This window comes from Lampetra fluviatilis, chromosome 33, assembly GCF_964198595.1.
Source record: "Lampetra fluviatilis chromosome 33, kcLamFluv1.1, whole genome shotgun sequence".
NCBI lineage: Eukaryota > Metazoa > Chordata > Hyperoartia > Petromyzontiformes > Petromyzontidae > Lampetra > Lampetra fluviatilis.
In genome coordinates, this window is record NC_136307.1 from 12409631 (window position 1) to 12545213 (window position 135583).

The 135583-nt window shown below is 50.9% G+C and overlaps 1 protein-coding gene across 1 annotated transcript; it reads left to right on the plus strand.

Annotated features, from left to right (window-relative positions):
- Window positions 1-802: 802 nt before the first annotated feature.
- On the plus strand, window positions 803-86687 carry LOC144944093 (MAM domain-containing glycosylphosphatidylinositol anchor protein 2-like). Its single transcript, XM_078872163.1, has 17 exons — window positions 803-878; window positions 1828-1967; window positions 5438-5612; window positions 15693-15889; window positions 16685-16817; window positions 26755-27024; window positions 28701-29033; window positions 31205-31498; window positions 32610-32740; window positions 48105-48246; window positions 49277-49425; window positions 68859-69039; window positions 69131-69397; window positions 69979-70128; window positions 71270-71391; window positions 71944-72055; window positions 86443-86687. Exons 1-17 carry the CDS (start codon window positions 803-805, stop codon window positions 86526-86528), a joined length of 2958 nt encoding a protein of 985 aa, XP_078728289.1. The 3' UTR covers window positions 86529-86687.
- The last annotated feature ends 48896 nt before the right edge of the window (window positions 86688-135583 follow it).

The window sequence follows — 135583 nt, forward strand, 5'->3', positions numbered from 1 at the left end:
GCAGAAATCCATCACTTACTTATATGCGCATGTAACAGTTAAGTGTATAGCCGAAACTAGACCAAGCGTAAGAGACGGACACTACAAACAAGGCAGTACCAACGAGCCAAACATTTGTTTTTATTATTCAAAGTATTTGGGGGAGCTAGTTGACATATCCCTAACGAAGGCTACATGTAGTTGCTGATAGACCCCACTGGGTCTGGCTTGCTCCACTCGGGGCTCAATCAAAGCAAATCCCGGCAAGCCGCAAAACGCAGCCGAGATGAACACGCGGAGATCAACGCCGCAGTAGCAGTGCCGGCGGTGGCAGCGTTACACGCCGAGACGAAAGGGACAGGCGGAGAAACGGTGGAGATGCGGAGAGAGTGAACGGGGAGGGAGATAGGGAAGGGGGGGAGAGAACGGGCGAGAGGAGAGGGATAAGGGGTGAGAGGCGTGGTTTTGGGGAGCGGTGTGGAGACGGAGCGGCGAGCGGCGCACATCGAAGCGCGCGCCACTGTGGACTCGGTGTGCGGAGTGCGCAGGTCCCGGGCCAGAGAGTGGGGCCACAGGACACGAGAGGTGTGGAGGGAGGGGTGCTGCACTGAGGAACGGGGCAAGGAGGGAGAACGAGGAAGGGGTACGAGGTGGGGGCACGACGGTGGCGGCCCGAGGAAGCTGTAAGTGAGGGGGGGGGTTCCTCTGCACCCCCCCCCCCCGCTATTCAGTCTTCTCGCAGCTGTTTCACGTAGCCGGCCTCTTCGCTCCTCGAGCCGCCCCCGCGCGCGTTGAGCCGCGCGGCATCGCGAGCCGCGCTTTGATGGCGCCACTCGCACTGCTGCCGCTGCTGCTCGGACTGACGGGAAGCAAACCCGGCTCGTCCCAAGGCGTGTACGGTGAGTGGACTCTGTACAGTGTCTGGTGAGTGGGTTCTGAACAATGTCTGGTGAATGGTGAGTTGATTCTGAACAATGTCTGGTAAGTGGTACGTGGATTCTAGCCAATGTCTGGTGAGTGGACAATGGACAATGTCTGGTGAGTGGTGAGTGGATTCTGGACAATGTCTGGTGAGTGGTGAGGGGATTCTGAACAATGTCTGGTGAGTGGTGAGTGGATTCTGGACAATGTCTGGTGAGTGGTGAGTGGGTTCTGAACAATGTCTGGTGAGTGGTGAGGGGATTCTGGACAATGTCTGGTGAGTGGTGAGTGGACAATGGACAATGTCTGGTGAGTAGTGAGTGGATTCTGGACAATGTCTGTTGAGTGGATTCAAGCCAATTGCTGGTGAGTGGTGCGTGGATTATGACCAGTGTCTGATGAGTCGATTTTGGTCAATTTATGGTGAGTGGATTCTGACTAATATCTGCTGAGTGACTGCAATACAATGTCTGATGAGTAGATTCTGGCAAATGTCTGGTGAGTGGTGATGTTCACGTGAATGTCTTAAGAGTCGTGTATGTTGGCAGGTAAGTACTTGGTGTCTAGTGAGTTGTGTCTGGTGAGTGGTATTTGGTGTTCGGTGAGTGTCGTCCCCAGTTTATTGAAAGGTATTCAATCAAAAGTCTCCTGCGACCGAGAAATGCGCATAAGGCGGTTGTCATTCTGGTGGATGGGGAGTAGGAAGTGATGTAATAATATTTGCACATGTGAAGAGTTAAAGTAGCCCAGAGATTTTGCTCCGCTCTCACCAAGATGCCCCTTGGCGAACTCTGCCGCCGTGTGTGTGTTAAGATTAATTGGGACTGGATTTGCTTAGACGATCGTTTTATCAAGAGAGCTGACTTGGGGGAGGGGGGAGGGGAACGGAGGATGAGCAGGTCTCGACGTCGGTGCGCGCGCGTGCAGCTCCCCCCAGCGCGCGGATCCTCGCGGGGGGTCACGCTTGCCTCCTCCGTGACGACGGCTTCAGCGAGTACGCCTACGTCATCAGAGAGGGGCACTCCCTGCAGCTCACCTGCGTCGTCTCGGGGCACCCACGGCCACAGGTACTCGCGCCAGACAACGGGTGGGGGGGACTCGCTCCTGGCACGGGCACTGACCGCCGCACGCGAAATTCACTAAAGCGCGGGTACTCGCATGTGGTACAAAATGAACTCCTTTCGCACCACCGTATGTAGCCAACCGTGGATAATCTGAGGTGCGGGGAAGGGGCGGACAACAAACTAAACACAAATAAGTAATATTTGAAAAATACTTTTTTTAAAACATGCTTTAATGAAATGTACCGTACTCGTAATGGCAAAACTCCACGACTCCAGGAAGTGGCCCCGAAGCTGGCCATAACGTAGGGGCCGTGGTGATTTACAGTCAACGTCAATTGAGCGTGGACAATTAGACCCAAGCCGAAACATAACATATAAAAAAGATGGTTTAAAAAAATATACAAACTAAGATAGAATATAGTATTGTCATCCGTTAGACATAAGTATACCAAGTTTGCAGTCGATACCATATTGGGAAGTGGGTTAAAATTGAGTTACAAGATTAGAGGATACGACAACAACAACAGAGTGAGTTAAATAAAAGCGTGTAATAATAAAAAGCAGAGATTGATGGGTAAAACCTCTGACCTGGCTTTTGAGATCTAGAGGTAAAACCTCTGACCTGCCATTGGAGATCAAGATGTTAAACTTCTGACCTGACATTACAGATTTAGAGGCTAAACCTCTGACCTGACTCTAGAGGTAAACCCTCTGGTAAATTTAGAGGTAAAATCTTTGACCACACAAAATATCTAGAGGTAAAACCTCTGACGTGACATTAGAGATCTAGAGGTTAAACCTCATACCTGACATATTCCTCGGTTCATTTGGTAAAATCACGTAGATAGAAAAATAAGAAAAAATAAGGGGAATAAAAAAAAAGAAAACATTTTTGGTTACCCCTGCTATGTATGGCAAGGCGATGGTTTTGATAGCAGGGGTAGCCAAAAAGATTTCCAAAATCATGAACAAACACAAGATCCAGGTCCGATTTAACACAGTACATAAAATTCGTGATCTGATCCCATCTGTGAAGGACAAGATTCCTGACATGCAATATCCCGGCGTCTACAAACAAAGCTGTATCTGCGGCAGCAGTTACATTGGGGAAACTAAGCGACATGTCTCGGACCGTGTTCATGAGCATAAGGCTGATTTTGAAACACGGTAGGACCAATACTTCTAACATGGCTGATCATTCTTTTAATGCGGCTGGCTCACACCAAGTTGATTTCTCTAAGATGATGGTACTTTGCAAGCCTACTGGCTATCAACAAATATTCGTTCATGAAGCCATCCATATATACAGACACAGACACAATTTAAACCGAGGGAATGATTATAAGCTCAGCAATCATTGGAAAGATGTCATCAACCACTTTGGGGCATGACTTGATTTGTGTTTTCTTGTCAACCTCCACCGTCAGTAGTGTGGGTGTGTGGAGCGAGGTGCAATAATTGCCTGGCGGCCCTTTGATTGTTGTAGACCTACTGCTGGTGTCGTTGTTTTCTCCTACATTAACATTAGCTGCCCCGCCCATGCTGCTGACACACTTGGGCTATGCCCATCTCTAAACCTTTATAAACAGTTTGGCTTTAGAGGCTAACCCCCCTTTTCCTGATGACGACCGCTTGTGTTGTGATTGAAACGTCGTGGTTTTTGTTTTTATTTTATTTGTATTACTGAAAGAACCAAAAATAAGTCTACATTATAGATGTTGAGGCTGCTGCCCCCCGATTCCTCTCCCCCTTCCTCCTCTTCTTCACTCCCCCCTGCTGCCACTTCCCCTCTGTGAAACATAACTCTTGGCTGGCCCTTGGCCACCTCGGGTCACTCACACCCACTCTCCCCGTGCATTCCCTCAAACATTAGTAGGAGACTCCCTGCACACCACTGCCCACACTCGGATACGCACAGCCACTCAAATGTGACGTCTCCGCTCTCATAACCCCGCGCACCAATCACACGCGCGATGGGGGGTCAGGGGTCAAAGGGCAATGTCACTCGTACCGGCGTAGCCGGTTGGGGGGTTGTATTGGAGATGATTTACAGGGCTGTGGGGCGGGTATTCGGGAATGATTTTAGAACAAGTGTTGCTGTGTATTGGGGAATTAAAGAAAAGGCTTTAATCGTTCTCCAGCCCCTCTGCGCAGTGATGAGCAACTGGTGACAGGATTCACGCACTATGCTCGTGCACAATCTAAACAATAGCCGTATGAATAATCCCACGTATACCCGTGCGAGTCTACCATTGCTCCCCATGGGCACCCGCTAAACAAAAGCCGTATGAAAACAAAAGCCGTATGAATGTACCCTTGCGAGTCTACCGTTGCTCATCATGGGCACACGCTAAACAGTTAGCGCAGCGCAAGCGTAACGATAACCGAATAGAGGGTAAGATCCGCGCATTAACCCGTCGTTCACACCCATGCCCACACACGCAGCGCGGGAGTCAGGGGCCACAGGACGAAACGCGCACTCGCGGAGTCCTGTGGGTGCAGCGTTTCTTCCACCGGGACGCTGCGCACCCAGCCACACACGTTACGGCGAGCACACACACACACCACCATGCACTTTATTCACACTCGTAGAAACCACACGAGGCTGTTATCGATTACTAACGATTTATTCCCAGCGTGTCTGCGAGTCACTATTTCCCGAATCAGTCGGAATCAGCAGGGCAAGGCTCTAGCCACGCCCCCTCATGGAACCTTCCCGATGGTTCCCGCACGTTCCCCTTTGACTCCGCCCATTACCTTTGGCCCAGATATATCCTTGCTTGGGATTGGATACCCGCTAACCGGTGGTGGCCATGCGGTTACCCCTTTCCGCCCATTAAATGGCACTCTCTCATTACATTTGTAAGGAGAGGAGACTGTATTCATAGTCACCGTTATATTAGAAATTTATATTTATAGTTTTTTCTTCTTCTCTCAACCTTATAACAGTAGGTTAAGTCAGGTGAGAACTCACAAGACCAGAGGAGATAGTCTCAGGCTCCACCTAAAAGAAACTTCACCACAGACATTGTGACTGAGCGCATCACTAAGTACCATCCTGGGAGCACAGCAGCTCCCAGCTCTGCCTTGTAGGAGTACAGTAGAATGCGCTCGTGAGTACATACATAATACTTACTAATATTAGTAGATATATTGCTCATAAAAAATGATGGTGTCGGGAACGCATTCCCACATACACAGCGGTGTAATGATCCTCGTTTAGCGCTGATTCCATTAGCGCTCACTTTTCTAGGATCGCATCTTGAGCACCAAGCGAGCTTTTTACCGCATTCGTAAACGGTACTCACGCGCACAGGGAAATACAGTATCTATGCCCTCTGTGTGTTGGCACGTACTCAACGGCGCGTGCTGGCTGCCGTCACTGCCACAAGCGCGCGATCCCAACGATTGGCGTGCACGGCGAGAGAGCGTCTCCAACCAGCCATCTTTCTCTCCTTCTTCGCTCCATATAGGTGAGGTGGACCAAGACGGCGGGCACCTTTTTGGAGAGGTCCCAGGAGATGACGGTCTACAACGAGACGATGCGGATCAACGACATCGGGCGCATGCAGGGAGGCCGCTACTACTGCAAGGCGGATAATGGGGTGGGCGTGCCGGCGCTGCGCTCCGTCCGTGTCGAGGTCTACTGTGAGTGCCCAGAGTGGAGACGCCTCCACCCACGGGGCTCGTCACCACCGTCAGCATTCATTCACTCGCGCGCTGGGTTTTTACACAAGCTGGGCTTGCGCAGCTCTTTTCGATTTCATTTGTAACCCGGTTATTTTTGCTCTGATCTCGAATTCGTTATTTTTCTCTGATCTCGATTTGGTTATTTTTCTCTGATCTCTATTTGATAATTTTTCCTATAATCTCTATCTGGTTATTTTGCTGATTTCTATTTGGTTATTTTGCTGTGATTTCTATTTGGTTATTTTTACTTTGATATCTATTTGGTTATTTTTGCTCTGATTTCAATTTGGTTATTTTTGCTCTGATTTCTCTTTGGTTTTTGCTTCATTGCTGCACTTGTTTTTAGTGTATGGCTTTCATCATATTTGTGACCCAGGTCACTCTTTCAAATGAAACTCTCATCCTGGTTTCTTGAGCTCTTACCTGGTTGAACAAACATGAAATCCGATAATATATGTCCTGATTCAGACAAATTTGAGTGCTAATTATTTAAACAAAAGTGCAACAGTATGGCCTCTCTCCTACGTCTCCGGGGTATATCCTTCTCTTCAACATATGACCTTTGACCAAACCATGTTTCTAAATCTAATTTTTCTTTGCACCTCTGATTAGCACGGTTGGCTACTTATGGTGCGAAAATTCAACTTACATGTGTAGTGGGTTCACTTGAGAGACACACTAATTCAGGAGGCAACACGTTTATTCTACAACCACAACGGGGTAATTATATAAACAGTAACCACAACGGGATAACTACATAACCGGTAACCACCACGGGGTAACTATATAAACGGATCAGGTACGTCGGCACACTGCCTGACCCAAGATGCCGAGCACGAAGACCAGAGACCCAGGAGAAGACGTAGCACGGCGGGTTCTATTCTAGCAGACAGCCCCAATGTGGCCCCGGGACCTCCCTTTTATGCCCCTCAGCGTGGCCTGGCTCCACCCTCGGCCACGCCCTCTTCTGAAACTCACCAGAAGGTTCTAGGCCCTACACCACATGTACCTTCTGTCACCTTTGGCCCACATCCTTACCCTGTCCTGCTATGTGCCCTTGCCAGCCAACCAGGCTGCTACGTCCTCAAATGCCCCCTCTTTGCTAGCCACCAGAACCATGCTCCCCTAGGGACCCTTTCCATGACATAGCATACCCTGCTGGCAGAGAGGGCCACTACACGCCCAGTTCCTCTCTTTATCAGGAACTGGCGCTAGGTGCCGTAGTGACACATTATATGTCACTGCACATGTAAAAAATACAAATTGGATATGTATAGCGGCATCTAAATGGAACCACTTTTCCCGACACTGCACAGAACAGCTGAGCATTTATATCAAGGAAAGAAAGAGGCAGACGTAAGCAGAGTAAAAATGAATGTCTGGAGACTGGACTTAGAAAGGGAGTTGAAAGTACAGGTTACTGGGGGAGGAAGGGTGCCTGTAGGTTTTAGCAGCAAGCATGGAGTGAAGAAGTCTGAGTCAGATGACAGGATAGAGGTGGCCAGGGGAGAATCCAAGACGGATCTTGAAGACTAGCACTGCCCACGCATTTGCGCAGGATGTGACTTAACTGAGTTGCAAAGGAACGTGGATTTATTGCTCTTCATTTCCCAAATGATACGCGCTGGCCTACTTTCTATCAACTGTAACGTGATATATCAACACCAATAACGATTTGGCATAACAATAACAACACCAACACGAATGACACATCAACATGAAAAACAATACAATTATTGTTCATAGCAACACAAATACTATGCATAGCCTGGTTGATTATGTTCTTCCAAAGATTGCTCAATGAGAAGTTAAGTGTGACATTTGAGAGAGAGACAAGACACAGACACGGAGACACAAAGACAAACACAAGCAGAGAGAGACAACGCAGAGACATGGAGAGAGAGAAAACTAACTTAAATCCTCCCCGTAGAGGTGGTTTAAACTTGATTTGGAGCTTTCGTGACTGCAGGAATTACTTTTTGGTTCTTTTGGTAAAGTCACGTAGAAAGAAAATTAATTAAATCAAATGTCACACTTACATTTTTTTTAAAGCCAGGGTGGGGGGGGGCTGTTAAGAAAGTTGCACAGTTGAGAAAGTTAAGAAAGTTGCACCGTTGTTTCAACTTCCGTGTTGGGAGATTGAACCGGCAACCTCCACATTGCAAATCGCTCCGACGTGGAACAAAATCAGTTGCGTGCAATTAAGTTACGCAATTGTCGAGGACGATGTGCTCGCGTAACCGATTGCTCAACTGTGGACGCGGCTGCGCCGCCGTCTGCTGGAATGAGTTCTGTTCAACGAGCACCTATTAAGGCTGCCGTGCCAATCTAAGGGGGGATTTGGCCAGAAGTTTGCAACGGCCGCGTTCTTCTCTCGAGTGCCGATGCTCCACACTGCACTCGGTGCTCAACAACTGACGGGGTTGGTCTAACTGAAGCCCAGAGTCAGGCATCGACTTTCAACGCAAGTTGTGCATGGCAATAATCGAACCCAGGTTTCTAGGGGTCATCGCGTTGTGAGCTAACCACTCCGCCATCACTCTGCCATCACTCTTTACGAAAAAAGACAAAAAATCCCCTGTATGACCGAAACAGACGTTTGGAGCAATTGCTGTGTGCGAGCACCTATGAAGCAGGTTGGCTACGTACGGAGCAAAAGAGGTTCAACATACACGCAAAGCCAGCACAGTATACGAGGGGGTGGGTGGTCAGCACTACGCCCGACCTATTATATACACACACACATACTCAATAGATATAGATAATGGCTGCTTGAATTAAAATAGTCGATATATAATATGCAATGCGCAGCGATGAACTTCCGACATTAGTGCACAGTGTGACACATTCTTTGACAAGAAATTTACTGAAATAAAATCAAGGCAGCTGCGCACGTCGGTTTGGGACGTTTCTCTCGCTACTGTTCGGATATTCAACGAGTTACTGTGGCTTGGCTCTCCAACACACCGGTGTGCTGTACTAGTGTAGGGGTGTTACGGAGGGGCTGTATACATAGGATCACACGGGAAACAAACACAGTGGGTGGGGCTTCGTGAGTGCAGGGGGAGGTGCTCTCAACGACGTCCGCACCGGGCAGCCTGGGGGGCTGGCCCGGAGTTGTGATCCCCCGGGGGCCCCACCCCTCAGCGGGGGGTTTTGGTATAAAAGGGGATGAGCCGGAGAGCTCGGGTTACAATGTTAAAGCTAAACCAGTGAAGACCGAAGATCGTCTAGCTAGAGCCCTGGACTCCCCTGGGTCGCCGCCCTTGTCAGGGCCGCGCAGGACCGAGCCAGCGGCGTGGTCCCGAGAACCAGAGCTAGTGCTCTGGGACTCCGGGTACCGTAGCCCGACTTACCAGTGTCGGGCCAGACAGCCTCCCCTAGCCCGTTAGTGGAGGACTAGGAGGTAGGTAAGAGATAGCTAGCAGTGTATTCCCAGCTAGCCGGGTGAGGGGGCCGATACCCCCTCCAGTGTTGTATGTCCGCGGTTGTGACAACTGTTGCGGAATAAATACGTGTGCCTCAACCCCGGCGTCCAAGAGTCCTCAACGATATTACATCTGGTGACAGAAGTGAACGACCACGAACATGGACACGCGCCGGACAGCTCGAGCCGGGGTACCGGAGGCGGAGGACACCGCTGAAATTGTGGAGCCCGAGACGGCTGAAGAAGGCATCGAGCAGCCGGGGTCGGACGCACCCTTACCGCAGCATCGGGATGAAGGGGAGCCGTCAACAGAAGGACTGAGGCTGGCTCACGCGAGACTGGCGGAGCTGCTGTACGCTGCTGCCGCCACGCTCGAACACATCACACGGCTGGGGGCTGGTGGACCACCACGGGGCGAGGACAGCCGACGACCGGTGTGCCTTCCCGCCATTTCAACGGAGTCCAACTTTGAATCTCCCGCCATCGCCGCAGCAGCTGCTGAGGGCGTGGCCGGCCTGAACCTCGGGTCCGACATCGGCCTCACAGGGGCTGCCGCGTCATCACCAGCGGACAGAGCGTCACCACTGGTGCGACCGGCGATGCCATCCGTCGTTCGCGCCGAAGCCCAGCCGAGTAACGGGGACAGCGGAGTGCGAGCTTCCACGGCGGCCGCTGCGCTGCACCAACGGCTACCTCCACTCAAAGAGTTTGTGGGCGAGGAGGGTGACTGGGGCGGCTTCCAGTGGCGCTTCCTCGGATGCCGAGGCTCTCTGCGCGCTGCCGGCGCTCCTCAACAGCGACGCCCTCGCCGCTCTTACATCGGCGCCGAAGGACAAACGCTCCACGCTACAGATGGCGCTGCAGTTGCTGGCTGCGGTCTACGGACCATCGTCGGAATGCAGGCAGCTCTTTTATGATCGCCAGCGGGGTGCAAAGGAGTCGCCCCTGGCGTACCGTACGAGTCTCCTGGCGCTGGCGAAGACGGCCTTCCCACGAATGGACGACGAAGGCGTGGACGCGATGGTAACGGAAAAGATCCTCCTGCTGGCGGACGACCTGGACATCGCCGTCGTTGCACAGGAGGACACAGAAGTGGGTTCCCTCCAGGCTGCGCGGCTCCTCCACGCCAACCTGCTGTCGCAGCGACGGAAGGCCAGCAGGGCAGCGGCCGGGCGTACGGTGGCTGCAGCCACCCTCCTGGCGGAGGAAGTTTGCGCCATCGACCATCGACTGCAGCAGAGGGTGGGAGTTCGGGCGGCCCGGGATGGATCGAGCCGCTCCGACCATCCGTCATCGCCGCCTGCGCTCCCGCGCTGTTACAACTGCGGCATCCGGGGCCATGTCGCCTCGGGGTGCCGCTCTCCTCGGCAGCGCGGGACGACGCCTCGACAGGACGTCGGCCCTCCTCCCAAGCTCCATCAACATAACCCGGCGAGTCGCGGCACCCCTCATGTTTGGCCCACGCACACACCCGTCACACACTCGCACACCGCAACGAACGGGGGGCCGACATTGCGCACCGTCGCGCCAACACGCACCATTATGGGGACTCAGATCGAACCCAGGCAGTGGTCCGTGTTGGCCCATCGCGTTGTGGCTGCATCGTCGGGGTCGTCAGCCGTGGTGGGGCACATTGACGGGGTTGAGGTGCGCATCCTGGTCGATACAGGAGCATCAGCGACCATCATTTCGGAACTAATTTACAATATTCTCCCTGTCCAGAGCCGTCCTTTACTGCCGGTTAACGTCCCATTCTATGCTGCTAACGGGGGCTCACTTGGCATCATTGGACAGATTCGAGCACAAATTTGTATCGGTGATATCAAATTGTCCGGCCCGATTTTTGTTTCCTCCTCGCTGGCGGTTCCGTGCCTGCTGGGGACGGACTTCTTGGGCAAAATGCCGATTCGTATTTTAATAGACCAGGGCTGCATTGAGCTCTCGTCGGGATGACGCATGGCGTTTCTGCCATCCCCTACTGCGGCTCGGACGGCGTTCGCGACGGTACCGGCGTTCCTCGTTAAAACGGTTCGCGTACCGCCGGGGGCACAAATGTTGGTGCCTCTCAAACTTCGTCGGCCCTTTGCTAAAGGCATTGGGGACCAGGGAATTCTGCTGGGGCCATCTAGGGCCGGGGTTAGCGGACCTCATTTAATTCCGGCCCAGACCATCGTAAAAGGGGACGGGGACCCTTTCATCGCGGTCCTCAATGTGGGGTCGCAGACAGTGGTGGTTCCTCAAGGGACCGTGCTTGCTCACGCAACGCCGGTGCCCTGTGAGGAACCTGTCGCGAATCACGTAGGCACTGTCCCTCTGCCGCATCCACATTCGGACACCGATGAAGGGTGGCTCGAGGCGCTTTGTGCGGGATCGACGGACCTGTCGGATTTAGAGCGTCAAATGCTTAGGACACTGCTGCGTGAATTTTCCGACGTTTTCAGTCAGAACAAATTCGATTTCGGCTGTACCCATCTGCTGCGTCACCATATTGATACAGGTGACAGCGCGCCAATACGCCAAAATCCTTTTCGGTTAAGTCCCGCCGAAAAGGACCATGTCAAATCGGCTATTGATGACATGTTAGCCACCGACATCATTTCTCCCTCTACCAGCCCGTGGGGAGCGCCGATCGTCCTGGTTAAGAAACAGGATGGCTCGCTGCGGTTTTGCGTCGATTTTCGCCGCCTCAACAAAATTTCTGTTGCCGACGCATACCCGCTCCCACGGATTGACGAATCGCTGGACGCCTTGGCGGGAGCGCGATTCTTCTCCACATTGGATTTGCTTTCGGGATTCTGGCAGCTTCCTCTGGATGATGATTCTAAGCCTAAAACTGCATTCCGTACACCACACGGTCTCTTCCAATTCAACCGGTTGCCGATGGGACTCCACTCGGCGCCGGCGACTTTCCAGCAATTGATGGAATTGGTTTTGGCTGGATTGCAATGGGACTCGTGCTTAATTTATTTGGATGACGTTATCGTCTTTAGCAGAACATTTGACGAGCATCTCCAGAGGTTGCGGGCGGTTTTCCTCAAAATGCGGGCTGCTAATTTGAAATTTAAACCCCAAAAATGTCATCTGTTACGCGAATCTGTGCGTTATTTGGGACACATCGTTGGACGCTCAGGTATTGCTACCGATCCCGCCAAAACGCAGTGCGTCAGCTCCTGGCCGACTCCCACCTCTGTGGGAGAGGTCAGGAGTTTCATTGGATTCGCGTCGTATTACCGACGCTTTGTCGCGGATTTTGCGACAATTGCAAAGCCCCTACACGCTTTGACGTCAAAGGGGTTCCGCTTTCATTGGGGACAGGAGGAGGAGGCTGCTTTCCGCTCCCTTCGGGACGCTCTGGTTAAAGCTCCTCCCTTGGTTTACCCCGATTTTTCTAAACCCTTTGTGCTCGACACCGATGCGAGCAACACAGGTATTGGGGGCGTGCTTTCCCAGGTGGTTGACGGCGTGGAACGGGTAGTCACGTACGGTAGTCGGGTGTTGTCTCCAGCGGAGAAAAGATATTGTGTCACCCGTCGGGAACTGTTGGCAATTGTCTATTTCATCCAACAGTACCGCCCATATCTGTACGGTCAGCGTTTCACCGTCCGTACAGATCATGCGGCACTACAGTACGCCCTGCGAGTTCAACAACCATCGGGACAATTGTCTCGATGGTTGGAGGTTCTCCAGGACTTTGATTTTGAAACCACGTACCGTAAGGGGGTTCGCCACACCAATGCGGACGCTCTGTCGCGCATGCCAACCACCCCCGAATGCGCATGCCTCCTGGGGTCGGGTCGTTGCAGGCATCCGGGTGAAATATCTGTTCCGGTCTTGGCGGCCGCAGACGACGCAGCGTCAATGACGAATTCGATCGCACAACAGGGATCAGATTCCCTGTTGGGGTTGCCTGTCACTGAATGGGGGCGCCTACAGATGGAGGATACCTCCCTCCTCGCGTTGCGTCGTCGCGTCGGGGATGCTGGGCGGGGGAGGGGTGATGCCGACGCATGGGAAATGGTCACGGGTCTGCTGATGCATTGGGACGGGAAATCCCATCGACACCGGCTGGTGGTCCCTTCTGGGTTACGGGGTAAGGTGGTGTGGGCCGCTCATGAGCGCCTCCTCCACCTGGGGACCCAAAAGACCCTCGCCTTGCTCCAGCTTGATTTTTTTTGGCCGGGCATGACAAGGGATGTTGCAGATCTGTTGGGGTCATGCCCTCGGTGTGCGCAACGGAAACCACCAGCACGGGAGTCTAACCCGCCTTTGCAGTCTATCATAGTCTCCAGAGTCAACGAACTTGTCGCGCTGGATATTCTGGGCCCATTCCCCGCCACCCCCAGGGGCAATAGATATTTGTTGACCGGGGTGGAGTACTTTACGCGCTGGCCTATGGCCTGGCCCCTGGCCAACCAGTCGGCAGCAGCCATCGTGGAGGCCTTTGTCCAGGGATACGTCCTGGACAAAGGTGCTCCGGAGCGGCTGCTGACCGACCAGGGCAAAAATTTTTCCGGCAAACTGCTCCAACAAGTCTGTGAGCTCCTGGGCACGAAAAAAATTCGTACCTCTCCCTATCACCCGCAAACTGACGGGATGGTCGAGCGTCTGCACCGAACCATCACGTCCATGTTGTCACAGCAGGTTTCAGACTCACAGACCGATTGGGACCTGCAAATTCAAGGGGTCCTGGCAGCATACAGATTGGCCCCCCATGCGGCAACGGGATTTTCCCCCTTCTTCCTCATGTATGGCCGCGAACCTGACCCACCTGTTCGGGCCCAGCTGCAGATCCCCGCGCCGCAGGGTAAAACTAAATTGGCCGACCATGTTAAATTTAACCTTGCGAAATTAACGGAGGCACGGGATGCTGCCATGCTAAATTCCGACCTACGTCAGAAAGCTAATGAGCGGCTCAGACTGGGTCGCGCGCACGTGCTACAGTGGAAGCCGGGGGACAAGGCATGGCTGCACTGTCTCCAGGTACCACTCGCGACCTCCTCAAAACTGGTGCGGCCGTGGCGGGGCCCTGTCGAGGTGGTTGAGGTTTTGCGGCCTCAGTGCGTACGCATCAAATGGGGGAAGCGCCGGTGGTTTGTGCACCCCTCCAGATTGAAACCCTTCGTTGCGGTGCGAAGTCCCACTCCACACACGCGTGGCCAAACATGTGGGGGGTCGACCGACTCAAAGGGTCCGTCTCCGCTGCTCTCGCCTGACGTGTTGCCGGCTGTCCCGCCCCCAGGTGCACCAGGAATGACGGGCTCACGCCCGACAACCCCTACGGGGGATGCCGAGGGTCTCGCGACATCGAGAGGAGACTCACTCGGAAATGGACAGTTGCCACCCGACGGCCCGCCATCCGGGGTTGCCCCGTGTGACGGGCCTGCTGCAAGGACGCGCGCAAGAATGCGCAGACTCTTGTGATGCACAAAAAGAAGAAAAACTAATTTATTTTTCACATGTTATGTTCACTGTGTGCTGCGTCGGTGGTGTGTTCCTGGCACGTTGGATTGTACGTATGTTGTGTTCACTGTGTGTTGTGTGTGTGCTGGGGTTCCCTGCAAATTGTATATAGGTTGGTTTTACGGAATTCGTATATATTCGGGGGTGGGGTGCGTCGGGTTATTTTCCCTTCTTGCTTTTCTGGTTCTTGTTGTTGTTCTCGTTCGCGTTATGGTTGAAAAAAATTGTGAGGCACACGCGGGGTCGAGGGGTAAATACATTTTTATTGTCGTTTGTTGCAGCCGGGACGGCTGCGAGCTGTACAGGGGGGGGGTGATGTAGGGGTGTTACGGAGGGGCTGTATACATAGGATCACACGGGAAACAAACACAGTGGGCAGGGCTTTGTGAGTGCACGGGGAGGTGCTCTCAACGACGTCCGCACCGGGCAGCCTGGGGGGCTGGCCCGGAGTTGTGATCCCCCGGGGGCCCCACCCCTCAGCGGGGGGTTTTGGTATAAAAGGGGATGAGCCGGAGAGCTCGGGGTACAATGTTAAAGCTAAACCAGTGAAGACCGAAGATCGTCTAGCTAGAGCCCTGGACTCCCCTGGGTCGCCGCCCTTGTCAGGGCCGCGCAGGACCGAGCCAGCGGCGTGGTCCCGAGAACCAGAGCTAGTGCTCTGGGACTCCGGGTACCGTAGCCCGACTTACCAGTGTCGGGCCAGACAGCCTCCCCTAGCCCGTTAGTGGAGGACTAGGAGGTAGGTCAGAGATAGCTAGCAGTGTATTCCCAGCTAGCCGGGTGAGGGGGCCGATACCCCCTCCAGTGTTGTATGTCCGCGGTTGTGACAACTGTTGCGGAATAAATACGTGTGCCTCAACCCCGGCGTCCAAGAGTCCTCAACGATATTACACTAGTGACGAATTGGCATGTTCTGTTTATGTGAGAACCCTTACTAGTTGGATGTGTCAGATGATGGCGGGTTTTAACGACATATTTATATATTTACGCGATCTAACCCAAAAACCTCTATTATACATGACCCCCGACATAGGAATGTATATTTTCCACCACTCGCTCTGCAAGCACTGTAAACGGGAGACGAGCATTTGAGCAGCAAATCCCCCCTTCTGACTTCTCGACCTCCGCTCCCCCGCGTTTTTTCCCCACAGACTTGGAGGAGCCCCGGCTCACGGTGCACCAGTACGCGGCCGCCACGCGCCAGTACTTCTATGCGGAACGCACCGTGTTCCTGCGCTGCGAGGCGCGCTCCAGCCCGGCGGCGCGGCACACCTGGTATCGCGGGGCGCAGCCTCTGCAGCAGGGCGCCGACAGCGGTGTGGACATCTACGAGCCGCTGTTCACGCACGTAGGGACCACCACACACTCGCAGATGCGCGCATGCGTCATTCGCCACCGCCGCTTGCTGCCACCGTGGTAGTGTAAAAAATATATGTTAAACACAGTTGCTGGGCAAAGGCCGGACATGTCAAGCGGACAACAACACACCAAGCACTGTCAGAACTTGCAGAAGATTCAAGTTAACACGCTTCTCAAATTGGGCGAGATCATAAAAGCTTGGAAAGAGACGATCGGATGGAATTCCAGAGTGAAGCAATGTGAGGAAATACGCAGAAAGACAAGTGAGGTGGCCTGCAGTGCGGTGTGTGAGTGGGTAGGTGAGTGATTGGGTGGGGATATTGTTGTGACCTCCAGGGTGGTAAGTGAGTGGCTAGGTAAATGATTGAGTGATTGGGTGTGTTGTTGTGACCTGCAGTGTGGTGAGTGAGTGGGTAAGTGAGTGGGTGGGTGTGTTGTCGCGATCTGCCTTGTGGTGAGTGGGTAGGTGAGTGATTGGGTGAGTGGGTGTGTTGTTGTGGCCTGTATGGTGGTGAGTGGGTAGGTGAGTGATTGAGTGAGTGAGTAGGTATGTTGTCGTGACCTGCAGGGTGGTGAGTGAGTGGGTAGGTGAGTTATTGGGTGAGTGGGTGGGTGTGTTATTGTGACCTGCAGGGTAGTGGTTGAACATAATGTGGATGAGACGAAAAATAGTCAGTCTGGCATTAAGAGTCTTCTGCAGGGGTGGGGGAGAAATCCAATGGGTGAAGTTCACGGGAACGGTAACGCAAGGTTAGTAGTGACCAGAACGGCGTCTCCCCAACAGGCAGACACGAACATCCTCAAGCTGAAGAATCTGCGTGCACAGGACTACGCCAACTACACGTGTGTCGTGTCTGTGGGCAGCGTGTGCAACATTCCGGCTCGTGCAGCTTTTTTCCCGCTCACGCGCACTACCGGTGAGCAGTTGGCGAGGTTCAATGGGGATGTCCCATCGCCATTCTCGTTTGAAGATGTTGCTTTGAGAGTAAATGTTAAAATGTGCGTGGGGGGAGTCTATCGAGAGGAGCAGAGATAGGGCTGTGCTCACACATCTAATAACACAATAATGGGTCATTGGAAAGCTACCAGTTCCCACTGATCTATATTAAATGCATTATTATTTTATACAGCAGAACAATATGCCAATCTGACGATGTCATGACCGTGAGTGGTTCTACTTTGATGTCAATGCCAGTCTGGGGTGATCACATAAACACAGCCGTAGCACGTTCGCCACTTGTTTTGTCGAGGTTTTAGGTTTGAATCTGGCAGGTCACCCGAAGTAATACCGGAGGTGTGTTAACCATAAAATCTGCGTCACAGTGCAACGTGACAGATCCTGTGATGTCATTCTGTGATGTAATTCGAAGAAGAGTCGGCCATTGTGTGCCAGCATCACGGTCCAAATTTTCCAAAAATTATTCCTCCTGTGAAAACTTAGCAAATAAAGTACCTTGAGATACTCTAGAATTCAGATGTTGCAGGGTACCATGTTGTACAAAATTATGTAAAACCATGCCATCTTCAATCAGTGCTGAGGCTCAAAGCTGCTCGGACACTGTCAAGAATAGCAGCTGGTACTTCGAGGTCTGAACAGGAGTTTTTATTCTGTGCAACATTCTACCATTGCAGAGACGGCCCACAGACACAGGCGTTTGATGATCTCAGGCTCACACAAAATGATTACATCTGCGGCTATTTTTATAACATGCCCAAATTATTTTGTTCATAATCTGTATGACTACTGGCCAAGTAGCTCCATGGTAGAGCGAGTGACTCGCAATTGGAAGGTTGCGAGTTCAACTTCTGGTTGGGGGTTGACTCAAACGATCATCCTTCCGGAGTTAGTAACAAGTAAACCCGTAAAAACAAAGTTTTTCACTCTAAATCCTTTATATGCGTGGCGGCTAGAGTCCTCTCGTCCTCTGGCTTGAGATGGCTGCAATCTATGGGTCAGATGATTGTCTGCCAGTATTAAGCAATTGGTAATTAAATATTTAATTAGTTTTCCCTAAACAGTGTAAAATTTTGGAAAAAATTTCACGAAAATTTATTGTCACACACAACGAGTCTGTGTGGAAAATGTCAGCTCGATTGGATCACGGGAAGTGGGTTAAAAAACGAGCGAAAGATTTGCACGGTCCTAAGCAAGCAAGCGAACTTAATATAAAGGATTTAAAAATATATTCGCCTGTCGAGGACGCGGGGATCGATCCCGCGACCTTTGGCATAGGAAGTGAGGGCGCTACCAACTGCGCTACTCCGCCACGGCCTGTGGAGGGGTTACGTTCTGGGCTCTTACACTGTGACGTTCAGCGAAAGCCACGAATGAGTTCTATTTGAATATATGTAAAATACAATTTTTTTGCCAAAAAGTGTAACATTTTGGGAATTTTTTTCACGAACATTAATTGTCACGCACAACGAGTCTGTGTGGAAAATGTCAACTCGATTGGATCACGGGAAGTGGGTTAAAAAACGACCAAAAGATTTACACGGTCGTAAGCAAGCAAGTGTAGGGGTGTTAGAGAGAGAGCCGTTATGCATGGCAGCTTATGGGAAACAAACACAGTGGGCGGGGCTACGTGAGTGCACAGGGGGGTGCTCTCAACGACGTCCGCACCAGGCAGCCCGGGGCCCCACCCCTCAGCGGGGGTGGAGTATAAAGGGGGATGTGTCAGAGGGCTCGGGGCAGAATGTTAAAGCTAAACCAGTGAAGACCGAAGATCGTCTAGCTAGAGCCCTGGACTCCCCTGGGACGCCGCCCTTGTCAGGGCCGCGCAGGACCATAGCCCGACTTACCAGTGTCGGGCCAGACAGCCTCCCCTAGCCCGTTAGTGGAGGACTAGGAGGTAGGTCAGAGATAGCTAGCAGTGTATTCCCAGCTAGCCGGGTGAGGGGGCCGATACCCCCTCTAGTATTGTATGTCCACAGTTGTGACTACTTGTACGGAATAAATACGTGTGCCTCACCAACGGTGTCCAAGAGTCATCAACGGTACTTCATCTGGTGTCAGAACAACTACGAACATGGACACGCGCCGGACAGCTCGAGCCGGAGTACCACAGGTGGAGGACACCGCTGAAATTGTCGAGCCCGAGACGGCTCAACAAGACATCGTGCAGCCAGGGCCGGACACATTCTTACCGGGGCATCAGGATGAAGAGGAGCCGCCATCAGAAGGGCTGAGGCTGGCTCACGCGAGGCTGGCGGAGCTGCTTTACGCCGCTGCCGCCACACTCGAACACATCACGCGGCTGGGGGCTGGTGGACCACCACGGGGCGAGGAGAACCGACGTCCGATGCGCCTTCCCGCCATCTCAACGGATTCAAACTTTGAATCTCCCGCCATCGCCGCAGCAGCTGCTGAGGGCGTGGCCGGCCTGAACCTCGGGTCCAACATCGCTCTCGCTGGGGCTGCCGCGTCACCGCCAGCGGAGGGAGCGTCATCACGGCTGCGACAGGCGATACCATCTGCCGTTCGCGCCGAAGCGCAGCCGAGTTACAGGGACAGCAGCCTGCGAGCTTCCATGGCGACCGCTGCGCTGCACCAACGGCTGCCTCCGCTCAAAGAGTTTGTTGGCGCGGAGGGCGACTGGGGCGGCTTCCAGCGACGCTTCCTCGCCCACCAAGAAATGGCACGGTAGTCGGATGCTGAGGCTCTCTGCGCGCTGCCGGCGCTCCTCGACAGCGACGCACTCGCCGCCCTTACATCGGCGCCGAGGGAGAAGCGCTCCACGCTACAGATGGCGCTGCAGTTGCTGGCCGGGGTCTACGGACCTTCAGCGGAATGCAGGCAGCAGTTTTACGATCGCCAGCGGGGTGCAAAGGAGTTGCCCCTGGCGTACAGGACGAGTCTCCTGGCACTGGCGAAGACGGCCTTCCCTCGAATGGACGACGACGGCGTGGACGCCATGGTCACAGAAAAAATCCTCCTGCTGGCAGACGACCTGGACATCGCCGTCGTTGCACAGGAGGACACGGAGATGAGTTCCCTCCAGGCTGCGCGGCTCCTCCACGCCAACCTGCTGTCACAGCGTCGGAAAGCCAGCAGGGCAGCGGCCGGGCGTGCGGTGGCTGCAGCCACCCTCCCGGCGGAGGAGGTTTACGCCGTCGACCGTCGACGGCAGCAGGGGACGGGAGCACGGTCGGGCCGGGATGGGTCGAGCTGCTTCGACCGTCCGTCATCGCCGCCGGCGCTCCCGCGTTGCTTCAACTGCGGCGTCCGGGGCCATGTCGCCTCGGGGTGCCGCTCTCCTCGGCAGCGCGGGACGACGCCTCGACAGGACGCCGGCCCTCCTCCTCCCAAGCTCCATCAACATAATCCGGCGAGTCGCGGCACCCCTCATGTTTGGCCCAAGCACACACTCGTCACACACTCGCACACCGCAACGAACGGGGGGCCGACATTGCGCTGCGACGGGCCAACACGCACCACTATGGGGACTCAAATCGAACCCAGGCAGTGGTCCATGTTGGCCCATCACGTTGTGGCCGCGTCGTCGGGGTCGTCGGCCGTGGTGGGACACATTGACGGGGTGGAGGTACGCATCCTGGTCTATACGGGGGCATCGGCGACCATCATTTCCGAACTCATTTACAATATTCTACCTGTCCAGAGCCATCCTTTACTGCTGGTTAACGTCCCATTCTATGCTGCTAACGGGGGCTCTCTTGGCATCATTGGACAGATTCGAGCGCAAATTTGTATCGGGGATATCAAATTGTCGGGCCCGATTTTTGTTTCCTCCTCGCTGGCGGTTCCGTGCCTGCTGGGGACGGACTTCTTGGGCAAAATGCCGATTTCTTATTTTAATAGACCAGGGATGCATTGAGCTCCCGTCGGGACGACGCATGGCGTTCCTGCCTTCCCCTACTGCGGCTCGGACGGCGTTCGTAACAGTACCAGCGTTCGTCGTTAAAACAGTTCGTGTGCCGCCGGGAGCTCAAATGTTGGTGCCTCTAAAACTTCGTCGGCCCTTCGCTGAGGGCATTGGGGACCAGGGAATTCTGCTGGGACCATCTAGGGCCGGGGTTAGTGGACCTCATTTGATTCCGGCCCAGACCGTCGTAAGAGGGGACGGGGACCCTTTCATCGCGGTCCTCAATGTGGGGTCGCAGACAGTGGTAGTTCCTCAAGGGACGGTGCTTGCTCACGCGACGCCGGTGCCCTGCGAGGAACCTGTTGCGAATCACGTCGGCACTGCTCCCCGGCCGCACTCACATTCGGACAGCGATGGAGGGTGGCTCGATGCGCTTTGTGCGGGATCGACGGACCTGTCAAATTCAGAGCGCCAACAGCTTAGAACGCTACTGCGGGAATTTTCCGACGTTTTCAGTCGGGACAAATACGATTTGGGTTGCACTCATCTGCTGCGTCACCATATTGACACGGGTGACAGCGCGCCAATACGCCAGAATCCGTTTCGGTTAAGTCCCGCCGAAAAGGACCATGTCAAATCGGCTATTGATGACATGTTAGCCGCCGACATCATTTCTCCTTCCACCAGCCCTTGGGGAGCGCCGATCGTCCTGGTTAAAAAGCAGGACGGCTCGTTGTGGTTTTGCGTTGATTTTCGTCGCCTTAACAAAATTTCGGTTGCCGACGCATACCCGCTCCCACAGATGGATGAATCGCTGGACGCCTTGGCGGGAGCGCGATTCTTCTCCACACTGGATTTACTTTCGGGATTCTGGCAGCTTCCTCTGGACGATGATTCAAAGCCTAAAACTGCTTTCCGTACACCGCACGGCCTGTTCCAATTCAACCGGTTGCCGATGGGCTTACACTCAGCGCCGGCAACTTTCCAGCGTTTGATGGAATTGGTTTTGGCTGGATTGCAATGGGAGTCATGCCTGATTTATTTGGATGACGTTATCGTCTTTAGTAAAACTTTTGACGAACATCTCCAGAGGTTGCGGGTGGTTTTCCTAAAGATGCGGGCTGCTAATTTGAAATTCAAACCCCAAAAATGTCATTTGTTACGCGATTCGGTGCGTTATTTGGGGCACATCGTGGGGCGCTCAGGTATTGCTACCGATCCCGCCAAAACGCAGTGTGTCAGCTCCTGGCCGACTCCCACCTCGGTGGGAGAGGTCAGGAGTTTCATTGGCTTCGCGTCGTATTACCGACGGTTCGTCGCTGATTTTGCGACGATTGCCAAACACCTACACGCTTTAACATCAAAAGGGGTTCGGTTCCACTGGGGTCAGGAGGAGGAGGCTGCTTTCTGCTCCCTTCGGGACGCCCTGGTAAAAGCTCCTCCCTTGATTTACCCCGATTTTTCGGAACCATTTTTGCTCGACACCGATGCGAGCAACACGGGTATTGGGGGCGTGCTTTCCCAGGTGGTTGACGGCGTGGAACGGGTGGTTGCGTACGGCAGTCGGGTGTTGTCTCCAGCGGAGCAAAGATATTGTGTCACCCGTAGGGAACTGTTGGCAATTGTCTATTTCATCCAACAGTATCGCCCATATCTGTACGGTCGGCATTTCACCGTCCGCACAGATCATGCGGCACTGCAGTACGCCCTGCGAGTTCAACAGCCATCGGGACAATTGTCCCGATGGTTGGAGATCCTCCAGGATTTTGATTTCGAAACCACCTACCGTAAGGGCGTTCGCCACACCAACGCGGACGCTCTGTCGCGCATGCCAACCACCTCCGAATGTGCATGCCTCCTGGGGTCGGGACGTTGCAAGCCAGCAGGGGACATGCCGGTTCCGGTCCTGGCGGCCGCCGCCGACGACAAAACATTGCTTCCAAATTCTATCGCACAACAGGGAAAAGATTCCCTGCTGGGTTTGCCTGTTAATGAATGGGGGTGCCTCCAGATGGAGGATACCTCCCTCCTCGCGTCGCGTCGTCGCGCCGGGGAGGCGGGGCGGGGGACGGGTGATGCCGACGCATGGGAAATGCACGCGGGGTTGCTGATGCATTGGGACGGGAAATCCCATCGACACCGGCTGGTGGTCCCTTCTGGGTTACGGGGTAGGGTGGTGTGGGCTGCTCATGAGCGCCTCCTCCACCTGGGTACCCAAAAGACCCTCGCCTTGCTCCAGCTTGATTTTTTTTGGCCAGGCATGACGAGGGATGTCGCAGATCTGTTGGCATCATGCCCTCGGTGTGCGCAGCAAAAACCACCAGCACGGGAGTCAAACCCGCCTTTGCAGTCTATCAGAGTCTCCAGAGTGAACGAACTTGTCGCGCTGGATATTCTGGGGCCATTTCCCGCCACCCCTAGGGGCAATAGATATTTGTTGACCGGGGTGGAATACTTTACGCGCTGGCCTATGGCCTGGCCCCTGGCCAACCAGTCGGCAGCAGCCATCGTGGAGGCCTTTGTCCAAGGTTACGTCATGGACAAAGGTGCTCCGGAGCGGCTGCTGACCGACCAGGGAAAACATTTTTCCGGCAAACTCCTCCAACAGGTCTGTGAGCTCCTGGGAACGAAAAAAATTCGTACCTCTCCCTATCACCCGCAAACTGACGGGATGGTCGAGCGTCTGCATCGAACCATCACGTCTATGTTGTCGCAGCAGGTTTCGGACTCACAGACCGATTGGGACTTGCAAATTCAAGGGGTCCTGGCAGCATACAGATTGGCCCCCCATGCTGCGACGGGATTTTCACCCTTCTTCCTCATGTATGGCCGCGAACCTGACCCACCTGTTCGGGCACAGCTGCAGATCCCCGCGCCGCTGGGAAAAACTAAATTGGCCGACCATGTTAAATTTAACCTTGCGAAATTGACTGAGGCACGGGATGCTGCCATGCTAAATTCCGACAGGCGTCAGAAAGCGAATGAGCGCCGCAGACTGGGTCGCGCGCACGTGCTACAGTGGAAGCCGGGGGACAGGGCATGGCTGCACTGTCCCCAGGTACCACTCTTGACCTCCTCAAAACTGGTGCGGCCATGGCGGGGCCCCGTCGAGGTGGTCGAGGTTTTGCGGCCTCAGTGCGTTCGCATCAAATGGGGGAAGCGCCGGTGGTTTGTGCACCCCTCTAGGCTGAAACCCTTCGTTGCGGTGCGAGGCCCCACTCCACACACGCGTGGCCAAACATGTGGGGGGTCGGCCGACTCAAAGGGTCCGTCTCTGCTGCTCTCGCCTGACGTGTTGCCGGCTGTCCCGCCCCCAGGTGCACCAGGAATGACGGGCTCCCGCCCAACAACCCCTACGGGGGATGCCGAGGGTCTCGCGACATCAAGCGCAGACTCACTTCGAAATGGACAGCTGCCACCGGATGGTCCGCCATCCGGGGTTGCCCCGTGTGACGGGCCTGCGGCAAGGACGCGCGCAAGAATGCGCAGACTCTTGTGATGCACAAAAAGAAGAATTTTTTTTTATTTTTTATTTTCACGTGTATGGTTACTGTGCGCTGCGTCGGTTGTGTGCTCCTGGCACATTGTGTTGTGTTGTGTGTGTGTTGGGGGTTCCTTGCGATTTGTATACACGTTGCTTTTACGGAATTCGTATTTATTCGGGGGGGGTGCATCGGGTTGTTTTCCCTTCGGGGTTTTCTGGTTCTTGTTGTTGTTCTCTTCGCGTTATGTTGAAAAATAGTGAGGCACACGCGCGGTCAGGGGGTAAATGCGCTTTTATTGTCGTTTTTTTTGTATGTTGGCAGCCGGGACGGCTGCAAGCTATGCGGGGGGGGGGGGGGGGGGGTGATGTAGGGGTGTTAGAGAGAGAGCCGTTATGCATGGCAGCTTATGGGAAACAAACACAGTGGGCGGAGCTACATGAGTGCACGGGGGGGGTGCTCTCAACGACGTCCGCACCAGGCAGCCCGGGGCCCCACCCCTCAGCGGGGGTGGAGTATAAAGGGGGATGTGTCAGAGGGCTCGGGGCAGAATGTTAAAGCTAAACCAGTGAAGACCGAAGATCGTCTAGCTAGAGCCCTGGACTCCCCTGGGACGCCGCCCTTGTCAGGGCCGCGCAGGACCGAGCCAGCGGCGTGGTCCCGAGAACCAGAGCTAGTGCTCTGGGACTCCGGGTACCGTAGCCCGACTTACCAGTGTCGGGCCAGACAGCCTCCCCTAGCCCGTTAGTGGAGGACTAGGAGGTAGGTCAGAGATAGCTAGCAGTGTATTCCCAGCTAGCCGGGTGAGGGGGCCGATACCCCCTCTAGTATTGTATGTCCACAGTTGTGACTACTTGTACGGAATAAATACGTGTGCCTCACCAACGGTGTCCAAGAGTCATCAACGGTACTTCACAAGCAAGCACGCAAGCACGCAAGCAAGCAAGTAAGCGAACTTAATATAAAGGATTTAAAAAGAGATATACTTCGCCTCTGTCATAGCAATGTGGAATTTCTACCACAGGCTCAGGGCTGTAAACTGCAGTGCTCATTGGAGAAGGTAATCACTGTGACTTTGCCTACCGTATGAGCGACATTGTGAGACGCACATACGACAATGGTCAATGGCTGCACCAATAGTTGACGTCACACTCATCAGCATGGGATCATGCGGCAGTGATGGGGGACTGCGAGCACGGTCACACGGTGGAGACTGCTTGGCGCGACGGCCGTCACACACACGCCCCAAAGGGCGTGCAACAAATGCTACACTCATGAGTGACAACGAGCAGCCACATGCATGCCGGCGAATTGGGTCTGTGATTAACCTCCACGGTGACTCCGGTCACTTAAAATCATTATTGAGGATGATTGGAGAGCAAAACTACACACAGACGAGGGAAGAAATTTTGGCCATGCGATTGTCAAAGTTTTCTTTGTGTCTTCTGTGACGTCATGAGTTGTCAGAGTCACACACTTGCCAGGGTTATATTGCATAAATATGAATGTGTCGTTAAACCCGCCACCACCCGACACAACCAATTATTAAGGTTTGTCACGTAAACAAAGCATGCCAATTCGTTACGAGTTCAGTACACCAGTCTTTTGGAGAGTAAACCCACAACATCTACAATTCGAGTACTATTTTTAACCGGTGATTACAACCAGCATAAATCAGGCGATAACCAGAATTGTGTCAATAACCAGCAATTACTGGCAAAACGTTGTACTCGAATGATCGATTTTTCGATTTAGAGCTTTCGTGACTGCAGGGATTCATCTTCTTGGTTCTTTCGGTAAAGTCACGTAGAAGGGAAGTAATAAAATAATAAAAATAAAACATAATAAAATAATTCTCACGACGTTTCGGGCTAAAACGCAAGCAGCCGGCTTCAGGTGAAGAATGAGACACTGCCAAGCTTGGAGCTTATATATAAGCTGGGTTGGAGGTGGAAGAAGAGCGCCTTGACAAAAGAATTTGCATATCAAGAGGAATTTAGCATATTCATGGGAAATGCGTAGGAGGTGGGCGGGGGGGGGGGGCAAATAATGCATTCACAGGGAATGCATTATTTGCTCCGCTGCGGGTCTCCTGCCACCGCTCTCCCATTGACATGTTTCATTGCTTCTACATACTATTAACATTCCCTCCCTTTGTTAATGTTACCCCCTACCCCCTCCCTTTGATGCTGCTAATCCTGCATAATGCATGGGCATAATATGACTTTGAATATTAATATTAACAACAAACAATAATATAATTACGTCCTAGACCAGCTGAAGCATAATCGGCGATGATGTCACGCCAGCCATGTTGCTTGGAGAACGTCATGGAGGCCATGCTGTATGGGATTGTCTTCCTCGCAGATGATTGGCCTGTGCAGTGGGAGTGATGACGCAATCCCTGCCATGCCCACAGCATTGTGATCTCACGAGGACTCCGTATTGCCTTTTAAATTTGCATACGCTTCACTGACATTTCTCTTGACTCAACCTTTTATCACTGCCAATCCTCCCCGACACCCCCCCCCCTGTCCACCCGACCATAGCTCCTCCCGTCCTGGAGCACCCCACATCGGAGCAGCTCGTGGTGGAGCCAGGGGAACGCGTGCGTCTACGGTGCGCCGTCATAAAGGGCGACCCCATCCCCTCAGTCACGTGGTCAAGAAGCCCAGGGGGTCTCCCTCCCACGTGCCTCATTGGCAAAGACAACTTGACCATCCAGTCAGTCCGCGAGAGCGACTCGGGCACCTACACTTGCCTCGTTAGTAACGGTGTCGGGGGAGCCGTGCGCAGAGCCATCAACGTCACAGTGAGATGTATGCTGCACCATCTTAACACGCGCACACCTTACCCTACATACATACACACCTTACATTACACACATCTTACCCTTCACGCGCACACACCTTACCCTACACACGCACACACCTTACCCTACACACGCACACACAACCCCATAGGATACGTGCAGCCCTGCCTACATACGCACACATACACCAGATACATGCAGCACCACCCAAAGACAAAAATCCCCCGTATACCCTTAATAGACTGTTGGGGCAAATGCTGTTTGTGAGCACCTATGAAGGTCGGCACAGTACATGAGGGGGTGGGTGGCCAACAACACGCCTGACCGCCTTTGTCTCCCCATTGACGATGTTTGCACACTGCACCAGGTACTCATTTGAGGCTGAGTCGACCTAGGGCAGGCCCAGGACCGTTTCAAATAATCGCCACTAGTGTTGGCCGTGACCAGGATTCGAACTTATGGGGCCGGGTTCATAGCACAGTTCATAGCACAGTGCGCTAACCACTGCGCGACCGTTCTCCCCCAGCACCACCTACAAAAGACAAAGATCCCCCGTATAGCCTTAACAGACTGTAGGGGCAAGTGCTGTTAGCGAGCACCATGCCCGACCGCCTTTGCCTCCCCAATGGCAATGTTTACACATTGCACGAGGTACTCATTTGAAGCTGATTCGACCTTGGGGAGGCCCAGAACCGGTTCAGATAATCGTCACTGGTGTTGGCCGTGAGCGGGAATCGAACCCGGGTTGCCGGGTTCATAGCGCAGCGCGCTAACCGCTACACTATCGCTCCCACCACCTACACACGCAGACACACACACTCACATCTGGGTCACCTACATGCCCCACTATCAATACACGCACAAACACCAGTTATGAATTGCATCAACGACATAGGTGGGTGACCCAGGTCACATGCAAATGAGACTTTATCCTTGTCTACTGAGTTCTCACCTGGGTAAACAAACTTGAACACGCAGTATTGAGGGTATTTATTTGCCAATTGCCCTTGACAACATGCCACAATCCCTTCATGCCGTATATGAGAATTGTACGGTTCTTAAAAGTAATTGTCCAATACAATTTTCGTTACAGGAAATGTATTTAACTTAATGTTTAAATGTCCTTTCTAATGTCGTTATTTTTCCCATGATTTCTCGATGTGGTTGCTTTTTATCTGAGATTTATTTTTGCTCTTATTTCTAATTGGTTGTCTCTCCTCTGATTCCTAAGTTGGTTGTCTATACTATGATATATGTACGTGTATATCTTATATTTTTGTACTTGTTTTTATGTTATTGCTTTTTAAAACGTAGGCCTTTGCGACTAATATTATCCATAATACACGTTTTTTTTGTTAGATTGCGTAAATATGAATGTGCTTAAAACCACAGCCATTTAGTAAGGGTTGTCACATGAACAAAACGTGCCAATTAGTTACGAGTTCAGCACACCGGTGTGTTGAAGAGTAAACCCACAGCATTTACAATCGAGTACCGTGACGTTTCGCCACTAATTACAACCAGAGTCAATGGTTATTGCTTTTGTCATTTTGGTGAGCCGGGACACTCTCGCACAAACCACACCGCGCTGGCCTCTTGAGCTCTCGCCTGGCTAACACAAAACAAATTTGTTCCCTCAAATTCGATCTCACGTCAAACTGTTTTTTTGCGTTTTTCCCTCAGCGCTCCGTCGGGGTCGCTTCTGGATCACACCTGACCCATACCATGAGGACGACAACATCCAGATTGGACGAGAGGTGAAGATCTCGTGCCAGGTGGAGGCCGTCCCTATCGAGGAGCTCTCCTTCGCGTGGTACCGCAACGGGCGCATGCTGCGGTCCTCCGACCGCCTCCTGATCTCCAAAAGTGACTCGGACTTCGCGCCGGGCACCTCGAGCCTCGACATCATCGACCTCAGGTTCACGGACTTCGGGACGTACACGTGTACAGCGCGGCTGTCGCGCGCGCGCACCCTAAGCGACATTAGCATGGACGTCAACATTTCCAGCAGCACGGGTGAGAATGTGAAGGAAGCCGGCCTGGTGCTGGCAAACATAAACGCTTCCAAGGTCACGGCTGTAGATTCCGATCAGGAAGCCACTGCAGCTATGCACTTTTAAATCTAGATTGGAAACTAATTTCTTTGAAACTGTTCCTTGTGTTTAGTTTGTCCTTCCCCCGCACATCCGATTAGCGCGATTGGCTACGTACGCTTCGAAAGAAGTTCAACATACATACACACATACAAGGTCTGTTACATTAAGATTTCAGTAAAATGTAGTTAACCACTGTGCAAGGCATATTGACGGGTTGTGCTTGCCTGCTGTTTGTAAGAGCACACCTTTGTGTGTCATTAATTATAATTGCTTTGAACTTGTCCACATTTTCATGTGATTAGTCGATGATGTCTTGCTTCAATGAGCGCTGAGGCTGGGCTCATCTCTGTTCACAGCCCTGAGCCCATCGTGGAAATTCCAAATTGCTATGGCAGAGGCAAGTGTCTCCATAGGTCAACCAGTGTTGCCTTCCCAACACAATACAACTCTTTTTACTGTCCCCAGAGGAATAATGGGTGGAGTTAACCACTAAACAGGATTTGACTCTCAACCTTCGAATTTTGATGTGAAGTTTTCGTGACTGCAAGAATCCATACTCTTTGGTTCTCAAACGTATATATAACCTCTTGTTGCAACATCCCTTTCTTGTTCAGCAGTTCTACTGCTGTATCTTTCTACCTGATGACGATTGCTTGTGTTGCGATCGAAATGTCGTGATTTATTATTGTTCTACCTACGTGACTTTGCTGAAAGAACCAAAGAGTATAGCCTTCCAATAGCGAGCAACGTGCCATCATGTCTGGTTAATTCACCACAGCTTGCCCATATATCGCTGAATAAATACTTGCCTATGATTTGTAGCTTATACTTGTGTTGAGGCGTAAAGGACAACGCGGAGGCAGTCTTCAGGTAAGGGCTTGCGCCGAAGGTTTATTAGGGTTTATTAAGGGTGTAGACACTTCCCGAGGGGTAGGGGTACTGTACTGGGTCCTTCCACATGACCCTACACTCTGTATGTTCCCAATCCGGGTAGCTCCAGGGCTCTGTCCACCGAGTCGGACCGGGGGATCAGCCAACACTAACCGATCGGGGAGAGCAGCCACTCTATCGTTACCGCCGGCTTCTCTCCAGACTCTCTCTCTCTCAACTCTACCTCTGGTTCCTTCTTCAACCGTTTACCATCCCGTGCTACCACAGTGACCCCGCCTTCGTTTACGGGGTCCCCGTTAAGTACCTAGAGGAGATATGACGTCATCGCCCACGCCCAGCGTGCATGACGTCACTTCCCACGACATCATCGCACCGGAAAACGCATGACGTCAAGTCCAGTGATGTCATCGCACCGGAAGGGCGCGCATGACGCAACGTCCCCATACTATTCAGTGGAACCTCGGTATACGACCGCTTTGGAATAAGTCGAATTTGGTATACGTCATGTTTTTTCGAGAAAAAAATGTCTTGGGATACGACGTCTTGCTTGGGATACGACGCACTTGCTAGAACTTGTATGGGTCAGGATGAGTCACCGCGTACAGTACCTGCGTATGCCCCGTTCACGACTGAGACAAAGCGAGAGTGGTGGGGTGGCGTGGGGGAGAGGGGCAGGGGACGTGGGGGAGAGGGGCGGGGGGCGTGGGGGAGAGGGGCGGGGGACGTGGGGGAGAGGGGCGGGGGGCGCGGCGGGCTGCCCCCATGGAGGGTGGAGCCCCGGGTCGAGGCGCGCGCGACGTGCGGATTGAGGCACGCCATGTGACCAGCGCAGCTGGCAGCAGCGCGGTCACACGGCTTCTGTATGCATGTTAGTAATTAGAGTCTAAATTATTTTTTACAACCCTATTAATGTATAATATGCCATCTAAAATATCATTTCTTTTCCTCTGGAACGGATTATTTCCTTTTCCTTTATTTCTTATGGGAAAAATTCGTTTGGTATACGTCATTTTCGGTATAAGTCCTACCTTCTGGAACGAATTAACGACGTATACCGAGGTACCACTGTACACTTGTGAGACCTTTGTTTAACCAGCTTTGTGAGCCGAGTAAACCGGTTGTGTGGGTCTGTGTGGGTGTCTGCAGTGCAGTGTGAGCTGAGTAACCCAGTGGCGTGGCTCTGCGTGAGTGTCCCTGCAGTGCCACCCACGATCAGTGTTCCACGTGGCCGCTCCCCTGTGGTGGTGCGGGAGGGTTCTACGGCTGATCTGCAATGCATCGTCTCCGGGAAGCCCAAGCCCGTGGTGCTCTGGTCGCGTGTGGATCGAGACGCCCTCATGCCAGACGGGGCCCCATACACGGAGAGCAATGACGGATGTCTATACCTCGCCAACGTGACGCGAGACATGGCAGGCTCCTATCGCTGCCAAACGGGCAGATTCAACGGCTTCAACGTGAGCCCCCGGGAAGCTACCGTCCAGCTCATCGTGCAGTGTGAGCGTTGTTCAATGTACTGCACTCAGCGCTCACGCCAACGAGCGAGGAGGAGGCGGTGATGGGACGGTGGTGTGGCCGGCGTGGCAGCACATTTTGCCGTTCAAGGTTTTACGTGTTAGAACTATCGCGGTGTGCATCAACCATAAAATGTGAGACGCAACCGTCCACTTCGTGTGCGATGCATGTTGAAGATCCGTCATTGACATCACTCGAAGGGGGAGCCGGCCATCTTGTGCCGGCGTTAATGGTGAAATTTTCCAGATTTTAAAAATGGCACCCTGCCAATGTCTTCGTTGAGAAACATATCGCAATCGTCACCTGTTCAGTCAAGTGGCTGCTGGTACTTTGAATACAAATTTTTCAAAGATTGTAAAGAGATCCTAAGTTAATATCAGGATAATTAATATATTTTTCGCAATCAAAGTACATTTCAGGCAGTGCACACCTGTAATCTAGGCTTTGGTAGATCACAGATTTTTGAAACTCCCAAACCCACTGGACTGGGAGGTGGCCAGTTTGTTCGCCTGTAACGCGTGTTTTCATAACGCTAATTGGATATAACGCGATTAAGTGAATGGAACTACGTCGCGCGAGTAGGAATAAGCAATTGTACGGCTGCCTCAGCATAGCATCACACAAGGCGGGATGCTGCTGGATGCTTCTAGATGTTACCCACGTCCCTCAGTCTTTGTTCAGTCAGCGTACGCATCTCACGTGTTATTGCGGACTGTGCTTCATATTTTTTTGATATATTGTTTACTATAACGCGATGTTTCTCTCACGCAGTGTTCTTTAAGAATGCAACTACCACCTTATAGGAGAAAAGACTGTACAGCAAGTGGGTTTGTGTACCCACCTGTGCAGACCTTTGAGTCCTATTCTCTAATTTGCACATGTCTTCTGCGGATACTCTTCAGTTTCCTGCATCAAGCAAAATACACATTACAAAAGAATTGGCACAACATCCCATTGCAGGATCCTCCTGAGAAAGCCTTGAGAGTCAGCGAGGCTTCTGCTGGGTAAGCAAGCACAGTAGTAATCACAACAACGACAACAAAGATAACAGACGTGCGGTGCTAAGCGGGGCGACGCGCCTGTGTGCACACAGACCCCCCCGTGGTGGAGCCGCCCACCGCCCTGCTGCGCCAGGGCTTGGGCCAGAGCGTGAGCATGGAGTGCCGCGTGCTGCGCGCGAACCCGGCTCGCATCATCGCCTACGAGTGGCGCTTCAAGGGCAAGGTGGGTCGGGGCAGCCTCGAGCGTGTCGCCAATACCTACACCAACAGCTGCCATTCGCCGCTAAGTGATGGTGACATCACCACGGCGCCTGCGCCAGGCCGGGTCCGCTTTGAGGTCACGTGAAGTGTCGAAGGCTCGCTGCTGGCAGGAGGTCACGGGACAGACCCAGGTGTCATGGGTTGACCAACTTGAGATGACAGGCATGTTCACCACCAGCTGTGCAGCCTCGCACACGCACTTCGTGCCACACAGAGGAGGACCACGTGCCCCTTCCCTTTCAATGACGTTTTCAAATCGACCATTCAGTCGACTGCTCCTTAATTATAGCGATAAAGCCATGTTCATATAGTATATTGTCAGCTTATTTTATTTTGAAACTTATCTTCCACAATGACGCTCCTGACTATTCAGTGTTATTCAAGCTTTCCGTTGAACAAGCACTCATATCTAACAGACAGAGGGGAGTCCTTGTCTGTGGCAATCTGGCAGTTCACCACCGTTGTTTCAAGCAAGTTTGACTCGACTGATGAGATACTAGATGATGGCAAAACCGGTACACAGTTTGGTTGTGTGGAACAAATACTGCTGAAAAAATCACTCCCAGAAGGCCGTGCAGCTGATGGGATGTGTAAATACATTTATTTTTTTAATGGTGGGAAAGATTGGGGAACGGTGCAAGTTGTCTGTGTATGTATTTCCCTTCCTTCTAGGTTGGTTGCGTAATCCACTCATTAGATATTAATTATGTAAGTTTGCATAGTGCGTGTGCATTACACAGACTAGCAACTCGATTCCCAGAAATAGAAGGTTAGGGGTCACGACCCTTACAAGATCCCATCGTCCACACCGTCTGACCCTCGGCATTTACAAGGATAATAGCCACCATTTACCACCAAGTGACGGTGATATCATTCCAGTGCTTGTGCGAGGCTAGGTGCACTTTGAGCCTATCACGTGCAATGTGGAAAGCTGGTTGACATGAGGCTATGGGACAGACCCAGATGCTCTGGGTTAACTAACTTAGTTCACTGGTAAATGGTACCATCTGTGCTCCCTGCTATGCCACGTTGGTGTATTTCATCCACCTGGTGCTCTACCTATTGTGATCTATGCAGTCTTATTCATAGCCATTACCACACAACAAGCACGTACCTATTCCATTCGAAGAGACTAACAAGGGCACTTTAACGATCACTCTGGTTCCATGGCCAATACTTCAGGCAGCGCTGCTGCTTGGTGTCCAGAGGCCGGTGCAATTGCGGCCAGATTGTAGAGCTACCGCAGGTGGCTCAGTGTTACCACAGGCGGTGACAGGCACTCTGCCATGCCACGTGCGTCTGGGCTCTGCCAGCACGGGGCTTGACCTCGGATAGCCTCTGCCGCTTTAGTGAATCGATGTAATTTCCAGCAAACATTTTTTTTACTGCACAGACGCCAAGCAAAGGCTCCAAAACGTGAAGTTTTTTGGGCCTTTGCAAGGTTATCATAGAATAGAGCTTAGAAAAAAAGACGATGGGAAGGAATTGCAAAGTCGGGCAGCACCAGGAAAAAAGCAGATAGAGATTAGTGGGGCACACGATGCCTAGTCAGCAGTGAACATCAGGAGGTACTCCACCCCTGAGCACACAGATACACTTTGTATATATCAAAGAAACCTGAGGCAATGCACAGGCGGTGGTATACAAGACAGCATAAACCCACTTTAGTTCCACAAAAAGTGATTTCCTGCTCAAATTTGCGTTGAGGTGGTGCTTTTCTCCCATGGTGTAAATTACACATTCCTATGGCAGGGGTGCGTCTACCCATAGACCAACAACCACTGTTGACTTCCCATAGATTTTACCTATCCCAGAAGGATGACATGATGAGTCAACCCTCCCCACTCTTGGTGGATAACATACCTAAAAATGAGCAGGTTGTTTCCATAAATGTTTTCAAGACTGGATATCGCCCCTTAAACTGCAGAAACTTAAAAGTAAAAAAAGTGTGCAGCACAGTACCCACTGCCGATGCATAGGCTTCAGGCAATACAGCCCTATGGTCTTGCAATGCAACAGTAGGATGCGAGGAGACTGCGCGGAAGGGTCTGCAGTCGGTGTCGTCTCAGCGTGTGTGCAATGTGTACAAGACCTCAGAATCAGAATATTTATTTGTCTACCGGAGGGATCCGATGAGCTATAAAGCTATTTTTCACAGATGTCCAGTAGGGGCGGGTAACAACGTTACAACAACAAAAAACATCTACTGTTCTACACGAGCCCCCAGAGGTGATTGTCTCTCTCCGTGCCTCTATGTGCCTCTCTCCATGTCTCTGTGCCTCTCTCTATTTCTCTCCAGGTCTCTCGCTATCTCTCTACAAGTCTCTCTGCTTTGCTGTGTCTTTTCTGTTTGTTGCCTCAGGTCCCTTTGACCCCCAATTGCACAGGACCACACTAAAAAACTGAGGTGACTGCCTACATTGGTCCCCCAATGGCTTTCACTGCCCTGAGGCTGCATCTGTCCCCAATAAAACCATTGTATTCTATCTTCGGTTTATGTTCACTGTCATACGCACTACCTTCAAAATTAAAACTATACAGTATAATGGATAATTGTTTTGGTAAATGGCCCAATTGTCAGAGTATGTTTATATATGTTGTATATATGTGTAATGACATAGTGACATATACTGGTTGGAAAAGGGAAGCACGGGTACAGGCACCACTATAAACATCATCCAATCCCAAAGGGAGAGGTATCAGGGCCAAAGCTAAAGGGCGGGGCTGGCCGAGATGCTCCGGGAACCGGATAGAAGGTTCCACGAGAGGGCGTGGTCGGAGGTGGAGCCTAGCCGCGCCTACGGCAATATATGCGGAGGTGGAGGAGGACTCGTAGTCGGTGTGGGGAGCCTTGGGTCCGGACTGCGACGCTGCTCGCCGTCATCTTTCTCCGTCGTTCGGCCACGTGGCAGATCTCCTGCGAAGTACCACCACCCTCGCCGGCACGCCGTCAACCAGGAGTGGGTGGATGGAACCACGCTGTGGGATCGACCACGTGTAGCCTGTAGGGATGCTAATATATATGTGTGTATTCGGAAAAAGAAAGAGGATAAGGTTGGCCTGTGGTGTGTCCGAATGTGAATAAAAAAGAGATTACCCTCTCCATGACGTGTCACGGAAATCGCCCATTACATATGTATGTATAGAGACGTAAATAGTGTCTCTACGGCACATATGCCGACTACAGCTACAATTGGTAAAATAGAGTGCACATACCTCTCGAGGGAGCTGATGGAGACATGGTGGAGAAGCAGGCCCTACAGCGCAGGGTCCCGTCGCAGAGAGAGACAGAAAGGGGACGTGCCAACTCAGGGGAGTGAAGGGGTCCCGGAAACAGGGGCCCGGAGGACATGTGACGCTGGCTCCGGTTCTGTCTTGAGAGACCGAGGAAGGGGCGTGGCCAGAGGCAGAGCAAGGCCACGCTCGGGAGGATAAGAGGGACAGGAGCGGAGCGATCGGGGTTGTCTGGCGGAAGGAGCAAACCGTGCGGCGTTGCTTCGGGGGTCTTGGAGCGTCGGTCCTCGGGGACTCAGTTTATATAGAGCCCCCTTTGGGGGTCTAGAGTAACCCCGAGTATTGTTCACCCATAGCCCTGTTCGGTTGTGAATAAATCGTGGTGCTTCCAGAATTCTGTGTGTTCCTTGTGAGATACACACTACATCTGGTGCCAGAAGTGAAAATACTTTATAGCTAGGTGATAGCGTAGGCTTAAAATGTACACGAGAACAAGACAACCTTCCAGGGCTTCTTCGGAGGAGGAAGATGAAGAGGGGGTGATTCCCTAGACAGCCCCGGGAGAGGCGGCCCCGGAGATGGACCGCGAGGGGTTTGGGCCTGCGGAGCAGCGCCAGGAATGCGACCTCGCCATGCCGCCAGCAGCGGGGAGAGACAGGCGGGTGCGTGGCCAGCGCTTGGGCGATCTACTGTCCGCTGCGGCAGTACTTGTCGTGGAGATGGAATCGGCACGAGCCGATTGAACGAGTCAGAGGACCGGAGTCGTGGGGCAAAGACTCCACCGCTGCTATGTCCCGCGTGCGGGAAACGCGGGAAGTGCAGGAAACGCAGCCCGTGCAAGCAGCCGCCATTTTGAGAGGTGCGCGGGACGGGGTTCCCGCCATTGCGAGCGTCCCGCCAAAAATGCAAGGGGAGGGGCCTGCTCTGAAGAAGCGCCTTTTCTTTGTGAAGGAATTTGTCGCTGCAGGGGGGTCTGGGTGGACGTCAGCCGCCGCTTCACTGCTACATGCGACCTGGTGGGATGGACGGAGGGGGAAGCGCTAAGAGCTCTACCGACTGTCTTGGATGACGCCGCCTTGGTAGTGTTCTATTCCATTCCAGCTGAAGATCGGGTGACGTTGGCACAAGCTCTCACACAGATGGCAGGGATTTTCGACCTGCCATCTAACATGCGCCATAGGTTTGCTGCGCAGAGACGAGAGGAGGCCGATACTCCTCTTGTTTTCCGTAGCGCGCTCATCTCGCTGGCCCAGGCTGCATACCCAAAGATGGATAAAGACGGCCTAGATGCTCTGGTCCTGGATCGCCTGCTCGGCCTGGCCCGGGACCTCGACATTGTGCTCCAGGCCCACCTCAACATCAAGCGTCGCTCAACGGTGGCGGCGTGCACAGGTGCTGCCGAGGAGGGAGCAGCACCCGATGAGGTCGAGTCGTTCCAGGCCTTCGCATTTATCGATGCCAGCAGGTGGAGGAGGGCCGAGAGGGGACAGAGCGATGACCGGGATCGACGGACGGGGGCCTCCTCCGGACCCGGATCTTCCCCCGTCGTTTGCTTTAAGTGCGGCCTTCCGGGCCACATCTCAAAAGGGTGACAGACCGAGCGTGAGAGACCATTCAGGACGTTGTCTTCCTTCAGACGACCATCGTCCGCTCCACAAGGCCCTCAGGCGAGTCTGGCTACACCACACACCTGGCCCTCGCACTCACCTCAACTCATCCGGTTCGTGCGTCGGTCTTGGTTTGCGTGTGGGGCTGTCCGCTCGGGGCGCAGGGCGGGTAGCTCAGAAATTGGTGGCTGACGGATGGCCACGGCGACCTGGTCAGTGATCGGCGTTGGGCCAACGCATTGTGGCCACAGCCGCGGCATCATCGGCCATTATTGGCACCGTGCAAGGTGTGGAGGTGCGGATGCTAATTGACACAGGGGAATCCGCCACCATCATATCTGAAATGATTTTTGACTTGATTTAAAGCTTTCGTGACTGCAGCAATTACTCTTTGGTTCTTTCAGTAAAGTCACGTAGAAAGAAAATAAGTGAAATTATAGAATACGACGTTTCGATTTCAACATAAGCAATCGTTATCAGGTAGAAAACTAACCTAGTAAACTTAGAAATACAATGCAATATAACACAGAGTCGGCTAACACAACAGTCAACAACCTACCTGGTTGATTACGTTTTTCCAAAGATTGCTAAATTTTAGAGAGAGACAAAACACAGACACGGAGACAACACAGAGACACACAGAGTGAGACACACACATAGACACACAGAGACACAATGCCTCTCTGTCGAGGCCGTAAATAGAGAGAGAGGGGGGGACAGAGATAGAGGTGGGGGTGCTGGAGCAGAGAAATTAGCATGTCATTGAGAGAGCTGTGTGGAAATCCACCCTGCGGCGACCGAGGGAGAGAAAGACCCATACAAGCCTGGTAAATTTTAGAGAGAGTTGTGTGGAAATCCACCCCGCAGTGGTCGGGGGGGGGGGGGGAGAAAGTGCAAATGGACCTATGGAAGCATGGTAAACTTTTTGACTGTTACCTGTTAAATTGGCGATCCTCCGTCTGGTCAATGTCTCATGTTTTGCAGCCAACGGCGGCTCGTGTGGCATTATGGGGCAAATGTCGGCGACCGTGGCCATTTGCAATATTCAAATAACTGGCCCGGTATTAGTTTCCAAATCGTTAGCCGTGCCCTGCCTGTTAGGAACGAATTTTCTGGGGAAAATGGCCATTAAAATCCTAGTTGACCAGGGGTGCCTGGAGTTGCTGTCGGGCCGTAGAATTGCGTTTTTGCCCTCCCCGACTCTGCTGTGTAAAGCGAACGCTGTGATCCAGGCTTTCGCATGGGAAACCGTTAAAATTCCCACTGGAGCGCAAATGCTGGTTCCTTTGCGCCTCAGGAAGCAGCTCGATCGGGATGTCACTGAAGGAGGTGTTCTTCTAACACCATCCAACAAAGTAAGCCATAGCCTTATGTTGGTAGGGGCCCAAACTATTATCCGGAATGATGAGCAGCCTTTTATTCAAATTGTAAACGCTGATCTTGGGCCCACGTTCATACAGGCAGCCGCGGTCCTAGCTCATGACTCGCTAGCAGATGGCGATGTGGTAGGGACGGACCCCGTCAATATGGTCGCGGCTGCAGACCGAGGGGAGAGTTGCGATGACGCATGGTTGGATGCGCTCTGCACCGAGAGCCCTGGCTTGTCCGAGGTGCAGAGGTCCGCATTGCGTGCACTTATTCAGGAATTTTCGGACGTTTTCAGCAAATCCCAATACGACATTGGCCACACCTCATTGGTACACGATCATATCGACACGGGTGATGCGGCCCCCATTCAGCAGAACCCGTACAGGCTGAGCCCGACTGAGAAGGAGCATGTCCGCCATGCAGTCGGGGAGATGCTAGCTGCGAATATTATCGCCCCTTCCACCAGCCCGTGGGGGGCTCAAATTGTCCTTGTTAAAAAGCAGGATGGCTCCTTGCGGTTTTGTGTGGATTTCCGGAAGTTAAACAAAGTATCTGTTGCTGACGCATACCCACTGCCGCGGATGGATAATTCCCTGTCAGGGGAGCGGTCCTTTTCAACCCTTGACTTGCTTCCCGGCTTTTGGCAGTTGCTCTTAGACAATAGCTCTAAGCCCAAAACGGCATTTTGTACTCCCCAGGGCTTATACTCTTTGGTTTTTTCAGTAAAGTCACGTAGATAAAAAAGTCTAAATAAATTAAGAATGAAAACAAATAAATTACGATGTTTTGGGTGCAACACAAGCGTCCTTCTTCAGGTGGGGACAATGTAGCGAAAGCACAAACGCTTAAGTGTGTCTCAGAGATGGCTGTGACGAGGGATTATATAGTCGCAGGGCATGGAGGGAGGTGGGGCCCATGGTGAGTGTGGGGGCGGGGTGTGGGCTAGGAGGCAAAGTTGTGAACATTGGCGGTGCGCTGAGAGGCAAACGATTGGAGCTGAAACTGAGGCTTTGTGATGTAGATGGCGGAAGTAGTTAAGCAAGCTAGGATTAAGCCGCCTTTTGTTATGCTGCCGGGTGGGTAAATTCCAAACGCAGGCTAACAGCGTGTGGAGTTCAAACTGAGATGTTAAAAGCTAAAAACGTGTGGTAATCGTGATGGTAGTGTGTGGAGCTGGGGGTAACAGACTGGGAATATGGATATGTTTAAGAAAATAAATCTAAACTGGCTGTCTAGCAGTAAACTGCACGGTAGCTAAAGTTTAACTTGGTTAATTACATCTTTCCAATTGTAATATGAGGATATATCTGGCTCACTGACGTATCACAACTCGTCATGGTGATTGGCTCTGCCAGTCCTGGTTTACAGCCAATAGGGGGAAGCCTGGGGGCATGGCCCTGACGTGATGGAAATGTGACAGCTATAAGGATTGGTTTTGCTGGCTTTGGCCACAGCCAATGGGGAGATGAGTCAGGGGCATGGTCCCGGGAGCTGACGAGGGAGCCTGGAAGATTCCATGCAGGCTAATGAGGATTGGCGGAAACGTACCACGGGACCCGGGTATTAAATAGGGGTGGAGACGAACGACAGGTGGTCAGAACGGGAACGAACAGAGGAAGGGGGCCACGCGGGAGCGGGGCTCCGAGTTGCCACGTGGCAGTGCGTCTCTCTCTCTATCTGTCCCTCTCACGCTGCCTATCAGCAGCGTGAAGTAACTGTAACATAAGTTGAATAAAATACGGATTCCAGAAGTCGACTCAACGAGCTTTATTACACAATGATTGCTCAATTTAAAACCATCCTCTCGGTTGAAGTTGTGTCTATGTTTGTATATCTGGATGGCTTCATGGACAAATCTTTGGTAGTATCCGGGAGGTTTGCAGAGTACTTTGGTATCGGAGAAAACAATATCATGAGAACCCGCTGTGTTGAAACAATGATCAGCTCGCAAATTCGGTCAGAAATATGTCGTTCCATCTCCCCAATATAGCAATCACCACACGTGCAACTCAGTTTGTAAACACCGGGGTATTGTAAGTCAGGAATGACATCCTTTACGGATGGGATCAGATCACGGATTTTGTGTACTGTATTGAATCGGACCTGGATCTTGTGTTTGTTTAGAATTTAGGAAATATTTTTGGTAACGCCTGCTATGTATGGCAACGTGATGATTTTGATCGGGGTTTCAGGGGGTTATTTCTGCATGGTGGGAGAAACAGCTTGGCAAATAGTATGGTCAGAGTATCCGTTCATCTTGAGGGCCAGATGTACATGTTTTAATTCACTGGCCAGGTGGTGTTGGTCAGGGATGCAGTGGGCCCTATGGTATAGTGTTTTGATGAGGGAATTCCTTTGAGCCTGGTGGTGGTGGGAATCAAGCTTCAAGTAGGAATCTGTGTGGGTGGCCTTCCTGTAAACAGAATGTCCCAAAGAGCCATTGGGCCTCCTCTCAAACAGAACATCCAAAAATGGTAGCTTGCCATCTTTCTCCACTTCCATGGTAAATTTGATGGATAGGTGTCTGGAATTGATGTGGTCTAGGAATTGGTTCAATGCTGGGAGGCCATGTGGCCAAATGACGAAAGTGTCATGCACATCACCACCACCCGATTGTGCTTTTGCTACGTTGTCTCCACCTGAAGAAGGACGCTTTTGTTGCGCCCGAAACGTTGTGATTTAATTTATTTGTTTCCATTTTTTATTTATTTATATTTTTTACCTACGTGACTTTACGAAAAAATCCAAAGAGTATGGATCCTTGCAGTCACAAAAACTTCAAATCGGCTTCCCATGGGACTCCATTCCAGCACAGCCACATTCCAATGGCTCATGGAATTGGTTTTAGCAGGGATCCAGTGGGACTCGTGCCTCATCTATCTCGATGACGTCATTGTCTTTGCACGTACATTAGAGGAACACCTACAACAGTTGCAAGCCGTCTTTCTCAAAATGCGGGCAGCAAATAAAAAATTCAAGCCGCAAAAATGCCATTTTCTGCAGAGGTCGGTCTGATATCTCAGCCACATTGTGAGTGAATCCGGAATAGCGACAGACCCCGACAAAATGGCGTGTATGCATATATGGCTGACCCCCAAGACGGTGGGTGAAGTGCAATGTTTCGTCGAGTTTGCCTCCTATTACCCTCGATTTGTACCCAGCTTTGCGACTTTCACAAAACCCCTGCATGTCCTTATTGCCAAGGGCCATAAATTTTGTTGGGGGATGGAAGAGGAGGCGGCTTTTGTCGCGCTGCGGGAGGGTTTGGTCAAGGCACCTCCTCTCTGCTATCCTGACTTCTCCCGACCCTTTCTCCTTGACACGGATGCCAGCGACACTGGAATAAGCGCCGTACTGTCTTAGGTGGTGGACAGGGTTGAAAGGGTCGTGGCGTATGGGAGTCGGGTGTTGTCCCCTGCGGAACAGCGGTACTGTGTGACACCACGAGAAATGTTGGCCATCGTCTATTTCATCCAATTGTATCATCCGTACCTCTGTGGGAGGGCGTTTGAGGTGTGGTCAGATCACGTGGCCCTTCAGTACGTGCTGCGTGTGGAACAACCATCCAGGCAGCTCTTGCGATGGCTCGAGGTCCTTCAGGACTATACCTTTAAAGTCTCATACAGGGAGGACGTTCACCATAGTAACGCAGATGCGCTCTCGAGATTGCCACCTCGAGACGCTGCAAACCCCATGCTGGGAAGTTGCCTCAGGCTATGGCGGCATCCGCGGATGCTCTGCCTCCGGACACAGGCCACATGTGTGATAGAACGCTCGGCCTCATGCATGATGAATGGAGGCGACACTAGATGGAGATCGCCTCCCTGCTCAAGCTGCAGCATCGTATTTGTAAGGCAGGGGGTTAGGGTAACAGACGAGGAGTTGCATCGGTCATCCTAGATGGTGGCTTGCTGATCAAATGGGACGAGAAATCCCATCGATACGCCATGGTGGTGCCATCTGTTCTGCGGGGGAAGGTTATACAGGCGGAGCACGAGCAGCTAATGCACCTTGGTGTCCAAACACCTTTGGCTACTCTAAAAGTTAAAATTTTCTGGCTGGGCATGGCCGACGACGTTTATAATGTGCTGCACGGAATGCGCTCGCCACAAACCTCTACCAAGAGCAGATCGCCAACCGGTAAAATCCATCTGCGTTTCTCGGGTGAACGAACTTGTCACGCTCAATGTTCTCGGTCTGTTCCCCACCATTCCGTGGGGAAATAAATACTTATTGGTGGGGGTGGAGTATTTGTCGCGTTGGCCAATGGCCTGGCCGTTCCTAAACCAGTCAGCTGAGACCATCACAGACGCGTTCCTTCATGGCTACGTATTAGATAAAGGTGCCCCTGAACGTCTCTTGACAGACCAAGGCAAAACATTTTCGTCCAAGCTGTTGAAGGAGGTTTGCGAGCAATTGGGTACCAAAAAGGTGCGCACGTCGCCTTATCACCCCCAGATGGACGGCATCATGGAGAGGTTACACATAACCCTGACTTGTTGTGCCAACGTGTCAATGAAGCACAGTTTGACTGGGACTTACATATTCCAGGCGTGCTCGCAGCATATAGTTCCGCCCCGCACGCTTCTACCGGGTTTTCCCCATTATTTTTAATGCATGGAAGGGAGCGTGACCCACCAATTGATATGCAGATCAATCCACTGGAGAATTGTACTTGGATATCGAACCCCATGCGGCTTACCCTACAGCGATTGGCAGAAGCAATGAACGGCTCATCAAGCCTCGCCAATCCACTACCATATGGATGCCAGGGGACAAGGCATGGCTCCACTGCCCCCATGTCCTGATGGGTACCTCCCCGAAATTACATAAACCATGGCAGGGACCGGTCGAAGTGGTGGAGGTGAGGAGTCCACAGTGCGTGTGGATTCAATATGGTTGCCGCCGCTGGTTTATGTACCCGTCGCGGCTAAAAAAAAATTCCACCTGCCATTAGTCTTTTCTTCTCCACTTCCCGAGGGCCGGGTGTCTGGTCAGCCCGATGAGCTGGGGCACGCGTCGGCTGATGTCCTTCCTCAGGACAGTTCTATCATTCTGCCCGCAAGGTCCAAGCGCCTAACGGGACCAACGTCACCGGTCCTACTGGCCCGGGGGGAACGGGAGAGTCGGGAGCTGCCATCACTGTGCTCGTCGAGCCATCTTCCGGCTGCCCCCGAAGCCTCTAGGGGACCTGCACCCTCTTCGCTTGACGGCCCGGCATCAAGGACATGGGCAAAGACCGCTTGATTTAAATGTCCATCCTCCAGGATAAAAGTACACCTACACTCATGATCCACGGCCGCCACTCGAGCCAGATGGGTCAATGGCTGACCCGGGCTCATCTTGTGCTCAAGTGCGGTGTTGCATGTGCAAGGTGTAGTTGTGGCCTGTCCGGGGGGTGGCTCGTCCATTGTAAATAGTTGCAACTAAGTTTTTTTTTTCTCTCTTCTTCCCACTCTTCTTCTCTCCCTGGTCCTCTATATAGTGTATATATCGGTTCTTCCTCGTTCAGGATTATTTATTGTTGTTCTTGTTGTTCTCTTGTTGCATTATAAATTGGAGGCCCACACGTTGCGTTGGTTATATGTCAGTCAGCCGATATGGCCGAATTTCATAAAGGGGAGAGGGGGGTGATGTAAAGACGTAAATAGCGTCTCTACGGCGTATATGCCGACTACAATTACAATTGGTAAAGGAGGGTGCACGTAGACGTGGCAGAGAAGCAGGCCCTACAGTGCAGGGTCTCGTCGCAGAGAGAGAGGGGACGTGCCAACTCAGGGGAGTGAAGGGGGCCCAGAAACGGGGACCTGGAGGACATGTGACGTTGGCTCCAGTTTCGTCTCGAGAGACCGAGGAAGGGGCGTGGCCGGAGGCGGAGTGAGGCCACGCTCGGGAAGATAAGAGGGACGGGGGCGGAGCGATCGCGGTTTTCTGGCGGAAGGAGCTAACCGCTCGGCGTTGCTTCGGGGGTCTTGGAGCGTCGGTCGTTGGGGACTCAGTTTACATAGAGTCCCCTTTGGGGGTCTAGAGTAACCCCGAGTATTGTTAACCCGTAGCCCTGTTTGGTTGTGAATAAATCGTGGTGCCTCCAGAATTCTGTGTATGCCTCGTGAGATACACACTACATATGCACTAGACCAGGGGTCGGCAACCTGCGGCTCCGGAGCCGCATGCGGCTCTTTTGAACCTTGACCGCGGCTCCGGGGCGGATGCTAGCGAGGGGAGGAGGCGCACTGTGACACCTGCTCTGGCGTTGCCGCTGCTGACAGGTCGCCGCTCCGCTCCACACTGCCCGCCCGGTGACAGGCAATAACGTTGCGGTTGCTTTGTCACATGTTTGGAAGAAGTAAAAACCTTCCTGGGCAGCAAAGAGCTCACCTTTGCTGAGCTGGAACAGCCAGAGTGGCTGGAAAAATTACATTTTATGGTAGACATGACAGCACATCTAAACACGCTAAATACAACCCTTCAGGGGAAAGGAGGCACAGCCCTGCACATGCTGGAGGAGGTTTTGGCATTCGAGCGCAAGTTGACAGTGTTTGTCAAAGATTTACAGAGAGGTACACTGTCTCACTTTCCCTCTTTGAGAGAGTTCAAACAAAGTCATGATACGATAAATTTGGAATATTTCAAGTCTGCAATCACCACAATGCAAAGTTCGTTTGGGAAACGATTCTGAGTTCAGAGAGGAAAAAACGACATTATCCTTCCCTGTCACTCCCCTAGCGATCGATCCATCCCTATTGAATATGACTGCATTTGCAGGTGTAAGTCAACCTGATCTTGAGATGGAACTGGCCGATATAGCCGACAAAGATATATGGGTGTCCAAGTTCAAATGCTTGACCGCTACTCTTGAGGATGTTGCCCGTCAGAAGGCCATTCTGGCTCAGAATCATAAATGGAGTGATATTGAAAACCTTCCCAAACAGGACAAACTTGTATTCGAAACATGGAATGCCATCCCCAACACTTATATAAACATGAAAAAGTATGCATTTGGAGTCCTGTCGATCTTCAGCTCCACATATGTATGTGAGCAGGTCTTCTCCAACATGAACTATATTAAAAACAAACATCGATCACGCCTCACAGATGACAGCTTGCAAGCCTGTGTGAAAATGAAGGTGACGTCTTACAGCCCTGATGTGCAGACACTGTGCACTGAGGTTCAGGAGCAAAAATCCCATTAACCAGGTAATTTAGCTATTAATTTGCAAAAATATATTTTACATTGTTAAGTGAAAAAGTCCTTTTTTTATTCAGATTGACAGCTGACTGCACGATCCTGTATATAGCAATAAGGTAAGAAACAATATATGCAGTGTTATATTTGTTTTAATAGTTGCAATGGTTTTGCGGCTCCCAGTTTATTTTTTCCTTCGGAAACGGGTCCAAGTGGCTCTTTATGTCTTAAAGGTTGCAGACCCCTGCACTAGACTGTCAATTATAATCCGTGCTAATTATGGGGAGGACGGCCGCAGATAATTCAAAATCACGGATAATTATAATCCAAAAATATCCATTCTCCGCGGATCTCTATGCCAAAAACAACTCATATATCAACCGATTGATGCCCGTGCTCAGTGATAATACTCTCGCTTCTATGCAAAAGACTCGGCCCACAAAGTCGATGGCAGAGCCACGCCAATCAAAATCAATCAAACTCTGCCCACTGTTGTAAAGATATGCAACTACTGCACTGTGGAGGCGATCACATGGATTTCGGATTATATATTTTTCTTCGGTTTAAGCACGTTACTTGTCATGCACATTTCCAAGAATAACAATGTAAAGCTGTTTTTAGATTATTATGAAATTGGACTTCAGGGAAAATTAATGAGTTATTAATTGATCTCAAAATCTCAGATGCGCGGTTAATCCGCAAATTGGATAACCACACGCGGATAATTTATATATAGTCAAACCTCTTCATTGGCAGATTTTTCTTTAGTGAGATTAGATTATTTTCTATATTATATTTGTATACCAGTTCAGCTTATGCAGCTTTTTCCTTCAACTATTTGCGATTTAGCAACATCGCATCATGGGGAGGAGTACCTGCACAGTACCGGAGCACTGTTTTACTTTGATCATGGGGTCGAAGCGTCGAGTGATTGGAGGAAGTGAGAACGAGCGTAAAGAACAGAAAAAGTGATGAGTTTAGCTAAAAAAGTAGAGTTGTGGGGTAGACTTGGTCACGGTGGCGCTGTCTCTGCTGATCATCATCATCGCACCCCCACCATCATCCAAGGGAAATACAACTTCAAAATTTACAGTATAATTAGTTTTATTTAATTTTCTCTATTTTATGTTTCCGTATTTTTTGTTCCATGAGCTATTGTATTATTATAAATTTTAAATAAGTATATGAATGTTGAGAATAGGTTTTCCCCTTTTTTCTGGCAACAAACAGGGGTTAAGATGTTAAAACACCTAACTAAAACATTTTACAAGGAATCATGCCTACATTAACCACAATACTTGTGGTCAGAATGCAAACAAAAAACATACTCTGATAATATATGCATTGTCTTTGAAACTGATTGCTCCACACCAGAGACAGCTTTCTTTTGAGCCTAGTCTCAAAACGGTGGCGTCCTCTGGTCTAACACCGTTTTGAGAGAAAAAAACGTGCAAAGAAACGTGGAATTACATGTAGAGACAGAAAGAGGAGCACACCGGATAGTTTGCAGGCTTGATCAAGACTCACTATTAGAAGAGACGATGGTCAGGAATAGCAACGGCGTAGCAGCTAAGGAATGGAACGAATCGGAAGAGGATGCCCACCTAGGAGATGGAGCGATGAAATCAGTAAACTAAATATTTATTTACACTGGAGGAATCTGATGAACTTTTAAAAGCAATTTTTCCCACAGATGTCCCGAAGATGGATTGTGCAGGTGCTGGATGGATTGTTGCTTGGCAGGATCGTGAAAGGTGGCGTCGTCTTGAGAGAAGCCTTCATCCAGTAGTTGATTAATCATGGCTGAATATGACAATATATGCTGATACGGTACTATAATCGATCATTACATTTTAGGTTGTTTGTTGTCGTCTCTGCTGAAATGTCACGCGAGTTTCAATGTTCGCAACGTCGGGGTGTGTGTGGAGTAGGTGCTGGCGACGAGCCGCCTTGACTCCGGTGGGTTTCTCTCGAGTCACAGGATCTCAAGCCTCTCGAACGACGACTATGGGAGCTACTCGTGCATCCTGGCCAATGAGGCCGGCTCCACCAGCTGCGTGTTTACCCTGACAGGTTAGCCCACGAGCCGAAAACACTCAATTACCAGCTTGCTAATTCACACTTTACTTGTACAGAGTTGTTTGGTGAATCAACAGAATGGATGGTAACCTAACATACGGTAACTATGAATGTTTTTATTAATATAATTTGTCAAAGCCAATTTTTCATATTGGATATTTCTACTGTAACTCAGTTGTTGAAGCTCTGATTCGTATTTGGTTGTCTCTGCTCTGATCTTTATTTAGTTATTTTTGCTCTGATTTGTACTTGTTTTTTTTTATTTTGGTTTCTATTTAGTTGTCTTAGCTCTGATTATATATACACACGCTTCATTTTTGTATATCTTTTTATATTATTGCTGTTGCCATCTTGGTCACTCAAGTTATTCTTGCAAATGAGACTCATCTTGGTCTCTTGGGTTTTCACTGCCAGGTTAAACAAAATAAACTCGAAACTATACTTTTAAATGTCCTGCCAAAGAGCTTATTCTGCTCATGAACAGGCAAAAACATATGCAAGTGCTTTATATTTTTTTAATAGATGTTTTTGAATGCAGTTAATACATGTTTACTCCGAATAAGCTACAGGTGATGGATTTTATCCAAATACACATCTGTAATCAGGATGCAACTTAGCAGCACCAGTGACAGCCATTAAATAGAAACATTTTCCTTGTTGTGTAATGGTAAGTTATTCCTACGACTAATTCAAACTCAGCCAAAGCTCAGTGGTGGAGCAGGTGGCTCACAATCGGTCGTTGGGGGAGTTTAATTTATGATTCGAGGGTACGACTCAGCTGATCATCCCACTGGGGTTGATAAAATGTGTCCCACTTTGTGTCAACAGTGGTTATCTTACGGATAGGCTTGCCCCCGACATGGGAACATGTAATTTCCACAACAGGAGATGAGCACCACCTACTTTCTCATTTGAGCGGGGCGTCACTTTGACTCTTGTTATGGAGAGCTGCGTGAACAAGGCCCATTGTGGCAGACAAACAGGGGTGACTCAGAGTGTGCGCTGGTGCTTGTGTGTGGGGAAGGAAGGGCACGTGCCCCAGAATTTTACTACGACAATCCGTCGCCAGTCCACCTGCAGCATCTCTGGGTCTACTCATACCTGGTGCAGTGGACTCAAGCTGAACCCACAGCTGTGGACCCAGTCACTGAGTACCGCCTGGAGGTGCGACAGGTGAGTTACTATATTGCAATTCACACCAGTCACTCACCGTCAAGCTGTCACCCCATCATCACTCTTCTTTTCGCTACTGAAATCGTAGCTGTTCCCATGAAATCCACTCATTAATTCCTCCACCCATGTTGAGGACACGGTCTACTACACTGACTGTTTATGTCTCACCCATGCTGTTTTGAACTAACACACTCACCCACTCACACACTCGTCTGTGCACTACTGCAGGTTCAATCACTTTTCTTCCCTCACACTGCTCGACTCCCTCCCATCGTCTCTTTTCCAAATTTCAGTTAAACTTTTGGACTTAAAGAAACCCATTAACTTTTATCTATTACTAACGGGAAGTACCCGGCATTGCCCGGGCAAAAAGACACACACATCGACTTACACACACACATCGACTCACACACACGCATACAAGAACAACCGCCATTCGCCACTAAGTGGTGGTGACGTTACCACAACGCTTGTGCCAGGCTATGTGCACCTTGAGGCCACGTGAAGTGTCGAATGCCCGCTGGCAGGAGGTCACGGGGCAGACCCAGATGCCACAGGTCGACTGACTGAGACGACTGGCTGATGCACCACCTGTGCCCCCTACTGTGCCAACTTGCTGTGCTTTAGCCACACGGCGTTCCGCTCGTTGTTGTGAGCGTCGCTCCTCCGCCCTCTGTTGTTGTTGGAGGGCGACTGCCTCCAACTTCCCAGTAGTGTCCTTCACGAGCCTCCTCCACAGAGGCCGATCTTGACACCGCTGGTACCAGTCATCGGCAAGTCCACTCGGCTCCACGTCCTCCTGTACCACATCACTCCATCTCTTCTCTAGCCCGTGCCATGCCCGTTTAGCCCCCTCGATCCAGCCGAACAAAATCTGTTTAGGCATGCGATGGCTGGGCATGCGGGCTACATGACCCAGCCAACACAGCCTTGCCTGCTGGAAGAGCTCACCGATGGGACTTTACCCAGATCTTTCAAGGATTTGTGAGCTCCTCACACAATCCAGCCTGGTTAAACCCAGGATGGATCGTAGGCAGGCCAGCCTAAATGTTTATAACCGGCGAAGATGCTCCATTAGGGGAGTCCACGTTTCGCAAGCGTAGAGAAGGGAGGGAATGACTGTGGCCGAGAAGACCTGAAGCTTCGTGTGGAGCGACAGACCAGGTAGCTTCCACACAGCGTTACGCAACCGATGAAAATATATTGCCGCTCGACTGATTCGGAGTGAGACCTTTGCTGTTAAACTGGAGCCGGTCATGAGCACACTGCCCAGGTATGGGAAACTCTCCACTCTCTCCACAACTGCCCCATCACCGATTGGGAGTTGTGTGGGTGGAGTGTCCGATAGTACAAAATACCCAGGCAGGTGCTTAGTTTTGGTGGGGCTGATGGTAAGGCCCCACATCTTAGTGGCACGCTCCAGTCTCAGCAGCAGCGTCTCCCAACTCCTCCTCTGAATGAGCAGCTATTACCAAATCATCGGCATACATAACGTGGTTGACCAATAGGGAGCCATCCCTTGATCGCACCCGAGCATCGATCAGCCTCCCATTATATCTGTACCAAATGGAAATTCCCTCGGTGCAGCTATTGAAGCCTTCACGAAATACGTGGTCAAAATAGATGTTAAATCATGTGGGAGCCAGAGGACATCCCTGTCGCACCCCAAGGTGTATAGGGAATGGCTCTGACTCCCGGCCACGTAGTTTTACCTGGGCCCGCTCACCATAATGAAGGTCCTTAATGATCGTGAGCAGAGGGTCAGGGACTCCGAAAGCACGAAGAACAACCCAGAGCCCAGGCCTACTGATGGCATCATAGGCCTTGACCAGGTCAATAAAGCAGAGATGTAGGTCTTGTTGGAATTCCCTACACCTCTGCTGTAGCAGACGGATAGAAAATATGGCATTTGTGCAGGACCGCCCTTTCCTATAACTGCATTGGGGCTCCGCAAGCCTCTCCTCAGCGTGCCTAGCAAGGCGATGTTGAATAATCCTTGCCAGGACCTTTCCCGGCACACTGAGGAGTGAGATACCCCTGTAGTTGTTACAGTCTGTGCGGTCCCCCTTGTTAAAGAGAGGGACCACCAGGGCATCATTCCAATCCTGCGTGGTCCAGACTGTTGTTCTGATGTCATATAGGGCAGTTTGTGCACAAACACCACCCTCCTTCAGCATTTCGCTTGGGAGATCATCTCTGCCCGGTGCCTTTCCTGGTCTCAGACTCCGGATCGCCTTCAGTACTTCCTCAACAGATGGCACCTCAGCCAGCCACTCACAGGGGTGACTTCTTCCAATATTTGAGGCACCACAGCCTCAGCAGGGTCATCTCTACTTGGTGCCATGATGTTTTCCTGGCTGAGGGATTTCCCCTCCCCCAGTACCTCACAGAAATGCTCAGAAAATCTGCAAACCTGTTCCTGCGGGTCAGAGATTGGATCACCGTTTTTTCCCCTAATGATGGTAATCAGTGTGGCGCTGCAGGTTACTTTTTTGATGGAGTTAAATAGTGATTTGTGATCGTGGGCCACTGAGGCAGACTCCATTTCCTCAGCAACCCGCAACCACCACTTACACACACACATCGACTCACACACACACATATCGACTCACACACACACACACATGGACTTACACACACATCGACTCACACACACATCGACTCACACACACAGACACATTGACTTACACACACACATCGATGCACACACTCACATCGACTCACACGCACACATGGACTTAGGCACACACATTATTATTTTAATATTTCCTCACTTAATTTTGAAATATTACTTTTGAAATAAAGGACTCTGCAGGCGATGTAAGTCTCCGTTCGTCCTTTATATTGGGTTCTTCTCCTCCGCACCCCGCTGGCCTCCTCCTCGGACCAGCGTCGTCTCTCACGCGCCCCGCGCACTCTCTTCCTCCTCAGCTCCTCCACTTGTCCTTCCACCCCGCTGGTCCTGACAAGGGACCAGCGTCTCCTCTCCTGTGCCACGCACGCTCCTCTCGCGTGCCCCGCACGCTCCGCTAGCCACCCCGCTAGTTCCGTGTGCCCCGCACACTCTGCTGGCCACCCCGCTAGCCCCGTGTGCCCCGCACACTCTTCTCTCGCTCCTCACACCCTGGCCGACGGTGTGCCAAGCCCCCATCAGCCACGTGGCTGATGGCGCGGCGGCCACCCAACGTGGTCCCGCCTCTTCACTCCATCGACTGGCCCTAATCTCTTCCGGGCTCCCGTCTATAACCTCTCTCCCACGTGACCCTGACTCCTCCCTTCCAGATCGTCACATCCGGCCTTCCCATTTACGCTCGCATTACATGACTCCCCCCCCCTGATGAAATATCCAGCCGTCCCGGCTGCAATAGGATAAAATAATGCGAGCGAAGGCATCCCAATCAGGAGTCACCCAAGACACAACGGAGAGTATAACAACAAACACAATTAACGAAAGGGAAGGGATCTGGATCCGGTACGGAACACTGTCTTCCGCGCAACAAGCAAGAAAGAATTAAGCAATGGAAAGCAATACGCAACAACGGTAACCGACATGCGAGAAAGGCCGACGCGCATAAACCAGGAATGCGGTGTCTTAGAGCGTGTCCGTGTTTCTGGTCCATCTGCCTGGCTCAAGTCCAACTTCAGAAGCAACTGGTAGAGCAGGAGTGACGAACAGACGCTTCACTCCCCCTTCAAGTCCACATCCGGTTAGCACAACCGGTAACACCCAGTGTGGCAGGCGCCGAAGATCTGTGACGAGAAGGAGAAGCCAACCCCCTGAGGCACAACACAACAAAATGCACATCTCACGTACACAGCATCTACCCACTGTCACTCTCAACAAAGCCCCCAGCCGCACACCCTCGCGTGGAGAGAGCCACGCTCCCCAGCGGTAACATTTAACTTGCCCTCACCCTCACCGTGGTCGTCCAACCACAGCAACGTCCACTGGCCATACACTCGGCCAGTGCAATTTCGGGGACGAGACAATGGCACATCGCAACAACTCAGCCACGCTCCATCCCGTACTATCCCCTCACCAATGGACACACCCTAGCATCTTATAGTCTGACGCTTAACAGACAAGGGAAGGTTCATCCCTTGGCAAGGCCAAACCCCATCGACCCCGCCCCCCCCACGGAGCAATGTTCCCTCATACATTAAATAACGTCTTAACCCAGAGCGGAATAAGTCCGCGGCCCTTCCCGCTGGAGGACCCGCAAGGGGAATCCCCGCCCCATGGTAGCCAGGTCTCCCCGTTCGCTGCCACGTAACGGAACCTCTACTCCTGAATCCCGTGAAACCCGGCACACCAGGTTCAGTCTGCCACCGCACGATAGAACCCTGACTCCCCGAGCCATATGAGCACACGGCCCATTAGTTTGAGACAAACCACGGAGTGTCTCGCCTCTGGGCTGTCAGGTCAGCCATCGGCCATAGGCCGGTGTGACCACAACTCGAGCATCACCCACCCAACAATGTTCAGGCATATACTGATTAATTATTTGCCCCAGAATAGAACCCAGCCAGCATCTCTGTCCCAAAATGCTGGTGCAATGACACGCCCCTCTTTAGTCAGCCATGTGCCACTACACACCTGTTACCCTGATGGGCGCCAACACGCCAGCATTGCGCACAACACGCAATGCATGCACACAAGTTAGAGCGCAACACGAGAGTCAAGGGATGATATCCATAACCACATCCCCGCGGCTCGACGTGTATACTCAAAATGGTGGCGGCCCGTGCGAAGCGCCCCACCAAGGTTTTTCTTGCACGCTCAAAATGGCGGCCCCCTGCGCCAAGCGCATCCCCGTGATTTCCCGCGCGCACACAAAATGGCGGCCCCCTTGCGCCGAGCGCATCCTCGCGATTTCCCGCGCGCGCTCAAAATGGCGGCCCCATGCGCCGAGCGCATCCCCGCAATTTCCCGCGCGCGCTGAAAATGGCGGCCCAACGTGCGACCACGTCGCCAGTTTTCCCCGTGCGTGCACCCCAGCTGCCATTTGCTGGGGGTCACAATACACATCCCCCGTCACGTTTTAACAACCCCCAACGATAGGATGCACAGCCGCAGCTCGCTGCGCACAGCAGTCGTATCGGGGGAATTTTTACCCATAGTTGAACAAGACACGTTGCTCACACACACCAACTCACAATGCAACCCCTGGCCGCATGCAATCAACAGAAAGAGCGACGCCACTTGGTGGCAATTTACGGCCCCATCTCTCAACACTCGCAATTTGCTTTGAACACACACGCAATCTCGTGTGCATGAACACCCATACAACCAAAATTTTTGGGTCCCCCCGGAATTTACCAATTTCCGAACAGGTTCGCACAACTAATAACAATCCCGAACCCAATGGTCAAAACAATGCACCGCACTCCGTATTCGTACAGAAACAGTCTATACAGTACATGCAGTCAGCATATCGCGATTACAAGCGTACATTATGCACAATCGCAAGCAGAGCTGCAGGCAGACACACCATTAACTCTGTCGTACCTTGCAGCAACAACAAAAAAAGATTATCTAAATAAACACGTCGCACACAGCAACCCACGGGATGTTAACAGCGCAGGATACACTACGCAACCGAGTTAATAATTAACTTCGCCATCAAGATAATATCTCCATGCCGCAACGCACACACACTATTTGACACCGAGCAAACAAGCAGATAGCGCGTCCATCCTCAACACACACACACACAGCCCGAACTGCGCTCCGCATGCTCAAGACATGACAACAATCGCCCCCCGGCACACGATAGATGGGTGAGGTGTGTGTTAGGGCCGGGTGCATATCGTCACGACTCGCCCGGGGCTGCACCGAGCAGAGGACGGCAGGGTGGTGACTTGAGACGCCTCGCAGAACTCAGACGGTGAGCGCGGCGTCCTCCCTTGACTGCTCCGGTGTCTCGCACACGAGCCAGGACGGGAGTGCTCCCGCCCCGGCAGCAGCAGCGTCGGCGTCCTCTCCTTGCGGCTCCTTCCCGCAAAACAGCAGCTCAGCAGCAGGATCCACACCACGCGGCGCCTCTGAGATGGCAGCGAACGGCCGCCTCTCCGCCGCGATGTTCAAGATGGCGGCGGCTTCCCGCCGCGGCGACGACAAGATGGCGGCTTCCCGCCGTTCGCTCCTCACACCCTGGCCGACGGTGTGCCAAGCCCCCATCAGCCACGTGGCTGATGGCGCGGCGGCCACCCAACGTGGTCCCGCCTCTTCACTCCATCGACTGGCCCTGATCTCTTCCGGGTTCTTCTCTATAACCTCTCTCCCACGTGACCCTGACTCCTCCCTTCCGGATCGTCACATTCGGCCTTCCCATTTACGCTCGCATTACACTTTTCTATCTAAGTGAGTTTGAGTTTAGCGAAAGAAGCAATAAAAGAGTACTGACTTAACAGTGCCAGGGTGAAACCTAGTCCTGTGCAAAGGACTAGGCCTCGCCTAGATTGCCCAGCCGGCTGAGGTGGCACCTTAGCATGCTGGGGCTAGACAGCTATACCCCCCCCCCCCACTTCCCGCTCTACAGTAGCAGTACATACAAACTGTACAGTAGGACCTACCCACTCTACAGTAGTATCTACCCACTCTATAGTCGTATTTATATTATTATATAATACTATATATCGACTCTACAATAGTACTCACTTCACAGAGTGTAGTCGTGAGGCCTAGTCCCGTGCAGAGCCCCCGGCCTCGCCTAGATTGCCCAGCCGGCCGAGGTGGCACCTTGGCAGGCTGGGGCTGAGCCGCTACCCCTCCCACCATCCCCCCGCCCGCTCTACAGTAATAAAACACAAGCTCTATAATATTAGTATCTACCGACCCTATAATAGTAATTGCACACATTGGGGTGGTGGGGGAGGAAATCACACTTTGAAGAATGTACCTCAGCCTTGTGTGTTTTTTTGTTGCATTTTTTACGCGAATGAGAATCCCCCCCCACCGAACGCGTGCACGTCGCTAGGAGACACGCATGCCAGATGCGTGCTTTGGCGCGTGCTAAGCCTGATGACGATTGCTTGCGTTGCGATCAAAACGTCGTGATATTTTTATTTTTATCTAAGTGATTTAACCGAAAGACCCAAAGAATACGGCGTAAGGAAATAAACAAATAATAATAAATAGTACTAAATTGGTAATTAAAGTACTTTAAAGTTGACGGATGTGAAATCGGAATAGGGCTAGCTCACCACGGGGCTTATCGCGTGGTACCTGGAAACTTTTTTAAAACGTCAACCCCACGGTTTGCGAGCCAAATCCTTTGGAAAATAATGCCTTTTATAGGTTAGATAGCCCGTAAGAGCACTGTTTGCTGCTGGCCACTTGTGGTTTTTAGTCTGTGAGTCTGTACTTAGCAACTGTGAGAATATATTATTATATAACACACACCAGACACAATTGAGTCCACACAGTGTGCTTAGTGCTGGAGAGACGATGTGTTTAGTATGGCAGTGTGTGCCCTCCCAGTGTCTGCAACTGCACAATTACATTCGCAACTCAAGTGGTGTAGGTAAATTGAAGGAAGTTAAACTGTTCAATAATTAAGTAGCATTCACAGACCACCCGTTAAATTCTGCTTGCAAAAATAGTTAAAGCCTTCTAAAATAAGGTTACTTGAAAAAGAGAAAAAACATAACATGAAATTAGATACTTAATATTTAATACACTGTATGTCTAGGCTTCCAAAGCCATTGTGAAGTGCAGTGGGTAAAGGTGTAAGTATGGATGGCAGAGTGGGTGTACATTTGTATGTGGACTCTATGTGCGTGTGTTGAACATATGTACATCCGTAGTGGTGCGGTGGTTGTGTCTACCCATTTGTGTACTTACCTATGTGCCGCTGGACGTAGCCAACCATGCTAATCGGAGGTGTGTAACTGTACGTGGGCATGCATCAGCTTAAGATTAAACTAAATGCTCTTTAATTTGTTGAGCTGGGCACTTCCATAATGTATGGAGTGTGTTCCTACAAGTAGTCAAAATGGGCTTGCTCACTTTACAACATGCGAGTGCCTGCATTACACTGTTCATAAAGTACCAACAATGGAGAAAATTCAATTTTAATTTTGTAATTAAATTAGCAGCCTTGAAAACCTCTAGATGCAAACTTAATCACAAACAATTCTAAATTTTCATTCGAATGTTTTGGGGCCCAAATGAAAAACATTGGATTTACAATTTCTAAATCTGTTGTCATACTCTTTGGTTCTTTCGGTAAAGTCACGTAGGTAGAAAAATAAAATAAATCACGACGTTTTGATCGCAACACAACCGGTCGTCCTCAGGCGGAAAAAATAGAATCCAGCAGTGGAACTGCTGAAACCAGGAAGAAAACAGTGAGAGAGCTGTTACAACAAGAGGTTATATATGTGGTGAAGGGCAAGCAGGCGGGGTCTGAGCTGGAAAGGAATTCCATCCCCGCACGCAAGCACGTCAGTTGTATTAATGGGGAAGATTATGGAGAGAGAGCTTAGGGAGAGAGATTAGCATGAAATGAGTTTCCGTCACCGTATAAGAGTATCGTCTCCGCATATGCACACAACAGCAGTGTTAATGGGAGATTAGCACTATGTTGATGGAAGAGATTAGGCAGAGAGATTAGGGGGATTAGCAAGTTAATGTCTGTCTGTAAAACAAGCTGTGGCGCTGCCAACTGCGCTGTGAGAGGCAAGCACGTCCACGCAAGAGAACTACCGTAATGGTGGTCGCGCCAGTGAGACACACAGCCCATCACACAGCCAGAACCATCGATACATTGAGGCTAAGGGTGCAGATGTGGCCATGTTAGTGAGACCCCAGCCCGTTAATGCAGAGGCACCTAATAGGGCAATGCAACTCAGAGAGTTGGAGATAATAGCCAAGCGGCAGGGAAAAATGGAAGCACCACAGCAAGTTACGACTTTGCTTGGTCAATAACGTCCTTCCAATGATTTCTCAACTTATACCCATCTTCTCGGTTTAAATTGTCTCCATGTTTATATATCTGAATGGCTTCATGGACAAATCTTTGATGGCAGCCCGAAGGTTGGAGAGTACCTTGGTCTCGAAAAAAACAATATTGTGCGAGCCCACTGCGTTATAACAATGATCAGCCACGGCAGAGGTATTGGTTCTGCCACGTTTCAAATCTGCCTTGTGTTCGCGAATACCATCCGAGACATGTCGTTTCGTTTCCCCAATGTAACTGCTACCGCAGACACAACTTAATTTGTAGACACCAGGGTATTGTATGTCAGGAATGACATCCTTCACAGATGGGATCAAATCAAGGATTTTGTGTACTGTATTGAATCGGACCTGGATCTTGTGTTTGTTTAAGATTTTGGAAATATTTTTGGTAACACCTGCTATGTATGGCAATGTGATAGTTTTGATTGGGTCCTCAGATGGTTGTCTCCCCATGGTTGGGGATACAGCTTTGCGGATTGTGCAGTCTGAATATCCATTCATCTTGAGGGCTTGGTGTACGTGCTCCAGTTCACTGGCTAGGTGGCGCTGGTCGGAGATGTAGCGGTGTAGTGTTTTGATGAGGGAGTTCTTCTGGGCCAGATGGTGGTGAGTCAGGCTTTAGATAGGAATCCGTGTGGGTGGCTTTCCTGTAGACGGAATGTCCCAACGAGCCATCAGGTCTCTTCTTGATCAAAACATCCAGGAATGGTAGATTGCCATCATTTTCCACTTCCATGGTGAATTTGATGGAAGGGTGTATGGAATTGATGTGGTTGAAAAATTGGTTCAGTGCTGGCTGGCCATGTGGCCAGATGACGAAAGTGTCATCTACGTATCTCTTCCACAGGCAAGGACGTAGGGTGGATGTCAGTATGGCATCTGTTTCAAATTTCTCCATGAAAACATTCGCTACCACTGGTGATAAGGGAGAACCCATAGGGGTACCTCAATTTTGGTTGATGTATCGATGGTTCTGGCTGTGTGATGGGCTGTGTGTCTCACTGGCGCGACTACCGTTGCGCTAGTTCTCTTGCGTGGACGTTCTTGCCTCTCACAGCGCAGTTGGCAGCGCCGCAGCTTGTGTTACACATAGACATGACATTAACTTGCTAATCTCCATAATTTCTCTGCCTCATCTCTCCCATCAACATAGTGCTAATCTCCCATTAACACTGCTGTTGTGTGCATATGCGGGGACGATACTCTTATGCGGCAATGGAAGCTCATTTCATGATAATCTCCCTCCCTAATCTCCCCCATTAACACAACTGACGTGCTTGCGTGCGGGGATGAAATTCCTTTCCAGCTCAGACCCCGCCTGCTTGCCCTTCACCACATATATAACCTCTTGTTGTAACAGCTCTTTCGCTGTGTTCGTCCTGGTTTCAGCAGTTCCACTGCTGGATAATTTTTTTCCGCCTGAGGACGACCACTTGTGTTGCGATTGAAACGTCGTGATTTATTTTATTTTATTTTTCTACCTACGTGACTTTACCGAAAGAGCCAAAGAGTATGGATTCCTGCAGTCATGAAAGCGTCAAATCTGTTTTCATATTTGAAAAAAAGCAGCACCATTTAATGTCCGTATACAAACTATATATCATTGTCCAGGGTTTTAAAATATTAAAGTCAAATACATTTATTTTCCAAATTCTTGGGGGCTCAAGCAGTTTTTAGAGGCCACAGGAACCAAAAATATGAATCTAGTTGTAAACTCAACTATACATTTCAGGCAATGAAAACGCTAATGTAACTATGCATTATTTAAATGTGAGTAAAAGCCAATTTAATAATTTTAAATAAGAAATGCTATGAATTAAAATAAGAAGTTCGCAACCTTTTTGGACCCACGGACCACAAAATTAATACTGGTCGAATATCACTCTATGGTATTCATTCAAAAAATATTAAAATCTGCAGATCACTTCCCATAGCCTTGCAGACCACAGATTGTGAACCACTGTAATAATAAATCATAATAATTAATAAGTAATTTCATAATTTTGGTATTTGTCACACTCTTACAGTGCAGGGCTGTCACAAATGCGCTGTTTCACACATGGCGTGTCATCCCAATTGAGTTCCAATCCGGAAACCACCCCTCCCTCCTCCTCCTCGCTTGCTTTATCAAACTTTAGTTATTATTTATGAATTTACACATATACATTTAAACACTCTGCTCAGTTGTGTTGATCACCTCTTAAATGGACCGTGGAGTCAAATGGACAACTCAAGCCGTCGAGTGTTCATTGCTGAACAGCGGTTCCTCGTGGGTGGGACCAAAGTCAGCGTGGCTCATCCTTGAACTCGTCTGGGTTCCTTTGTGGGCTGCGTCACCCCTGCGAAGTGCGTAGACAATTCACGGGGTAAAAGGGGTTTACTCCTCCGCTCTCAAGAACATATACTGTACATATTTATTTGCATATTTATAATATTTCTTTAAATACGGGCCTACTGCTGGATGAAGGCGTCACCTAGCCTTCTCTCCCCTCTAATTCACCATGAGCATCAGCCAGGGTCTGTCCACTGCTGGATGAATGCCTCGCTCCCCTAACATTCTCCCCACTAGAATTCACCATGAGCATCATCGGCCGCGATCTGTCCACTGCTGGATGAAGGTCTCCCCAAGCCTTCACTAATACATCAGCAGCAGCCATGATCCATCCACTATTGGCTGATTGGCCATGCTTCACCACGCTGGTCAATGCATCACTCTCGACGTGGCCACCACTCACAGACACCGCTAACCGCAGTGGTGGTTTTAATAAAGCACGCGCGGCTGCTGCCCTTCATCCCGAGATCGGCAAGTTCACAGAACCACGCGGAACTGGCAACTAGGAGCTGGCACCGCAGCTATGTGGAGTGGCGAGGGCGGGCAGTGCCACTACGCGCATGTGAGCTGTGGGTTCCCCCCTCAGTGCCCCGAATTACCCTCGCCATTCAGCATCATGGACTCCCCCGTGGACACAAAGGCCTGCACGCGGTACCGGAGGTGGGCGGTGGGGAGCCGCACGCGTATCCGGGCGCTGCCCCTCGGCACCACAGGCACCACGCCCATGGCGTGGGGCTCATCAGACGAAGAGCGGCGCTCATCAGACATGGAGAACAAACACCCTGTGAAGCACACGCAGTGAAGTGCTGCGCATGCCACTTCCACGACCACCTCAAGGTGTGCCGACAGCCCCAGCTGCTCCGTTGCCTCAGCCACTAATCTGGGAGTTCGCTTTGTGAAGATCTGGTGCTGTGGCCATGGCCTTCAAGATGTGCTCCTGCTCGAAAAAGGTCCTCCCCTGGCTGGTGTGTGTGTAGTGCCATAAGAGGGGAGGGGCTGCTGGGGGCTTTGGGACCCTAGACAGATAAGCCTCGGCGCCAGGCGCTAGGATCCCAGGCAACCCAGACGCTTAAGCCCCTTGGCGCCACCAACGGGGGGGGGGGGGCTGTGTGTACTCTGTGGGATACCTGGGGGCGCACACAACCCCACCCCTCGTTGGGGACGAGGCATTAAAGGGCAGCTCCCTGGCCGATCGAAGCCAGTTGTAGCTCAAGACCCAAGACCAGCCACAGTAGGACCCTGGACCCCCTCGTCTCGCTTGTTCTTGTAAGGGCTGGGACGCTGTGTGGGCCAGTGGTGGGACTCTGGGACTCCCGGCTCTACGTCCTTGTAAGGGCGAGCTCCGAGGAAGCCAGAGTCCAGACCCGCACCTTGGCTGGGTCGGGTCAGATTAGCCTTTCCTAGAGTAATTGTAGCCGGAGGACCCCAGAGCGTAGCCAGAGTAGTGTATCTAGGCTGTGTACCTAGGCTGTGTACCTAGGCTGTAACAGAGTATCAGGACTGTTGGAGTGTTGTATTGTAATAAAGAAGTTACCTCTACAAGTGTCTCCGGAACCCATTACATGTGTGTGTGCTGCTACTGAGTCGTCTGGAACCGGTAGGGCAGACTGCTGCTGGTCTCTCATCCAGTAATTCTAGTCTGTGTTTGAACCCCATTGTCACTCAAACCATCAAACTCACTGTTACCTCATCCATCACACACAACACACCCCTATACTTTCTTAATCAATGGCACTTCCCATATTCTATTAATTATTTTCCTCCAGTCTACAATACTCTACAATTTCATGATATTGTCCGTTTCATAAGGTCACCCATAGCTTAAAGATGACTCGTCGACATGCATTGCTACATGTCATATTATAAAATACATTATGAAGCTATTAATATTTATAGATAATTTCGGGCCATGTAGGGCCCTTGTTGAGGCTGTTGGCCCCCGGGTCCTCCCCCGGTGGGGGGTTGACCTCGGGGGGGCTGCTGCCTCCGGACTCCTCACTCGTGTGAGAGCTGCTGCTACTCCACTCCTCGCTCGCGGGTGGAGGGTTGCCGCTCTCCGCTTCTTCTCTTCACGCCGCGGCCCCTCGGGTCCGAGAGTCCTGTTTGTGGGGCATAGCTCTGGGCTGGCACATGCCTGCCTGGAATCAACCCGTCGCTACCTCAGCTACTCAAACGCGACGTCTCCGCTCACACAACCCCGCGCACCAATCACACGCACGGAACGGGGGGTCAGGGGTCAGAGGGCAATGACGTCCCTCACACACGCGTTGCTGCCGAGGGTTGGCAATGGAGATTGTTTAAAGGGCTGTGGAGCGGGTATTCGGAGTTGGTTTTAGAGCGACACACCAATCGCACGCGCGGAACGGGGGGTCAGGGTTCAGAGGGCAGGGATGTCACTCATACACGCGTAGACGATTGGGGGGTTGTATTGGAGATTATTTAAAGGGCTGTGGGGCGGATATTCGGGATTGGCATTAGAACAAGTGTTGCTGAGTACTCGGGAATTGAAGAAATGCTTTAATCGTCCTCCAGAGTAACTGGCGACAGGATTCATGCACCACGCTTGGGCACAATCTAAACAATAGCCGTATGAATAATCCCACGTATACTCGCGCGATTCTACCGTCGCTCACCGCGGCCACACCACTCCCAGCACTCCTCAATACCACAGAGACCACACAGCATCGGTATCCTATGCTTTAGGGTTTATTTCCGGCGCGTCTGCGAGTCACTATTACTTGAATCAGAGTCGGAATCAGCAGGGTAAGGCTAACCTATCTCCCGACGGTCTAAACCTGACCTACCTCGTCTATTTGGAATTAACCTCCCTAGGCTTTTACGCTAAATAACAACTCTCTCATACTCACGGTTCTGTTCGGATGTGCGGGAAGTCGAGGAAAGACGAGGCTGCACGAAGCTCTCGCTGGGAGCGGGGCCTGGCTGCGCTGATACTCGTCACACGGACGATCCAGTGGCCGGCAAGCTGACTGCTCCAATCGCTGACTTGAGGAGAACACGTACTGATAATCGTGCCCTCTCTCTCCCTTTTATCAAAGAATCCCTTGGCTAACCCACGATCCTTCACGGCCATTGGTGTGCCCGCATCGGTGCTTTCAGCGACGTCCGCACCTGGGCTTCCACATTAAAGGGACTGCCGCTAAGCACCCGACCAATCAGGGTGCCTGCCCTGTTTTCCCGCCGTTCGTGGCTCCGCCCCCTACCGGCCTGCTGACCCGTGTGTGTTGTATGTGTCTTAACCGCGGGGCTGAGTAGCCTCATCGTGACCGTGTAATTCCACGTTAATTCACGGCGCCGCAGTACAATTTAGCCTGGGGGAAGCCTCAGTCAATTCCCTGGCCTCCAGGAAAACCGTGGAGAATGTCCCCCCATGAGGAGGGCTCCTGGGTGAAAACCTGTGGGCCAGGCGACTTCCCCGCGAGGCTTTATGTGGGGGTGTATGCGTGTGTTCATGTGGGGGGCGGTGAGGGAAGAGCAATGTCGGCCAGGCTGCTTGGTGGTGGTGGGATCGTAGGTGGGGCGTCAGCAGAGCGGCTTCGCTGCTGTGGCATCATACCCTCATTTCCTACGTCGTGCGGAGGGCTTGGGGGCCTTCGGGCTTCAATTCGAACCTACAAAGGATAACATAAGGTTCGGCTTGATAGGTTAGTAAATTCTAAACTACTCTGAGTCAGAAATGAGTAGACAACAACATTAAAGAATACTGTGAGACCTCCTTTACCAGTGGCAAAATATAGTAATAGGTTTTTACCCTTTCAACTGGTACAAAAACTGACACCTTTATACAAGGCATCATGTTTGCAATAACCATAACACAAGCAGTCAAAAAGAAACAACTCCGTTCTCGGAAGTGTTAACATTTTTTTGAAGCATCCTGTATAGACATCGTAAATGTATTGCAAATCTGACTGTCGAAAACCAGATGTAATATTTCCCAAACTTTAAATCAACATTTTACTGACATTTTAAAATGCGTAAAATGAATACTTAATTGAACAGTCACAAACGTTATGCGCTCAAAAAAATGGGCTTCAAGAAACAAAATCTGGACAGAGTAACAAACTCACTTTCACTATAGTATGATATTGTTGATTAGGTTGTGTGTTGAAAACAATCCTGGCCCCATTACTGCCACATCTTCTCCATCACTCACCTTTAACTCAGATTAAAATAAAACAGGGTCTTGGCATTGTCTATGCCAATATTAGAGGCCTCGTAGCTAAATTTCAACAATTACATTTTTTATTCAGTAATCTTTGCCCAGACCTATTTTGTCTGTCTGAAACGTGGCTTACCTCGCATATAAAAGCTAGCCTAAAATAAACTGAAGGATATAATTATATTCTGATTAGACAATCAAGAGATGAAGGTATGGCAGTATATGTGAAAAATAACCGACTGGCTATCAACAGAGATTCGTTCATGAAGCCATCCATATATACAGACATACATAATTTCAACTGAGAGGGTGTTTATAAACTCAACAATCATTGAAAAGATGTCATAAACCACTTTGAGTCATGACTTAATTTGTGAAGTCAAGCTCCACCGTCAGCAGTGTGGGTACGTGGAGCGAGGTGCAAATGATTGCCTGGCGGCCCTTTGATTAGTGTAGATCCACTGCGTTGGCGTTGCTTTCTCCTACATTAACATTAGCTGCCCCGCCCATGCTGCTGACACACTCGGGCTACGCCCATCTTGTCAACCTTTATAAACAGTTTGCCTTTAGAGGCTAACCCCCCGTTTCCTGATGACGATCGTTTGTGTTGCGATCGAAACATCGTGGTTTTAGTTTTTTATTTATGTATGTTTATATATTTTTTATATTTAAATTACTGAAAGAACCAAGAAACAGGACCCTGCGGGGTGGGCTGGTAGGAATAATACTAATACCGGTACAGGGATATCGACCGCACACACACGCGCACACACGCACACACACACGCACATACGCGCACACACGCGCACACACGCACATATACGTACACACGCACACACACACACACGCACACACACCGCACGCACACACACACACGTACACACACATGCACACACGCACACACACACGTAATGAAGTTGTGTTGCTACGCTTCCAGTTCGCCGTGAATAACGATCCGAAGCCCAATAGCGCCCATTCATCACGCCGCTCGAGTGGGCCGGACACGCACACGCACACACAGACACGCGCATACGCACGCACGCAAACACACACGCACGCGCACACGCGCACGCACGCACACACACGCACGCACACACACACCTCTCACCTGCAAGGCAGCGGTCGCCGCTTCTCCTCCCACATCTCTCGTCGCGGCAGCTGTAGCAATGGTGCAAGTTTGTTTTTATCATCAATTCCTCCTCCACCCTTCCCCGCCACTGTTCACCCACCAGAATAAATGAGTTCGCCCATAGTCAGTCGATCAATAATAGGTGGATTATTACATCGCAGCAGGATAAGGGCGTGGGGGGGGGCGACGGCTTGGGGTTGGCGTTCATCCAGCAGTGGATTTATCACGGCTGCGACCCCGCGTCACCGCGATCCTCGTGTCCTCCCCTAGGTCAACTCAGCCTAAAATGGCACACCGGGATTGGTGGCACAGACGTCTTGGCACACTCACGAAGCCTTCTGCACTAGGCCTCGCGAAGCCTTCTCTGCAGTAGGCCTCGCGAAGCCTTCTCTGCAGTAGGCCTCGTGATGCCTTCTCTGCAGTAGGCCTCGCGAAGCCTGCCGCACTAGGCCTCGCAAAGCCTGCCGCACTAGGCCTCGCGAAGCCTGCCGCACTAGGCCTCGCGCCGTGCTTTTCGTGCACAAATAAGGCGATTAAATGTATCTCGTCTCTGTGTTAATAAATGTATCTTGTCTCTGTGTTAAAAAAAACGTGCTGCGTTTCAGTAAAGTAAATTTGAAGCGAAGTTTAAAGTTTTGCCGTGAGGCGCCGGAAGCGACGGCCATCTTGTTTAATTCACAGATCGCAGGGGGAGCGGGCGGCCATCTTGTCGGACAGGGTCATGCCAAGTGTTTGCAGTAGGGGGCGATGTTGATACACGGACGGACGGACACATTAATCTATTGGTGGTCTGGTCCACTTCGTTCCTACCAGTATAAGTCTACATTATAGACTGCCAGTACGTTCACTCAGTTTAATAACCATTGCTACAGTCTACATCATACTGTCAATATGCTCACCAGCTTAAAATCAGGCTACAGTCTACATTATAGACTGCCAGTCCACTCACCAAACGTAATAACCAGGCTACAGTCTACATTATAGACTGCCATTACACTCACTCCGATTAAGAACCAGGCTACAGTCTACATTATTGTTTTTTTGTTGTTTATTATTTAAATTGTATTTTTTTAAATTATATTTTTGATCATTATTTTGCTATTTATGTGACTTTACCGAAGTTCCAAAGAATAGAACCTACCTTGCATTCAACTTACTACTCTAACTAATCCGTGCTCTTTTGAATGCATCACACTCAGAATTATTCTCCAGGTAATACAAAAAATAGTCTGATGTTTTTCTGTAGACCACGAAACCAAATGGCAAAATATGAAATTAATTTCTGGATAAAATTACATCACCCATTCCAAAAGGTGAACTATTGATCATTTGGGACCTAAATTGAAATTGGCTAAAACAGCACATGGACGTGTAGTGAGTCCAACTGAGTCGCAAACGTTATGGTTGGAGCAACACTATTTATTACACATTAACACACAACACAACACGATCTACACTCGGGTCTCGAATGCCCATCTAACCACGCTACAGCAGAACTAGACACGGTTTGCTATCCCGGTCCGGACCACAAACGGGGTCCCGGACCGCGTGGCTAGAGGCTTCTCTCCGACGTGGATTTTCGTAATACCAGCACACGAAGAACCTCGAGCTCCTCACGGGGCCCTCGTTATATGCCCCTGGGCCGGGGCTGGCTCCGCCCTACGCCCCGCCCACCTTCCAGGTCTCTCGAGTTCCTTCTCGAAGGTTCCCGAGAGCTCTTTTGGACCACGTGACCGCCCCACGGCCCCTGTCCACCGGTGGCCCCCCTCCAATATCATCCGGTCACGTGACAGCAGGTCAACCAGCGTATCATGCCCCAAGGTAACCCTGGCTGGCTGACGCTCCCTCTCGCTCCCTCACCGGGAGCCCGCACCACACACTGCTCGTGGTGCCTCAGCGCTAACCAGTGCTCACCCAAACCCCACTAGGGCTGGTACTACATCCCATAACCTGGGCTGCCCATAATCACAACACATTACCGGCCGTGGCTTTGCAAGCCCCAGCACCATACACTATACTTAGCTAATTCATTAATCCCAATGTCAAACACAAGAAACCTAAGACGTCCATATAATTGCCTTTTAACTATGCCTTATTTTCTCCAGTAACATCGTAAATCTTCCTTCAAAAAATAACCTGAAGCAGAAGATTAGTGCTGGATACGACATTTGTCATTGTGATTTGTAACTTTGATCCTTACCCACGTATTGATAGTTCAATTTTAACGTGCAATTTTATTGAGGTACTGTGTGTTGTTGTCTTGGTACAGTCTGGATCTGTTGTTGTTGTGTTACCTTGTCCAAGCTTGATATTAGTGTTGAAAAATTAGCAAGAATTGATGTACTTGTGCAATTTGTATTTATAGACTTAAGTTATTGTTATTTATTTTAGTGACTTGCTCACGTTTCCTATACCATTGTTTTTTGTATTGTGTTTGTTGTAACTTTCTGACCGGCCCCTACTGGACATCTGTGAAAAATACCTCTATAGCTCATTGGATTCCTCCTCCAGTCTAAATAAAATATTCCTATTCTGAGTAATATGTGGGTAATTTTTCAAACTTGAACCATGACGCTGGCATACATTAGGCCTAATTGTTTCGTATGATGTCAAGGGATTTTTAAAGTACCCTTGTGAAGCAAACGGCGAGTGTTCCTGTGGTTACAACATCCACAGGTAATAATCATGGTGGCCTGACACATTCGAACCACAGTGACATGGCTGTCACTGGCTGGGGCCATGTCACCGTAGTTCGAATGCTGGGGCTGGGGCCATGTCACCAGCCCGAACCACAAGCAAAGCTTGAGCAGGGCTCAATGTTTGTGTGCAGGGTGGGCAAGGCTCATGGCAGAGTGTGCAGGTGGCCATAGCCGACCCTGTGCAGAGAGGAGACCTGCTGAGCCACAACCTTGTGGAGCTCGCTCTGCCGCACGCGCACCAGCTACGCCTCACTCCCTTCACCTGCTTTGGGCCCGGGGACTCGGCCATGCGCTGGATCCACTACTCTGATGGTAGGGCACCGCTCCGACACACGCTGCCAGCCGGCCACACCATGGTACCCCAGCGTGCTCCTCATGAAACATGGGTGCGTGTGTTTTTCAGGTGAGGCTTTCTGTGGGTTTGAAGAGCTGCTGCTGTGTGGCTTCATGCAGGACACGCATGATGACTTTGACTGGAAGCAGCGCCGTGGGGCGGGAGAGTGGCCGAGACCTACTCCTCCCCCCAGGACCCACAGCTCACCCGGGGTCCCTGGCATCCCCGCATCACCTCATTTTTCTGCTACAACTCGTCCGTTTGGTCTATCGGCATCCCCAGCCTCTGCCACTTTCACTGATCAACGCTTCCAGTCGAGGCTGACTAAATTGCGAGGTGACCGCTACAGATCATTGTCAACATCAGAAATATAGGTACAGATACAAGCCTAGACTTGTCAAAGACGCGGCCCCGCAAGCACTTGCTCACGCCACTGAAGATGGGCTCCACTACAGTGAACTCGGGTGTATTTGGTCTACTCTCCACAATGACCAGACTTTTTGGAAGAGGTGGACCACATACCCACATTTTACCTGCCGATTGACTAAATGGTGTAATATGTGTACTGATCAGTGGAGAGAGGCGGCAGAGTGATTTGAGAAAATTGCCCCACTATTTAAACTGCCGCATCGTGAAATGGAGTAGCTCTTAAACATTGACATTTTAAAAAATAATTAAATGTATTATTACCAAATATCGTATTTTAAGATTATTTACAAGAATGAAAAGTAAATTATTTTAAGCGATCTTAATTTTGGCTTGTCGACTACAACTATATGCAACGATGTATACTAACTTCAAAATCTATTCCTGAGGCCAACTTGAACCGGGTGACGAGCGGGTGAGTATATATCACGGACGCTTGTCCGACGTATTGAATGTCACACCGTTCCTCGCCCAAATTGTGCTGCATTCAGGTAACCTGATGTACGCGGAGGCCTTGCAGCAGGGCCAGGCCGGCCAGCGAGCTCGTCTCATCAGCCCCATTTATAACATCAGTGGCAGCGGCACGAGTCTCAAATCTGCCTGCCTGGAGTTCCATTTCCACAGCCGTGGGAACAGCTCGGGTCAGCATTTGTATCGGCTCGACTTCTATCAGTTTTGCAAGTAGGGTCACCACCTTTCCCACAGACCAAATCCGGACGTATTTCTCAGTCAGTCTAGGTCTATCAAAACCGTGCAGTTTTACTGTGATAAAAGTTCGACGCGATGCATCCAGATCTCGGTACAAGTTAATTCCTGTCAATTCCTGCCCCCCCCTAAACAGAGACCAATTCCTGGACTGTCAAAATAAAACAAGAACAGGTGGCATCCCTAGCTGCAAGTGACTCACGTGTTTGAGATTCACATTACTGTCGCTGTGCTTTGTTTACCCCGTACCCTGGGGTCTTGTCCATGTCTCACTGCTGTTCTTGTCCCTCTTTTGTGATCTTAAAATGTGGTTCACAATATTCAGCGTTTGCGTGAATGACTCGATGTAAAATAGGATATGTATTTATTATTTTATAAATAATACTAATTTTCTTTGTTTACACTCATATTAACGTGTAATTAGATGAGATATCTGTATGATAAATGCCATTTTCTCCACTTAAAATGACGAATTTCTGTATTTCACAAAGTAAACCTCATAACTGTGTATTGATAGCTACTATATAGATAATGTTAATAATATACTTTGGGTCTTTTGGTAAAGTCACGTAGATAGGTTCAAAGAAAATAACAAAGAACTACGACGTTTCGATCGCAACACTATTTGAACCTATCTACGTGACTTTAGCGAAAGACCCAAAGAATATAAATTCCTGCAGTCACGAAGGCTTTAAGTCAAGATGTAATGTTAATAATGGTGATGCTTAAAGTATTTTTAAAATGTGCTCTATCTCCATTGATGGCTGTCACATTTAATCTGAGTTTATGGTTAATATTGTGAGAGCATTTACCTCCAGCCTACAAAAAAATTTAACACACGAGTGTGATGTATCACCACATCGTGTAGCAGACGAAGACTGTTTAAATTGAATTACGGAAACACGTTGCAAAAGGGACAAACCTGTGGCTTTTTAGGCCCTTGTGACTGGTTATAATATAGCTCACCATATAACCACACCGCGTGAGTTCTTACATATGCTGTAGATGTCAGCTGTCTCACTGTGATACGTTGTCGTGATGTCTCGTGAGATGTCCGCGTGGTGTCCTCTGCTGCAGGAATGTTGAATGTGCTTGTTCGAGTTGGGCCCAATCAGGACAGGCATGTTTGGGTGTCCAAGGGCCGGCCCATGGAGGAATGCCTGGTGCAGCTCCCTGTCAACCCTGCTGGGCCCTTTCAAGTAAGCCCTCAATCTCCCAGTAAGTTAACCGCAAAGCTAGGGGCCATGCGATTGCTTGGTCACGCCACTGCTGGCGGAAGGGCCCTCCACTAGACACGAGAACCAACTATAGAAGCACTTGGTCTACTCTTCCACATTGACCAGACGTTTTAGAAGCGGTGGGCATACCCACGCTTTACCCCACCACACGCGACCTGATGATCGATTGACTGGAGTGAACCAACTTATCAAAGGGATGCGATATCAACCACAGCAGTTTCAGGTCTCTTTGACCTGAGGTTAGAAATGATTTGGGGATTGCTTGAGGATACAAATACCAGTACTTGACAGAGGTAAACACTTTTGAGAATGTCGGTCTGTATCCCACTGGAAATAACACACATTCACCACATTCATCTATCCATGCTCACGGTAATACGTGCAAGTATTGTTTGTTGGAGCTTTCTGACCCACCCCTACTTTATATCTGTGAAAAAGCATCTTCATAACTCATTGGATCTCTCCAGGATAAATAAACATTCTGATTCCGAGTCCCACGGTGCGCTCTGCTAGGTTGTATTTGAAGCAGTGAGAGGGCCTGGCGGACAAGGCAGCTTTGGGATTGATGATGTGAGCATCTCGGAAGGGGCATGCCCACAGGAGAAACAGGAGGCAACTCTTAACTGTAAGCACCAGCAAGCACATCACCCCTGATATACGGAGTGCCTTGTATTCGCAGTGTACACCATGGGATATCCATGGCAGTTCAATATCACTCAACGTGGTTGTTGTTGTTAACAGATAAGCAGACACTCTGTCTCCTTCATACATTAGTCTCTCCACATAGAAACAAAAAATGTATTTTACACATCTTATCAGCAGGGGCACAGCTATTGGTGGCAGCATTATGCGACACATAGGGGCCCAGTCGGCTACAAATGGGGCCCGAATCAACCAGACAAACAAGTTAAAACATCAATAATATCGGTTGTTTTTGGGTTAGATCGCGTAAATATGTGTGGCTGTCACCAGATGAAGCTAGTTGTAATTACTGGCGAAACGTCGTACTGAGATTGTATATGTTGTGGATTTGCTCTCCCAACATACCGGTGTACTGTACTAGTAACGAATTGTTATTTTATGTTTACGTGACAAACCTTACTAATTGGTTGTGTCGGGTGGTGGCGGGTTTAACGACACATTCATATTTACGCGACACATTCATATTTACGCGATCCAAAAAACTTATATTATGGATGATATTGATCACGAAAGCCTACGTGTTAGACCCAGTTAAAAAATGTTAAGAAAACATTTCAAACAGAAATATTCAATTAACCGTAATAAAAACATTGCAACAAATGAAAAAGATTTTTGAAAAATACACATCGTAAAATATAGGAGTGCTACTCGTGTTTGTTACTGAACACCAGGCTGTTTGATAACTGACATGTGCATGAAAGAAAGATGCACGATAACTTAATGTGAGTATTGTACGTTTACATTTTTGTATAAAAACTGTCACTGTGAGACTGTCTTCCTCTAAACCCAATATACAGTGCAACGAACATAATATATATTTATAGTCGACATTATTGTGTACGAGTTTAAAATATCCGTAGCTATTTCAGTAAAAAGCAATCGGGAGAAAAGAGGGGGGCCCACAGTCGTATCTTGCATAGCCCCCGTTGAGATAGGAAGTTGTGACCCTGATCCCATCTACCCAACATCCTCATGGGAGTGCCATAATTTTAGTAGTGTTGATTCAGTACAAAAATTATCTGTACCGGTTTTCATATGCAGTGTCTCATCATCAGTCAGGCTTGCCTGAATCAATGCTCGTGATTTTACAGAGGTTCCAGGCAAAGACCCTCTCTTTAAGATATAGAATTGTTCATGATACGATAGCAAATCACAATATATAAATGATTGATAATTTTCCCATAACTTTGTAATTGTATTTTTACGTTGTATTATGTTTGTGCTTGGCTGTACTTCCAGTACAGTACGTTTAAATAGTACTGTACTTAATGATATATTCAACTGCAATTTACTCAACATAAACATGCCATAGCCCTCTCATATTTACAACTTTACAACCTGTAGTGCTTATACACAGTCAGTTACACAATAATCAATTAAATCATCTAACGGATTTGACAATTATGCCAGACTAGCTTTACTACCCGGCTTCGCCCAGGACTTGGATGTTCACACACCACACCAATTACTTGTTTGAGGCTGAGTCGACCTAGGGGAGGCCCAGGACCGGTTTAAATAATCGTCACCGGTGGTGGCCGTGAGCAGGAATCGAACTCGGGTTGCTGGGTTCATAGCGCAGCGCGCTAACCACTACACTAACGCCCCCCCTCACACACGCGCGCGCGTCCATAGGTACACATACACGCGCTTGCTGCAGACACACACAACTTTCAGGGTGTGTAAGGTAGTAAACGACTCAAATAATAAACCAATACTGCGCGAAGAACGCCTTTGACCTGCAACACATTTGTATGGCACTTTACTCGCGGAGAGTTGGGGCTGGATGCGTGACATCAGCAGGCACACTGAGTAACGCTTCCGCATGCAGGTGACATCAAAGATGTGACGTCACAGCTCACTTGTCGTGCAAAATATCCATTATTGCGCCCCCCCCCCCCCAAAAAAATACAAACGTATATTTTTATACTTGTTGCATGGTGTACAGTCTGGAAACTACCCATACGCCATATTTCAAGTTTGTTGCATGTCGGGAAGTATGCTAAACATTTCAAACAGACACACATATTCACAAATTTCCCCTTATACAGTTAGGGAAAAAAGTATTTGATCCCCTGCTGATTTTGTACGTTTGCCCACTGACAAAGAAATGATCAGTCTATAATTTTAATGGTAGGTTTATTTGAACAGTGAGAGACAGAATAACAACAAAAATCCAGAAAAACGCATGTCAAAGATGTTATAAATTGATTTGCATTTTAATGAGGGAAATAAGTATTTGACCCCTCTGCAAAACATGACTTAGTACTTGGTAGCAAAACCCTTGTTGCCAATCACAGAGGTCAGACGTTTCTTGTAGTTGGCCACCAGGTTGGCACACATCTCAGGAGGGATTTTGTCCCACTCCTCTTTGCAGATCTTCTCCAAGTCATTAAGGTTTCGAGGCTGACGTTTGGCAACTCGAACCTTCAGCTCCCTCCACAGATTTTCTATGGGATTAAGGTCTGGAGACTGGCTAGGCCACTCCAGGACCTTAATGTGCTTCTTCTTCAGCCACTCCTTTGTTGCCTTGGCCGTGTGTTTTGGGTCATTGTCATGCTGGAATACCCATCCACGACCCATTTTCAATGCCCTGGCTGAGGGAAGGAGGTTCTCACCCAAGATTTGACGGTACATGGCCCCGTCCATTGTCCCTTTGATAGCGGTGAAGTTATCCTGTCCCCTTAGCAGAAAAACATCCCCAAAGCATAATGTTTCCACCTCCATGTTTGACGGTGGGGTGTTCTTGGGGTCATAGGCAGCATTCCTCCTCCTCCAAACACGGCGAGTTGAGTGGATTCATATTCTTAGGTTTTTCGGTTTTAACAATGATCGGCAACGCTGTGGGCTCTCATAAAATTGTCTTTTCCGAGACTAAGGTGCTCTGCAAGCCTCCTGGCTACCATCAAAGGTTTGTACACGAGGCCATCCAAATATACAAACACAGACATAATTTCAACCGTGATGATGGGTACAAACTTAGTAATCATTGGAAAGATGTTATTAACCATGCAAAAAAGATTTAACTACACATTTGGAGCATTCCTGGCAGCGATTTCAGCCGCACCACCCCTACATAATAATAGGCTCAGTCAACCATTCTACACAACAAAGACTCGTTTCCTGGCAGCGATTTAAGCCGCACCACCTCTATATAATAATAGGCTCAGTCAACCATTCTACACAACACAGACTCATTTCCTGACAGCGATTTAAGCCGCACCACCTCTACATAATAATAAGCTCAGTCAACCATTCTACACAACAAAGACTAATTTCCTGGCAGCGATTTCAGCCGCATCATCTCTACATAACAAAAAGGCTCAGTCCCTTTTACACACACCTTTACATCATCCGCACCTAGTTTACACAACAAAGGCTCATTCCTAACAGCGTGCTTCAGCTGCACCGAACCTCACAAAAATAATATTCAGGGCCTACCTTGGCTTCTCCCACCCTCAACCAGTATATTTACAAATACTGTGTTCTTGGAATTTCTCTCACATGATACAGCTATCGTGCTGTGACGGTTCCACCTGAAGACAGACGCTTGTGTTGCCTCCGAAACGTTGTGATTTTTATTTTATTTTTATTTAACTTTTATTAATTTTATTTTTTTACCTACGTGACTTTACCGAAAAAACCTAAGAATATGAATCCTTGCAGTCACGAAAGCTTCACATCTAGAGTTGAGTGGATGCCAAAGAGCTCCATTTTGGTCTCATCTGACCACAACACTTTCACCCAGTTGTCCTCTGAATCATTCAGATGTTCATTGGCAAACTTCAGACGGGCATGTATATGTGCTTTCTTGAGCAGGGGGGCCTTGCGGGCGCTGCAGGATTTCAGTCCTTCACGGCGTAGTGTGTTACCAACTGTTTTCTTGGTGACTATGGTCCCAGCTGCTTTGAGATGATTGACAAGATCCTCCCGTGTAGTTCTGGGCTGATTCCTCACCGTTCTCATGATCATTGCAACTCCACGAGGTGAGATCTTGCATGGAGCCCCAGGCCGAGGGAGATTGACAGTTGTTTTGTTTTTCTTCCATTTGCGAATAATCACACCAACTGTTGTCACCTTCTCACCAAGCTGCTTGGCGATGGTTTTGTAGCCCATTTCAGCCTTGTGTAGTTCTACAATCTTGTCTCTGACATCCTTGGAGAGCTCTTTGGTCTTGGCCATGGTGGAGAGTTTGGAATCTGATTGATTGATTGCTTCTGTGAACAGGTGTCTTTTATACAGGTAATAAGCTGAGATTAGGAGCACTCCCTTTAAGAGTGTGCTCCTAATATCAGCTCGTTACCTGTATAAAGGACACTTGGGAGCCAGAAATCTTTCTGATTGAGAGGGAGTCAAATTCCTATTTCCCTCATTAAAATTCAAATCAATTTATAACATTTTTGACATGCGTTTTTCTGGATTTTGTTGTTGTTATTCTGTCTCTCACTGTTCAAATGAACCTACCATTAAAATTATAGACTGATCATTTCTTTGTCAGTGGGCAAACGTACAAAATCAGCAGGGAATACTTTTTCCCTCACTGTATATATAGATAACCATGCTGTCAACTACTCCACAATGTGTTTAAAAGCGCTGAGTGAATGATTTTTTGCGATAAAATCACATCCACACCGTTCTTAAATTCACCTTTAGGGTCCTCCACTTTTAGACTCCACCTGTTTGCAAGATGTGCTCATTGTCTCCGAGTGTCTGCTGGCTGTGAACTCCAGTAGGCACTCTCCCCTCTCATTGCTCTTTCCTTTGCCAATTTACCAACCACCCTCTCGTCCGTGTGTCTCTTGCCGAGTGTGACACATTAGGAATGGACCACTCTTTAATAGTTTCCTCATGCAGCAAGGGAGAAAATTGTGGTTTTGTGAAAGTCCTTATGTGCTGTGCAGTACAGCAATGCACGTGTACACACCAGCATGCGATACATGAGTTGGGCCGATAGGTGGCTGACAGGGTAATTGATTTACCGCACTTGTACACAAGTCACATTGTTAATGGCGACTCGGTTGAAGATTGCTGTGTGTGACACACGTGCTGTTGTATTTTACAGATTTACCACAATAAATGTCGATTTCAAGCTTACGTGACTGCAGGGATTCATCTTCTTGGTTCTTTCGGGAAAGTCACGTAGAAGAGAAGTAATAAAATAATAAAAATAAAACATAATAAAAATAATTCTCATGAGGTTTCGGCCACAACGCAAGCAGCCGTCTTCAGGTGGAGAACAGGTCTGTCAAGTAGACAGTCTGAATGGCACGCTCCAGGCTTGGAGCGACTATTTATGCTGGGATGGAGGGGCGAAGAGCGTCTTGACAAAATAATTTGCATATCAAGAGGAATTTAGCATATTTATGGGAAATGCAGATATGCCACCAGTACTACTTGTGAAATGCATAGGAGGTTTGGTGAGAGGTTTAAAGTCATTATGCCCATGCATTATGCAGGATTAGCAGTATCAAAGGGAGGGAGTAAGGTTAGAATTAATAAAGGGAAGGAATGTTAATAATATGGCGCCGCAGCAGTTTTGATGTGGTTTCCTTATTCACCAAAGTTCCTGTACCTGACACCATCACAATCATTGAAGACTTGGTTCATCAAGGACTGAACGCTGGGGTACCCCCCCTGGTGAGACACTGCTTAACCAATACATACTTCACCTGGAATGGACTTTCTACAAGCAAACTGAGGGCACCCCAATGCCCCCCCCCCCTATCTCCGGTTGTAGCCAATGTGTTCATGGAGAAATTTGAGACTGACGCCATCCAGACTGCCACTCTACGCCCGACCTTATGGAAGAGGTACGTAGATGACACTTTTGTCATCTGGCAACATGGCCGGCCTGCTCTAGACCAATTTCTCGACCACATCAATTCCATACACCCAGCCATCAGATTCACCATGGAAGTCGAAAAAGATGGCAAGCTACCCTTTTAGGATGTCCTAATTAAAAGGAGACCTGATGGTTCAATGAGCCACTCTGTCTACAGGAAAGCCACCCATATGGATGCTTACCTAAAACCGGATTCCCACCACCATCCATCCCAGAAGAATTCCCTCATCAAGACTCTATGCCATAGAGCCCAATGCATTTCCGACCAGGAACACATTGCCAGTGAACTCAAACACGTACGCCAAGCTCTTAAGGCTAATGGTTACTCCGACTACACAATCCGCAAATCCATCACTCCAACCATCAAGAAGGATCCTGTTGAGGAGCCTCAAGACCATCACCTTACCCTACATTGCTGGGGTCACAAAAAAGATCTCCAAAATCCTGATTAAACACAAGATCCAGGTCCGAGTCAACACAGTACATAAAATCCGTGATCTGGTCCCGTCTGTAAAAGATGTGGTTCCAGACATACAGTACCCTGGCGTCTACAAACTAAGTTGCCTCTGTGGTAGCAGTTACATTGGAGAAACCAAACGACATGTCTCGGACCGCATCCGTGAACATAAAGCAGACTTGAAACACGGTAGGACAAACACCTCAGCCATGGCAGATCACTGTTACAATTCAGTGGGTTCAGATGATATTGACTTCTCCAAGACAGAGGTTCTCTGCAAGCCATCTGGCTACCATGAGAGATTCGTTCATGAGGCGATCCACATATACAAACACAGAAAATTTCAACCGAGAAGATGGATTCTGGCTTAGCAATCATTGGAAGGACGTAATAAACCATTTCGGATCTTAACTGATTGTGTCCACGTTTACGTTGACTTTCAGACCGCGTTCCACTCACTGACATTGACTATATATCCTGTATTCTCCGCAGGGAATGGATTCTTTGCTCCGCTGCAAGCTTCCTACCACCACTCTCCCACTGACATATTTCGTTTCTTCCTCTTAGTACCTTTCACGCGACGGTTTATGGTATAGTGTATAGCATGTTATATAATAATAAATAGTATTAAAGTGTAATGTTTAATACAATGTATAAGGTAATATATAGTATCGTAATTTTATAGTGAATATATAGCAGTGTGCTATACAGTTGAGTGGGTAGAATAAAACAGTGTAATATGACAAGGTATAGTCAATAAGCATATTAGTTGCTGCGGCGCCATATTATTAACATTCCTTCCCTTTATTCATTCTAACCTTACTCCCTCCCTTTGATACTGCTGATCCTGCGTAATGCATGGGCATAATGACTTTAAACCCCTCGCCAATCCTCCTACGCATTTCACAAGTAGTACTGGTCGCATATCTGCATTTCCCATAAATATGCTAAATTCCTCTTGATATGCACTCCGCAGGGAATGGATTCTTTGCTCCGCTGCAAGCTTCCTACCACCACTCTCCCACTGACATATTTCGTTTCTTCCTCTTAGTACCTTTCACGCGACGGTTTATGGTATAGTGTATAGCATGTTATATAATAATAAATAGTATTAAAGTGTAATGTTTAATACAATGTATAAGGTAATATATAGTATCGTAATTTTATAGTGAATATATAGCAGTGTGCTATACAGTTGAGTGGGTAGAATAAAACAGTGTAATATGACAAGGTATAGTCAATAAGCATATTAGTTGCTGCGGCGCCATATTATTAACATTCCTTCCCTTTATTCATTCTAACCTTACTCCCTCCCTTTGATACTGCTGATCCTGCGTAATGCATGGGCATAATGACTTTAAACCCCTCGCCAATCCTCCTACGCATTTCACAAGTAGTACTGGTCGCATATCTGCATTTCCCATAAATATGCTAAATTCCTCTTGATATGCACTCCGCAGGGAATGGATTCTTTGCTCCGCTGCAAGCTTCCTACCACCATTCTCCCATTGACATAGTTCGTTGCTTCCTCTTAGTACCTTTCACGCGACGGTTTATGGTATAGTGTATAGCATATTATATAATAATAAATAGTATTAAAGTGTAATGTTTAATACAATGTATAAGGTAATATATAGTATCGTAATTTTATAGTGAATATATAGCAGTGTGCTATACAGTTGAGTGGGTAGAATAAAACAGTGTAATATGACAAGGTATAGTCAATAAGCATATTAGTTGCTGCGGCGCCATATTATTAACATTCCTTCCCTTTATTAATTCTAACCTTACTCCCTCCCTTTGATACTGCTAATCCTGCATAATGCATGGGCATAATGACTTTAAACCCCTCGCCAAACCTCCTACGCATGTCACAAGTAGTACTGGTCGCATATCTGCATTTCCCATAAATATGCTAAATTCCTCTTGATATGCAAATTATGTTGTCAAGATGCTCTTCGCTCTCCATCCCAGCATAAATAGTCGCTCCAAGCCTGGAGCGTGCCATTCAGACTCTGTCTACTTGACAGACCTGTTCTCCACCTGAAGACGGCTGCTTGCGTTGTGGCCGAAACGTCGTGAGAATTATTTTATGTTTTATTTTTATTATTTTATTACTTCCTTTCTACGTGACTTTACCGAAAGAACCAAGAACACAATACATGTGTTTGCCCTCGATTCGGAGCACCTGCCCCCGTCCTTCATTTCGAGTGTGCAACATTTTGGCGAGCCTGCTGGTTCCCCCTCCAGCAACCCTCGCCAGTTTCCCTGCTCCTGTGTCTTTGGCTGTCTCCTCTCTCTTTGAGGGTGGAGTCTCCTGTTGTGATGACTACTCTCATCCTCTTCATCACTCTGTTCCAACTGCTCTCCATTATTTATAGCCAAATCGGTCTCACTGTATTCTGATCCCTTCCACAAGATCTGTCCCTCAGTTCCTTCAGTTAACTGATATTCACTCTCTGAATCTGTCTCCCTGCTCTCTGTACCAATTGGTGATACATGTGCCTCGGCTGTTGCCGATAACTGTTGTTCACCTTCTATCTTGTGTGGGTGGAATTCTTCAGCTTCTGGGTTCAACGGTGATTCCGTGTATTGTATTACTGTAGCTTGCTGAACAGTTTTTGGCCAATTGAAGTAACCTCTATCAAATCCTTCCTCAGTTTACAACTCACTGTCTGTTGGTTCCTGCGTGTCTTTCCATGGGCCTCTTGTCCTTGTTTGGTGAGTTTTCTTTGTTGCTTTGTTACTCCGTTGCTGCTCAATTGAGAGGAAGTCACAAGGTTGCAGCAAATTCCGATAAATCACCTTGGTTCTCCCTTCACCGCTCTCAGGTTTCACCTCATAAATTGGGCTGTCATTACTTTTTCTGCCAATGACAACATATACCTTGGCCTCCAAGTAGGAGCGAATTATACCTAGTCCCCCTTTCTCACTCATTTCTCACCAGGACACGATTGCCTTGCTGTAACTCTGCCCCATGAATTTTCTTGTCATACTGGCCCTTCTTTTTAGTGGCTTCTTTTGTTGCACAGTCGGATGCTATTCTGTAGGCTTCCACCATTCGCTGTCTCCACATATTGGTTATAGGAGCCTTCCTCTCCCTGGTGTTCAAAACCAAAAATAAGATCTACTGGTAGTTTTGGAGACCTCCCAAAAAGAAGATAAAAAGGTGAGAATCCTGTGGCTTCACTACGAGTACAGTTATAGGCATGCACTACCTTGGCCAGGGAGCTCTTCCAATCTGTATTCTGCTCAGAGTCCTTAAGATTAACAGCAGGGTCCTGTTGAATTTTTCTTTCATTGGGCCATCAGCTGATTCTCAAATTATATTCCCTGATCATGGTGTATTTTTGTGGGGAAACCAAATTTAAGAGCGTAGTCATTGAATGGCTTGTCAGCCACCTTTTTTGCTGTTTTATTTGTTCTAACATAAGCTTGAGCAAATCGTGTAAAATGATCCATTACCACCAGGATATATTCATATCCCTGCTTACATATTTCTAGGTTTATAAATCAATGGAAACCATCTCAAAAGGGTATGTGGTTTTGATGTTAGACAAAGGTGCCCGTGTTGGTGTGTTTGGCTTTCTTTTCTTTAGGCAGTCACATACCTTTGTGACAAAATTCTCGATGTCGTTCTGTATCCTGGGCCAATAAAATCGATCTCTGATCAAGTCCAATGTCCTTTCTACGCCAAGATGGCCCATTTCCTGATGCATTTATTTATAGACCAATGGGTGATACATTTTAGGCAATACCAGATAGGACCTGGTATTGGTTTTCCGGTACAGAATTCCCTCCTTACTGATGTGAAGCTTTGCCCATTCTCTTAATAATGCCCTCACGTCCCAGTTTTCTATCTGGCTTGCTTTTACTGTGGGCCTTTGATTTTGCCTTTGTACTCCAATAATTTGCCAATTACTGCGTCTCTTTGCTGTGATTGTCTGAGTTCACCCATTGGGATCGGTTGCACCGAGCAAGCTAGTGAGTGACAATCCTCCTGTATTTCAATGGCATAGAGTGTTATCAATCTGGAACAGGCTGTTGATTCCTCATATTAAATGGTGACTCCCTGCATTGTTGCACTAATAACCTCTGGGCTGACTTTTTCAGTGCACTGAGCTATGAATCCATCAATGTCCAGTGGCATCCTTGACAGTCCATCAGCATCTGCATTGGTTCTACCCGGGTGGTACTTGATTGTGAAATCAAAGTCGGCCAAATCGGCAACCCATCTTTGTCCAGTTGCATTGCGTTTGGCAGTGGTGAGGACATAGGTGAGGGGATTATTGTCTGTATACCACAAACGAAGGGGCATGATACAGATAATCCCAGAAACGTTCACAAACTGCTTATTTCAGTGCCAGAAATTTCAGCCTCAGTGAAGGTGGTAATTTTTCTCTAGTGAGAGTTCTGGACCCATATGCTATGACTATAATTATTCCATCTTACCTCTGGTAAAGGATAGCTCCCAGACCTTCTTGTGAGGCATCACAATGTAAGATGAATGGTTGATTAAAGTTTGGGTATGCCAATATCGGTGGACTGGTGATCAACCAACTGTATCAGAACCCTTTGGTGGGAATCTGTCCATGTTATTGGTGTTTTGCTAAGCAGTTGGCCTGATTTTGTTCCCTGTACTGTTTTTTTTTGTTTTTAAATTACTTGAAAAGTTCTGTATATACGACCTGTAGTAAGAGATGAATCCCAACATCTTTCTGAGCTCTCACACTGTTGCAGGCTTCCTTGCTTTAAGTGCTTGAGCTGGGGCAATCTCTGCTGGGTACATAGTATAGCCATCTTTCGATACAATTTTGCATAAGTATCGCACCTTGCTCTGGAACAACTCACATTTCTTGGCTGTCAGTTTGACACCATGCTGTTGATACCGACGCAAGACCGTATGTACATGCCGCACATGATCTTCAAAGGACTTTCTGTAAACAAGGTTGTCATCCAGATAATGCTGACATATTTCATCCCGAAGGCCAGACAGGCAGTCCTCCATGCTCCTCTGGAATTCTGCTGGTGCTGAACTCAAACCAAAGGGAATACGCACCCACTCATATAATCCCCATGGTGTGATAAAAGCTGTGAGGGGGCGACTTTCTTAATCGAGGAAGCCTTGATGGTAGGCTTTCCCTTGGTCTAAAACCGAAAACCAAGAACTCCCACTCAAACTGTCAAGCATGTCTTGGATCCTTGGAATGGTATGCCTGTCAGGGACAGACTTCCAGTTCAGCTCTCGGTAATCACAAAATAGTCTCAGGTTTCCGTCTTTCTTCCTTACGCAGACAATGGGTGAAGAATATGATGATCTTGATTTTGTCACCCAGCCTCGATTGATCAAGTCTTGCAGATACTGCTTAACTTCATTATGCAATGGTTTTGGGACTGCAACGTACATCTTTTGCACTGGAGCCTATCCTTGAGGGTGATATGCATTTTAAATAAAGGTATGCTCCCAACATCATTGCCATCCCTAGAAAAAGAATGGCATTCCTGTCTGAGCATCATCTTGGCGGCAATTTGCTGTTCCTTTGTTAGGTGGTCCAGTTTTACCAGTGGGTTCCATTTTTCACCTTGCTGTTTAACTTTTGGCCTCAGCTGCAGCCCCTTAGCTTTTGCTCCACCAGTTGTGTGGTCACCCTGTGTTTCTTGGCATGTCCTGAATATGGGTGCCTTGGTGATATGCCACAGGTCTTACTGCTGCTGGATACACAGATTTCACCGGCTGTAAGTGTCCTAGGGTGACCCGCTGATCAAATATGATGCTGTTTGGTTGTGTTGATCACTGAGATTGGTATGCTGGGTGAGTTGCCTCTACTCAGTGTCACCAGGACCTCATTGATGTGTAAACCCTCTGGCCATTAGGGCTTCTCTTCAGGGACAAACAGCATCACTTCATCTTCCTCCAACTATCCCAAATGAGCACGACTTCGAACCATTGTGGCTTGAGCTGGTGGTAGCACCACTCTTTGTTTGCCTGTCTTGACTGCCCCACCATCACTGTCCCGGTTTCCAGAAGACAATAGGTGGATGAGGACGTTTGTGTCTCCCGGAGTGATGGAGAAAGCCTCACCCACAACCCCCACAATTGGCTCTCCTCCTTCTACTCATTCTACCAGCCCATTGATGACCTCATCGATGACATTACAACCAATAATGGGATCTTCTGCAACCCTGGGGTCACTGGATACCAGCATTGGAATGAGAAATCACTGACTGGTCCCCATATTACTGTTCAATCTAAATGCCACCTCTACCCAGCCTGTGAATGGTATTTCTGTTTGGTTAACTGCCATTCCAGTAATTGTACCAGTTCCCAAGAATTCTTCAACTGGTCTCACTATTGACTTCGCTAGATGCTTATTTCGCCATACTTCATTTATAACAGTGGCCTGAGCTCCTGTGTCCCAAAGGGCAGAGGTTGATACGTGGTCCAGTAAACACTTCACCATGCATTCTTTCCCAATTAACTGTAACAGTCTGTTGTTGCATTTAGGCCTGAGAAAGCTAACTTTGCCAATATTTGGGTTCCTCCACTCTGGTGTCTTTTGTCATTCTGTTTCTTTCTATAATGTGTTGATTGCTCTGCAGAGCACCTTGTGCTCTTGCCAGTGTTGTTTTTGGCAGGTATTCGAGCAGTACTGTGCTGCGTGACAACCCTGGCACTTCTGCAGTCTTACAACATCATTCTCTTCACATAAACAGTACTGACACCCGTGTAGGTTACTGCTGGTTCCCCCTGCAGCAACCCTCGCCAGTTTCCCTGTTCCTGCCAGGCTCGCCAAAATATGTTGCACACTCGAAATGAAGGACGTGGGCAAGTGCTCCAAATCGAGGGCAAACACATTTATTTTGGTAAATCTGTAAAATGCAACAGCACGTGTGTCACACACAGCAATCTTCAACCGAGTCGCCATTAACCATGTGACTTGTGTACAAGTGCAGTTAATCAATAACCCTGCCAGCCACCTACCGACCCAACTGAGGTATCGCATGCTGGTGTACACAAGTTCATTGCTGGACTGCACAGCACATAGGACTTTCACAAAACCACACTTTACTCCCTTGCTGCACGAGCAAATGATTAAAGAGTCGTCCATTCCTAATGTGCAACACGACCTTTGAAGTCTTCAGTGACCATGGTGCAGTGTTGTTTTTCTGGCAATTAAGAGTTTATTAATCTTTTCATGCATTTGGTATATATTTGTGTTATCATTCCGTTATAGTGATTTGAGAATTTTCATTGTAAGTAAATAGGGAAGCAAGGCATTTGAAATATGATCATTCACAACACAAATCCAGTCTAATATGTGTCAATGTCTTCAAAGCTGCTGTTAGATGGAGCTTGTGTTGATGCGTGTAGATTTTTAAAATTTTTATTTCTAGCAGTCTGGCACCTTGCATTGCTCTCAGCAAGCCTGACTGTTGATGATACACTGAAAGTCAAAGATGGTCCTCAGTTTGCTTGTGTTAAACCAATACCGCTGAATGAAATTGCTCCCAGAAGGCCATGTTGATGTTTAAATAAAATCGTTAATTTTTTTATGTGGAGAGACTGAGGGGGGAAGGAGAATTGTCTGCTTATTGATTTTGTTCGCTTAACTTCTCCACAATGTATATTGAACTTTTTTCGATTTAAAGCTTTCGTGACTGCAGGGATTCATATTCTTGGTTCTTTCGATAAAGTCACGTAGAAGGGAAATAATAATAACATTCTCACGACGGTTCGATTGCAACACAAGCAATCATCATCAGGTGATTGCTTGTGTTGCAATCGAAACGTCGTGAGAATGTTATTGTTTAATTTTTATTATTTAATTATTTCCCTTCTACGTGACTTTACCGAAAGAACCAAGAATATGTTGAACTTCTTTAGTACCACACATAGCCAACCGTGCTACTCAGAGGCGCAATGACGCGAATGACTGTTTTGGTTTTAAGCAGACAGGGTTGAGGGACCTCGCATGTCACACTGCATTGTTAATCGTGAGTGCTTGTGCTTCAGGTGCAAGGGGAGTGCCGGCAGTGGCCCTCTCTGCCTCGTGTCTGCCTCTGCTCAGTATCGCCACCGCCTGGCTGACGCTTCGGTGATGGGAGGACCAACACCAACGGTTTCCTTATCGGACGAGTTGGTGATTTACAATGTCCAGAATCCGCATGAATACCTCTGGCCACCTGGTGGAACTCTATATGAGCAGCAATGTATTATAATGGAATGAAAAAATAAATGTACAGCATCAATACCTCTCACGTCACGAATTAAGCATAATTCCGAGAGCATGTGTGGGTTTTCAAGAAGAAAAAACTGGAAATCTGAGCAAAGGAACATCAAGAATTTAGTGCAAGCAGGGCATTTTATGGCCCTTGTTTAATGCACCGTAGATACCTCTATTTCCGTCTGGTTTTTGCAAATGTTTTATAAGACTGATAGACACAAGATTACAAGAACGAGTGATATCAAAGCACTTTTATGCAACGCTCCATCATTCCGGTTGGTTTAGTTTTCCTAATTATTGTTGTATGCAAAGTGAAGCACAGCATTTTTACCGTCATCACATCAAATTTTAAAATATATATTTGATATTACCATCTGCACGATACACATTTTGTATTGTGTTCCTTTTTGTATCCAGCATTATAGAGTAGTGAACCCAAGTTTAAATTTGCAAGAGACTTACCGTGTCCATAGGCTCTCGTCTGTTAAGGGTTGCCGAGTGTGCAGGACGGGCTTTGACCACTCTGTATGCACATCACGTGTCCAAGACTGCCAGTGTACACCTGAAATTCTGCACTTGAGAGACAAACTGGGCAGAATTGTAACACTCTCAAACCCACTGACTCTAAGGTGGCCAGGAGATAGCAAATACATTTCTTTGGTTTTTGCATATATTGAGTGTTATCCCCTCTTATGCTTGGGTTTTCTCTGGATCCCGGCCAAATATATTTCAATGTTTCCTTCCTGAAAAATAAGCCGTTTCCAAATCAAACGATCGCATTATTACTACTACATCAGAAGAGGCTTGAGAAGTAGTGTGTGGTGGTAGTTTATTCTGACAAGACTCACGACTAGCTTGGCATGAAGCTTACACATGTTCTAGTATCATTTTACCTGCAGCGAGGGCTTCAGACAAGGCAAGGCAGTGAAATTAACTGAAAATTGAGCCGTATGTATTTATCGCCATCTACGTCCACTTTAAATGTATGTACGTACATTTTTGAAGCAAGATTATGGCTTACACCTGCAACGTGATTCGTATAATGCCCATACAGAATGCATGTCACACAATTCGTAAATATACACTCTTACGGTCATATTTATACTGTATACCACAGTACCACTTTATATCAATCATGCACTGACAAACACAATCCTCGACAGTTCTTCATGGTTATGTCTCCAGGAGTGTTGCTCCTCCTGGGCATTGCAGTGGCAGATCTGCACACCTTTCCACGCTCCACGCATGTCCACGTGAAGAAAAGCGATCCTGTTGGCAGATAACAACTCCTGTGTGGCAGTTAGTATTCAGCGCAGCTCAGGCTGGGCCAATGCGTGCATTTTCTGTGACCATTTTAAATATTGCTGTTTGTGAAATGGTTGAAAATTTATTCTGTAAAATGCATTTTTTTTACTTCACTACCACATATGCTAAGCTGATTACATTAGTGGCACGCAGTTACAGAAATTATTTCATATATATATGTTAAGTGGGCTCAAACGAGCAACGGAAATGTGGGTATATTATATATAATAGTCTTCGATTCTCATAGAATAAAGTGCATGTGTCTAGGCAGCGTCTAAGCCTGGAAAATGTCTTCAGAAAGTGTCACGAGTCATTGAATAATCAATTTAAGTACGCTCAAAAAATGTATAAGCTCGCATAGATTTTCCTAGTTGTAAAGCACACATCACTGCAAATTACCGAGGTCAGACATTTTCTGCAGTACACATAGAATTCTGGAACGAATTCCAAAGTGCCTAAACTCACCAAACCAGAAAGCGACTTCCTCGCTCCAGGGGGTGACCCAATGACGCACTCACTTGCTACACTTCGTAAAGAAATGCGAACACACTCGGTGCCATCGTTACACATCGATGCACACATACACAGAGGCAAGTGTGACAATGTATATAGTGCTGATAAACCTGAACAACACCAAATCACGCTGTAATATTCATAAAATGTGCACAATTTAGTTCGTACGTTTCAAAATGAAATATACTAAATTCCACGCGTACAGTGAGGAAAAAAGTATTTGATCTCCTGCTGATTTTGTACGTTTGCCCACTGACAAAGAAATGATCAGTCTATAATTTTAATGGTAGGTTTATTTGAACAGTGAGAGAGAATAACAACAAAATCCAAAAAAACGCATGTCAAAAATGTTATAAATTGATTTGCATTTTAATGAGGGAAATAAGTATTTGACCCCTCTGCAAAATATGACTTAGTACTTGGTGGCAAAACCCTTGTTGGCAATCACAGAGGTCAGACGTTTCTTGTAGTTGGCCACCAGGTTTGCACACATCTCAGGAGGGATTTTGTCCCACTCCTCTTTGCAGATCTTCTCCAAGTCATTAAGGTTTCGAGGCTGACGTTTGGCAACTTGAACCTTCAGCTCCCTCCACAGATTTTCTATGGGATTAAGGTCTGGAGACTGGCTAGGCCACTCCAGGACCTTAATGTGCTTCTTCTCGAGCCACTCCTTTGTTGCCTTGGCCGTGTGTTTTGGGTCATTGTCATGCTGGAATACCCATCCACTACCCATTTTCAATGCCCTGGCTGAGGGAAGGAGGTTCTCACCCAAGATTTGACGGTACATGGCCCCGTCCATCGTCCCTTTGATGCGGTGAAGTTGTCCTATCCCCTTAGCAGAAAAACACCCCCAAAGCATAATGTTTCCACCTCCATGTTTGACGGTGGGGATGGTGTTCTTGGGGTCATAGGCAGCATTCCTCCTCCAAACACGGCGAGTTGAGTTGATGCCAAAGAGCTCCATTTTGGTCTCATCTGACCACAACACTTTCACCCAGTTGTCCTCTGAATCATTCAGATGTTCATTGGAAAACTTCATAGGGCATGTATATGTGCTTTCTTGAGCAAGGGGACCTTGCGGGCGCTGCAGGATATCAGTCCTTCACGGCGTAGTGTGTTACCAACTGTTTTCTTGGTGACTATGGTCCCAGCTGCCTTGAGATCATTGACAAGATCCTCCCGTGTAGTTCTGGGCTGATTCCTCGCCGTTCTCATGATCATTGCAACTCCACAAGGTGAGATCTTGCATGGAGCCCCAGGCCGAGGGAGTTTGACAGTTGTTTTGTGTTTCTTCCATTTGCGAATAATCACACCAACTGTTGTCACCTTCTCACCAAGCTGCTTGGCGATGGTCTTGTAGCCCATTCCAGCCTTGTGTAGGTCTACAATCTTGTCCCTGACATCCTTGGAGAGCTCTTTGGTCTTGGCCATGGTGGAGAGTTTGGAATCTAATTGATTGATTGCTTCTGTGAACAGGTGTCTTTTATATAGGTAACAAGCTGAGATTAGGAGCACTCCCTTTAAGAGTGTGCTCCTAATCTCAGCTCGTTACCTATATAAAAGACACCTGGGAGCCAGAAATCTTTCTGATTGAGAGGGGGTCAAATACGTATTTCCCTCATTAAAATGAAAATCAATTTATAACATTTTTGACATGCGTTTTTCTGGATATTTTTGTTGGTATTCTGTATATCACTGTTCAAATAAACCTACCATTAAAATTATAGACTGATCATTTCTTTGTCAGTGGGCAAACGTACAAAATCAGCAGGGGATCAAATACTTTTTTTCTTCACTGTACATATACAGCTCACAAACTCATGACATTTTCACGCACTTGTGAAAATGTTACCCAAACAGCATTTTATATAATGTATGGTGCAATACAAACAAAACTTATTTTACCAGGTGAAGCCCACTGAGCTACAATGCTCTTTTTGAGAAACGACCTGGCCACAAATGATAGCTCTACAAAGTGTCTTAAGTGGAAATGTATAGAAGCCCGAGAAAAATCTACGCGACCACGGGGAGAACATGCAAACTCCAAATATACAGGCATCAGGGTCGGGATCGGGATCGAACCTACGACCTCCTGTATACCATATTCTTGGTTCTTTCGGTCAAGTCACGTAAATAGAAAAAAAAATCAGGTGAGGTAGTTGACATCTCACCACCGTGGCGCCCAGATACACATATTCTCTACAAGATATGTATAAGACATGTTATAAAGTATTGATATTGTTTATTTAACCACTGAGATATGTTTTCAAATGGAGTGGGAAAACAACTTTATGGTGCAGTTAATATATATTAAATGTAGTTTCAGGTGAGCTCATATTCGGAATTTCAGCTAGGACAGTCAAGCAGTCATTTAGAAAATGACATAATCAACCATGATCAATCCACTGCTGGATGAAGGGCTTCCGAAGTCGTCGCCATCTCGTGGTGCTGCAATGTTAGAATCCACGAGTGGTGCCCTGCGGTGGACATAGTTGCAGACACGTCCCCTCCCTTGTTTGCTCCTCTCATTCTCTCATTCTCCTCTCATTCTCCACCATCGGCCAGCATCCCTTCCTGTCACATATCCTACCCAAGTCCACTTTTCTTAACGGCCAATATAATGCATTCAATCTGCGTTTGTCTCTTTTTATGTCTCAACGGATTTCCAAGTGTGCATCTCTACATGCTTCTTTGTACCATTTTCAGCTCCTGTTTGCCTATGTTTCTAACCCATGTCATTGCAGGTGTAGTACCGTTGAGGACGCGTGCACACCGGAGTAGAGGCACACGTATTTATTTCACAACAGTCACTGGGGACATACAGTACTGGAGGGGGTATCGGCCCCCTCACCCGGATAGCTGGGAACACACGGCTAGCTACCCCTAGCCTGCCTCCTAATCCTCCAATTACTGGGCTAGGGGAGGCTGTCTGGCCCGACACTGGTCAGTCGGGCTACGGTACCCGGAGTCCCAGAGTCCTGGCTCTGGTTCACGGGACCACGCCGCTGGCTCGGTCCTGCGCGGCCCTGACAAGGGCGGCGTCCCAGGGGAGTCCAGGGCTCTAGCTAGGCAGTCTTCGGTCTTCAAGAGTTTACTTAAACATTCTGCCCCGAGCCCTCTGACACATCCCCCTTTATACTCCACCCCCGCTGAGGGGTGGGGCCCCGGGCTGCCTGGTGCGGACGTCGTTGAGAGCACCCCCCCCCCCGTGCACTCACGTAGCCCCGCCCACTGTGTTTGTTTCCCATAAGCTGCCATGCATAACGGCTCTCTCTCTAACACCCCTACATCACCCCCCCCCCCCCCCCCCGCATAGCTTGCAGCCGTCCCGGCTGCCAACATACAAAAAAAACGACAATAAAAGCGCATTTACCCCCTGACCGCGCGTGTGCCTCACTATTTTTCAACAATAACGCAACGAGAAGAACAACAGGAAGGGAAAATAACCCGACGCACCCCACCCCCGAATAAATACGAAATCCGTACAACCAATGTATATACATTTTTCCAGGAAACCCCCCAGCACACCCACAACACACAGCGAACACAACATTCGTCCAATGCAATGTGCCAGGAACACACCACCGACGCCACACACAGTGAGCATAACATGTGAATGTACACAGGAAAAAAAATATTTCAAAAAAAAAATTTTTTCTTCTTTTTTTTTCCCATTTTCACTCCGTGCAACACAAGAGTCTGCGCATTTTTGCGCACGTCCTCGCCGCAGGCCCGTCACACGGGATAACCCCGGCCGGCAGGCCATCGGGTGGCAAGTGTTCATCTCCGAGTGAGTCTGTTGTTGACGTCGCAAGACCCTCGGCATCCCCCGTGGGGGTCGTCGGGCGTGAGCCCGTCACTCCCGGTGCACCTGGGGGCGGGACAGCCGGCAACACGTCAGGCGAGAGCAGCGGAGACGAACTCTTTGAGTCGGTCGCCCCCCCACATGTTTGGCCACGCGCGTGTGTAGTGGGACCTCGCACCGCAACGAAGGGTTTGAGCCTGGAGGGGTGTACAAACCACCGGCGCTTCCCCCATTTAATGCGTACGCACTGAGGTCTCAGGACCTCAACCACCTCGACGGGGCCCCGCCACGGCCGCAGCAGTTTTCAGGAGGTCGCTCGCGGTACCTGGGGACAGTGCAGCCATGCCCTGTCCCCCGGCTTCCACTGTAGCACATGCGCGCGACCCAGTCTGAGGCGCTCATTAGCCATCTGCCGCATGTCAGAATTCTGCATGGCAGCATCCCGCGCCTCTGTCAATTTTTCCAGGTTAAATTTAACATGTTCGGCCAATTGAGTTTTTCCCTGTGGCGCTGGGATCTGCAGCTGGGCCCGAACAGGTGGGTCAGGTTCGCGGCCATACATGAGGAAGAAGGGGGAAAATCCCGTGGCAGCATGGGGGGCCAATCTGTATGCTGCCAGGACCCCCTGAATTTTCAAGTCCCAATCTGTCTGTGAGTCCGAAACCTGCTGTGACAACATCGACGTGATGGTACGATGCAACCGCTCGACCATCCCGTCGGTTTGTGGGTGATATGGAGAGGTACGAATCTTTTTCGTGCCCAGGATCTCACAGACCTGTTGGAGCAATTTGCCAGAAATTTTTTTACCCTGGTCGGTCAGCAGCCGCTCGGGAGCACCTTTGTCAAGGACATATCCCTGGACAAAGGCCTCCTCGATGGCTGCTGCCGACTGGTTGGCCAGGGGCCAGGCCATAGGCCAGCGCGTGAAGTACTCCACCCCGGTTAACAAATATCTATTTCCCCTGGGGGTGGCGGGGAACGGTCCCAGAATATCCAGCGCGACAAGTTCGTTCACTCGGGAGACCCTGATAGACTGCAGGGGCGGGTTCGACTCCCTCGCTGGTGGTTTCCGCTGCGCACACCTAGGGCACGACCCTAACAGATCCCCGACATCCCTTGTCATGCCCGGCCAAAAAAAAATCAAGTTGGAGCAAGGCCAGGGTCTTTTGGGTTCCCAGGTGGAGGAGGCGCTCGTGAGCGGCCCACACCACCCTACCCCGTAACCCCGAAGGGACCACCAGCCGGTGTCGATGGGATTTCCCGTCCCAATGCATTAACAACCCACCGAGCATTTCCCATGCGTCGGCATCACCCCTCCCCCGCCCCCGGTCCCCGACGCGGCGGCGCAACGCAAGGAGGGAGGTATCTTCCATTTGCAAACGCCCCCATTCCGTGGCAGGCAACCCCAACAGGGAATCAGATCCCTGTTGTGCGATGGAATTCGTCATTGACGCTGCGTCGCCAGCAGCCGCCAAGACCGGAACAGGCATTTCACCAGGATGCCTGCACCGACCCGACCCCAGGAGGCATGCGCATTCGGGGGTGGTTGGCATGCGCGACAGAGCGTCCGCGTTGGTGTGGCGAACGCCCTTACGGTACGTGGTCTCAAAATCAAAATCCTGGAGAACCTCCAGCCATCGAGACAATTGTCCCGATGGTTGTTGGACTCGCAGGGCGTATTGTAGCGCCGCATGGTCTGTACGGACGGTGAAACGCTGCCCGTACATATATGGCCGGTACTGCTGGATGAAATAGATAATTGCCAGCAGTTCCCGACGGGTGACACAATATCGTTGCTCCGCTGGAGACAACACTCGACTACCGTACGCGACCACCCGTTCCACGCCCTCAACCACCTGGGAAAGCACGCCCCCAATACCTGTGTTGCTCGCGTCGGTATCGAGCACAAAGGGTTTTGAAAAATCGGGATAAACCAGGGGAGGGGCATTAACCAGAGCGTCCCGAAGGGAGCGGAACGCAGCCTCCTCCTCCTGTCCCCAATGGAAGCGGACCCCCTTTGACGTCAAAGCGTGCAGGGGCTTAGCAATGGTGGCAAAGTCCGCGACAAAGCGTTGGTAATATGACGCGAAACCAACGAAGCTCCTGACCTCTCCCACCGAGGTGGGAGTCGGCCAGGAGCTGACGCACTGCGTTTTGGCGGGATCGCTAGCAATACCCGAGCGTCCAACGATGTGCCCCAAATAACGTACCGATTCGCGCAATAAATGACACTTTTGGGGTTTAAATTTCAAATTAGCAGCCCGCATTTTGAGGAAAACGGCCCGCAACCTCTGGAGATGCTCGTCAAATGTTCTGCTAAAGACGATAACGTCATCCAAATAGATTAAACACGAATCCCACTGCAATCCAGCCAAAACCAATTCCATCAATCGCTGGAAAGTCGCCGGCGCCGAGTGTAATCCCATCGGCAACCGGTTAAATTGGAAGAGACCATGTGGTGTACGGAATGCAGTTTTAGGCTTAGATTCATCGTCCAGAGGAAGCTGCCAGAATCCCGAAAGCAAATCCAATGTGGAGAAGAATCGCGCCCCCACCAAGGCGTCCAGCGATTCGTCAATACGGGGAAGCGGGTATGCGTCAGCAACGGAAATTTAGTTGAGGCGGCGAAAATCGACGCAAAACCGCAATGATCCATCCTGTTTCTTAACCAGAACGATCGGCGCCCCCCACGGGCTGGTAGAGGGAGAAATGATGTCGGCGGCTAACATGTCATCAACAGCCGATTTGACATGGTCCTTTTCGGCGGGACTCAGCCGGAAGGGGTTTTGGCGTATGGGCGCGCTGTCACCCGTATCAATATGGTGACGCAGCAAATGGGTACAGCCTAAATCGAATTTGTTCTGACTGAACACGTCGGCAAATTCGCGCAGGAGTGTCCTAAGTTTTTGACGCTCTACATCCGACAGGTCCGTCGATCCCGCACAAAGCGCCTCAATCCACCCTTCATCGGTGTCCGAATGTGGAAGCGGCAGAGTGGCAGTGCCAACGTGATTGGCGACAGGTTCCTCGCAGGGCACCGGCGTTGCGTGAGCAAGCACGGTCCCTTGAGGAATTACCACGGCCTGCGACCCCACATTGAGGACCGCGATGAAAGGGTCCCCGTCCCCCCTTACGATGGTCTGGGCGGGAATTAAATGCGGCCCGCTAACCCCGGCCCTAGATGGCCCCAGCAGGACACCCTGGTCCCCAACACCCTTAGCGAAGGGCCTGCGAAGTTTTAGGGGCACCAACATTTGTGCCCCCGGCGGCACGCGAACCGTTTGAACGACAAACGCCGGTACCATCGCGAACGCCGACCGAGCCGCAGTAGGGGAAGGCAAAAACTCCATCCGTCGTCCCGACGGGAGCTCAATGCAACCTTGATCAATCAAAATCCGAATTGGCATTTTGCCCAAGAAGTCCGTCCCCAGCAGGCACGGAACCGCCAGCGAGGAGGAAACAAAAATCGGCCCGGACAATTTAATATCACCGATCGAAATTTGTGCGCGAATCTGACCCATGATACCCAATGAACCCCCGTTAGCAGCATAGAATGGGACATTAACCGGTAGCAAAGGACGACTCTGGACAGGGAGAATGTTGTATATGAGTTCCGAAATGATAGTCGCCGACGCTCCTGTATCGACGAGGATACGCACTTCGACCCCGTCAATGTGCCCTACTACGGCCGACGACCCCGACGACGCAGCCACAACGCGATGGGCCAACACGGACCACTGCCTGGGTTCGATTTGGGTCCCCATAGTGGTGCGTGTTGGCCCGACGGTGCGCAATGTTGGCCCCCCGTTCGTTGCGGTGTGCTTGTGTGTAACGGGTGTGTGCTTTGGCCAAACATGTGGGGTGCCGCGACTCGCCGGGTCATGTTGATGGAGCTTGGAAGGAGGAGGAGGGCCGGCGTCCCGGCGAGGCGTCGTCCCCCGCTGTCGAGGAGAGCGGCACCCCGAGGCGACGTGGCCCCGGATGCCGCATTTATAGCAGCGCGGGAGCGCAGGCGGTGATGACGGACGGTCGGAGCGGCCCGACCCATCCCGGCCCGCCCGTACTCCCACCCTCTGCTGCTGTCGGAAGTCGGTGGCGTAGACTTCCTCCGTCGGGGGGGTGACGGCAGCCACCGTACGCCCGGCCGCTGCCCTGCTGGTCTTCCGTCGCTGTGACAGGAGGTTAGCGTGGAGGAGCCGCGCCGCCTGGAGGGAACCCATCTCCGTGTCTTCCTGTGCGACGATGGCGATGTCCAGGTCGTCCGCCAGCAGAAGAATTTTCTCAGTGACCATCGCGTCCACGCCTTGGTCATCCATACGAGGGAAGGCCGTCTTTGCCAACGCCAGAAGGCTCATACGGTAGGCGAGGGGCGACTCCTTTGCTCCCTGCTGGCGGTCGTAAAATCGCTGTCTGTATTCCGCCGAAGGTCCGTAGACCCCAGCCAGCAACTGCAGCGCCATCTGAAGAGTGGAGCGCTTGTCCCTCGGTGCCGACGTAAGAGCGGCGAGGGCGTCGCCGTCGAGGAGCGCCGGCAGCGCGCAGAGGGCTTCGGCGTCCGACCACCCCGCCATTTCTTGGTGCGCGAGGAAGCGCCGCTGGAACCCCCCCCAGTCGCCCTCCTCAGCTACAAACTCTTTCAGCGGGGGCAGCCTTTGGTGTAGCGCAGCGATCGCCATGGAGACCCGCGCTTTGCTGTCCCCGCAACTCGGCTGAGCGTCGGCACGAACGACAGATGGAATCGCCTGTCGCGCTGATGGTGACGCTCCGTCCGTTGGTGATGACGCGGCAGCCCCTGCGAGGTCGATGTCGGACCCCAAGTTGAGGCTGGCCACGCCCTCGGCAGCTGCTGCGGCGATGGCGGGAGATTCGAAGTTGAAGTCAGTAGAAATGGCGGGAAGGCGCAACGGTTGTCGGCCGTCCTCGCCCCGCGGCGGTCCAGCAGCCCCCAGCCGAGTGATGCTCTCGAGTGTGGCGGCAGCAGCATACAGCAGCTCCGCCAGCCTCGCGTGCGCCAGCCGAAGTCCGTCGGATGGCGACTCCCCTTCCTCCCGATGCCCCGGTAAGGATGCATTCGGCCCCGGCTGCTCGTTGCCCCCATCAGCAAGTCTCTGGCACCGCACTTCCCGCGGTGTCCTCCGCCTCCTGCACCCCGGCCCGAGCTGTTCGGCGCGTGTCCATGTTCGTATTAGTTCACTTCTGTCACCAGATGTAGTACCGTTGAGGACGCGTGCACACCGGAGTAGAGGCACATGTATTTATTTCACAACAGTCACTGGGGACATACAGTACTGGAGGGGGTATCGGCCCCCTCACCCGGATAGCTGGGAACACACGGCTAGCTACCCCTAGCCTGCCTCCTAATCCTCCAATTACTGGGCTAGGGGAGGCTGTCTGGCCCGACACTGGTCAGTCGGGCTACGGTACCCGGAGTCCCAGAGTCCTGGCTCTGGTTCACGGGACCACGCCGCTGGCTCGGTCCTGCGCGGCCCTGACAAGGGCGGCGTCCCAGGGGAGTCCAGGGCTCTAGCTAGGCGATCTTCGGTCTTCAAGAGTTTACTTAAACATTCTGCCCCGAGCCCTCTGACACATCCCCCTTTATACTCCACCCCCGCTGAGGGGTGGGGCCCCGGGCTGCCTGGTGCGGACGTCGTTGAGAGCACCCCCCCCGTGCACTCACGTAGCCCCGCCCACTGTGTTTGTTTCCCATAAGCTGCCATGCATAACGGCTCTCTCTCTAACACCCCTACACAGGTAACATGAAATGATTACATTTTTTTCTGTAAGCACATTGGTCTGGTGTTTTCATGATCAAACTCAGCTTTCTAAAGGCAGTCCAACCTGCTCTGGTGCTTGTTATCATAACTTTATTATTATTATCCCAGTCTGCCATCAATAATTGACCTAGGTGCTTTGCTAGTTGTGTGCTTTCGGCAAATATTTCCAATAACCTAGTAAACTTGTTGTACATGACTATTGTTTTGCTCTTGATTTTAAGCTTTCGTGACTGCAGGAATCCATACTCTTTGGTTCTTTCGGAAAAGTCACGTAGGGAGAAATATAAAATAAAAAACAACATATCACGACGTTTCGATCGCAACACAAGCGGTCGTCCTCAGGTGCAAATAATAATCCAGCAGTAAAACTGCTGAACCAGGAAGAAACAGCGAGAGAGCTGTTACAAGACGTTATATATGTGGCGCAGGGCAAGCAGGCGGGGTCTGAGTTGGAAAGGAATTCCATCCCCACACGCAAGCACGTCAGTTGTGCTAATGGGGGAGATTAGGGAGAGAGAGATAAGGGAGAGAGATTAGCATGAAATGAGCTTTTGTCGCCGCATGAGAGTATCGCCCTCGCATATGCCTACAACAGCAGTGTTAATTGGAGATCAGCACGATGTTGAGTGGAGAGATTAGGCAGAGAGATTAGGGGGATTAGCAGGTTAATGTCATGTCTATGTGTAACACAAGCTGCGACGCTGCCAACTGCGCTGTGAGAGGCAAGCGCGCCCACGCAAGAAGAGAACCACCGCAACGGTGGATGCGCCAGTGAGACACACAGCCTATCACACAGCCAGAACCATCGATACATCGAGGCTAAGGGAGCAGAGGTGGTCATGTTAGTGAGACCCCAGCCCGTTAATGCAGAGGCACCTAACAGGGCAATGCAACTCAGAGAGTCGGAGATGAGAGCCAAACGGCAGGGAAGAATGGAAGCACCACGGTAAGGTACGACTTTGCTTGGTTAATAACGTCCTTCCAATTGTAATAAAGGACTCGTTCACTGGGTCTGTCTCCGTTGTCCTTTATTTGGGTTCTTTACACTTGTCCCACATGGCCCTCGCTCAGAGCCTCCCCGCTTGGCAGCTCGACAGCTGCCTTCGCTCCCGTAGCCTCTCGCGCTCCTGCAGCTCCGCTGCAGGTCCCCTGTGCAGTCCTCCGGCTGCTCTCACTGCAGTTCCACCGCTGCTCCCCGTTTCTCCGTGCTCGGTCACCGCTGGCCGACGGTGCCGAGTCTTACTGCGTGTGGCGATCTCGCCACTCTCCAACCTCCGCCCTGCGTGGCCTCACTCTGTCTCTATTCCCAACACTCTCTCGTCTCTTCCGGTATCTCTCCCTTAAGACCTCACCCCTCTCTCTCACGTGACCTAACTCCTCCCCCCCGTGACGTCATATCCGCGAGGCCGTTTACGCCCGCATTACACCACCCTCCCCCGTAGAGAAAATCCAGCCGACCTCGGCTGAACAATAACGACACGAGTAATGCGAGCGAACACAACCATCACACATGCAAGGACAACGAAGCATACAATAAATATAACAATAACAACAAGAACACAACAGTAAAATTCAACGAAATGTAAGGGACTTCGACCGCGTGCGGGTCGCCGGTCCGTCCCGGACGGGCGGCGGCCCTCCTGCAGACTGGGAACGTGACGGGTTTTAGGAGCGACAGGATGAAGTCCTCCTGTCGCTATTGGAGGCCCGTCAACGTCCCGGTCCCGTATCCCTGAAGGCCCAGCGTCGGGGGTGTCCCACAATCGTGTCTGCGGCGGGGTCGGAAGGGCGGCGGGGCTCGGAGTCCCCGCAGCCGTGGTAGGCACACCCCGAGCAGAGTCCCCTGTCTCCTGTAGTGTCACGGCCGGCTTGTCTGTAAAAGGCACGACAGGCGCTCTTGCAAGATCAACAGGCACAGGCAAGGGTGAGTCGGCAGCAACAGACCCCGGCAAGGCAACATCAGGAGATGACGCATCAGTTCGAGGGGCCACATATGGTTTCAAGCGAGACGTGTGAACGAACCAACGCCGAGATCCAAACCGAACACGCGCAGACTGTGGGTTGGGAACCTCGATGAGGCGAACCGGCCCTTGCCATGGTTTATGTAATTTAGGAGAGGTACCTGGCCGCACCTGCGGGCAATGGAGCCAGGCCATGTCCCCCACCTTCCAGGGGCACTCCCCCTTAGAGCGTCGAGCACACCGCTCGTTCCGGGCCTGGGCTTTGGCTGTAGCCATGCGGGCCCCTTCCCGCGCCTCAGTAACACGGCGAACGGTGTCCTGAATGTAATCAAGAAGAGGCTTAGCGGGTCCCCTCACTCCAGGTCCCAAATGCACATCCATCGGCGGCACGTTTTTGCTACCGTACATAAGGAAAAACGGCAAATATCCTGTAGCCGCATGCAGTGTCATCCGGTATGCCGAAAGTACCCCAGGGATATGCAAATCCCAATCTGATTGTTTTTCACTCACCGTGTGACACAACATGGCGGACAAAGTCCGATTTAGCCGTTCGACCATACCATCCGTTTGTGGGTGATAGGGAGATGTCCGTATCTTTTTAGTTCCAAGAGCCGCACACACTTCCCCCAACAATTTAGAAGAAAAATTCCGGCCTTGGTCTGTGAGGAGCCTCTCCGGCGCCCCCTTGTCCATAACGTACCCAAATAGAAAGGCGTCTGTGATAGACGCCGCTGACTGGTCAGGCAACGGCCAGGCCATCGGCCAGCGGGAGAGGTACTCCACCCCAACCAGCAAGTATTTATTACCTTTAGCGGATGGCGGGAAGGGTCCCAAAATATCCAACGCCACCAATTCATTAACTCGAGACACCTGAATAGACTGTATCGGCGGCACATATGGTTGTTTAGGTGGCTTTCGCCAGGCACAATCGGGACACACGCGAACGTGACTGACGACATCTGTTGTCATGCCGTGCCAAAAGTAATCTCGCTTCAACGTCAATAGGGTCTTCTACACCCCCAGATGTAAGAGCGTGTCGCAATGCAGAGTCCTAATCAATTCGTACCGCAAGGATGCCGGTACAACCAGACGCCAGCGTTCCTGTAACCCTTCGCTCCACATCAGCAGACCATCGCGGAGAGCGGTTTCCGGCATACCCCCCGTACCCGGTCCCCCACTCTTCTTCGCAGGCCGATTCTGTAAAGTCACCAATGAATCGTCCAACATTTGTTCCCGAATCCACACAGCCCTTGGAAGATTCAAAATCCCATCAGCCGGTCCCGGCTCCTTTGGAGCTTCAGGCACCTCGACCGCCAACGCAACAGGCTGAGGGGGATGCTGAATCGGCGCACATCTATGCGTCCCAGACGCGCACGCGCAAGGGGATCGCTGCGGCAACCTAGAAAGCGCGTCCGCATTCGCGTGACGCACCCCCTTCCGATGGTGAATTTGGAAGGAAAATTCTTGCAGCGTGTCCAACCACCGCGCCAACTGGCCGGATGGTTGGTCCATCTTGAGAGCATACTGCAAGGCCGCATGATCCGTGCGTACAATAAACGAACGACCGTAGAGATACGGTCGAAATTGGCGGAGAAAGAAAACAATAGCCAAAAGTTCCCTGCGAGTGACACAGTAGCGGGTTTCTGCGGGAGACAAAACCCGGCTACCGTACGCCACCACGCGCTCCACACCACCTTTGGACTGAGACAACACGGTGCCCGTGTCACTCGCGTCCGTATCCAGAATGAAGGGGTGATCGAAATCAGGATAATCCAACGTCGGCGCCGTAGCCAATCGATCGCGCAGGCCCTGAAACGCCGCCTCTTCTGGCGGTCCCCAAGCAAATTTTCGTCCTTTACCCGTAAGGAGGTGCAAGGGCCTCGCGATCATCGCAAAATTCGGAACAAATCTCCGATAATATGAGGCAAACCCCAAAAACCGACGTACATCCCCCACCGTGGCCGGGGTTGGCCAGTCACGGACGCACGCTGTCTTGTCCGGATCCGTGGCCACCCCGTCCGCACTAACGATATGCCCCAAATAGCGCACGGACCGTTGCAGTAGGTGACATTTCTTAGGCTTAAATTTCAAATTAGCGGAACGCATCCTGGCGAACACAGCCTCCAACCGCAGTAAATGCTCGTCAAATGTGCGGCTGAAGACGATAATATCGTCTAAATATATCAGACATGTCTCCCACTGCAACCCCGTTAACACCAGCTCCATCAACTTTGAAATGTGGCAGGGGCAGCATTCAACCCCATCGGAAGACAATTAAATTGGAATAACCCCTGCGGCGTACGGAAAGCAGTCTTCTCCCGTGAGGGCTCGTCAAGGGGAAGCTGCCAGAATCCCGAAGAGAGATCTAGCGTTGAAAAGAACTTCGCCCCCGACAAGGCATCGAGGGAGTCATCCATACGCGGCAGGGGGTATGCATCTGCCACAGACACTTTATTTAATTTCCGAAAATCCACACAAAATCGCAATTTGCCGTCCTTCTTTTTAACCAAAACAACAGGCGCGCCCCATGGGCTGTTAGATGGAGATATTATGTCCGCAGCCAACATGTCATCCACTGCCCCTCGAACCTGATCTCGCTCCGCCGGACTCATCCGATGCGAGTTTAACCGAATAGGGGCAGCGTCCCCTGTGTCAATATGATGGTATAGCAACGAGGTGCGTCCCAAGTCCAAATCGTCGGAGCTAAACACATCAGAATAACTCAATAATAATTTACGAAGCGCGCAACATTGTTCCCCGGAAAGGGAAGGATTTTCCCCACACATTTCGGCGATCCAGCGATTATCTGCGGCCCCAGGGCCTGAAACACCACCAACCATGACCTGGCTGCCCAGATAATCCTGTGCCGTAAACGCCGTAGTGGCATGTGCCACAACCGTACCAGCCGGCACACACACATTTTCGGTACTTGCATTAAGCACCTGCAGAAACGGCTGCTGGTCCGACCGGACAATAGTTTGCGCCCCGACGAACGCCGATCCGCCCGTTATGGTGGCGGACGGCGACAACAAAACCCCAATTGCACCTTGACGACCAGGCACAGGCTTCCGATATCGCAAAGGGATAAGCATCTGTGAGCCAGGTGGAATATGAACAGATACCTCGGACAGTGCCTGCACCTGGGCGACCGGAGCAGGTCGCCCCCAGGGCGATGGTAGAAATGTAATTTTTCGCCCACCTGGTAATTCAATGCAGTTTTCATTAATTCTGATTAGAATGGGCATCTTGGCCAGAAAATCAGTTCCCAACAAACAAGGAACTGCAAGGGACCTCGAAATTAACACAATTCCCGAGGCCGACACTCCCCCGATAGATATTTGAGCGTCCACCTGGCCCACAATGCCCATGCTACCCCCGTTCGCAGCGACGCAGGAATCGTAAACCGGACGCATGGCCTCTGGTGGGATGCCCAACAGATGGAAAATTACATCCGATATAATGGTCGCGGACGCTCCGGAATCCACTAAAATACGCACGTCCACCCCTTGTATAGAAACAGGTACAGTGGACGAACCAGTAGCGGCCGCGACGACCCGCCGTGCCAATTTACGCCACTGCGTTACCGAGCGACGTGGGCCAGTCGATGGCCTCCCCCCGTTATTAACAACACCCAGATCGCACGACAACGGTGATGAGTGAGGTGTCAAGCCTTGCCGGGTGTCTGGTGCGCACCGACTTGCCTGTCCTGGAGGATCCTTCCGCGGCACGTCCGCTGTCGAGGCCTCCTGCTGGGGCGGACCTGGGACACGGGCCCAGCAGTCCCTGGCGTAATGGCCCTTACGACCGCAGCGGAAGCAGTCGAAGTCGTTGCGCCGTGCCGCAGGCCCCCCGTCCTAATGCTCCCGTGTCGGCGGCGCAGATCGCGGCCCCGGCCTGCTGCGGGCCGACCACTGAGCAGAGGTGGCTGTCAGCTCCTGCGGGCCCCCCCCGTCAGGAACGTGCACCGCCTTCTTGGGATCCCAACCCACGGCACCTCCTTCGACGATGGGCCCCCCCGTCCATGCCGTGACTTGCTTCCAACGGCGCAGGTTGAACTGGGCATCCAGACATTTAGCGGCCGCCCGAGATGTCAGCTTTTCGTGGCCACACACCGGCATAGGGATCCCCAAATCCCGGGACAGCTCGAGCATTTTTCCCAAAATGAGAGGCTCGAGCAGGTCAGGCTCCGTCTCCGGGTATGCAGCCATGGCCAACTCCAATACAGCACCCCTGTATGCCACCGGCGACTCCTCGGGTGCTCGCTGGCGTTGAACAAACCGGCAATGAGCATCATCCGGAGGCTCGTATGCATCTGCCATCTCGTCGAAAACTCCTCTCAATGTTTTCTTCTTCTCGGCCTTTATAGAACGGAAGAATCTCACCGACTCGTCGTCGAGAAGAGTCGGCAGAACCTCCAATGCCTCAGCGTCAGTCCACCTTGCAGAGCGTACCGCCGCCAAAAATCTGCAGGCGAAAGCACTCCAATCGCCACCGATGGAGAATTCCTTAACAGTTGTGAGATGACGACTGCGACTCCTTGTAGCGCCGTCCTCAGCCGATGACTCATCACGCGGCATATTCAAAATGGCGTCGCATCGCAACGTGTTCAAGATGGCGGCCTCCCACCGCGGAGAGTGCAAGATGGCGGCTTCCCGCCGTTCTTCTCCTGCCACGCCCAAGATGGCGTCTTCGTGCCGCGTGGCCGATGGCGCCGACAGCACAGGCAAGGCGGCTGTCTGCAGACCACCATCGGCTCTCCCCAACGCCGTCCTCGGCGTGACGAGCTCGCACAATTGCGCCAGCACGGTTTTCAGCGTCTCCAGCTGCGCCGCCATCTGTCTCCATCTCAAGTCCGCGTCCTCCGGCTCCGACGGGTCCACCGACGCGGCGACGTCTTGGACTCCCGGACCCGTACTCGTTCCCGCACGGATCTCCTCCTCCATCGCAGGCCGGTCCACCACCTGAGGAAGGTCGTCGTCGTCGGATGATCTAGCAGATGATGGCGCAGGAATATTCTTTCTTCTGAGCTGCTTTGACATGCCGTTTCACTTCTGACACCAGTGTAATAAAGGACTCGTTCACTGGGTCTGTCTCCGTTGTCCTTTATTTGGGTTCTTTACACTTGTCCCACACGGCCCTCGCTCAGAGCCTCCCCGCTTGGCAGCTCGACAGCTGCCTTCGCTCCCGTAGCCTCTCGCGCTCCTGCAGCTCCGCTGCAGGTCCCCTGTGTAGTCCTCCGGCTGCTCTCACTGCAGCTCCACCGCTGCTCCCCGTTCCTCCGTGCTCGGTCACCGCTGGCCGACGGTGCCGAGTCTTACTGCATGTGGCGATCTCGCCACTCTCCAACCTCCGCCCTGCGTGGCCTCACTCTGTCTCTATTCCCAACACTCTCTCGTCTCTTCCGGTATCTCTCCCTTAAGACCTCACCCCTCTCTCTCACGTGACCTAACTCCTCCCCCCCGTGACGTCATATCCGCGAGGCCGTTTACGCCCGCATTACACAATGATTGCTCAGCTTATACCCATCTTCTCTGTTGAAATTGTCTACATGTTTATATATCTGGATGGCTTCATGGACAAATCTTTGATGGCAGCCCGAAGGTTGGAGAGTACATTGGTCTCGAAAAAAACAATATCGTGCGAGCCTACTGCGTTATAGCAATGATCGGTCACGGCAGAGGTATTGGTTATACCGTGTTTCAAATCTGCCTTGTGTTCGTGAACACGGTCCGAGACGTCGTTTTGATTCCCCAATGTAACTGCTACCGCAGACACAACTTATTTTGTAGACACCAGGGTATTGCATGTCAGGAATGACATCCTTCACAGATAGGATCAAATTCTGGATTTTGTGTACTGTATTGAATCGGACCTGGATCTTGTGTTGTTTAAGATTTTGGAAATATTTTTGGTAACACCCGCTATGTATGGCAAGGTGATGGTTTTCTTCAGATGGTTGTCTCCCCATGGTTGGGGATACAGCTTTGGGGATTTTGCGGTCTGAGTATCCATTCATCTTGAGGAATTGGTGTTCGTGCTCCAGTTCACTTGCTCGGTGGCGCTGGTCGGAGATGCAGCGGTGTAGTGTTTTGATGAGGGAGTTCTTCTGGGCCGGATGATGGTGGGAGTCAGGCTTTAGATAGGAATCTGTGTGGGTAGCTTTTCTGTAGATGGAATGTCCCAACGAACCATCAGGCCTCTTCTCGATCAAAACATCTAGGAATGGTAGCTTGCCATAATTTTCCACTTCCATGGTGAATCTGATGGATGGGGGTATGGATTTGAAGTGGTTGAAAAATTGGTTCAGTGCTGGCTGGCCATGTGGCCAGATAATGAAAGTGTCATCCACGTATCTCTTCCACCGGGAAGGACGTAGGGTGGATGTCAGGATGGCAACACAACTGACGTGCTTGCGTACGGGGATGGAATTCCTTTCTAGCTCAGACCGCGCCTGCTTGCCCTTCACCACATATATAACGTATTGTAACAGCTCTCTCGCTGTGTTTCTTCCTGGTTCAGCAGTTACACTGCTGGATTAATTTTTCCGCCTGAGGACGACTGATTGTTTTGCAATCGAAACTGTGATATTTTTTTTTAATATTTTCTTATTTCTAACACATCTTTAGTGCGTTCCCACTGGCTGTTGGATGACTGAGTCAGCAAATCTTAGACGGTGAATGTTTTCTCCATTAATATTTCTGCCTTTTTTTCTACAATCCAATTTTATAGGTGTAAAAACACCTTCGAATCTGTGAACAGCTTTGGCAAAAGCGTGTCACCTTGTCTGACTGCAGTTCTGATATGTATTTTGGTATTTCATATAATCTCGATGTAACTTTTATTTTATAAAGCTTTATATATTTTTATATACTAGCACAACCGGGGATGGATGGTGGTGGGTTGGGGGAGGAGTGACGCTGACGTGACGCACGAACCCGGCTCAACGCTGTGGGATGCGGGTGACGTCACCAGACAGCAAAACTTTTATATTTTTTAACCTCGCCCTTGCTTTGTGAAAGCTTGGATGACTACATAAATTACCAAATCGTCAAATGCCTTATATTCATAGTCTACAGAAGCTAAGCAGAATGGTATATTTGATTCATATTTTTTCCCAGAATCTGATTGATAGTGTGTGGTCAACAATAGTATCTCCGTGACCAATTTATATACAAGATGGGAATTGGTCTGTAGATATTAAAATCAGGTTTATCACCCTTGTTGAAAATAAGAATTAACCAATATTGCAACTATCATGGTGGGAAAGTGACCAAGATATGCGATTACTTCACGATGGTGTGTGCAAATTAGTAAAGATAGTAGCAAAGGGCATCACGGTTTAATAATTGTATGGTAGATGCAGACCTTTACTGATTCCCCAACCACCTGACTAAGTTTAAACGTAGGCTTTCGCATAAATATAAATGTGTCGTTAAATCCGCCACCACCCGACACAGCCAATCAGTAAGGTTTGTCACATGAACAAAATATGCCAATTTGTTACCAATTCAGCACATGGGTGAGTTGGGGAGTAAACCCACAACATTTACAATTCGAGTACAATGTTTCACCGGTAATTATAACCAGCCTGCTGATTTTGTACGTTTGCCCACTGACAAAGAAATGATCAGTCTATAATTTTAATGGTAGGTTTATTTGAACAGTGAGAGACAGAATAACAACAACAAAATCCAGAAAAACGCATGTCAAAAATGTTATAAATTGATTTGCATTTAAATGAGGGAAATAAGTATTTGACCCCTCTCAATCAGAAAGATTTCTGGCTCCCAGGTGTCTTTTATACAGGTGTAGGGGTGTTAGAGAGAGAGCCGTTATGCATGGCAGCTTATGGGAAACAAACACAGTGGGCGGGGCTACGTGAGTGCACGGGGGGGGTGCTCTCAACGACGTCCGCACCAGGCAGCCCGGGGCCCCACCCCTCAGCGGGGGTGGAGTATAAAGGGGGATGTGTCAGAGGGCTCGGGGCAGAATGTTAAAGCTAAACCAGTGAAGACCGAAGATCGTCTAGCTAGAGCCCTGGACTCCCCTGGGACGCCGCCCTTGTCAGGGCCGCGCAGGACCGAGCCAGTGGCGTGGTCCCGAGAACCAGAGCTAGTGCTCTGGAACTCCGGGTACCGTAGCCCGACTTACCAGTGTCGGGCCAGACAGCCTCCCCTAGCCCGTTAGTGGAGGACTAGGAGGTAGGTCAGAGATAGCTAGCAGTGTATTCCCAGCTAGCCGGGTGAGGGGGCCGATACCCCCTCTAGTATTGTATGTCCACAGTTGTGACTACTTGTACGGAATAAATACGTGTGTCTCACCAACGGTGTCCAAGAGTCATCAACGGTATTTCATCTGGTGTCAGAACAACTACGAACATGGACACGCGCCGGACAGCTCGAGCCGGAGTACCGCAGGTGGAGAACACCGCTGAAATTGTCGAGCCCGAGACGGCTCAACAAGACATCGTGCAGCCGGGGCCGGACGCATTCTTACCGGGGCATCAGGATGAAGAGGAGCCGCCATCAGAAGGGCTGAGGCTGGCTCACGCGAGGCTGGCGGAGCTGCTTTACGCCGCTGCCGCCACACTCGAACACATCACGCGGCTGGGGGCTGGTGGACCACCACGGGGCGAGGAAAACTGACGTCCGATGCGCCTTCCCGCCATCGCCGCAGCAGCTGCTGAGGGCGTGGCCGGCCTGAACCTCGGGTCCAACATCGCTCTCGCTGGGGCTACCGCGTCACCACCAGCGGAGGGAGCGTCATCACGGCTGCGACAGGCGATACCATCTGCCGTTCGCGCCGAAGCGCAGCCGAGTTACGGGGACAGCAGCCTGCGAGCTTCCATGACGACCGCTGCGCTGCACCAACGGCTGCCTCCGCTCAAAGAGTTTGTTGGCGCGGAGGGCGACTGGGGCGGCTTCCAGCGACGCTGCCTCGCCCACCAAGAAATGGCACGGTGGTCGGATGCTGAGGCTCTCTGCGCGCTGCCGGCGCTCCTCGACAGCGACGCACTCGCCGCCCTTACATCGGCGCCGAGGGAGAAGCGCTCCACGCTACAGATGGCGCTGCAGTTGCTGGCCGGGGTCTACGGACCTTCAGCAGAATGCAGGCAGCAGTTTTACGATCGCCAGCGGGGTGCAAAGGAGTCGCCCCTGGCGTACAGGACGAGTCTCCTGGCACTGGCGAAGACGGCCTTCCCTCGAATGGACGACGACGGCGTGGACGCCATGGTCACAGAAAAAATCCTCCTGCTGGCAGACGACCTGGACATCGCCGTCGTTGCACAGGAGGACACAGAGATGAGTTCCCTCCAGGCTGCGCGGCTCCTCCACGCCAACCTGCTGTCACAGCGTCGGAAAGCCAGCAGGGCAGCGGCCGGGCGTGCGGTGGCTGCAGCCAACCTCCCGGCGGAGGAGGTTTACGCCGTCGACCGTCGACGGCAGCAGGGGACGGGAGCACGGTCGGGCCGGGATGGGTCGAGCCGCTTCGACCGTCCGTCATCGCTGCCGGCGCTCCCGCGTTGCTTCAACTGCGGCGTCCGGGGCCATGTCGCCTCGGGGTGCCGCTCTCCTCGGCAGCGAGGGACGACGCCTCGACAGGACGCCGGCCCTCCTCCTCCCAAGCTGCATCAACATAATCCGGCGAGTCGCGGCACCCCTCATGTTTGGCCCAAGCACACACTCGTCACACACTCGCACACCGCAATGAACGGGGGGCCGACATTGCGCTGCGACGGGCCAACACGCACCACTATGGGGACTCAAATCGAACCCAGGCAGTGGTCCATGTTGGCCCATCGCGTTGTGGCCGCGTCGTCGGGGTCGTCGGCCGTGGTGGGTCACATTGACGGGGTGGAGGTACGCATCCTGGTCGATACGGGGGCATCGGCGACCATCATTTCCGAACTCATTTACAATATTCTACCTGTCCAGAGCCGTCCTTTACTGCCGGTTAACGTCCCATTCTATGCTGCTAACGGGGGCTCTCTTGGCATCGTTGGACAGATTCGAGCGCAAATTTGTATCGGGGATATCAAATTGTCAGGCCCGATTTTTGTTTCCTCCTCGCTGGCGGTTCCGTGCCTGCTGGGGACGGACTTCTTGGGCAAAATGCCGATTCGTATTTTAATAGACCAGGGATGCATTGAGCTCCCGTCGGGACGACGCATGGCGTTCCTGCCTTCCCCTACTGCGGCTCGGACGGCGTTCGTAACAGTACCAGCGTTCGTCGTTAAAACAGTTCGTGTGCCGCCGGGAGCTCAAATGTTGGTGCCTCTAAAACTTCGTCGGCCCTTCGCTGAGGGCATTGGGGACCAGGGAATTCTGCTGGGACCATCTAGGGCCGGGGTTAGTGGACCTCATTTGATTCCGGCCCAGACCGTCGTAAGAGGGGACGGGGACCCTTTCATCGCGGTCCTCAATGTGGGGTCGCAGACAGTGGTAGTTCCTCAAGGGACGGTGCTTGCTCACGCGACGCCGGTGCCCTGCGAGGAACCTGTTGCGAATCGGCACTGCTCCCCGGCCGCACCCACATTCGGACAGCGATGGAGGGTGGCTCGATGGGCTTTGTGTGGGATCGACGGACCTGTCAAATTCAGAGCGCCAACAGCTTAGAACGCTACTGCGGGAATTTTCCAACGTTTTCAGTCGGGACAAATACGATTTGGGTTGCACTCATCTGCTGCGTCACCATATTGACACGGGTGACAGCGCGCCAATATGCCAGAATCCGTTTCGGTTAAGTCCCGCCGAAAAGGACCATGTCAAATCGGCTATTGATGACATGTTAGCCGCCGACATCATTTCTCCTTCCACCAGCCCTTGGGGAGCGCCGATCGTCCTGGTTAAAAAGCAGGACGGCTCGTTGCGGTTTTGCGTTGATTTTCGGCGCCTTAACAAAATTTCGGTTGCCGACGCATACCCGCTCCCACGGATGGACGAATCGCTGGACGCCTTAGCGGGAGCATGATTCTTCTCCACACTGGATTTACTTTCGGGATTCTGGCAGCTTCCTCTGGACGATGATTCAAAGCCTAAAACTGCTTTCCGTACACCGCACGGCCTGTAACAATTCAACCGGTTGCCGATGGGCTTACACTCAGCGCCGGCAACTTTCCAGCGTTTGATGGAATTGGTTTTGGCTGGATTGCAATGGGAGTCGTGCCTGATTTATTTGGATGACGTTATCATCTTTAGTAAAACTTTTGACGAACATCTCCAGAGGTTGCGGGCGGTTTTCCTAAAGATGCGGGCTGCTAATTTGAAATTCAAACCCCAAAAATCTCATTTGTTACGCGATTCGGTGCGTTATTTGGGGCACATCATGGGGCGCTCAGGTATTGCTACCGATCCCGCCAAAACGCAGTGTGTCAGCTCCTGGCCGACTCCCACCTCGGTGGGAGAGGTCAGGAGTTTCATTGGCTTCGCGTCGTATTACCTACGGTTCGTCGCTGATTTTGCGACGATTGCCAAACCCCTACATGCTTTAACATCAAAAGGGGTTCGGTTCCACTGGGGTCAGGAGGAGGAGGCTGCTTTCTGCTCCCTTCGGGACGCCCTGGTAAAAGCTCCTCCCTTGATTTACCCCGATTTTTCGGAACCATTTTTGCTCGACACCGATGCGAGCAACACGGGTATTGGGGGCGTGCTTTCCCAGGTGGTTGACGGCGTGGAACGGGTGGTTGCGTACGGCAGTCGGGTGTTGTCTCCAGCGGAGCAAAGATATTGTGTCACCCGTAGGGAACTGTTGGCAATTGTCTATTTCATCCAACAGAATCGCCCATATCTGTACGGTCGGCATTTCACCGTCCGCACAGATCATGCGGCACTGCAGTACGCCCTGCGAGTTCAACAGCCATCGGGACAATTGTCCCGATGGTTGGAGATCCTCCAGGATTTTGATTTCGAAACCACCTACCGTAAGGGCGTTCGCCACACCAACACGGACGCTCTGTCGCGCATGCCAACCACCTCCGAATGTGCATGCCTCCTGGGGTCGGGATGTTGCAAGCCAGCAGGGGACATGCCGGTTCCGGTCCTGGCGGCCGCCGCCGACGGCAAAACATTGCTTCCAAATTCTATCGCACAACAGGGGAAAGATTCCCTGCTGGGTTTGCCTGTTAATGAATGGGGGCGCCTCCAGATGGAGGATACCTCCCTCCTCGCGTCGCGTCGTCGCGCCGGGGAGGCGGGGCGGGGGACGGGTGATGCCGACGCATGGGAAATGCACGCGGGGTTGCTGATGCATTGGGACGGGAAATCCCATCGACACCGGCTGGTGGTCCCTTCTGGGTTACGGGGTAGGGTGGTGTGGGCTGCTCATGAGCGCCTCCTCCACCTGGGTACCCAAAAGACCCTCGCCTTGCTCCAGCTTGATTTTTTTTGGCCAGGCATGACGAGGGATGTCGCAGATCTGTTGGCATCATGCCCTCGGTGTGCGCAGCGAAAACCACCAGCACGGGAGTCAAACCCGCCTTTGCAGTCTATCAGAGTCTCCAGAGTGAACGAGCTTGTCGCGCTGGATATTCTGGGGCCATTTCCCGCCACCCCTAGGGGCAATAGATATTTGTTGACCGGGGTGGAATACTTTACGCGCTGGCCTATGGCCTGGCCCCTGGCCAACCAGTCGGCAGCAGCCATCGTGGAGGCCTTTGTCCAAGGTTACGTCATGGACAAAGGTGCTCCGGAGCGGCTGCTGACCGACCAGGGAAAAATTTTTTCTGGCAAACTCCTCCAACAGGTCTGTGAGCTCCTGGGAACGAAAAAAATTCGTACCTCTCCCTATCACCCGCAAACTGACGGGATGGTCGAGCGTCTGCATCGAACCATCACGTCTATGTTGTCGCAGCAGGTTTCGGACTCACAGACCGATTGGGACTTGCAAATTCAAGGGGTCCTGGCAGCATACAGATTGGCCCCCCATGCTGCGACGGGATTTTCACCCTTCTTCCTCATGTATGGCCGCGAACCTGACCCACCTGTTCGGGCACAGCTGCAGATCCCCGCGCCGCTGGGAAAAACTAAATTGGCCGACCATGTTAAATTTAACCTTGCGAAATTGACTGAGGCACGGGATGCTGCCATGCTAAATTCCGACAGGCGTCAGAAAGCGAATGAGCGCCTCAGACTGGGTCGCGCGCACGTGCTACAGTGGAAGCCGGGGGACAGGGCATGGCTGCACTGTCCCCAGGTACCACTCGTGACCTCCTCAAAACTGGTGCGGCCGTGGCGGGGCCCCGTGGAGGTGGTCGAGGTTTTGCGGCCTCAGTGCGTTCGCATCAAATGGGGGAAGCACCGGTGGTTTGTGCACCCCTCTAGGCTGAAACCCTTCGTTGCGGTGCGAGGCCCCACTCCACACACGCGTGGCCAAACATGTGGGGGGTCGGCCGACTCAAAGGGTCCGTCTCTGCTGCTCTCGCCTGACGTGTTGCCGGCTGTCCCGCCCCCAGGTGCACCAGGAATGACGGGCTCCCGCCCAACAACCCCTACGGGGGATGCCGAGGGTCTCGCGACATCAAGCGCAGACTCACTTCGAAATGGACAGCTGCCACCGGATGGTCCGCCATCCGGGGTTGCCCCGTGTGACGGGCCTGCGGCAAGGACGCGCGCAAGAATGCGCAGACTCTTGTGATGCACAAAAAGAAGAATTTATTTTTTATTTTTTATTTTCACGTGTATGGTTACTGTGCGCTGCGTCGGTGGTGTGCTCCTGGCACATTGTGTTGTGTTGTGTGTGTGTTGGGGGTTCCTTGCGATTTGTATATACGTTGCTTTTACGGAATTCGTATTTATTCGGGGGGGGGGTGCGTTGGGTTGTTTTCCCTTCGGGTTTTCTGGTTCTTGTTGTTGTTCTCTTGGCATTATGTTGATAAATAGTGAGGCACACGCGCGGTCAGGGGGTAAATGCGCTTTTATTTTCGTTTTTTTTGTATGTTGGCAGCTGGGACGGCTGCAAGCTATGCGGGGGGGGGGGGGTGATGTAGGGGTGTTAGAGAGAGAGCCGTTATGCATGGCAGCTTATGGGAAACAAACACAGTGGGCGGGGCTACGTGAGTGCACGGGGGGGGTGCTCTCAACGACGTCCGCACCAGGCAGCCCGGGGCCCCACCCCTCAGCGGGGGTGGAGTATAAAGGGGGATGTGTCAGAGGGCTCGGGGCAGAATGTTAAAGCTAAACCAGTGAAGACCGAAGATCGTCTAGTTAGAGCCCTGGACTCCCCTGGGACGCCGCCCTTGTCAGGGCCGCGCAGGACCGAGCCAACGGCGTGGTCCCGAGAACCAGAGCTAGTGCTCTGGGACTCCGGGTACCGTAGCCCGACTTACCAGTGTCGGGCCAGACAGCCTCTCCTAGCCCATTAGTGGAGGACTAGGAGGTAGGTCAGAGATAGCTAGCAGTGTATTCCCAGCTAGCCGGGTGAGGGGGCCGATACCCCCTCTAGTATTGTATGTCTACAGTTGTGACTACTTGTACGGAATAAATACGTGTGCCTCACCAACGGTGTCCAAGAGTCATCAACGGTATTTCACAGGTAACGAGCTGAGATTAAGAGCACACTCTTAAAGGGAGTGCTCCTAATCTCAGCTTGTTACCTGTGTAATGTGAGGATATATCCGGGTTGCTGATGGATCACACCTCGTTACGATGATTGGCTCTACCGGTCCTGGCCCATAGCCAATGGGGGGGGGGGGGGGGGGAGTCTAGGGGCGTGGCCCTGACGTAATAAGAAGGTGACATCTGTAAGTAGAGGATTGGATCTGCTGGCTTTAGCCACAGCCAATGGGGGGACGAGTCAAAGGCGCGGTCTTGGGAACGTACGATGGAGTCTAGAAGATTCCATAGAGGTTAACCAGGATTGGTGGAAAGGTACCACGTGACCCGGGTATTAAAAGGGGTGGAGACGGACAACACGTGATCAGATCTGGAACGAACGGAGGGTGAGGCCACGCTGGAGCGGGGTCCAGGCTGCCACGTGGCCGCGCGTGTCACTCTCTCTCTCTCCCTCTCACGCTGTCTGTCAGCAGCGTGAAAGAGTAAGATAGGAGTGTTGTGAACGAAAGACAAATAAAGACTGGATTCCAGAAGTCGCTTCCACGACCTTTATTACATGGGTGACAGAAGTGCTTCTTGAGACCGTTTGGACAATTATTAGAAAATGTCCAAGCACCTCAAGAAAAGAAACCCACCGGATCCTCCATCGGATGAAGATGTCGAGGCGGACGAGGACGAGTTGCTGGGAGCCACGGGTCCTCTACCGCCGTCTGCCGCTCTCCCCGACGCTGCGCATCGACGATAGGCCGGCAAGGCGACGTCTCCGGGTGTGGACGAGGGGTGGCGTCGAGTGGCGGAGCAGATAGAATCGCTCCGTGCGATGCTGCTAAATCTTGCAACGGCGGTCGCGTCATCAGTGGCCCTCGGTCGGCCGCGTAGAACTTACCCAAGGGCCGATGACCAAGATCTTCAGCGGGAAACGCCGTCCGCCATTACTCCTGCCGCGGAGGGGGAGGCCTCCATCTTGGGCGGGGCTGCTGCCACGCGGCCGCCGGACGCCATCTTGGGTGGGGCTGCTGCCACGCGGCCGCCGGACGCCATCTTGACGGAGCCGCGTGCTGCGTGGGGAGCGGGATCTGACACGCCCGAGGCCTCGGATATTCACCGCGGCCATCGCCTTCCTCAAATTAAAGAATTTGTCACCGGGGGCGACTGGAGCGCGTTCACGTGGCGGTTCGAGTCAGCCTTTCGGTCGGTGCGATGGACAGAGGCAGAAGCGCTGGAAGCTCTGCCCACGCTATTGGACGACGTCTCCTTGGCAGTCTTCCGCTCCATCCCGGCGAGTAAGAAAAAGACGCTGCGTGACGCTTTCGCGGAAAAAGTTTTACGAGCCGACGATGGCGGCTAACAGGAAATTCATGCACCGGCGTCGAGGAGCGGATGAATCGCCCTTGGCCTACCGAGGGGTGCTGTTGGCGCTTGCCATGGCCGCCTACCCCGATTCGTCAGCCGATCTCCTGGATCCTCTCATCCTTTCTAAAATGATTGAGTTGTCCCAGGAACTTAACATATCATTGCCGGTGTGCGGCCACGTACTGCTAACGTCTCGATGGGCGGCGCGCTGTTTGGACGCCAAGTTCAACCTCAAACGCTGGGACCAGATGGCTGCATGGACGGGAGATCCTGAGAGAGACAGACCACCGTTGGGATGGGCCCCACGTCGTGTCGTCCACGGCTCCAACGACTCCAATGACGACGAGGTGATGGCAGCCGTTCCTCGCTGGGTCGCGAAACGCCGGCCGCGCGACCAGCGTGACGGCGCCGGACGTCCACGAGCGGGGACCGGGGCAGCCGACCGCCGGGAGGCGACGGCCACATGTTTTAAGTGTGGCCGACGAGGCCATTTCACCCGGGATTGCCGCTGCCGACTTCAACCTCCTCAGCTCACGTCGGGCTGACTTCCAACTCAGTTACACAATGGAAAAAATTGGCTCCAAGGGTGGTGGCAGCCGCGTCGTTGTCCTCGACGGTACGGGGTACTATCGATGGGATCGATGTCCGTTTTTGGTGGACACCGGCGCGTCTGCAACCATCATTTCCGATGTTATTTTTCATCTCCTGTCCATTCCAACGTCGCGGATCCGACCGGCTAACGATGCATGCGTTGCTGCAAATGGGGGTAGCATGGGTATTTTGGGGCGAGTAGATGTGTGCATTGCTATAGGGAATATCACCGCGGTGGGACCAGTTTTGATCTCAAGTTCATTGGCCGTCCCATGCTTATTGGGCACCGATTTCCTTCGTCGGATGCCTGTTAAAATACTCGTCGATCAAGGTTGCTTGGAAATGCCAAGGGGCCGTAGAATGTCCTTCCTGCCATCCCTGCTGGGCCGTTCGCCCCCAGGAAACGCTGTTAACGCGATTGTTGCTGTCACGGTAGAAGTACCATCAGGCTCACAAATGCTTATTCCGCTGCGTTACCGAAAGCGGTTGGAAGCCACATACGATGCGACGGGTGTGTTGTTGTCCCCGTCGAACTCTGCGGCAAAATCCTTTTCCCTAGTGGCGGCTCAAACTATCGTTCGGCCTGGTCAGGCCCCGTTTACACAAGTGTAATGCGAGCAAGGATTGAGGGGGGCGGAGTCTGGGTCACGTGGGGAGTGGGTGGAGTTAGGGTCACGTGGGAGAGAGGATTTAGGGAAAGAACCGGAAGGGGAAAGGGGAGTTGAGACGGAGTGAAACAGGAGGAGGCCACGCTGGGCAGGACGGAGAGAGTGGCGCGGTCGCCACGCGGTGGGAGACGTCGACATCGTTAGCCATCGGTGTCAGACGCAGAGAGCTAGCGGCTGTGGGAGGCTAGCTATATTTGGGGCAGCAGTGAAGCTAGAGAGTGGAGCAGCGGTGGGGCTGCAAGGCGGAGCAGCAGGGAGACTGCCTTACAGAGCAGCAGGGAGACTGCATATCGGAGCAGCAGGGAGACTGCATATCGGAGCAGCCGAGGGCTGTGGAGAGGTCGTCGAGAGGGACGCGGGCCTGAGCGAGACGCCATGGTATCGAGATTCTACGAACCCAATAAAGGACAATGGAGATCGACATCTGAGAGAGAGTCCTTTATTACACAAGTGTTAAATGGGGGCCCGGACCGGGTCGTCGTCCCGGCTGGCTCGGTGGTGGCTCACGCCACTACCGATTTCTCCAGCTTTGAGAGCGACGAACCCACAAAAATGGCCGCTGGCGTGCCACGATCCGATCGTTCGGACGATCGATGGATCGCAGAATTGTGCGGGGAAAATACGTCCTTGTCGGTCACGCAGCGGAGCGCCTTGCATTCACTATTGTCGGAGTACGCTGACGTTTTCTGTAAAAACGATTTGGATTTGGGCCATACCTCGCTCTTGTCGCACCATAACGACACCGGTGCGGCGGGACTGATTTGTATGCACCCACATCGCATGAGCCCTGCAGAAAGGGAACACGTGCGTGGCGCGGTGGACGACATGTTGGTGGCCGATATAATTTCGCCGTCCAACAGTCCTTGGGGCGCGCCGGTGGTGTTTGTTAAAAAGAAGGATGGCGGAACGAGGTTTTGTGTAGACTTCCGCCGATTGAATAAGATATTCGTGATGGACGCATACCCCTTGCCATGGATGGATGACTCGTTGAACGCTTTGTCGGGGGCAAATTTCTTCTCTACCCTCGACCTGTCATCTGGGTTTTGGCAGCTTCCCCTCGATGACGCGTCCAGACCGAAACCGGCGTTCCGCACGCTGCAGGGCCTCTTTGAATTTAACGGCCTACCTATGGGCTTGAATGCAGCACCGGCGACGTTCCAACGCCTGATGGAACTGGTGCTAGCGGGGCTGCAGTGGGAAACGTTCCTCATATATTTGGACGATATCCTTGTATTCAGTCGCACCTTCGAAGAACACCTCCAACGACTGGAGACTGTCTTTCAGAGGATGCGGTCGGCTGACCTTAAATTTAAACCAAAGAAGTGCCACCTTTTGCAACGATCTGTCCGCTACCTGGGACACATCGTCAGCTCTGACGGTGTGTCCACGGACCCTCAGAAAACGTCGTGTGTCCGAGAGTGGCCCATGCCCACTTCAGTACATTGTGTTGTGTTGTGTGTGTGTTGGGGGTTCCTTGCGATTTGTATATACGTTGCTTTTACGGAATTCGTATTTATTCGAGGGGGGTGCGTTGGGTTGTTTTCCCTTCGGGGTTTTCTGGTTCTTGTTGTTGTTCTCTTGGCATTATGTTGATAAATAGTGAGGCACACGCGCGGTCAGGGGGTAAATGCGCTTTTATTTTCGTTTTTTTTGTATGTTGGCAGCTGGGACGGCTGCAAGCTATGCGGGGGGGGGGTGATGTAGGGGTGTTAGAGAGAGAGCCGTTATGCATGGCAGCTTATGGGAAACAAACACAGTGGGCGGGGCTACGTGAGTGCACGGGGGGGGTGCTCTCAACGACGTCCGCACCAGGCAGCCCGGGGCCCCACCCCTCAGCGGGGGTGGAGTATAAAGGGGGATGTGTCAGAGGGCTCGGGGCAGAATGTTAAAGCTAAACCAGTGAAGACCGAAGATCGTCTAGCTAGAGCCCTGGACTCCCCTGGGACGCCGCCCTTGTCAGGGCCGCGCAGGACCGAGCCAACGGCGTGGTCCCGAGAACCAGAGCTAGTGCTCTGGGACTCCGGGTACCGTAGCCCGACTTACCAGTGTCGGGCCAGACAGCCTCCCCTAGCCCGTTAGTGGAGGACTAGGAGGTAGGTCAGAGATAGCTAGCAGTGTATTCCCAGCTAGCCGGGTGAGGGGGCCGATACCCCCTCTAGTATTGTATGTCCACAGTTGTGACTACTTGTACGGAATAAATACGTGTGCCTCACCAACGGTGTCCAAGAGTCATCAACGGTATTTCACAGGTAACGAGCTGAGATTAAGAGCACACTCTTAAAGGGAGTGCTCCTAATCTCAGCTTGTTACCTGTGTAATGTGAGGTTATATCCGGGTTGCTGATGGATCACACCTCGTTACGATGATTGGCTCTACCGGTCCTGGCCCATAGCCAATGGGGGGGGGGGGGGGGAGTCTAGGGGCGTGGCCCTGACGTAATAGGAAGGTGACATCTGTAAGTAGAAGATTGGATCTGCTGGCTTTAGCCACAGCCAATGGGGGGACGAGTCAAAGGCGCGGTCTTGGGAACGTACGATGGAGTCTAGAAGATTCCATAGAGGTTAACCAGGATTGGTGGAAAGGTACCACGTGACCCGGGTATTAAAAGGGGTGGAGACGGACAACACGTGATCAGATCTGGAACGAACGGAGGGTGAGGCCACGCTGGAGCGGGGTCCAGGCTGCCACGTGGCCGCGCGTGTCACTCTCTCTCTCTCCCTCTCACGCTGTCTGTCAGCAGCGTGAAAGAGTAAGATAGGAGTGTTGTGAACGAAAGACAAATAAAGACTGGATTCCAGAAGTCGCTTCCACGACCTTTATTACATGGGTGACAGAAGTGCTTCTTGAGACCGTTTGGACAATTATTAGAAAATGTCCAAGCACCTCAAGAAAAGAAACCCACCGGATCCTCCATCGGATGAAGATGTCGAGGCGGACGAGGACGAGTTGCTGGGAGCCACGGGTCCTCTACCGCCGTCTGCCGCTCTCCCCGACGCTGCGCATCGACGATAGGCCGGCAAGGCGACGTCTCCGGGTGTGGACGAGGGGTGGCGTCGAGTGGCAGAGCAGATAGAATCGCTCCGTGCGATGCTGCTAAATCTTGCAACGGCGGTCGCGTCATCAGTGGCCCTCGGTCGGCCGCGTAGAACTTACCCAAGGGCCGATGACCAAGATCTTCAGCGGGAAACGCCGTCCGCCATTACTCCTGCCACGGAGGGGGAGGCCTCCATCTTGGGCGGGGCTGCTGCCACGCGGCCGCCGGACGCCATCTTGGGTGGGGCTGCTGCCACGCGGCCGCCGGACGCCATCTTGACGGAGCCGCGTGCTGCGTGGGGAGCGGGATCTGACACGCCCGAGGCCTCGGATATTCACCGCGGCCATCGCCTTCCTCAAATTAAAGAATTTGTCACCGGGGGCGACTGGAGCGGTTCGAGTCAGCCTTTCGGTCGGTGCGATGGACAGAGGCAGAAGCGCTGGAAGCTCTGCCCACGCTATTGGACGACGTCTCCTTGGCAGTCTTCCGCTCCATCCCGGCGAGTAAGAAAAAGACGCTGCGTGACGCTTTCGCGGAAAAAGTTTTACGAGCCGACGATGGCGGCTAACAGGAAATTCATGCACCGGCGTCGAGGAGCGGATGAATCGCCCTTGGCCTACCGAGGGGTGCTGTTGGCGCTTGCCATGGCCGCCTACCCCGATTCGTCAGCCAATCTCCTGGATCCTCTCATCCTTTCTAAAATGATTGAGTTGTCCCAGGAACTTAACATATCATTGCCGGTGTGCGGCCACGTACTGCTAACGTCTCGATGGGCGGCGCGCTGTTTGGACGCCAAGTTCAACCTCAAACGCTGGGACCAGATGGCTGCATGGACGGGAGATCCTGAGAGAGACGGACCACCGTTGGGATGGGCCCCACGTCGTGTCGTCCACGGCTCCAACGACTCCAATGACGACGAGGTGATGGCAGCCGTTCCTCGCTGGGTCCCGAAACGCCGGCCGCGCGACCAGCGTGACGGGGCCGGACGTCCACGAGCGGGGACCGGGGCAGCCGACCGCCGGGAGGCGACGGCCACATGTTTTAAGTGTGGCCGACGAGGCCATTTCACCCGGGATTGCCGCTGCCGACTTCAACCTCCTCAGCTCACGTCGGGCTGACTTCCAACTCAGTTACACAATGGAAAAAATTGGCTCCAAGGGTGGTGGCAGCCGCGTCGTTGTCCTCGACGGTACGGGGTACTATCGATGGGATCGATGTCCGTTTTTGGTGGACACCGGCGCGTCTGCAACCATCATTTCCGATGTTATTTTTCATCTCCTGTCCATTCCAACATCGCGGATCCGACCGGCTAACGATGCATGCGTTGCTGCAAATGGGGGTAGCATGGGTATTTTGGGGCGAGTAGATGTGCGCATTGCTATAGGGAATATCACCGCGGTGGGACCAGTTTTGATCTCAAGTTCATTGGCCGTCCCATGCTTATTGGGCACCGATTTCCTTCGTCGGATGCCTGTTAAAATACTCGTCGATCAAGGTTGCTTGGAAATGCCAAGGGGCTGTAGAATGTCCTTCCTGCCATCCCTGCTGGGCCGTTCACCCCCAGGAAACGCTGTTAACGCGATTGTTGCTGTCACGGTAGAAGTACCATCAGGCTCACAAATGCTTATTCCGCTGCATTACCGAAAGCGGTTGGAAGCCACATACGATGCGACGGGTGTGTTGTTGTCCCCGTCGAACTCTGCGGCAAAATCCTTTTCCCTAGTGGCGGCTCAAACTATCGTTCGGCCTGGTCAGGCCCCGTTTACACAAGTGTAATGCGAGCAAGGATTGAGGGGGGCAGAGTCTGGGTCACGTGGGGAGTGGGTGGAGTTAGGGTCACGTGGGAGAGAGGATTTAGGGAAAGAACCGGAAGGGGAAAGGGGAGTTGAGACGGAGTGAAACAGGAGGAGGCCACGCTGGGCAGGATGGAGAGAGTGGCGCGGTCGCCACGCGGTGGGAGACGTCGACATCGTTAGCCATCGGTGTCAGACGCAGAAAGCTAGCGGCTGTGGGAGGCTAGCTGTATATGGGGCAGCAGTGAAGCTAGAGAGTGGAGCAGCGGTGGGGCTGCAAGGCGGAGCAGCAGGGAGACTGCCTTACAGAGCAGCAGGGAGACTGCATATCGGAGCAGCAGGGAGACTGCATATCGGAGCAGCCGAGGGCTGTGGAGAGGTCGTCGAGAGGGACGCGGGCCTGAGCGAGACGCCATGGTATCGAGATTCTACGAACCCAATAAAGGACAATGGAGATCGACATCTGAGAGAGAGTCCTTTATTACACAAGTGTTAAATGGGGGCCCGGACCGGGTCGTCGTCCCGGCTGGCTCGGTGGTGGCTCACGCCACTACCGATTTCTCCAGCTTTGAGAGCGACGAACCCACAAAAATGGCCGCTGGCGTGCCACGATCCGATCGTTCGGACGATCGATGGATCGCAGAATTGTGCGGGGAAAATACGTCCTTGTTGGTCACGCAGCGGAGCGCCTTGCATTCACTATTGTCGGAGTACGCTGACGTTTTCTGTAAAAACGATTTGGATTTGGGCCATACCTCGCTCTTGTCGCACCATAACGACACCGGTGCGGCGGGACTGATTTGTATGCACCCACATCGCATGAGCCCTGCAGAAAGGGAACACGTGCGTGGCGCGGTGGACGACATGTTGGTGGCCGATATAATTTTGCCGTCCAACAGTCAATGGGGCGCGCCGGTGGTGTTTGTTAAAAAGAAGGATGGCGGAACGAGGTTTTGTGTAGACTTCCGCCGATTGAATAAGATATTCGTGATGGACGCATACCCCTTGCCATGGATGGATGACTCGTTGAACGCTTTGTCGGGGGCAAATTTCTTCTCTACCCTCGACCTGTCGTCTGGGTTTTGGCAGCTTCCCCTCGATGACGCGTTCAGACCGAAACTGGCGTTCCGCACGCTGCAGGGCCTCTTTGAGTTTAACGGCCTACCTATGGGCTTGAATGCAGCACCGGCGACGTTCCAACGCCTGATGGAACTGGTGCTAGCGGGGCTGCAGTGGGAAACGTTCCTCATATATTTGGACGATATCCTTGTATTCAGTCGCACCTTCGAAGAACACCTCCAACGACTGGAGACTGTCTTTCAGAGGATGCGGTCGGCTGACCTTAAATTTAAACCAAAGAAGTGCCACCTTTTGCAACGATCTGTCCGCTACCTGGGACACATCGTCAGCTCTGACGGTGTGTCCACGGACCCTCAGAAAACGTCGTGTGTCCGAGAGTGGCCCATGCCCACTTCAGTGGGCGACGTACGGCAGTTTATAGGGTTCGCATTCTACTATCGCCGATTTGTTAAGAATTTTGCGACGCTGGCTAAGCCGCTGCATGTTCTGACAGGGAAGAATCAGAGATTTAAATGGGGCCCGAAAGAGGAGCGCTCTTTTCAATCTGTCCAGGATCGCCTGGTCACCGCTCCGACACTCGACTACCCAGACTTTTCCTAGCCGTTCATCCTTGACACGGATGCTAGCGACATCGGCATAGGGGCCGTTTTGTCACAACGAAAAGACGGGGTCGAGCGAGTGGTGGCATACGGCAGCAGGGTTCTGTCTCCTGCCGAGATGCGCTATTGCGTGACGCGACTGGAATTGCTGGCAATCGTCCATTTTGTTCGCCAGTACCGGCCGTACCTGTATGGAAGGAAATTCCTCGTGCGCACTGACCATGCTGCCGCCTTGCAATATTCTTTGAAATTGGAACAACCGTCCGGTCAATTGGCTCGGTGGTTAGAATCGCTGCAGTTTTCCTTCAATATCACGTACCGCAAGGGTACTCGCCATGGCAAAGCGGACGCTCTCTCTAGGTTGCCCGCGACTCCTCCCTGCGCCTGTCTGACGGGTATGCACCACTGTGCAGCGCTGCCTACCCCACCCTGTCCGGTCATGGGAGCGATGTCAAAGGATGAAAGTCAGGATGTACCCGTTGGCGCCGACAATATGCTGCATTTTCCGCACTCGGTGTGGCTATGCGAGTAAGAGGCTGATGCCTCTTTGGCTCCACTGTGGGAATTGGTTTGGAAACCGAGATCTCATTTGGCAGGATGGAAATGGCAGTTGCTTCGGGGCCAGGCGGGATTACTGATGTGTACGGCTGGGTTGTCGGACCGTTCACGCCTGGTTGTGCCGACGTCCCTTCGCCACAATCTGATCCACGCGCTGCACGCCGACAAGCTGATGCACCTTGGCGTGCAGGAAACATTGGCCGCGATGCAGCAGGATTTCTTATGGCCAGGCATGACAGCGGATGTCACTAACTTTATCCGGTCATGCCATGATTGTGCGAAGCGGAAACCGCCACGTCAAAATTATGTCCCGCCCCTACGATCGATCGAGGTGACACGTATTAATGAGCTGGTTGCTATGGATATCCTGGGCCCGTTCCCTCCATTGGCTAGGGGAAATAAATACCTTTTGGTCGGGGTCGAATACATTTCTCGCTGGCCTATGGCTTGGCCTCTACCTGACCAAACCGCCTCATCCATCACCGAGGCTTTCTTGAATGGGTACGTCATGGATAAGGGAGCACCTGAAGGGCTGCTCACGGATCAAGGACGTAACTTCTCCTCTAAATTGCTCAAAGACGTGTGCTCTGCCTTGGGTACAAAGAAAATCCGCACTTATCCTTACCATCCGCAAACGGATGGCATGGTGGAACGATTTAACCACACCCTTTCGGCCATGCTTTGTCACACGGTCAGTATAAAACAAACCGATTGGGACTTGCACATACCGGGCGTCCTGGCGGCATACCGCATGGTTCCGCACGTGTCCACAGGATATTCGCCATTTTTCCTGATGTATGGCCGTGAGAATGTACCCCCGATTGATGTGCAACTTGGTGCAGCGGGGAAACAACCGTCCCCTTCCTTGCCTGACCACGTGCGGGACTCGCTTAAACGGGTTACGGAGGTGCGAGAGGCCGCCAGATGTGCGACGGCCCGTACGAAGGCAAGGAACGAGAGGTATGCGCGTCGATCACGAACTGACATGCCTTGGTCGGTGGGGATATGGCATGGCTCCATTGCCCTCACGTGCCAGTGGGTACGTCCCCTAAACTGCACAGGCCTTGGCGGGGGCCTGTGAGGCTGGTGGACATTCGGAATCCCAGAGTGTTCGCATCCAGTACGGCCAACGTCGTTGGTATGTTCATTCGTCGCGGCTCAAGCCCTATGTTGACCCGCATGCTGGCCCTTCATCCCCACTTGTTGACCTGCCGGGGTCTGGCGTGCCGAATGTGCCACTTGCCTCGCCGATTGATCCCCAGCGGGGCTGTGTTATACCCCCCGCAGAAGCTCAGGTTTTGAAGGACGACGAGACCCCGGACGTTACACCTCCAACGGGGCCTGTCCCAGACACAACGGATACCGAAAATTATTCTTCTTCTCCACTGCAACCACCTCCTGCTGAGCAGTCGGCGAGGCAACCACGCGTGAGGGGAGGAGAGGGTCCGGCGTCGCGTATGCGGTCAAAGTCTCTCCCATTTCGCTAATACTGTTGTCCTTGCGGTCTGTCGCCCTGGTGTTACTGCGCTACAGGGGCGCCCGAATGTACATCGGTTGTTTTAATGTTTTAATTCATCTGCGCGTTGGCGCTTACTCCCCTTACCTTGTTAATGCGTCATGGACACCCTAAGTTGTTATTCAAAGGGATTCGGGCTGTCACTATTTTCCCAGCCGAGACGGCTGACTTTTTACACCGGGGGGGGGGGGGGGGTAATGTAATGTGAGGATATATCCGGGTTGCTGATGGATCACATCTCGGGAGGAAGTCTAGGGGCGTGGCCCTGACGTAATGGGAAGGTGACATCTGTAAGTAGAGGATTGGATCTGCTGGCTTTAGCCACAGCCAATTGGTGGACGAGTTAGGGGCGCGGTCCTGGGAACATACGATGGAGTCTAGAAGATTCCAAAGAGGTTAACCAGGATTGGTGGAAAGGTACCACGTGACCCGGGTATTAAAAGGGGTGGAGACGGACAACACATGATCAGATCTGGAACGAACGGAGGGTGAGGCCACGCTGGAGCGGGGTCCAGGCTGCCACGTGGCCGCGCGTGTCTCTTTCTCTCTCTCCCTCCCACGCTGTCTGTCAGCAGCATGAAGGAGTAAGATAGGATTCATACTCTTAGTTCTTTCGGTAAAGTCACGTAGGTAAAAAATGAAATTAAAATTAATAAAAATAAAACAATAAAAATCCCGACGTTTCGGAGGCAACACAAGTCTCCGTCATCAGGTGGGACCGTCACAGCCAGATTTTCTGCATCAAGTGAGGGAGGGATTCAAGATGTAAGCTTTTAAGTACCAGTTAAGCGGGGATGCCGTTGCCGATCATTGCTACAACGCGGTGGGCTCTCATGAGATTGTTTTCTCCGAGACTAAGGTGCTCTGCAAACCCTCTGGCTACCATCAAAGGTTTGTACACGAAGCCATTCAGATATACAAACACAGACATACTTTCCACCGTGATGATGGGTACAAACTTAGTAATCATTGGAAAGATGTTATCAACCATGCAAAAAAGATTTAATTACACATTTTTGGACCATCTTATCTGACAGGCACTATTTTACTTTACCGAGTGTTTACATCCCTAACGTTTAACAGTACTCTCTTTATTGTCAGCCAACACTGGTATAAACATAGGCATTTTCTTTCCTTTTCTATTATGTACATCCACAGTGACTTGCGCACAAACACGTCGTTGACCACGACCACGAGTACCCCGTCCCTCTGTTAGCCCCGCCCCCCACCCCCTCCCGATACGTTCCATTCATTGGCTACCACATTCTGATAAGCCCCTCCCCTCCCTCCCCCCTTAACTGGTACTTAAGAGCTTACATCTTGAATCCCTCCCTCACTTGATGCAGCAAATCTGGCTGTGACGGTCCCACCTGATGACGGAGACTTGTGTTGCCTCCGAAACGTCGTGATTTTTATTGTTTCATTTTTATTAATTTTAATTTCATTTTTTACCTACGTGACTTTACCGAAAGAACTAAGAGTATGAATCCTTGCAGTCACGAAAACTTAAAATCTAGAAGTAAGATAGGAGTGTTGTGAAAGAAAGACAAATAAAGACCGGATTCCACAAGTCGCTTCCACGACCTTTATTACACCTGTATAAAAGACACCTGTTCACAGAAGCAATAAATCAATCAGATTCCAAACTCTCCACCATGGCCAAGACCAATGAGCTCTCCAAGAATGTCAGGGACAAGATTGTAGACCTACACAAGGCTGGAATGGGCTACACGACCATTGCCAAGAAGCTTGGTGAGAAGGTGACAACAGTTTGTGCGATTATTCGCAAATGGAAGAAACACAAAAGAACTGTCAATCTCCCTCGGCCTGGGGCTCCATGCAAGATCTCACCTCGTGGAGTTGCAATGATCATGAGAACGGTGAGGAATCAGCCCAGAACTACACGGGAGGATCTTGTCAATGATCTCAAGGCGGCTGGGACCATAGTCACCAAAACAGTTGGTAACACACTACGCCGTGAAGGACTGAAATCCTGCAGTGCCCGCAGGGTCCCCCTGCTCAAGAAAGCACATATACATGCCCGTCTGAAGTTTGCCAATGAACATCTGAATGATTCAGAGGACAACTGGGTGAAAGTGTTGTGGTCAGATGAGACCAAAATGGAGCTCTTTGGCATCAACTCAACTCCTCGTGTTTGGAGGAGGAGGAATGCTGCCTATGACCCCAAGAACACTATCCCCACCGTCAAACATGGAGGTGGGAACATTATGCTTTGGGGGTGTTTTTCTGCTAAGGGGACAGGACAACTTCACCGCATCAAAGGGACATGGACGGGGCCATGTACCGTCAAATCTTGGGTGAGAACCTCCTTCCCTCAGCCAGGGCATTGAAATGGGTCGTGGATGGGTATTCCAGCATGACAATGACCCAAAACACACGGCCAAGGCAACAAAGGCGTGGCTCAAGAAGAAGCACATTAAGGTCCTGGAGTGACCCAGCCAGTCTCCAGACCTTAATCCCATAGAAAATCTGTGGAGGGAGCTGAAGATTCGAGTTGCTAAACGTCAGCCTCGAAACCTTAATGACTTGGAGAAGATCTGCAAAGAGGAGTGGGACAAAATTCCTCCTGAAATGTGTGCAAACCTGGTGGCCAACTACTGTGATTGCCAACAAGGGGTTTTCCACCAAGTACTAAGTCATGTTTTGCAGAGGGGTTAAAAACGTATTTCCCTCATAAAAATGCAAATCAATTCATAACATTTTTGACATGCGTTTTTCTGGATTGTTTTGTTGTTAATCAGTCTCTCACTGTTCAAATAAACCTACCATTAAAATTATAGACCGATAATTTATTTGTCCGTGGGCAAACGTACAAAATCAGCAGGGGATCAAACACTTTTTTCCCTCACTGTACATGTGTAGTGCTGTACTTTACGTGGACAACTTCTTCCTTTTCTGTCGTCACTTTATTTTACCAAACACAGCACATTTCCCCACCATTCTCCACCGCGTTCTCCGCTCGCTCGCCGTGCTCCGCCGGTCTCGCTCACTCCGATCCTCCCTCTCTCTCTCCATCTCTCCCGACTCCCCTCTCTGCTTCTCCGTCCCACCCCAGCCGTCACTCTCTCTCGGCTTCTCCGTCTCACTCCAGCTGTCGCTCTCTCTCGGCTTCTCCGTCTCATCCCGACTGACTCTCCTGTTCCCGTTACACTGCTAGCCTATCCATCCTCTCATCACCTCTTCTTCCGCTGCTCCACCGCTCCCCTATTCTACCTTCCGTATCTTCCTCGTCTCCGTCTCTACTGCTACCCTATACTTCTTCTTATACTCCGCTGCTACCCTACACTTCTTCTTCTACTCCACTGCTACTCTGTACTTCTTCTTGTATCTTCTTCTTCTGCTCCAACCGTCTCTGTCCAGCTCCCAGGCGCAACTCCCTGTCTCTCTCTGATGCCCCTCTATTTATCCCCGTCCCTATTAATTTCCAATTAATTAACTGGCGTCCCCCCGACACCCCACGCCCTTGGCCCCCACCACCACCTGTCGTCCTTCCCAGACTTAGAGGTGCCACCTTGTCCCCAACAACAACAACCGGCCAATCACTGCCCTGCATCTATAATTGCCAATTGGGCCGTCTCTGTCTCACTCGTTGTCCCCCAGCAACAACAGCATGTCCCGATACGACCCCACTGTTCCCGACCCGTGTTTACAATTACCCCCTTGGTGCGCGTTAAACCACTACACGTGTAGTGGTGATACGAGCTGGTAGTACGGATCGTGGGGTAGCGCGTGGTGATTGGCTGTGTGTTGGTGACGCGCGCTGACGGTGAGGGATCGTAGGTCAGCGCGGGGTCATGGGTTATGTGATGGTGATTGGCTGTGTGTTGGTGACGCGCGCTGACAGTGATGGATCGTGTGGCAGTGCGTGGTGATTGGTTATGTGCGCTGACACGAGAAGGGATCGTGGGGCAGCGCGTGATGATTGGTCGGCTAGGGTGGGTGCTCACATCGCGGTCCACATAGGCTCCGTCTCCTTGGAGCGGAGGGCTATATAAGGCGGTGCGCGCGGGCGCTCGGGGAGAAGTTGGTGACCAGTGAAGACGGAAGACGGAGGAGGAAGAGATAGGGCCCTGAGACACCTAGTCCCGCTGTCCTTGTAAGGACCGGGGCCCTGTGTGGCTCAGAGGCGGACCTTGGGACCCGGGGGCCGGACGTCCGTGTGAGGACCGGGCCGCGGGACCCAGTGGTCGTGATCCGTACCCAAGCTGGGGTGGGTCTAGAGGTTCCCCGGATGCTACGGGGCTGGAATGCCCGTGTGTGTGTAGCCGGGTGGAACGTGTAGCGTGAGCTGTAGTTACCACCCGTGTCAGGTGGAACGTGTAGCGTGAGCTGTAGTTACCACCCGTGTCAGGTGGAACGTGTAGCGTGAGCTGTAGTAACAACACGTGTTATTGTGACAACCCAAGTGTGAATAAAGTGTGCTACCCGTCAAGTGGTTTCCCGCCGTAGTTTACTATACTTCACACGTACTGAACTAGTAACAAATTGGCATGTTTTTTACTGACAAACTTTACCAATTGGTTGTGTCAGGTGGTGGCAGGTTTAACGAAACATATTTACTCGATTTAACACAAGAATATCTATCACCTGACTGTACACCACAAATTGAATTGTAAAGTAACCAACATGTGATCTAACCATTTACCATATATATGACGTTGAATATCTAAGCTTATGATAATTGTGTATTGAGGAATTAATGATTTTGAATATGTAAATGTTGTAATTGGTTTGCGTGTTCTGCTAATGCCAACACATTTTTTCCCCTCCACATTTAGAAACATGTGTTAAAGAGTATTTGGCTGCTATGAATTCCACATGATAAGCAACTTCATTGAGCTATCATTTGTGGCCAGGTCGCTTCTGAAAAAGAGCTGTGTAACTCAGAAGGCCTCACCTGGTAAGAAAAAAAGATTATGGACACATTTTATACGACACCATTTGTTTACGCAAGCAAACTCTGGACCAGTTTTGATATTGTGGGTTCATCAACAATGCCAAGGTTTTACTCCATCAATCCAAGGTTTTACTGTATCAGATTTTGGTGGGCTCAACCCAAGGGTAAGTGGGCGAAGCTAGAGAAGGAATTTGTACATAAATGTAAATGTGAGAGATTAACATTAGATTTGAAGCTTTCGTGACTGCAAGGAATCATCTTCTTAGGTTTTTTCGGTGAAGTCACGTAGGTCAAAATTAATGAAAATAAAATAAAATAAAAAACAAAAATCACGACGTTTCGGAGGCAACACAAGTCTCCGTCATCAGGTGGGACCGTCACAACCAGATTAGCTGCATCAAGTGAGGCAATGATTCAAGATGTAATCCCTTAAAAGCGAGTTGAGGGGGGGAGGAGAGGGAGGGGGGAGCTCATCAGACTATGGTAGCCAATGAATGGAACGTATCGGGAGGGAGGGGGGGGTGAGCGACGGCGTGGAAGCGATTGTGCGCAAGCGGCCAATTACTGCACACGTCAACACAATGGAGCGATTGTGCGCAAGCGGCCAACTACAGCACACGCCAACACAATGGACAGAGAGGGGGAGGGGAGGTCTGATATACATGATAGAACGAAGATGCCCATGTTTAACCAATGCTGGCTGAACAATGAAGAGAGTACTGTTAAAAAATAAAAATGAAAATAACTGGGGATATTAACACTCGGTAAAGTAAAGTAAAATAGTGCCTGTCAGATAAGATGGTCCAAAAAATGTGTAATTAAGTCTTTTTTGCGTGGTTGATAACATCTTTCCAATGATTACTAAGTTTGTACCCATCATCGCGGTTGAAAAACAAACATAAGATCCAAGTCCGATTCAGTACAGTGCATAAAATCCGTGATCTGATTCCATCTGTGAAGGATGTCGTTCCTGACTTACAGTATCCTGGAGTCTACAAATTGAGTTGCATTTGTGGTGATTGCTACATTGGAGAAACGAAACGTCATGTTTCTGATCGTGTCCGCGAGCACAAGTCAGATCTGAAACACGGCAGAACTGATTCTTCTGCCGTTGCCGATCATTGCTACAACTCGGTGGGCTCTCATGAAATTGTCTTTTCCGAGACCAAGGTTCTCTGCAAACCTCCCGGCTACCATCAAAGGTTTGTACACGAAGCCATACAAATATACAAACACAGACATAATTTCAACCGCGATGATGGGTACAAACTTAGTAATCATTGGAAAGATGTTATCAACCACGCAAAAAAGACTTAATTACAAATTTTTTGGACCATCTTATCTGACAGGCACTATTTTACTTTACTTTACCGAGTGTTAATATCCCCAGTTATTTTTATTTTTTAACAGTACTCTCTTCATTGTTCAGCCAGCATTGGTTAAACATGGGCATCTTCGTTCTATCATGTATATCAGACCTCCCCTCCCCCTCTCTGTCCATTGTGTTGGCGTGTGCTGTAGTTGGCCGCTTGCGCACAATCGCTCCATTGTGTTGACGTGTGCAGTAATTGGCCGCTTGCGCACAATCGCTTCCACGCCGTCGCTCACCCCCCCCTCCCTCCCGATACGTTCCATTCATTGGCTACCATAGTCTGATGAGCTCCCCCTCCCTCTCCTCCCCCCTCAACTCCCTCTACGGGGAGGAATTATCAGACCTCCCCTCCCCCTCTCTGTCCATTGTGTTGGCGTGTGCTGTAGTTGGCCGCTTGCGCACAACCGCTCCATTGTGCAGTAATTGGCAGTAATTGGCCGCTTGCGCACAATCGCTTCCACGCCGTCGCTCACCCCCCCTCCCTCCCGATACGTTCCATTCATTGGCTACCATAGTCTGATGAGCTCCCCCCTCCCTCTCCTCCCCCCCCTCAACTCGCTTTTAAGGGATTACATCTTGAATCATTGCCTCACTTGATGCAGCTAATCTGGCTGTGACGGTCCCACCTGATGACGGAGACTTGTGTTGCCTCCGAAACGTCGTGATTTTTGTTTTTTTATTTTATTTTATTTTCATTAATTTTGACCTACGTGACTTTACCGAAAAAAACCTAAGAAGAGATTAACATGTCAATGTGAGATGGTCCCAGCCACCGAAGGTGGCGGGGATCCTCCTGTGGCTGGGCCGCCTCACAGATATTTAACCTGGTGATGTACTCAGAGAGTCGGAAATAACAGCTGACATAGGCAGGTAGGATGGAAACATCACAGTCAGTTAAGACGTTACTTGGTTAATAACATCCTTCCAATGATTGCTCAGTTTGTACCCATCCTCTCGGTTGAAGTTGTGTCTGTGTATATATATCTAGATGGCTTCATGAACAAATCTCTGAAGGTAGCCAGGAGGTTTGCAGAGTACCTCCATCTTGGAAAAATACATTTCGTGTGAGCCCACAGCGTTAAAACAATTATCAGCAACGGCAGAGGTATTGGTCCTACCGTGTTTCAGATCTACCTTGTGTTCACGAACGCGGTCCGAGACATGTCGTTTCGTTTCCCCAATGTAACTCCTGCCGCAACCACAACTCAGTTTGTAGACACCAGGGTATTGCACGTCAGAAAAACATTCGCTACCACTGGCAATATGCAAGAACCCATTGGGGTACCCTCATTTTGTTTGGAGAATGTACCATTCCAGGTGAAGTATGTTAACAAGATTGTCATCAATCATAGTAACATCCCAATTTCCGACAGCCTAAAATCGGTATGAGCTAAAGGGTTGAATTTTACAGTCACCCCTAAACACATCCCAGTGGATGATATAATTGCCCAGGTCGACGTAGTCCTCAAAGGCTTGGGACACATTCCGGCAGACGTTGCTAGATCTGAAATCGCTATCCTCAAAAATGCTAAGAAACACATTAGTAACATGAGCAAGGACGAGCGTTTTGAACTCTAAATAAAAAAACAGAGATGACATTGTCATCATCTCAGCCGACAAGGGCAATTCCACTGACATCATGGATAAAACAACTTACAACAAAATTCAGGACCTTCTTAATGATGGCAGCTATACCAAAGTCAACATAGATCCCACCAACCGCCTAGCCAGAACAACCAACAATATCATGACTAATTCGACTTCTCTAATCGATCAGACCAAGCAGAGCTCCCTAAAACCTTCGGCTGCTAGACCACCCAGATTTTATGGCCTTCCAAAATTCCACAAAGTAGGTACCCCGCTCCGTCCTATCGTCTCCACCATTAACTCACCCACCTACAAACTGGCCCGATTTATTTCTGAGACCCTGCTTCCTTTCACGGGCAAGTCCACCTCAGCTATACTTAACTCAGCTCACTTGGCTTCTCTAATCAAGGACATCTCACTGTCTCCAGATGATTTGCTTGTCAGTTTCGAGAAAGCCTCTCTGTTCACCAATGTACCTGTACCTGACACCATTGTAATCATTGAAGACTTGGTCCAACAAAGACTCAATCCAGATGTACCAACTTTGGTAAGGCACTGCCTTACCAACACATACTTCACCTGGAATGGTACATTCTACAAACAAAATGAGGGTACCCCAATGGGTTCTCCCTTTTCACAAGTGGTAGCGAATGTTTTCCTGACATGCAATGGCCTGGTGTCTACAAACTGAGTTGTGGTTGCGGTAGCAGTTACATTAGGGAAACGAAACGACATGTCTCGGACCACGATCGTGAACACAAGGCAGATTTTAAACACGGTAGGACCAATACCTCTGCCATTGCTGATCATTGTTTTAATGCTGTGGGCTCACACGAAATTGATTTTTACAAGACGGAGGTACTCTGCAAACCTACCGGCTACCTTCAGAGATTTGTTCATGAAGCCATCCAGATATATAAACACAGACAGAACTTCAACCGAGTTGGGTACAAACTGAGCAATCATTGGAAGGACGTTATTAACCAAGTAAAGTCTTAACTGACTGTGATGTGTCCATCCTACCTGCCTATGTCAGCTATTATTTCCGACTCTCTGTGTACATCACCAGGTTAAATACCTGTGAGGCGGCCCAGCCACAGGAGGATCCCTGCCACCTCCGGTGGCTGGGACCGTCTCATATTGACATGCTAATCTCTCACATTTACGTACAAATTCCTTCTCTAGCTCCGCCCACTTACCCTTGGGTTGAGCCCACCAAAATCCTATATAAACTCTTGTTGCAGCAGCTCCTTCTCCTATGTCAGCAGTTCTCCTGTTGTATCTGTTCCACCTGATGACGGTCGCTTGTGTTGCGATCGAAACGTCGTGATTTATTTAATTTTATATTTACGTGACTTTACCGAAAAAACCAAAGAGTATGGATTCCTGCAGTCACGAAAGCTTCAAATCGTTACTGATGACTGGTACAAGCTGTGGAAAAATGGGCCTATGTGGAGGAGGCTCGTAAAGGATGCTACTGGGCAGTTGGAGGCAGCAATAACGGAGAACGATGCTCACAACAACGAGCAGAGTACCGGGCGGATAAAATAAAGCACGTTGGCACAGAAAGGGGTACCGGTGTTGCATTTGCCAGCCATTTCAGTTAACCCAACCTGGCTTTGTCCCGTGACCTTCCATTCGACACTTCACCTGGCCTTCGACTGCACCTAGCCTGGTACAAGCGCCGTGGTGACAACACTGCTACTTAGTGATGAAAGGCGGATGTTGTTGTGTGAGAGTGGGGAGCGGTAGTGCAGCGGTTACTGTGCTGCGCTACGAATCTGGTGACCCGGTTTCGATTCTCGCTGACGGTCAACACTAGTTAGGATTTTCTGAATCAGTCCTGGGCCTCCCCCCTAGGTCTACTCAGTCGATTAGCACGGTTGACTACGTACAGTGCAAAAGTATGTCAGGATACTTACAAATGTGTAAACATTGCCACTGGGGAGACAAA

Coding starts and splice junctions, on each gene's coding strand:
- LOC144944093 (XM_078872163.1), top strand. CDS start 803: ATGGCGCCACTCGCACTGCTGCCGCTGCTGCTCGGACTGACGGGAAGC. Junction 879..1,827: donor CTCGTCCCAAGGCGTGTACG/GTGAGTGGACTC, acceptor GCGCGCGTGCAG/CTCCCCCCAGCGCGCGGATC. Junction 71,392..71,943: donor ACCCTGCTGGGCCCTTTCAA/GTAAGCCCTCAA, acceptor GCGCTCTGCTAG/GTTGTATTTGAAGCAGTGAG.